This window comes from Nyctereutes procyonoides, unplaced genomic scaffold (assembly GCF_905146905.1).
Source record: "Nyctereutes procyonoides isolate TBG_1078 unplaced genomic scaffold, NYPRO_anot_genome, whole genome shotgun sequence".
Taxonomy (NCBI): Eukaryota; Metazoa; Chordata; class Mammalia; order Carnivora; family Canidae; genus Nyctereutes; species Nyctereutes procyonoides.
The window spans coordinates 34,607,476-34,723,832 of record NW_026575047.1 but is presented as its reverse complement, the minus strand read 5'-3'; the positions used below and the strand labels follow the sequence as shown (position 1 = coordinate 34,723,832).

The 116,357-nt window shown below is 43.6% G+C and overlaps 1 protein-coding gene across 5 annotated transcripts; it reads right to left on the bottom strand.

Annotated features, from left to right (window-relative positions):
* Window positions 1-14,700: 14,700 nt before the first annotated feature.
* Window positions 14,701-79,621, bottom strand: ZFAND6 (zinc finger AN1-type containing 6). Of its 5 annotated transcripts, none has more exons than XM_055326140.1 (7): window positions 79,502-79,597; window positions 48,376-48,536; window positions 29,977-30,147; window positions 28,719-28,827; window positions 27,758-27,858; window positions 17,867-17,980; window positions 14,701-15,631 (listed from the first exon to the last, which is right to left on the bottom strand). In XM_055326140.1, the coding sequence occupies exons 3-7, from the start codon at window positions 30,128-30,130 to the stop codon at window positions 15,483-15,485; spliced, it is 627 nt and encodes a 208-aa protein (XP_055182115.1). In that variant the 5' UTR covers window positions 30,131-30,147; window positions 48,376-48,536; window positions 79,502-79,597; the 3' UTR covers window positions 14,701-15,482. The 5 variants fall into 5 exon arrangements, with proteins under 5 accessions (XP_055182115.1, XP_055182114.1, XP_055182113.1 ...); XM_055326139.1 differs by lacking the exon at window positions 79,502-79,597 and adding an exon at window positions 70,341-70,412; XM_055326138.1 differs by lacking the exon at window positions 48,376-48,536 and having other exon boundaries at window positions 79,502-79,621.
* Between the last annotated feature and the right edge of the window lie 36,736 nt (window positions 79,622-116,357).

Genomic DNA, 116,357 nt, shown 5'->3' with positions numbered 1-116,357 from the left:
AGCCCGGAGCAAGTTCGACTCTGCCCTCCAGAGCTTGCTCCTCTGCAGAACAGACGTAAGATTCTTGCCTACGCTGGCACCTGCATGATGGTCAAATAATGCCTGGCACAGAGCTCCGCATCAATCAAGCACTTCTCCCTCCAGGGACATCTGACCAGAATGTTAGCCATTCCTTTGTTTCGGAGTTTTGCTTTTCTTTATGAAGAAGACAATCAGAAAAGGAGAGAACACTACTATAAAAGCAAAGTGGTCATCACTGATTGAACGTACGTTTATAATATAAATGCAAATTTCTTAGAGATCTAATAAAATTATTTTTAAGAAATTTAAAATTCTTAAAAAGTTAAAATTATGTAAGTATAGGCTGCACACTACTTATTAATACACAAACTAGTATTTGAAACACTGACTTTTGGTTGATTTGCATTGGAATTTTTACGTTAGAATCAAAAGCTAATGAACTGATACAAAAAAATGCATGCACCCCGACATCTACTGCAGCATTATTTATAATAGCCAAGATAAGCAACCAACCCATCTGTCCATCCACAGATGTATGCATAAAGCTGTGATACACACACACACACACACACAATGGAGTATTACTCAGCCATCAAAAAGAATGAGATCCTGCCATTTATGAGCACTTATGTTAAGTAAAATAAGTCAGAGACAAATACCATATGATTTCACTCATATGGAATCTAAAAAACAAAACAAACGGAACAGGAACAGACTCCTAGACACAGAACAAAGTGGTGGTTGCCAGAGGAGGGTGAGGTGGGGAGACAGAGGACAGGAGTGAAGAGGATGAAGAGGTACAAACTTCCAGTTATAAAGTAAAAAGTCACAGGGATGAAAAACATACAGCACAGGGAATATGGTCAATAATATTGTAATCACTTTGTATGGTGACAGGAGGTGACTGCACTTACCTCGGTGAGCCCTTGAGAATGCACACAGTGTTGAAACACTACATTATCCATCTGAAACTAGTATGCCAACTATGCTTCATTTAAATTTTTTTTTTTTAAATTAAGTTTGGGGATGCCTGGGTGGCTCAGTGGTTGAGTGTCTGCCTTCGGCTCAGTTGTGATCCTACGGTCCAGGGATGGAGGCCCCCATCAGGCTCCATGCTCAGCAGAGAGTTGGTTTCTCCCTCTCCTTGTGCTCCTGCTTGTGCTCTCTCACACACATATGCTCACTCTCTCAAATAAATAATAAATAAAATCTTTAAAATATACTAAGTTTGAAGGTCTAATATACAGTGTGGTGGTTATATTGGTAATACTGTATCATATGCTTGAATATTGCTAAGATATTAGATCTTTTTTTTTTTTAGATTTTATTTATTTATTCATCAGAGACACAGAGAGAGGCAGAGACACAGGTGGAGGGAGAAGCAGGCTCCTCGCAGGGAGCCAGATACGGGACTCAATCCCAGGACTCTAGGATCAAGCCCTGGGCCAAAAGCAGACGCTCAACCGCTGAGCCACCCAGGCATCCCAAGAGAGTAGATCTTAAATATTTTCATCATAAAAAAGACCTGGTAGCTGTGTGATGGGATGGAGGTGCTAATCATCCTGCAACTAGTAAATGTATCAGTCAATACACTGTACATCTTGAAGTGACACAGTGTTATGTGTCAATTATATCTCAATAAAGTTGGGAGGAGATGTTCATGAATCAAGGACTACACAAGTAGAGCGGACTGAAAATAAATTTAAGCCGAAATCCTAGACATTATTTTAATGAAGAACATTTAAAGGTTGTAGAACCATCCCGAGGTTTGGTTTGTAAAAAATAGCCCTTTTCCTTCAAAAACATTTTTTGACGAATAATAATAACAACAGACAGAAAGACCTACACATAAAGAAGAAGTTGGGACTCTTCTGCCCACTTCCCACTGTCCTCCTCCCTACATCAGCCTCGGTGATCTTCACTGTTCAGAGCCAGGCCTCAGTTCCTCCCTCCCGGACCCCTTGCTCGTTCATCCCTGCTGAAACAGCTCTGTCTTCTCAACGAGGTCAGCGGTAGGTAAGACACGTAGCATGTAACTTGCAGTTAGAATACAGTATTATACCTGTGAGTGAGTGATGTACACGAGGAGGAGGAGGGAGGGGAGGGAGGAGGGGAGGAGGAGGGAAGAGGAGGAGGAGGAACATGGAGCAGAGGGGAAGGAGGGGAGGGAGGAGGGGGGAGGAAGGAGGGGAGGAAGGGAGAGAGAATGTGTTAGGGTGGATTCCAGGCATTATCTGGAATCACCTGAGGTGCACATGCGAATGAGAAGGGGCTGTGAGTGCAGCAGGGATGACATCACGTCACATCCAGCGCACTTAGCAGAGTGGCCGGTGACCGGTCCTTGGGGCTCCCTGAGAAATGGCACAGTGTGGGTGCAGAGGCAGGGAGGCTGTCCTGCCTTCGGCCTGGAGGGAAGACAGGCTGGAAGCTGCAGGAGTCCCGTGAGCGGAGGGCCTGAAAGTAGAGGCAGCGCTGCCCCCGACCCGAGGCCCCGAAGTGACCGGAGCCGGCCCGCGATCTCCAGGTCAGGGGCTCCGCCGTGCCCAGCCCCCTGGCTCTCCCACCCCGACCATGGTCAATCTGCCCTGGGAGGGATGAAGGCAGATGTGGCAGAGGCAGGTGGTCTGGCTGGTTTCAGGGGGTTCCAGAAGGGGGAAGAGGAGGGGTGTGCTGCAGCTGTCCTGAGGCCTGACCAGGGGCCTGATTCCAGGGCTGCCTGGGCTGAGGGCCCGGAGCTGTTCCCAGGTTCTGTGCTGTTGGCCCGGCTCCTCCTCCTACGGCACGAAGTGTCTCGTCTGGTACGTCTGGTACGCCGCTTTGCCAACACCCAGCCAACAGCGGGCACAGGACGGGTGCTCTGCAAATACAGAAGGGTTAATATCCAACGGCGGAGCGAAGGCCAGAATCAGTAACCAGTGAGTGCCCCCCCCGCCCCCGCCCCGGGGGCCTGGGCCGAGAGCCGGCTCCCACCCTGGCAGCTTCAGCGTCAGCTCTGCTGAGCGCAGCGGGCTGACGGCCTCGGAGACACAGAACCAACAGCCCCTCTGGGGGAAGGGCGTGGGGCACATGTGCCTGTGGGCAGGGGTGTGGGCACGAGAGAGCTGAGGGGGAGGAAGATTTTATAGTTTTAAAATAGACTCGCCAACCCACTAATTATACATCGTGCCTGAAAACGCCGAAGCTGTTCTCCATTTGGGAAAAAACCATGCGAACTAACTTGCAAATACGCTGTATTCTCTTTCCTGTTCCCTTTGGGGAGGGGGATGCGTTGAGCATGTCCGTTACACGCCTTGCAGACAAAACGACTGCCCGCAACCCCACCACCCTACTCTCCACCTGCTCTGGTTATTAGTCCCCGTAATTTTCTCCTGAATGTGTTTCCACGTGGCCAGTTTCAGCAGCTGAAGACGTTGCGGTGCCTGGGGAACCCACGGATGAAGATTGTGTGCGCGGGGGTTTCCCAGCATGACTGCCTGTGCGCGGGCTCCTGGGTGGAGGGTGCGGATGCTCTCAGGACCTCCACGGCCAAGGGCTGGTTTGAGCCTGGGAGGCACCAAATTCGGACGCTACAGTGCAGCACCCAGAGGCTCCAGCAGCTGCACTGGGGGCCCCTTCACACAGGCGCACCCCTCACTCCCTTGCAAGAGAAGGGGAAAGGGCACAGCTACTGGAGGCCCTCAGGTACACAGGAGGGGGACACTGCCTGCAGTGGGGGTAATGGGCCAGGTGGCCTCTTTGCGGTCCTCAGGAGGCCCACCCATTACCCTTCTACCCACCCTATGACATCACTCACACTCAAAATACCTGAGTGCAATCCCCAAGGTCCCCTACATGGTGAGCTCCTTTGAGAGCACGGAATATCCCGTGCGTTTGCATAGGATACATATTCCTCTGATGACAAAATGTATGACACACATGCCACACACAAGATGCCCACTCTAAAACGTGTGCAATAAACATTTCCAGGCATGAGCCTGAAGGAGAGAAGACACACGCTCCATCCGAGCGTGGGGCCTCTGTCACAGCTCCCTGTTTCTAGACTCCCCAAGTGCAGAGCCAAGGGAACCAGCCCAAGCAGTGCCTGGGGGGGGGGCTTGCAGCACCAGGTCTCCCCTTTCTGCCCCCCCCCCCCGTCTTCAGGCTGCTCTACCTGTACCAGGTGCCACTGGGTCCATGTCTTGGTGGAGCAGCCACCTGACAGCCATGTGGGGACTGAAGCTGATCTAGAAGACCTTTAGAAGAAGACTATGATTGAGAGGTGGCCTGACAAGATGATGTGTAGCATGTAGTGAGTTTCCATTTATGGTTACCACTGCAACAAGGGACTCTGAATTCAGATTCTCCATCCCCATGATTTCAGCAAGATACTCATCTCTTTGTTTCTCAGTCTCACATGAATACATACTGGAGGGTTTTCCGTCCGAACTCCTCCTTTTCCCAAGTGAGTTTTCCGGGCCCTTTTACATTACAGCTGTGTGTCTCCCTGCACACCCAGAAATGCAGAGGAATTTCGACACTTACCATGCACTCCATCTCTACCCCATTAGGTGTGGAGCAGATAATTCTCAGGGCCTCTCTCCCCCAGATGTGGCTTTCCTCTCTCAGGAACTGCTCACCAACTGCTCATCAACATCTCTGCTCCCTTCTTCTAAGATTCCCCGGGAATGAAGCATCCAGGTCAGGCCTGTTTCTCTCTCCCTAAGGTTTCTGGACTGAACGCTTTCCTTGTCTGTCATCTGCCTCCTCCGAGTCTGATTCCAAGCCCCTGACCCACCCCCATCCCTCTGTGCTGAACACCCCAGGGGCATCCGGAAGCCGCCCGTCCACCACGGAGGGGAGAAACCAGGGCAGCCACACCAGACACAATCACTGGGCCAGACCACCATGATCTAACAAAGTTCTGCGAGGACAAAGGTGTTCTAGATCTGTGCTACCCAACACAGAGCCACCGGAGCATCTGAAACGTCATCTGTGAATGAAGAATCAAAGTCCTCATTTTACTTAATTTAAGCTTATTTAAATTTAAGTTTACAATGCCACCCATGGCTGGTGGTTACTATACTAGACAGCACTCCTGCAGACTCCGCTGCTGTCTGTGGCGGTATCCCAGGGCCCTGGAATTTAACATGACATTGTTTTAAAAGGGTGAAAGGTTTACTCTGCTGTCAAAAAATACAGCAAACCAGAGAGCCAGGAGAAGCAGGCCCAACCCAATCTACCTTGCAGGGGTCTCTACAGACTTGTCTGAACCTACCATCAAAGGAGAGCACTTGGCATTTTTAACTAATAGACTTAAAAAAAAAAAAGATTTTATTTGTTTATTCATGAGAGACACAGAGAGAGGCAGAGACACAGGCAGAGGGAGAAACAGGCTCCATGCAGGGAGCCCGATGCGGGACTTGATCTTGATCCTGGGTCTCCAAGATCACGACCCGAGCCGAAGGCAGATGCTCAACCGCTGAGCCACCTAGGCGTCCCTAGACTTTGTTTTTTAAAGCAGTCTTAAGTTTACAGAAAAATAAAATAGAAAGTACACAGCGTCCCACTTATCTTCTACCCCCAACAGTCTGCTATTATTATCATCTTGGATTTGTGTGGATTTGTTGTTACAACTGATGCACCAGTACTGATACATTATCATCAACTGAAGCCCATGGTTGACAGTATGGTTCTACGCCTTGTGTTGGCCAGTCCTCAGCTTTGACAAATGCATCATGTCATTGAGCCACCATTACAGGATCATACGGACTTTCTTTCACTGCCCCGAAAATCCCACGCTTCGCCGGTCTATGCTTCCTGTCTTCCATCCTCCACTCGGACCATAACCACCACTCTGTCGCTATCGTCATACACAGTTGCCAGCCTTTTCACACTGGCTTCTTTCACTTCCCAGTTTACATTTAAGATGTCTCCCTGTCTTTGTGCCTTGTCAACTCATTTCTTTCCATCGCTGAGTGTCGTTCTATTGTCTGGATGGACCATGGTTTGTTTGTCCATGCACCTATTGAAAGACATCTTGGTGGCTTACAATTTTGGGGAATTATAAAGAAACCTGCTAAAAACATCTGTGTGCAGGTCTTGTGTGGACATATTTTTAAGTCATTTTTAAGACAAATTATACCTAGGAGTGCAACTGCTAGCTTGTAGGGTTAAGACTATGTTTAGAAACTGCCAAACTATCTTTCAAGAAACTGTCAAACTATCTTGCAAAGTGGCTGCATCATGCTGTGTTCCCACCAGCAATGAATGAGATAGCATTTGGGGTTTTCAATCTTAGCTATTATATACACATGTGATATATACACATACATAAATATATAAAAATACATAGGTAGTGGTATCTCAGTCAATTTTCATTTCCCCAATGACTTATTAAGTTGAGCATCTCTCCATTTGGTTATCATAAGATATATCTTCTTTGATGAGGTGATTGTTCAGATATTTTGCCCATTATTCAATTGGGTTGGTTTCTCATAGTTAAGGTTTGAGTTATTTACATATTTTGGGTAAAAGTCCTTTTTCGGATATGTGTTTTGTGAATATTTTCTGCTTGTCTCTGGCTTGTCTTTTCATTCTCTTAATAGGGTCATTTACAGAACAATTTTTAACTTTGATAAAGTCCAGCCTAGCAGTGTTTTCTTTCCCGTGTCAAGCTTTTGATGTTTTATTTTATTTTTTAAGATTTTATTTACTAATGAGAGAGAGAGAGAGAGAGAGAGAGAGGCAGAGATACAGGCAGAGAGGGAAATGCAGGCTCCATGCAGGGAGCCTGACGTGGGACTCGATCCCCGGTGTCCAGGGTCACTCCCTGGACTGAAGGTGGCGCTAAACCGCTGAGCCACCCAGGCTGCCCAAGCTTTTGATATTTTATCTAAAAAATCATCATCAAACCCAAAGTCACCTAGATTTTCTTGTTTCTAGTTTTGTGATTTACATTTAGGTCTATGATCCATTTTATTTTTGTGAAAGTTCAAGGTCTGTGTCAAGATTCATTTTTTTGCATGTGAATGTCCAGTCGTCCCAGCACCACTGGTTGAAGACTCTCCTTTCTCCATGACTTGCATTTGCTCCTTTGTCAAGTCAGTTGAGTGTTTATGTGGGTCTATTTCTGGGCTTTCTGTTCTGTTCCATTGATGTATTCGTCCACCATGACCACAGTCTAGATTATGGCAGCTTTGTAGTGAGTCTTCAAGTCTGGTGGTGTCAACCTTATGACTTTGTTCAATACTGCCCTGGCTATCCAGGACTGTGTGTCTTTCCACAGGAACTTCTGAATCACTTTTATCACTATCCACAAAACAACCTGCTGGGATTTTGATTGGGATTGTGTTGGATTTATAGATCAACTTGGGAAGAATTTGAGGATACTGAGTCATCCTTCAATGAACGAACATGGATTTATTTCCATTTATTTAGATTTTGATTTCTTTCATTAATTTTGTAGTCTTCCTGACAGAAATCTTGTACATATTAGATTTTTACCTAAGTATTTCATGTTTTTGCCAGTGTTAATGTAAAATAACATGTTTATTTCAAATCTATTTTTTTTTTGTTGTTGCTGGTATTATTAAGTCAATGGACTCTTGTATATTAACCTAGTGCCTGGCAATCTTGCTATCATTGCTTATTCATTCCAGGAATTTATATGTTGATCCTTTGGAATTTTCCTAAATTTGGCAATCCTGTCATCTGTGAACAAAGATGGTTTTATTTTTTTCCTTTGCAATCTATAAACCTTTTTCTTTCTTTCTTTCTTTCTTTCTTTCTTTCTTTCTTTCTTTCTTTCTTTCTTTCTTTCTTTCTTTTTTTTTTTTTTTTCAGGTCGGGGGGTGACTTAACTATATTAGCTAGGAATCCCAGCACAATGTGGAATAGGACTGGAGGTGAGACAGGACATCCTTGTCTTGTTTCATCTAGGAGGGAAAACATCTAGTTTCTAACCACTAAATCTGATGTTAACTAGGTTTTTCATAGATGTTTCTCATGTAGCTGAAAAGGTTTCTCCATATTCTTAGTTTTCCTGAGTTTTTTTTTTTTTAATGATGAATGGGTGTTGGGTTTCATTAATGCTTCTCCTGCATCTGTTGATATGACCCTATTTTCTTCATTAGCCTATGAATATGATCATATTAGTTGATTTTTGGATGTCAACGGCCCCTTGAAATAAATCCCACTCAGCTGTGGGGTACAATTCTTTTTATACATTATTGGATTCAATTTGCCAATATTTTGTGGAGGATTTTTGCACGTATGTTCATAAGAGATGTTAGGCTTTAGTTTTCTTGTCTTGTAATCCTGATTACAAGTGTTTGTCTGATTTTGGTTATTATGGGAATGCTGGCCCCATAAAATGAGTTAGGAAACAGTCCCTCTGTTTCTATTTTCTGGAAGAGGTTGCAGAGAATTGATAGTAATTTGTTCCTTCAATGTTTGGTAGAATTGACCTGTCTGGACCTGGTGCTTTCCTTTTTGTGAGATAATTAATTGTGGATTAAATTTCTTTTGATTCGGGCCTGTTAGATTATCTTTCTTCCTGTGTGCATTTTGGTAGATTATGCCTTTCAAGGAATTGGTCCATTTCATCTAAGTTATCACATTTGTGAGGAAAGAGAGTTATTCATAATATTCCCTTACTCTTTTAACACCTGTGGGATATGCAGTGGCCTCTCTTGGAGCTGCTGCTTGATGTTACAGACATCCCTGGCCTTTTGGGAGGCTTCCCTCTACAGAGGTTCCCAGATGTTGCTGAGAGATCCATCTCATGACGGCATTCCTTATTTTCCATTCTACTGACTCTCTCAACTACTCTTCATGCTGTGTGTTAACAAAAGAGGAAAAACAAGGCCAGGAAGCCAGTCTTTGGAAAGATACAACAAACAATAGGAGTCCTTTCCTAAATTCCCAAGAGTATCTATTTAGATGTTCTAGACAACCTATGGGGAAAAGGGGGCTGTCTAGCCATTATCACTTTAGCATAAACCATCTTCACATCAGGAAAAAACAGGTATTCTGAGCCTCGAGCTTAAAGCAAAGGAATAATTTCACTGCAAAGTACACAAGTTAGCATTCCAGTAAAATTAGGGGAAAGGACGTTTTGCTAGATCTCAGTATAGAAATCCCAAATTAGATATGAAAACCAAACTATAAGACAATTTGTGATTTATGGCTTTAATATTTAGTGAATGGATTTGTGACAATTTTGTAAAAAAAAAAAGAGTAAATTACAAATTGAATGCTGGAGCTGATTCAACAGCCCAATTCATATATTATCCTCAATTTCAAACTGTGCTTATCAAAATGGCTTTATAAATAACTTAATACTTTGGAACTCGGGTACAGAAAACTGGATTAGTCTTAATCTTTGATTTATGACACTTTCAGCACTGGTTCACACACAGTCTGCCTTCAGTTATATCCAATGTAAGCATCCTGAATGGACTTACTCTCAGGGCCCCAGTTGGTTAAGCGTCCAACCCTTGATTTTGGCTTTAGCCTGGATCTCAGGGTCATGAATTCAAGTCCTGCACTGGGCTCCACACTGGGCATGGAGCCTGCTGAAAACAGAACTGAACTTACTCTTTAGAGTTGGGGGCTTGACCACATGGCACCACATCCCTTGCCTCCTCCCTTCTACATGTACCATCCTTATTTTCTCTTCATCTAAATCACATCTATAGGACTCGCAAAGGAGTGTTATCTTACTAAAACTTTTATAGGTGAGCATGCTGTATATTTTGAGATTTTGCTCACTATGCCTCTAAGGTTTACTGTGCCTTCTATTCTGTTGTCACTAAGGATCACTAGCTTTGATTACTGTACAATATTCTTCTGTGAGATTATATATTTTATTCACGCATTCTTTAATGGGACTTAGGTTGTTTCTAGGTTTTTGCTTTCTGTAAACGGTGCTACGAAAATTCTTGTTCATGTCTCCTGTTATCTATGTGCAAGTTTTTCTTGGGTATATACTTAGGACTGAAATTTCTGCATGTCAGGATGTGTGAAAGTACAACTTTAAAAGGTAACACCAGGGGCACCTAGCTGGTTCAGTCAGAAGAGCAAGTGACTCGATCTCGGAGTTGTGAGTTTGAGCCCCATGTTGGGCACAGAGATTACTTAAATAAATAAAAACTTCAATAAAAAGGTTAAAAAAAATAAAAATAAAAAGGTTAAAAAATAAAAGGCAACTCTCAAAACTTCTAAAGGACTGAACCACTCTTGGCTAATACCAGCAGCATAGGGCATAGGGCAGAGGACAGATGGAATGACCTCCATGGAAATATTGTGAGGGCTTCAGGGGAGAGAGATGAGAAAAGTATCTGGGGACAATCCTCCAACTTTTGGGGCACTGTAAAAATACCAAACTCCACCCAGGAGCTAAAGATTTAATCAAATCTGTTATTGGGGACAATGATGACCAAAGAACTTGTTTGTCTTAGTAACTTCAGTGCTCTGAGTGCCATGCCCTCCCCTAATCCTTTTGTCCCCCCAGAAGAACAGGATAGGAGGACTCGGTCTTAGGAGAGGCTGAGGGACAGTCCCAAGAAAGGATATGTAAAAAAAAAAAAATGTGGGATCCCTCCAACACTACATGTTGCCAGACTTTTAAATTTTTGCCAATTGAATGGATATAAAATGGGTATCTCATTTTGGTATTGATTTGCATTGTAACTTCTCCCAATCTGTAACTCATCTTTTCTTTTTTTTGAAGATATCTTAAATTACGTATTAGTGCATAAAACATCTCATTTTCCTTTTAAAGCTGAAATATAGTTGACACACACAACGTTGTATTAGTTTCAGATGTACAAGGCAGTGATTTGGTATTTATATACATTCAGAATGCTCACCACAGTTAGGTGGAATCACCATCTGTCATCAGTTCTCATGGTATTATTGACTATATTCCCTGTGCTGTACTTTTCATCCCCGTGACTTATTTGCTAAATATGAGTTTGTACTTCTTTATCCCCATCACCTACTGGACCCACCTCCTCTCTGGCAGCCACCAGCTTGTTCTCTGCAGTTAATGTCTGTTTTTGTTGTTTGTTTTTTTTATTATTCCACAGGAGTGAAACCATACAATATGTGTCTCTTATTTCACTGAAGAAAATAACCTCTAGGTCCATCTGTGTTGTTGCAAATGGCAAGATTTCATTTTTTTTATGACTAATACTACATTGTGCCTATATATACAAATCTTCTTTATCCACTCACCCACTGGAGACATAGGTTGCTTCCATACCTTGGCTACTGTAGACAATGCTGCAATAAAAATGATGCTGCTTTTATCTTTCTGAATTAGCTTTTGGTTTCCCTAACAGTCCAAAGTGTAACTATTGAAATGTATGGTATTTTTAATTGAGGTACTCCACTGTTTTCCACAGTGGTTGGACCAGTTTACATTCCTACTAACAGTGTACGAGGGGAACAGTATTCCCCTTTCTCCACATCCTTGCCAATACCTGTTGTTTCTTGGGTTAATTTTAGCCATTCTTACAGGCATGAGGTGGGATCTCCTTGTGGTTTTGATTTGCCTTTCCCTGATGAGTGATGTGGAACATCTTTTTCATGTGCCTGTTGGGCATCTGTAAGGTCTTCTTTAGAAAAGTGCCTACTCAGGTCTTCTGCCCATTTTTAAAATTCTTGCTGTTGAATTGTAGGAATTCTTTATATATATATATATATATATATATATATATATATATATATATGATATTAACTCCTTATTGGATAAATCATTTTCTCCCCTTGGGAGGTTGCCTTTTCATCTTGTTGATGGTTTCCTTCACTATGTGAAAGCTTTTTAGTTTGAGGTAGTTCCATGAAAGCATGGGACTAAAATCCTTTTGGGCTCTTTTGTGGTTCCAGATTTTAGTATCATTTATTCCGATTCTGTGAAAAAATGCTATTAGTATACTGATAGGTATTGCACTGAATCTGTAGATTACTTTGGGTAGTATGGACATTTTAACAATATTAATTCTTCAAATCCATGAGCATGGAATATCTTTTCATTCATTTGTATCACCTTCAATTTCTTCCACCAGGTCTTTTACCATGTTGGTTAAATTTATTCCTAGGTATAAAATACCTCATTTTAATATCAAATTTATCAGTTAATGCTTTGTGTCTTAAGTAGTACTCTATCTCAAGGTCAAAGAAGTAGTTATCATTTTTCCCAAGTTTGAAAATTTTGTGTTATATTTAAGACAATAACTTCCTAGGGCAGGAGGTAGGAGTCAATTTTCACTCTTTCCCACACAGATAACCAACTGTTCTAGCTCAAATTATCAAATTAACTTTCCCCAACGTGACATGCCACCTCTTACACCAAAGTTCAGTACATACGTGCCTTTTTCTGGGCAATCAAGTCTATCCCACTGGGAAGTGCGTACATCCTTTAGCTAATACCAAGCTCTTTAATGTGGCTTCATGTGAATGTGCACTAGCATCTGTCAGGCCAAGTGCCCACCTCCCTGACCTTTCTTTTCAAAAACGCCCTAGCCCTTTATCTTTTTAACCTTTTACTTTATAATTGCTTTGACAAGTTCCAGGAGAAAACTTGGTGGGATTTTGATTGGAATTGCGTTGCATCTATAGGTTTCTCTGGGGACACATGGCATCTTTATTTATTATTTTTAAAGATTTTATTTATTCATGAGAGAGAGAAGCAGAGACACAGGCAGAGGGAGAAGCAGGCTCCCTGCAGGAAGCCCGACATAGGACTCGGATCCTGGGTCTCTAGGATCACAACCCGGGCTGCAGGCGGCGCTAAACCACTGCGCCACTGAGGCTGCCTACACAGCATCTTTATATGGTCTTCCTAGCCGTTAACATGTGTCCCTCCTGTTTACTGAAATCTCAGTTATTGTCTCTTAATAATACTTTAGAATTTTTTCTTGAAGAGGCCTTCAATATGTATGGTTAATCTCCTAGGTATGTGGGGTTGATACTACCATAAAAGCTGTCTTCTGGTTTTCTAGTTATTACCACTATCAGGAATGCACCCAGCCTCCGAAAGTTAATGTCATACTCGCTGCTTAACCACATTCTTTATGTCTAGTACTTTCTCTAGATTCATTTGAATTTTCTCTAACAAACACCTAACATGTAAATATCCAGTGCTTTTTCCTTTCTCCTTTTTAGGACTGTTTTGACTATTCTATTGAATACAGGATCTCCAACTCAATTTTGAACAAGCACAGGACAGCCAGCAGCCCCCCCCCCTTTTTTTTTAAGATTTATTTATTTATGATAGACATAGAGAGAGAGGGGCAGAGACACAGGAGGAGGGAGAAGCAGGCTCCATGTCGGGAGCCCGACGTGAGACTCGATCCCGGGACTCCAGGATTCTGCCAAAGGCAGGCGCTAAGCCGCTGAGCCACCCCAGGGATCCCGTTTCTGACTTTTTAAAAAAGGGAGTGAGTTTCCTCTTTTTGAAAGATGCCTGCTTTTCGTTTGTCTGGGTTTACATAGAAACTATCAGCTTAAAGAAATTCCTCTCTCGTTCTAATTTATCAGGAGTTCTCATCATGAACGGGTGTTAAATTCTATTAAATACTTATAGCCTGAATCTGTTGGGCTACTGAGAACAGTTTTCTCTTTTTAATCTGTTTGTGTAATAAATTAACAGATTACATTTAAATAAATTACATTTATATATTTTCATGCTAAGCCATTCTTACATACTAAGATAGAACTTACAAATAAAGTAGTGGTAAACAAAACTGTGGAAGGAGCCTCGGTGTCCATCGAAAGATGAATGGATAAAGAGGATGTGGTTTATGTATACAATGGAATATTCCTCAGCCATTAGAAACGACAAATACCCACCATTTGCTTCAACGTGGATGGAACTGGAGGGTATTATGCTGAGTGAAGTAAGTCAATCGGAGAAAGACAAACAGTGTATGTTCTCATTCATTTGGGGAATATGAATAATAGTGAAAGGGAATATAAGGGAAGGGAGAAGAAATGTGTGGGAAATATCAGAAAGGGAGACAGAACATAAAGACTCCTAACTCTGGGAAACGAACTAGGGGTGGTGGAGGGGGAGGAGGGCGGGGGGTGGGGGTGAATGGGTGACGGGCACTGAGGGGGACACTTGACGGGATGAGCACTGGGTGTTATTCTGTATGTTGGTAAATTGAACACCAATAAAAATTAATTTATTAAAAAAATGAATCTCAAAGCTTAAAAAAAAAAGTAGTGGTAAACAAATTTAAGCCTAGGAATTTGTATTTTAAGATACTGCTTTTCACCCGTTTTATGTTTCATGTTTAAAAAAAAAAAAAGATTGGCTGCCAGATAAGTTTGAAAACCACAGGACAAATGGTCTTTCTCATCTACAATCCTCCAGCTGCCATGTCTGAATTATGCCCTTTCGGTTTTCTCGAATTCTACCAGAAAAAGGAGCTCCTAACCAGATGCTAACTCAGCACAACGGGATGTAGAAAAGAGCTAGAAAAGTCGAAATCTACGTGACAGAAAGTAGTTCGTGGTGTTAAAGAAATGCTGACACCTCCAACTCAAAGGAATCTAAGATTAAAATTTATCCTAAGATTGGTCACAAAGAGATGTTCATGGAACAGCAGCAGGACTTGAACAAAACTAATATAGTAGAAAACTAAAGGACCAAAAGTCAAAATGAACTACCAGAAAGAATAACAGAAAAAGTAATAGAAGGGAACAATTATGGTTTTCCTTTTTATTTAATCAAAGACTGGTGGATAAACATAAATACAGCACAATTACTTCAGATCATTCTTCATATTGTATACACACAGACCGATGAACGTAATCTGAAAGAAACCTGCAGTCGGCAATGAAATGCATACAGCTTTTCCTTCCCTCGCTCAAAAAAATTTAAAAACACACAAACTTAGAATCTCATCAGCACACACTCTCCTGTGACAAATGATTCAGACATAAATAGTGGGTGCAAAGAAACTATATGCTAACATATGTAGAACCTTTGTTAATGAAAACCCCAAAGCAGCCGTAAGGATGAAGGTACATTCAGTGACTGGTAAGTAGCTGTGCCCCAAGGGGCGCCATCGACAGAGGTCGTGCTGCAGAGAAAAGCTATGTACACACACAATGAGAAAATAAACTGCAAGATCAACGCATGCATGTTTAATACTGGAAAAATCACGGCCCTCCAAAATTTCTTCACGTTTGTTATAAAAGCCCTCTGCACTCAACTAAAATTAAAATGATCTTAAAACGATAATACTTGTAAAGTTTACTTAAGTCTTTTCAGCCACAGAAACTGCAATGGAAATAAATGTTCAGAGTCATTTTCAAAACAAAAACAAAAATCTATTCTTCTGATGACATGCATGATTAAAAGGTCTATGCAAGATACAGTGCTCTACATTCCCAATGACTAGGAAAAAAAACCTCAAGTCAATTTTTAGTTTGCAGATGGTCAAAGGATTTTGTATTCCAGCAGGAGTTCAAATCTTCTGGATCTTTTCACCAACAACTACTGGATTTTCTTTTCTGATTTTCTCAGCAGCATCAGCTTTGTAATTGTAAGAGCAATTGTGTACATCGGAGTAACGGTGTACACCACAGTAAACATTTCCACACCGGCATTCAAACCCTGCAAATGGATCAGTACACACACGTGAGTCAGACTGAAGGTCGAACTATTAAGTTCCTTAGTATCATTAATGTTAAAAATATCATGTATTTAGGACAGCCATCTAAAGAATCATTCCAGACAGTTACAGGACCTAATAACATTTTCAGAATTCACTAGCTGATAGCTTCATTTCATGTTCCTATCTTACAAATAGAGGTCTGTACCACAACAGATCCTAGCCACTTCCCTGAGCTCAGGTCTCTTCACCTGTGATGTGGCCAGGATCACTTCCTATCAAAATCAGGACTGCTACACTGGACGGAAGACATTCCTCATATGTGAAAATAAGCACACTGTCATAATAAGCAACCTTAAAATTTAAGAAAGGCATAACGAAACTTCTGGCAGAACTGTTAAGAAACTTCCTAGTCAAATTCATTTTTCTTTTTATATTCCATTTATTTCACTGGCCTCTAGTGAATGGAGAGGTCACCCCAATGTCTACTCTGCCCTGGACTGTCCCAGTTTTAGCACTAAAAGTGCCACTGCAGTATCCATGCTGGCTTCCCCTGGAAGACTGCCAGAGGTGACTGAGCTGCTCCTGCTGGTTGAGTAAAAGCAGGGGCTGGGGTCCGGCGCCTAAGCAGAAATCTACTTATACTAACGTAGGCAAATTACTTAGCTTCTCTGAGCCTCAGTTTCTGCATCTATAATTTTGGAATAATTATTTTAGGGATTAAGGGAATAATGTGTTAAGCGCTTAACATTTAGTAAACATGCAATAAATGATATTTATTTTAGGGAAATACCCAAGGAGTTGAAGCCAAAAGAGAGTGTGGATAGTCTATATAAAACAGGTCCTACTTCCTAAAATTAAGATTTTATGGTATGATGGAACCGTTGGAAATGGAGCATAGGAATCAATATTTCAAATACTGACATCTGATGTAAGCTTCCTTTACCACATTTTGTTTTAGCTTTAGAAACATTCCGTAGCTTCATGATAACAAATGGAAAATGAAGCAACAGCAACACCAGACAGGTTGGACAAGACAAAAGTTACTAAGTCTCAGCCTTCCCATCATGCAGTTTGAGAGTTTCTGAGATGTAAAAGACTACATTTGACACTAAATAAGTATATTTTAAAATATCTTATTGGCTCATTGCTCATGTATTCTTTAAACAAACACATTTGCCAAAGTATGAGCCAATCTTAAACATCTGAACTCCCCTCCCCTTTCCACCTTAGCTAAACCCTATTCCTTGGCCAGAGAAACCTTCCTAAGACATACCAAAAATCTTAATCTACTCTCTTCAGCTCCTCAAATTTTTATGTGGAGGATTCAGCACAACACCTGGCACACAATAAATAATAAATGACCATTCTTTCCAGCTGGGGCTGCTCTCACCGTTCAGCACAGCCCAAAGCAGCAGCCTCCACTAGGCGCCTGTCTGGCCACAGCAGTTGACACCCCCTCTTCACATGTTGCGTGCTGTCGCCAGCCAGCCTCTCCATCTGGGACCCTCAACAGGCCCTATTCTTTCTTTTCTCTGATCTTTTGTCCAAGCTATTCTTTCTGCGTGAAATGCTCCTATTCTCATCATTTCTAAGTCCTCCTCATCTTTCAAGATCCAGCTGAAACACACTGTCTCCATTATACTTTCCATGATGGGCCTCTATTCCCCTTTTGTATGAATTAATTAGGATACCTATCCCTGAACTCCCAAAGTAATCTATTGATGGCACTTCATCTATTTTGTTTGCTAAACACCCAAGAAATGTTTCAAATATTTTTCTCTTCCTCTCTTAGTAACAATGTTGTCAACACCTCCATTGCAGTCGTGTGGTGACCCTGGGCTAACACCTCACAAGTGCTAACTCACTGAGCCCTCACACCACCACCATTAGCCATTCTACACAGAGAAAGTACCTCTCAGGTATTTAAACACTCCCTCATCTGCAATTTCTGGCTATGCTAAGGCAGGAGCCACATCTTTCAAAGCAACTGCCACACTGACCCAACCTGGGGTTTAATGCTCTTAAACCCAGCTGGAATGAATTTTTAAAAGTAAATCTATTCATTTCACTTTCAGGTATATAATTAAAGCTACTTTAAGAAAATTCAGACGCTGAAGCATATCCAGTATTAACTCTCACAGTAACAAAAATGATCTCCATTGAAGCCAGAACAGTAAGCCATACATATTTTAATATATAATCTTAAGTTTAAACCATTAGATTTAGGTCCTTACCAGTAAGTCCCACTTTCTTCCTGCACATGAAACAGCGATTCTTTTTTTGTTTTGGTTTTTCAAGAGACTTGCTTTGCTCTTCAGATGGCTGCTGTGCCGTATCTGATACTGAAGCTGACAAAAACAGGAAGGTGGTAAAATTTAATTATTCAGTAAGATTTTAATGCTGGGTGGTGGTTGTCCCCCTACCCCAGCCTCACTGATCTGTTATTGTGAGGAGAGCTGAGGAATCTGTTAGCATGGAAAGAAACTTACATAAAGTTACAAAGTGGATTACATAATACACACCCTTTCATTATATGTATGTACATGTTACGTATCTGTGCATACACACACAGGAAATCTAGTATACTGACATGTTAAAGCAGTGACTTGATGTCTCACTCTGAATTCCCTTTTTCTAATAATTATGTATTTGATCAATAAAAGGTGTGTGTGTGCCTGCGCATGCACAAGCGCGCACACACACACAAATACTAGCTGGGTATTCTAAGGGAGTGCGTAAGTAAAATAGCCACGTGTCAACGTCGAAATATCATTGGGGTCAGAACTATGTATATATCTCAGAGAACAAGGACAAAAAAAGCTGAAACCAAGATTAGACGGAATGCCATGTTTCAAATTTCCAGAATGTTTCACATAAAACCTCTAAAATGTTAGAAGATAAATTTATCAGAACATTAAAATTAGGATAACAAATGGATGCACACAAGTAGCAAGGCCAAGGTTGGCTGCAGCAAGATTCAGTCAAATCACGGTATGTCAACCCTAACCAATGTGACCCCTCTGGCCCTCCTGCACACTGCCGCCAGAGTCTGCGCATAACCTAGCACACAGTACATCTTGCTCTCAAACAGTGACTTTCCACGGCCAAGTTCTCACCCTTCTAGTCTTTTTTTTTTTTTTAAAGAGTTTATTTTATTCATGAGAGACAGAGAGAGAGAGAGAGAGGCAGAGATACAGGCAGAGGGAGAAGCAGGCTCCCTGTGGGGAGCCCAAAGCAGGACTCCATCCCAGGACACTGGGATCACGCCCTGAGCCAAAGGTAGATACTCAACCGCTGAACTACCCAGGTGTCCCTCTCACCCTCTAGTCCGTCCTGAGCAGCCTGCTACTCAACAACTGTGAAGCCAGCCCTCTGCTCACACCATTTATAACCTATGCAAAGGGATGCCTTTCTCTTCCTCATCTACCCTGGGTCTACCTCTTCCGTTGTGCATGTGAAGCTCAAGCCCCCCTTGCTCTGGAGAAATGCAGGGTTCACAGATTAGCCTTGGCTCCCTTGCTAGGCTCTGTCAAGTCCTGGGCACAGCTCGTGTTGTGGGCACAGCTGCTTCTGCAGTCTACACACGCTACTTCCAGCCACCTGCTCTGAGTGCAAGTCTGACGGTGTGACTCACCTCCAGGAGAAAGCCCAGAGGCCTGTCAAACTCATTTACACAATAAAATCACCTGGAAAAAATATATATATTAAAAAAAACAAAACTCTTCTCCCGTGCCTAGCCACACTCCCTGCTCCAGCCTTAGGAAATGCCAGTTTCTCCAAACATACAAAGGCTTCTGTCAATAACCTTTCTGTGTGGAATGCTTTCCCATGCCCCTCTTGTCTCACTCTTTACCTGGCTTAATTGAACTGTCTCTCTTGTCTTGTTTAAGCTTATACCATCAACTTTCACTCTATCCCCTATGCAACAGCTTAGAATAGGAAGCTCTTCCTATGTACCCCAATAGTATAGCCCATGCTATTATAATGGCCTCTTTGTCTTAACCTGGCTTAGCAGTGAGCTTCTCCAGGGCAGGAGCTTGTCCATTCCACTCCTGCCACCAGTGCCTGTCCTCACATCCCAGACCACTTTGGCAGGCATGCCACAAAAACCTGTTCAACTGCATTCCTCAATTATTCACTTACTGGAGTCACGTGCCCCAGTTTCCCCAATTACACTGTAAGCCCACCAAGGACAGATGATATCTTATTTCCTATCTGAATCTCTAGCACAGTGAATTCTACAGAGTAGATGCTCAAGCATCTGATGTAATGGATTATAGACTGCTATGTTAACTACATTACCTCCCGTTTTAACAAAATATGACAAAGACAAAACACTACCAACTAACAAGTAAATATGCACGAATGAACAATTCTATAACTGATTATTCCACCTAGACATTCTGAAACCAGATGGGAGACAGTTGTAAATATAAACATTTTATGAATGTTTTAAAACAGGCTATGGAACACATAAAGCCTTTCAGTATTAATAAATAAGTATCCTCAGAATGTGAACTCATGAGGATAGGGTCTGAATGTCTTGTTTACCCACAGCCCCCAAAACATATCAAATAACGTTCCACTATTTGTAAAGTGCTCAAAAATAGTTTAACTTGGTATCAGAAAAGAATCTGTTTATTACCTTTGAAATCTATAAGCCATAAAATCTAACCTGGTCTCCCAAGAAACTGTGATGTTCACATAAAGTTATATGAACAATGCTTTAACAGCAATAACAGCACTATTCCAAGAAATCTTTTTTTTAAACAAAACGGGGTAATTTGCTGAGGCACAACCTTTGGAATCTGGAGACAGAGCGTGAAAACATGTTTCCCTGCCACAGACACAAATGCTACTCCGTACACACATCTCTGTGAAGACATTTCATAGTATCAGCTCCAACAACCTGTCGATGGCAAACGCACTATCGTTAGAGTTAAGGATCCACAGGCAGCCTGAGAGCTTACGCATGAGGACCATCTTCTGAGGCTGATCTCACCGTCCACCATGATCCCATGAGACTAAGATGACCTTCACTTGTTTCAAACTAGTTAGGGGACTGGCAGCCTGTATTTTTTTTTTTTAAGATTTTATTTACTTATTCATGAGAGAGAGAGGGTGGGGGGCAGAGACACAGGCAGAGGGAGAAGCAGGTTCCATGCAGGGATCCCGATGTAGGACTCCATCCCCGGTCTCCAGGATGAGGCCCTGGGCTGAAGGCTGCGCTAAACCACTGAGCCACCCGGGCTGCCCTGGCATCCTGAATTTAAACATACACCGGATTAGTTCATAGGGAAAATGATCTAGTGTTGTGTGAGGGCTTAGGATTCCCCAAAATGACCCATTTTCTTGTATGTGAAACTGAAAATCAAAGCCTGCCTTATCAGACTCTTATTTATGGAAAAGGAAACAATTCATCTTTTAAAAGAGCCGTACACATACTGCACCTGATGCCAAAAAGAACAAGTGTCCTCAGAACCAGGCAGTTTCTCAGTGTGACATGGCAACTGTGTACAAGGTCAGCTGCCTACGTGTGACCTGTTGGTCCTCAGGGGCTGTTTGGGACTCCTAGGCATGAGGCCTGGGAAGTAAACTTAATTTTTTTTTCTTTTCTTTTTTTTTTTTTTTTTTTTTTTAGTAAACTTAATCTTTAATGGGAATCCCAACTAGACAAAGTGTACTGGCCAGTAACTTGACACTTCACAAGCACAGGGCAGGTAAAATTAGTTCAACTACCCACGTGGAGGGTCCCATTCAGGAGGAACAAGGCCCTCAGCTCTGGGTCCTGTTAAAAAAAAAAAAAAAAGCACACAAATATAAAAGTATATAAATGATTTAGCATTACCTCTGGGAGCATATTAATATGCGTGATGATACTAATACTAATAGGCACCTGGAGTCGTCTGACAGCAGACACAATCCCCACGTGAAGTGACACACACACACACATCTTCCTGGGAGGCTTCTGCTCACCACTTCCACCCAGTGCTGATAGCGCAGCCGCTCAACAAACACTGAATGAACACACACCTTCCCAATAACCCACTGGGAGAACATTCATTTTCCTCCCCTGTCCTTTACTTATGTAAAATGAGGGATTGGACAAAATGATCTGTGGTCCTAGCTCAAAAATTCTTCACAAAATGAGAACATTTTAAATATTCCAGGGAAAAATAAGTCTTATAGTATAGCAGGCTCCAAAAAAATATACCAAGCTATAGATTTAATTTTATATTTTCCAGTTACTGTGTTAAAAAGTATAGGAAGGGCAAAGTTAACATATATCATCATTTAAAATGTAATCGGTATTTAACATTTCTCATCTTTTTGATACTCAGTCTTTGAAACTTGTGTGTATGTTATACTTGGTGTAACTAGCAAACAAATATGTAGTAAAAAGTATCTTAATGTCAGACAAGCCACATTTCAAGTGCTCAGTAGCTACCCAAGATGTGTGGTCACCTTTCTGGACAGAGCAGCTCTGTGCAGGAAAGCAATTTCTATCAGCAGCTATCTTGGGGCGAAGAAGTGTCACATTAATCTTCTTAAAATACAATTTCAGGCCATCTTTAAAAAACAAAAAAAAACAAAAAAAACAACCAGCCTTCCTTCACGAGGCTCTCTTCCCCCTAACCACTTATTAGAACCAATACCTCAGGGATCTTCCATGACTTGCTTTCAACCACCTCCTTGGCTTTAGTTCTGACACCGACTTGCTGAACTGGCCCCTCCAGCAAGCGCTGCTCCCGCAGCTCCCACCACCCACAATGGCATGTGTCCTCCTGTATGCCTGTCCCACAGTTTCTGCTCCGGCTGGGAGCCTTCTGCACCAGACTTACCTTTTGTATAAATGAACCATACAACATGTGGCCTTGCTACCTGCATGTACTCTGCATGTTTTCAGAGTTCACTCCTGCTGTGGCAGGTATCAGAACCTGGAATCCTTTCACAGCTGAGCACACACCCCAGTATGGACAGGCAACATCTCGTTTATCCAGTCACCTGCTGATGGCCATCTGGGCTGCTTCCACATTTTGGTAACTATGAACAATGCTGCTATGAGCATTCTCACACAAGTTTCTGTTTGGACACACGTTTTCAGTCCCCTGGAATTTAGGAATGGAATTTCTGACTCATATGGGTTAACTCTCTTTCTGAATTAAATGTGTAACTGCCCAAATGTTTCCCAAGATGGCTGCACCATTTTCCACCCCCAACAAGCATGTATTAGGGTTCTCATTTCTCCATTCCTTAACACTCGGCCATATGCATATCTTTTTTGGATTTAGATCCTTTGCCCTTTAAAACTGTGGTCTTTCTACTGTTGAATTATAACATTCTTTATATCTTAATCAGATATATCACTGGCAAATGTTATTTTCCTATTCTGTGGCCTGCCTTTTCACCATCTTTTTTTTCTCTTTATTAAGATTTTATTTATTTATTTATTCATTTGAGACATAGAGAGAGAGGCAGAGACACAGGCAGAGGGACAAGCAGGCTCCATGCAGGGAGCCTGACGTGGGACTCGATCCTGGGTCTCCAGGATCAAGCCCTGGGCTGAAGAAGGTACTAAACTTTACGCTGAGCCACCCGGGCTGCCCCCTTTTCACCGTCTTGATGGTGGCCCTTGAAGTAATAGGTTTAATGTGTGTTTTAATCTGGTGGCTTGTGCTTCAGATACCCCACGTAAGGAAGCATGCCTGAGCCAAGGTCATTAAGACTTATGCCTGTTTTCTTTTAAACGTTTTACAGTCTTGGCTCCTACGTTCTGGTATTCTGGAGTAAACTTCTGTATAAGGTGAGGCAGAGATCCAACTTCACTCTGTCAACTGTCCAGCATCATCTGCTAAAGCCTACTCCTCCCCTACTGGAAGATCTTGGCACACTTGCTGAACATCAACTGCCTACAACCATCAGAGCATATTTCTGGATGCTGTGCTAGCCCCACCATCAACAGGAGTGTCCTAGTGTCCTCATGCCTGTGTCTGTAAGTCTCAACTACTGCAGCTGGTGGGCAGTTCTGAGACTGGGAATGGTTAGTCTTCCTCCAACTCTGTTCTACTTTTTCAAGATTGTTTGGCTATTCTCACCCAGCTTTTAAAATCAGAAGAAATCTTTGATTTTTTAATCCAGGCAGCTTTCTCAAATTAGTCTAATGGGACTATTCCTCTCAGATTGTTCTGAGCCACTGAGTTGTCCACTCAAGTCTGCATGAAGTCAGGATCCCTGAAAGCTGGAGCCTGAAAGTCTAGTGCACGAAGTTACTCTGGATGGCATTCCTATCCACTGTGCTGACAGGAACTCAAGTCCTCCTAGAATGTGTCACTGATGAAGGGCTCAGCCCTGTGCTTCATCACCTCGTGCTACTGTTGGGAAGCTTCACAATCCTCTCTTACGTGTAACAAAGCCCACTTCACTTCTGTTATTTCAATGACTTCGAGCACCCTGTAAGGTGCATGTGGCTATTACTTATTCTCCTTTAAAAGTGATAAAAATACGGCTCAGAGAAGTGGAGGTGTCAATGTATGAAAACAGAACCTTTGATCCAAATTCCACTTCTTTTTATTGAGGTCCAGGAACCGAGGGACTGAGCAGTTAAATGAAGCGAAGCATAATGCGCAGCACGACAATCCAGCATGATAATGTGAAATGTACCAAAACACTTGAAAAAATGTTTTTAAAGCTAGCTTCTGTCAACTGAAAATCTGACATTCCTAAGTGAGACAATAGGTACTGCCAATGGTTAAAATAAAAAAAATTAAATGAGAAACATGCTATGATACATTAAATTCTCATTCAAAGAGGAGAAAAATTCTTCAGAGCCATGAGGACAAAATGAAAGCAGTCCCACCCAACTGGTAGCAACATATCCTCATTATAAGCAGGATACCTACAGAGAAGAAAGCTGTTTCAAGAAAACTAATCTGAAAACTCTAATAAAGAATGTTAGAAGACGCTGGCTTAGATTAGATGCACAGCTGCTACTCATGTACCCTCTTCCATCTGGGATGATCTTCCCATCTAAATAAATTTCCCTGAAGGATGCAAATGGAGTAATATGGAAGAAAGTAGATAATTGGTCAGTCACCAAACCAGACGACACCATGCTGAATGAATGGTGGGGCCTCATGTGTCAACAGGAATGCACGTACCCACATCCCAGTCTAGGGAGCGCTACAACTGTCCAGTAGACAGACTGGCCTCAAGTCAGATGCCTGGGTTCCAGTTCTAGCTCAAATGACCACAGGACTTGAGTACAAGACTTCTTCTTTATCAATTTTTGTCCATCCACTAAATAGATGGAAAAAAAATATTCTCTGCATTTATTTCTATCCAACAGAGAAATCACAAGTATGTTTACGTTATGAGTGTATGTGTATTCATAAAGGCACACACACACATTCAATTCCCCCGCTACTGAGAGTTTGCTATATGCCACTTCACTTTTATGAAAAACCTACATTAGTACCTTTTTTGCTGACTGAAAGATATCCAAAGAGAATTTTCGCTTTTATGAAATGGTAATTGCTTCTTTACACCATTTTGGTTTACAAAAGGTTTCACAGAAATACTCTACTTTTGGATAGCAGGAGAAACATGTTTATAATGAAAGAAGACACTTTTAATTCAACAGAATAAGCAAGACCTTTTTAAAAACTAGGCTATTAGAGAATTTTACATACTGAAAAATGAATCCTCTCAAACTCAGATGAAACTTATATTTGATATTTCAAAGATTCTGCAATGTTAAAATACGGAATGCTAAGTTGTAAAGACAGGTACTTACAAGTTAATACTGGTTTAACCACAAAAGTCATTGAAATTGTACGTGGAAAAAGGAGTGTAATTTCCAAAACCCTCGATTTCTCCTGCTATGGCTTCAAGACCACCTTCTCCATTCCTGTTCTCAGGGCTGTTGTCATCCATTAACCATGAGTGGTATAAAGGCACTTTACACAATGATCTTTCACCAACCTCTCTTCATCCTTTGTCAGACTTGCGAAACAACTGCTACCAGATCCTTAAGCCGCATCTGTTCTGTTCATTACCAACATTCTGAAATTTGTTCCATTGTGAGATATAACATCTTCATGATTATTAGCAGCCTGTTTTCACTGTTCCTTACTTAGCTCTTTTCCTAAACTGCTAAGCAACCCTTGCTTCTAGAAACACTCCGACCTGGGCACCTGTGGGCTGGAATTAACCAGGACCCAGATGACTCCTCCTTCCTTTGCTGACTCATTTTCCAACTTGCTCCTCCTAATCTCAGCCCTCACTTTTCTCTTTCTTTCTTTTCTTTCTTTCTTTCTTTTTCTTTCCCTTTCTCTCTTTCTTTCTCTTTCTTTTTCTTTTCTTTCTTTTTTTTTCTCTTTTTTCTTTTTCTTTTTTTCTTTTTCTTTCTCTTTCTTTTTTTCTTTCTTTCTTCTTTCTTTCTTTCTTTCTTTCTTTCTTTTTCTTTCTTTTCTTTCTTTCTTTCAAGTTTATTAATTCATGAGAGACAGAGAGAGAGAGAGACACAGGCAGAGAGAGAAGCAGGCTCCATGCGGGGATCCCGATGCAGGACACGATCCTGGGACCCCAGGATCACGCCCTGGGCTGAAGGCAGACGCCCAACTGCTGAGCCACCCAGGTGTCCCAGCCCTCATTTCTCAACATGTGCCAAGGACTCCCAAATCTCAGACATTAATACTCCTCACATATTTGAATACCAATTACTTACCTACAACCTCCAATGGAGCTAGTTCTGAAATGCGATCACGCCCAACTTTATGCACATCCTGTTTGGCCACACCACCTCTTTCAGCACCCCATCTATAGCTGCTGGCCACTGCCACCATCACAAAACCAAAAAGCCTTACTACCCTTCTCCTATTCCTCACGTCCCATGGATTAACAAAATCTTAGGGATTTTTCTATTTCTGCCTTTCCTTATATTTTTCTATTTAACTAAAAAGTAAAATTTATTCAATTATAATATTTATTCATTAACTTAAAATAATATTTATGCTGCATGGAAGACAATATTGATGTTGGCCAGACGCTCTACAACATCTATGAATAGGCAAATTATGCTAATCATTTGCTGGGCATAAACTCAGAGCAAAGGAAACAGCCAGCTCAGCCACATTTAAACTTCAGCAAACTTCTCTGTTACTACCACATGAACACTATGTTTGATGGAAGTTCTCACTGGTCTGGGCATCTTCTCTAAATCATGCCGCAGGCTCAGCCATGGGCTTACCTTTCCCAAGTGTCCTCCTTCAGTGAGCCATTGTCTCCACACATACATGCACTATCTACCAGCCTCCACAATGTCTATCATCTTTGCCTATCCAGAAAGCCTTCATACACATTTTAAAACCCTTCTACATCATTCTAATCCACGTAATGGGGATATAAAGAGTGTGGGCAATAACTAGAGGCACCATGCTGTGAAAATGGGAAACTGAACGTGATGGCTATGCTCGTGGCCACAGATACTGAGAGATGGGCGACCACCAGTCAAGTCAGTCTCTCTGACAATCTGAGTCAAAAAACAAGAGATTTGGGCTCCTGGGTGGCTCAGTGGTTGAGCATCTGCCTTCGGCTCAGGGCATGTTCCTGCGATCCGAGGACTGAGTCCCACACTGGGCTCCCCACAAGGAACCTGCTTCTCGCTCTGCCTACGTTTCTGCCTTTCTCTTTGTGTTGCTCATGAATAAATAAAATATTTAAAAAACAAAACAAAAACAAAACAAAACAAAACAACCCAAGAGATTCCTCTTAGGCTGCAGCTATAGTTGCTTGCAGGGGAAATAATACTTAGGTTAAGCTGGTAAAAATAACAGTAAAAGAGAACAGTATATTGTAATACCACTACTCATTCACTTATAGTTCTCAAACTAAATACATTTACAATTTTCTACATTTATGTTGATGACATAATTATAGATCAGTGGGAAATGGCTCCCAACACTTCAATTAAATACTTGAGATATAAAATATTCTGCTCATAACAATAAATGTAAAAATATATTTTAGGCAGTCAATTAAAAAAAAATATGCACCTAGGTTACTGCCTGGCCTATAATCCTCAACTGTTAAATGAACGACAAAAGTATGCTAGCTCATATGCAAACCTTGCAGGTCTTCTGTTTCAGGTACTGCTTTGTCCACAGATGTACTGTCCACTTGGGAAGATGCTACAGATTCTGATAAAAGTGACTGATTTGATACAGGGCTAGAAAAGCAAAAATATGTAGATTTGAAAAATGATCTCATGTAGGAGCAGTAATTAAAGTGATGTAATAAGTACAAGTTCAACATATCTAAGTACATCATTACAAGAGAGAACACAGAGATACTGTTTTCTAACCTCTGCATGAACCATAGGCCATGAACTCAGAGACCAGTTTGGACCAGAAATTCATGGCTTTTAAAAATAAGAGCAATAGCGAGTGGTCTCTGTGCATGAATTCAGCACATGAACACCAGTGCAGTCACGCCTGGTACAGAGTCAGGAGTCCGGGTATAATACTGTAAAGTATGTGCTGGTGCAGCAGAACTAGGCATCTCCCATCACAAACTGGGGAAAGAAACTATCGAGTAGAAATGTCATCCTTGTCTCCTAACGGCAGACTGCAGGCGAATCAAGTACTTCTGCGTTTTCAGGCTTCTATCTGGCGGGACTTCACAGTGAGAATGGAAAGCTCTTGCATGGCCTGAATTGGGGGCGCCATGCCAGGGAGGGAGCGGAGAGTCATAGGCAGGGCCCCTGCAGGGACAGGCCATGGTTAGGAGAACCCAGTGTCTGAATTCAGAAGGACTTCAGGGCTGGGACATGTTACCGGGAGAAATAAAGGAAAGGCTGTCTCAAAAGAAATGGGAACTTAAAGACACCTTCCCAACTGCTTCCCAATGCAAACACAACAAGAAGCCTCTTCTAACAGGTCAGTTGGTCAGTAATGAGATAGACATAGCTTTGGGCAGGTTAACCCTAAAGGGACTGGACCCAGTTTTCCTCACAGACCTGATCAAATAGAGAACATGTGCTTTATTCTTCACTAGCTTCACAAGCAGCACTCAGAGCCCACATCTTACCTTGGCTGCACAGATGCAGACGTGGAGTCTAGTGGTAACTGAGCATCCGCGACACTGCCGTCTGTGCACTGGACGGGTAAAGATTCAGACAGAGTACTGACAGAAGCTGCTGCAACAGAAGCACATTTCGCATTAGGGACATTGTGCTCTGGGAATCCCAACACCTGATCTAAACAGAGAATACCTATCTGTGCAACAGAGTGGGCCAATCCTGTTTTACTAACATCTATCATATGCTGGTTCATTACTTTTAGTAAGAATTTTCAGTAATTTCCCAATGGAAAAAAGGTCATTTAAACCAAGAAAGAAACCATATACAAACTGTATATATTAATGAACTGAACTCCTCTTTCTCAGGACTGTGTGTCACTCACACACATCTTGCAAGTCCTAGTACACAAATGAGGTATTTAAAAGATGGGAGTAGTTAAGGCAAACCTAAGTTCGGAATTGAAATCTGTGCTAGCAATTTTAGGTATATTCCTTGTTCTTCATAAGGCAAAATATGTAGATGATTTAATTTTAAAAAACAATTTATATTCATTTGATCTTAGCTTTGAGAAAATTTGGAGAAATTTTGATTAAATGGTTCTAGCTTTTGGCTTGAACACAAAGCAATAATGAGAAAGACCCCATGCAGAATCTTACACAAACTAGGTAACAGCCTTCATTGACCGCTACACCTCTGCAAAGCTCACACTCAGAATCCTTCTGATTGTTCCGATATAACCACTGACTGACCTAAGAAACCCAGCTCCGCAACCCCAGAATCCTCAGACACACAGTATGCACCCAGAATTAAGGTGAGCAGGCGATGAACACCTCTTACTCCCAGTCACACTGCTACACCTCTCCCCGCTTACAGCATATGGCTTTCTCTGAAGTCAGCTGTGGCCACCTGTAACCTACTCTTTCCTTCTACAGCTATCTTGACTTCGAAGTCATCAATAAAATAACCAAGGTCTTCATAACCCACCCTCCCTTACACCTGACTTTACCCAGACACCTACATATACTCAGAGTATGCTTGTACTTTCATAAAATAACAGTTCTATAGCACAGCAAATAAGGCTGTGGAATGGATTTGGACTGGTTATTTTCAATGGGTAAGGACACCATTGATAATGATGATGTGGGAGGAGGAACTTTCTGATATGAATGCAGTAATATGTGCACAATGTGAGAGCATAAAAACGTATCCAGTGCATTATGCTGTCTGAATCTATCTCAATGATGAATACTGCTGGGTTTTACTTACCAGGTGGGCTTATTCTACCATTACTACTATTCTGTCTTTGAAGATGTTCTTTATAGCATACTGAACACATGCCATTTGTACGAGGGTTTCCATAAAATCCGCAGCCAGTGGAACAAAGCATAGGCACTTGGCTGTGATTAGTTTCTTGAGCCATGTTCCTCTGTTGCACACCTGAAATTTACACAGAATTAGTAAAGAACTCAGACACACAGCAGTCACGCATTATCCAAATTTGCTTTACATAATTTTTAAAAACCCACGTACACTTCTGCTCTATCTAAAATCACTCATTCTATACACCTGTCTTAAAACCTAGGGCTAAGATAGAAAAACTAAAGACCAAAAGATACAAACTGAGCTTGTATTTCCCACCTTCTCTACACAAGGTTTGTACTGGCTTAGAAAATGTAAACAACTCTAGGGAGAGGTCTGTTCTGAAGACTCCATACCACCAGAGCCTTAAGGAAAATTCCTTGAGGCTAGTTCAGTTTGGACTCCTAATAATAATACATTATACGTTTTATTATATGTTATACTATTAATTTCTAAGTACTGACACTTATGCTCAAAGTTCATGTTTTATTTGTGTAATATTTTTCTGTTTAAAAAGCATTTTACAGAGTAACAATGCTGGTGAAGATAGGAAGAAATGGGCAGAATGCAAGGGAAATGAGGAACTGGCTCAATCCTTCTGGCAAAAAATTTAGCAATTCACCTTAAGAGCCTTACAAAACTGCCCTCAGAACCAGTCACTCTCCCACAGGTCTCCAACGGAATAACTAGAGTACAATCAGAAAAAAAAGACCAAAACACGTAACAGATGTGCTCCACAGCACTATTTATAATGTTGGTAAATTTAAAATAAATGCTCAACATGAGGAGAATGGATTTGTTTCAAGTTATAGATTATTAAAACATTTTAGAAGACTTTTTTGGTAGAAGAGAATACTGGTAACAAAAGACACAACATGAAATGTATATATGATGTGTTGTCAATTAGGACAAAAAGAGAATCTACAACCATCGCGAAGGACAGGAAAGAATGTGTCTGAGGACAGCAAAGCTAGTAATGCTGAATTATCCTTTTTTTGAACTTTTGAAATCCTTTCAAATGAAGGTACAATGTGCCTGATTGGGAATGAAATATTTACTGAAGTGCTTAAGATGAAAGAACTGCTGTGACACAGGACCTGTCTGGTCATCAATCACAACAGATGGAAGAACCCCATGTGCTGTTTCTCCCATAGAGCGAGTGATCCTTTGGCATGAATAACATGACAGAAGGTAATATCAGACTATTTAAAACAACAACAACAAACAAACCCCAAACCCTCCCAAATGAAATGAAGGTTACTCCAAAATGGGTGTATGTGTATTTAAAGACAAGTCTATAAAAGATCCTGAGGGGTAAGAATCACCAGAGGAAAACAAAGGTTTTGCCACTAAAGTTGCCCTGAATCAAATCAACAATGAAGGAAAGCATTCAATGTTTATCATGGACAGATTTTTTCTTTACCTGAATTATTTGAAAAGACTGTTGGGTGAGGGGTATACTTAACACAAATTTCAGAACCAATAGCTGTAATGCATTTGACAGGATTACAAAACAAAGCAGCAAATTTTGCATTTGCCTTTACAAAGAACCGCCCTAAAACCAATGAGAATATTTAAACCTTTAGCCTGGGAATAATTTGGGATTTGGACAAACCTCTTTCTTACTCCATCATGGCAAATTGCTTCAGAATCCAATCTTGGCTGCTCTGCTCCCTATATGGACTACTTTGGTAGTTCTATATAAATATACATGTAAATGAAAAAAAAACAAAACACCAAAAACAAAGATGGGATACAAAAACTAATAAACGTTCTGTGGGGATTTGTGGCCTCTGTTCTGGGGGTAAAATGTGTATGAGTGCTGTTGGGTTATCAGGGTAACTGCTCAGGGTCATGTATGTAGCTTATAACTTGTTGGGAGTCAATCCAGGCCGACTGGCTCAAAGTTCTTGCTCTCAATCAGTGGTTCTCAAAGTGTGCTTCTGTGAACCCCTAGGGAGGTCAGAACTGTTTCCATTACCAGCTGTCTGTCTCTTTCCACTGTGTTGCCATGTGCACTAGTGGTGCACAAGCAATGATGGGTCGATGACAGGAACCCTATTAAGGAGCCAAATCAGGAAAGTGCCCCAATACTAGCTATATCCCCCCTCGCCACATTTTCACAGCAACAGACTAACTTATTAAATCTTGAGCCTGAACATACGTCTGTAAATGTTTTGGGTGACAAACTGGAAAGTATACAGACTGTTCCTGCTGCATACAGAAGTGTGAAGACAGAGGGAAGGAGAGATACTGGCCCAAATGCTCAAGCTGCCCAAGGCACCTTTTTCATGGAAGACATTTTTTATTTCAAGAACTGGCTCTGTTTATTTAAACCTGAGTATACAGCAGACATTTTCTCATAAATGAACAAAGTGAGCCTGTCACTTCAAGAAAAATAACAGTATTCATTGCCAAGGACCACATTTTTAAAAAAAAAAGAAAAAAAAAGCTTGACAAGTATCTCTTATTTTTAGAGTTTCTGATAAGATCAGTAGTGATATTAATGACATGTGAGTAGTTGGTATGGTATTAACATCTGGAGGATCTGGGTAAGTCAGAGAAGCAGTATTTTCCAGTGATCATGTATGATGGCACAAAATGATTCATGAACAAAAGATCCATTCAAATTGGAAGACCAAGGAATTTTAAAGTAAGGGGACAGAAAATTTTTACATATAGTTTGAGATGCTAGCGGGCAATTAACCCTTTAAAGAAACTACAAATTGCCAAATTTTGGTATAATATCAAAGAAAGGCAACCTCTGTTATCTGAAAAGGTTATTAAAAACATCCTTTCTTTTTCAATGACGTATCTGTATGATACCAGTTTTTCTTTATAACACTGTAACAGATAAAATGCAGAGCCAACTATGAGAATCTTATTATTTGCACAAATGCCTAACAATGGCACTTTTCTCACTAAACTTTTTTGGTGGTGATGGTGGGGATGAGGGAAGGGATGGTTACTTCTGACAAAAAAAAAATTTTTTTTTTTCTTTAAAGATTTTACTTATTTATCCATGAGAGACAGAGAGACAGAGAGACAGAGAGAGAGAGAGAGAGAGAGGCAGAGACACAGGCAGAGAGACAAGCAGGCTCCATGCAGGGAGCCCGACTGTGGGACTGGATCCCAGGACTCCAGGATCACGCTCTGGGCTGAAGGCAGACGCTTAACCACCAAACCGCCCAGGCATCCTTGACAAAATATTTTTTAACATTATTATTTTGTAATTTTTTTCAGCCTTATTTTGTAAGAAGATAAGTATCGCTAAATATGACACACATAAACCAAAGTTCTTCAGGGTACTCAGTAATTTTAGAGAATATGAAAGGCTTGAAATGAAAAACTTTGAGAATCCACTGCTGTAAACTATGCATCCCCAGTGTAGACAGTATCAACTTAAAGGCACAAAACCTAACTCTTTGGGGGAAGGAAGCACTTAAGAAACCTTACTCTGTATGTATATATGGAATACATAATAGAGATATAGTATATCTGTGGATTAAAATTTTATGGAGGTGGGAAGCAAAGTTGGAAAAAACTTTAAAAAGGCTTTTTGTCAGGGAGAAAAAAAAAAGATTGAAAAACATTGTTCTAAACCAAAATTATCCTGTGCTGCCTATTAATGACATTATAATGGTATTTATAAGGTGGGAATTAAAAGACTTTCTCCAGGGGATCCCTGGGTGGCTCAATGGTTTAGTGCCTGCCTTTGGCCCAGGGTGTGATCCTGGGGTTTCCGGATCGAGTCCCGCATCGGGCTCCCGGCATGGAGCCTGCATCTCCCTCTGCCTGTGTCTCTCTGCCTCTCTAACATGAATAAATAAAATCTTTAAAAAGACTTTCTCCAGTGGCACAGATATAAACCTTTCAGCATCTGGCCGGCAATCATGAGCACCCAGAGAAGAGAAATATTCTATTTCTTTGAAAACTTAATAGTCACAGATTAGAATACGACCACCAAGCTTTCATTCATATTACCTGCTTCTGAATAAATTTTAAAAACATGTAGCACTAGTGATTTTCCCAAGCCAAACTGCCCTGCACAGCAGCAAGTTAACAATGATTTTCATAAGTTGAGCTTTCTTATTAAAAAAACTATCATCTTGGCAGGTAAAAAGCACAAAGGATTTAAAAAGCACAAAGGATTTAAAAAGAAAAAAAGACATTTATTCATCTTTAGGCCACAAAATATACCTTTCCATGAAGACTCACAAAGAGAACCACTACCATAAAAGGGTAGTTTAGTTTATCCCAATGTGCAGGGGCAAAGATGGCGCAGTTGTGGAGAAACTGGAAATCTTGCCTTCCTCTGTTGCACCTTCTTGGCAGGGAAGGACTCTGCGGGCCACCAGACTGGCATTCAGGAGGGAGAGAGGCAGGGAAGGACTCTGCAGGCCATCAGACTGGCACTCAGGAGGGAAGAGTGTAAGGGAATAAGAATGCAGAACAATCCCTTAGCTACCATTTTGAGGGATTATAAAGCAGTAAAGTCAAGGAGGTAAAGAACGGGATTATCAGACATAAACAGAAAAGTTCACTAGCATGGTATAATTTAAAAACAAATGTCTATGCATTGCAGAAAATTCAGAAAATGTGGTTTTGGACTCTTACTATTTGTAATCAAAACCACAGCCAAGTCTGCTCTCTTCCCTGAAATGGTACTGAGCAGGTACTAGAACTGACTGTGGGCCAAGAACCATGTTTTCTGTTTTATTTAGCTCTAGAACCCTGTGCTGTTTTAAAAATTAGGAACTGATATTAAAGAGATTTAAGAACTTGCCCAAGGCCACATATCTAGGAAGCAGCTGTCTTTGGTCAGTGTCTTTTCCTTTATCTCCTAAAACACAAGAGAATGACTTTCAAAGTCCAACCTGCTCCTACTAACCCTGTGATTTTGTGAGCAATCCACGAATTCTTATGCTTTTCATTGAAAGATAATTTAAATTTTCACTCATTTATTCGACCTTAAGATATTATGAGCTTTAATAAGGTTAACCAAGCTCTGAAGAAAATTTGTTTTTCAAATCTTTTTACCTAAGAAATTCTCGTTGGCATTAAAAAACTCAAGATCAAATATTTTAAGACTGCAAAGAAAATTCATTACCAATTATTAAAATTCTGATAAAAGAACAGCAATGAGTGGATGTAACACAGACCTCATTATTAACTGCAAATACATGTCAATTAAACTTCCTTTCCTGTTTTGTGCCTTAGAGTTTGAGTCACCAGGTTCCGATCATTTTGAAATGTCCCATGCTCCTTTCTTTTCCGTTCCAAATTCTGATGCTCATCACTTCACCGCTGAGTTAACAGATTATTCTGTTTTACTCCCCCTCCTCCCAACCCATTTATTGACATTCTCCTAAAACACCCAGTTCCCATCACATTGCTTCTGTTTTAGTTACTGTAGAGCTGCTCCAGGAAGGAGCACTAGACCTAGCACGTATGTCGTAGATCATTTACTCCAACCAACCCAGTTTCCCTAGAAAGGAGGCTGCATGAGAAGAAGATGGGTGTGGGGTCAGGCTGGCATCGGTTTGATGCTCTGCTCCACCGTGTTTGTCACCTGTCATAGCCTGGACATGTTACCAAACTTCTCCAAGTGTTGGAGTGTCAACTCCCCCAGGAGGTCGCATCCAGCATGTCTCACCAGACTACAGATAATGTTGACAGGAAGACAGGAAGCACAGACAGTGCCTGGCTCTTCCTCTGCGTCTCCTGGAAGCACAGTCAGCCCCCATCTGCTGGACACAAGCTCCAGCTCTATCACACTGCTCCTCTCTTGGTGGATGAGGTCTGCTTCTGTACTCTGCCTACAACAATCTTGATCTCAGGAATCAGTTCAAACATTTTTCTTTTGGGTCCACTTTTGTCCACCACAATCCTCCTCTGCTCTTTCTCCCCAAAGCAGCACTCATCCCTCTGTGGCACTTCGGCTGGCCATCACTCAGGTGCTTTCAGCAGACAATTTCCCAACTAAACTCCTAAGTGTCTTCTTCAAACCCCCTTCATGTCTAGAATGAATCCCACAGAATATTTTCTTGAATAAAGACATTTCATTATTGTTAGAAGTATTCACGTCAGGCAAAAATGGTTGTTTTTCCAAGGAAAAGGGGAGAAAACATGAATCAAATGCTTTCACACCTAGTTGTCTTAATTTATATAATGAAGCTGTCCTTCAGCAAGAACGACCATCAGTCCCCAGCCAGCTGTAAAACACACAGATATTTCTTTTCATTGTTTTTCTCCCTCCTCCGGAAAAAAAACAGGTTGGAAATATAATTTGTAAAGGTGCATTCTTCCAGTTTCCCCCTACCCTCCTGCTTTTTTAATCACTGGATATCACCGGGAACTAATTATCTTTGCAATTACATCAAATGGAGATCCCAGAAGAGAATCCTGGCATAGTTGGGATGACTGTTTCCTGAGGCATACAGTAATTCCTCATAGCATTATGAGCATGTGGATCTATCAGCTATCACATGGGCAATATACCTATGTTCTGGGGGTCAAGAACCTTTGCAGAGATGACCAAAAAAACTGGGAAAGTTCATAAAGCAAATAGATCAGAAAGTATGACTTGATATAAACTACCTGGGATGAAAGCTACTCACTCTGATAAAAGTATAAAAGTATAGGGACTCTGGATTGGGGTTCCTACTGCACGGAGGATGCTCTGTAGTCGTGTCAGTGTACAGCAGTTCCCCACGCCCTAGGTCAGGCTGTCTTTCCTGCTGTTGCTTGGGCTGAAAAACACAAAGGTGCCGTCTGGCTCATGTGAGGGTAGCATCACTGGAAGAACTCTATATTCATTCTTTCCCAGCAAATAATTAACTCTTTGTTTCCAACAAAGTAGCTTATAAGGCATTCATTGTTTACATTCTGCCCAACAATGTTTAATCAAGGGTTGTCAAACTTTTCTGTACGTGACCAGACAGTAAATATTTTAGGCTTCATAAGCCATACTGTTGCTTTTACAACCGTTCAACTCTGCTGTGTCCTGCAAAAGCAGCTAAGGACAGTTCTAAACCAACAAGCATGGCTGTATTTCAAAAATACTATGTTTATGGCCACAAAATTTGAATTTCAACAGCATTTTCACATCACAAAATGTTACTCTTCTAATTTTTTCCCTAACCACTTAAAAACATGAAAACCATTCTTAACTGAACAAAAATAGGTGACAAGCCCAAAGTTTGTAAACTCTCCATTCTCTATTAAATGAGCAGGTGACTTTATTTAAGATTGTATTCATTTATTTGAGGTTCCTGATGCAGGGGTTGATCCCAGGACCCTGAGATCATGACCTGAGCCAAAGGCAGGTGCTTCACCAATTGGGCACCCAGATGCCCCAAGCAGGTGACTTTAGTGTAAGCATCACCACAGATGAGGCAGGGAGGCCAGGCAGACATGGGGCTCCAGCAGAGGCACTCAACTGTGGGATTCTCTAATCCAAACGGAACATAAACGTTAAGTATCATTTGCTCTTGCTAAAGTCGCATCTCTTAATTTAGTATATGTTTACCACCCAGGAAGGGAAAGGACAATAAAAGGCAATCTCTCATCCACACCTGTATCCTCAGGTTTATACAGAAGTGCAGTGACAATGTGAAAAGTGGCAGAAATATTCTTGGTACAAACCCACCTCTGCATTGCATGCCACCTTCTCCTTAACAAGGCTAAAGTATCTGAATAATTACAAAATCACCCAGTAGCTGCAATCTGGAAGATACCTATACTCCTGAAATAGGTAGTCCTGGTCTGCCTAGCATGTTCTTTCCTTCAGGTAACAGAACCTCTTCCCTGTGGCAAGAGCATTCCATTTGTATGCGGTAGGCCTAGCCACCCCTCCCTGGGCCCGGACCATCTCACAGGTGGGCAGTGTCTCAAGCTGGGCCAGTCAGTCCTCCCTGGATTTTACTGGTGCTGCTGGGGAAGAGGCGAACGACAGACACCTAGGTGTAGCTGGGGCCCTCTTTGCCACAACTGACAGTCTCCACATGACAATTAAAAATAGAGTAAGCAAAGCCAAAATGGTTAGAGAGGTAGAGAGGGAAGAGAACGCCAAGATCCAACAGGGTCTGAACTCCAGCATCCACCTTGCTGAGGGCATCTCTAACTCTGATTTCCCAGTTATGGGAGACAAATCCTGCTTCTGCTTTAGTTTCATTTGGGCTGCTTTCACTTGCAATTAATTCAAGTCCTTAGGGAATTACAAAATGTTGCCCTACAAAACTCTTCCAACTTAAGGGAATAATCAATGATATCAAAATGAAGGTAGTACTCCATTAGTCCAAGTGAGATATTCTGGATAGTTAAAAAAAGAAAAGAAGAAGAAGAAGAAAAGAAGAAGAAAAGAAAAGAAAAGAAAAGAAAAGAAAGGAAAAGAAAAGAAAAGAAAAGAAAAGAAAAGAAAAGAAAAGAAAAGAAAAGAAAAGAAAAGAAAAGAAAAGAAATCAACACAATTCCCACTACTTATCGTTCTTTTCACCCAGAAAAACATACTAGGAGGGGCGAGGGCTGGGGGATGACAGGAAGGAGGGCATGTGATGGAATGAGCACTGGCTGTTGTAGGCAACTGATGAATCACTGAACTCTACGTCTGAAACTCATGATACAGTATATGTTAATTAATTGAATTTAAAGAAAATTAAAGAAAAAAAACGTAAAGAAAAAAACGTAAGCGTAAAGCTTAAATGCTTGCGAACTGAACACTGTAACTGGCGCCCCCATAGAACTGAACATCACCAGTAAGCTCCAAAAGCTTCCTCACACCTCTCCCAGGTATACCCTTTCTCTGAGTCACTGTGTGGTTCAAAACCCCTAGAGTAGCTTCTGCTCTTCAATTTTTATAAATGGAAATATACAGTGTATACACACGGTGTCTGGCTGCTCTTACACTGTTTCTGAGATTCAATGTTGCTAACGTGTCTAACTGTAGTGCATTCATTCTTACTGCTATCTAGAGTATTTGATTGTACGAATAAACCGTGATTCATTCTAATGTTGACAGGGGTTGGGGACTTTTCAGTTCAGGAGTATGACAAATACTGTGGTTTTGAACATGACCGTGTCTTTTGATTAACACACACATTTCTCCTGAGTGTGTGTGTGTGTGTGTGTGTGTATAAATATATAGGAGTGGAAATGCTGGTCACAGGACATACACATATCCCCTGCCTTTCCAAGGTTTGTGTCCTGTTGCTCCAATTTAAGAAAGATCTACATTTAGTACCTATTTTGAGAAATTCAAAGATTATTTTAGCTTTTATGAGAAGAGGCACCAAGCAGAAACAGCGTTCACTACAAGTTTACAGACAGTGCGCACCCCCCAGCCACGCTCAGCACCTCAGCATCCAGCCACCACAGCTTGTAACTGCATCTGTGAGCATCTGGGCTTCATCTTGGTTTATGGTGTATGCGTGTTAGCAATGTGTCCTGACATATTTTTGGGTCTGGGAACACTCAAAGAATCTTCCATATAAATTAATGATAAAGGCTTCCTCACTGTAGCCTATTCATCTTCCAGAAGGTTTCACAGGCATGCTCTACTGCATGTATATTCATCCTTGGCAGGTGCTACCAGTTTCCCAAAGCGGTCATACAATTCTACTGGTAACGAAAGAATATAAGAATATCTCCTGGTAACAAAAGAGCATTCCAGTTACTCCCCATTTTACCAGTATGTGGCACAGTGTGCTGCACAGGGCTGAGTAGTGGCCCCAGACCTGTCTATGTCCTATCCCCTGGAACCTGTGAACATTACCTTCTAAGAGGGGGAGCTTGCCCTGGATTTCCTTGGTGGGCCTGAACTGCAAGAGGCGGAAGGAGTTCTGAGACACATAGAGAAGGGGGTGCAGAGACAGAGGTAGAGCCTGGAGTGATGTGGCCAGGAGCCAGGGGATGCCTGCAGCCAGAATCTGGAAACAAGGAAAGCATTCTCTCCAGAAGCTTCTCCGCAGGGAGCATGGCACTGCCAACACCTGATCTTGAACCATGGGCCTTCAGAACTGTGGGAGAAGAAACCTTTGCTGTTTCTAAGCCTCCAGTTTGAGGTAAACTGTCACAGCAGACCTGAGAACCAATGCATCTGTCTTTCTATTTTAAGTGTTCTCATGGGTTTAGTGATGTCTCAGCTGTCTCAGGCTTCCTACTATTGCGAAGACTAAGGCAGCCGAACACACCTCCGTGTGCTTACTGGCCAGTTGGGGGTCCTCTAGTGTGAAGTGCCTGTTTAAGGTTTTCGTGCATCCTGAACCTGTTGGATTGTTAGATTAACAATACTGATAAACTTTTCTCGTATGTTGATACCCAGTGATTTACTAAGTCTGTGCTTTACTCCACGGTCATAAACATGTCCTCTCCTCCATTTTAGAACCTCACCTTTCACACTGCAGTCTGCAATCCATCCAGGGTTTTTTTTTTTTTTAAATAAGGTATGGGTAGAGATTCAGATTCATGTGTTTCTGCACATGGCTACCTAATTACTCTAAAGCCATTATTAAAGAGACTGCCCTTCCCAGCGGCACTACAGCCTCATCGCTGTCCACGCACTAGGCACCATGTACATACAAAGCCTCTCACAGAGACTCACTCTAGCAGTCCACTTGACTGTCTATCCTGTTCTGAACTACTATAGATTTTGGATATCTGGTATTAGTTCAGGTTCAAACATCTACTATCAGTTTTATTCTTCCTCAAGATTGTGCTGTTTCTTTATGGCTCTTTGCATTTCTATACAAATTTTAGAGTTGGTTTGTCAATTTCTATTAAAAAAAAAAAGACCCAATCACCAGATGTACAAACACAGCATAAGCCTCAATTTACTTAGGTCTCCTTTAAATGTCCAACGTGTTACAGTGTTCATGATGAGGACTTGTATTACCTTGTTAGATGTTCCTAGGTATGGGATTTGTTAACATTGACTCTAAGTGGTATATTCTAAAAACCTCATTTTCTACTTGTTTGCCAGCCAGTTCCCAAGTGGCCCCAGGTCCTCAGGCCACTGGTATTCAGGCCCCCCTTAGCCCTCTCCCACACTGTATCAGTGTTGATCCAGAATACCATGTAAGCAATGCTGTACCCCTTCTGACCTAGCCATGAAAGATGCTGTGGCTACTGCCTTGCTCTCTCTCTCTCCCTCTTGATCATCCATTGGAAAGGCCTCTGGCCAGGAGTTATGTGAGTGAACTCAGGAGCCCATCCTTCAGCCCTGTTCAGTTTCCAGAGGACTGCAACCTCACGGGAGACCCTGAGCCAGAACCACGAAGCTCAACTACCTCCATATTCCTGACAGAAATTATGTGAGATCATCAATTGTTTGTTTAAGTTTTGAGGTACTCTGTTACACAGCAATTGATAACATTAGTTGCAAGTACAGAAGTCCCCTTGCTTCTGTTCTTGTCCTCCTATAGTCTATTTTCAATACCAGCCGTGATCATGTTAAGATCCAGAGCACGTCACACCACTAGCTTGCTCAAAATCCTCCAAAGGCTTTCCAGTTACCAAGAGTAAAAGTCAAATTCCTTACCATGACAGAGGCTCCTCATCATTGGCTCCCCGACTCCCTGACAATACATACCTCCAGGCAAGCCAGGTCTGCCTTCGTCTTGAGGACTTTGTACTTCTACCGTCCACCCCCCAGACATCCTCATGAGCAGGTTCCCTCACCTCCCTCAGGCCTTTAATCGCATGTCACCGTTTCAGGGAGAATGTCCCGTTACCACTCTATTTAAAATTACCCCCAGCATCATTAGCCTTTCCAGCTTTATTATTCTTCAATGTCCTTAATTTCTATCTTAATTTACTATTAAGTCACATTTATTTTGTCTGTCTTTCCCCAACTAAAATGCTATCTCAGTAACAGCAGGGAATTCGTCCATTTTGTTCAGTGCTGCTTAAAATAATGCTTGGCACATGGTAGGCATTCAGTATTTGCAGAATGCATGCACAAACGAAGTAGCCCTGCCACTTTGCCAGCACACAACCTGGAGTGCTCAAATATTTACTGCAAGGCAAGAAACTGGAATAGACTCTTCTTTAAAAAAAACTGAACTTGCTGTTTGACAAGAGATCCAGGTCTGCCAGCAGGGGACACTACTTTGGTTAGGTAGTGTATGCACTGAACAAAGATGGTTAGCTTCATGCTCCAGTGCTCCAATGCTCCAAGCCCATGGATGTCTTTTCCAATTCAGCCTGCTGAGGGAGGGCTTCACTAGGAGGTTCGAACACTATATGTAGTAATTTTATCATTAAACCTAAGGTGCAATTTTAGGTTCTCAAACTGACCTAGGTTCCACATTGTATACTTTAAAGAATCAAGACACAGTTACTATCTGCACAAGGCAACTGAATCTCCTTCTCTGCAAAAAGTGAGGGGGACGGGGAGGGACCCTCTCCTATTTCCCACTGGGTTCCACATTTATGGGTTTTAATTCACTTTTTTTCTCAAAAAGATTAACACAAAATACGATTTTTATATATGCAAGATCCACATGCAAAATCACTTTTTAAAACTCTCTCCTCTTTGACCATGAAGCTTGTAATTCAATCATGCACACTGTGCCTCATTCTCTGCCCCATCACTGTTTCAGTACACTCTTCCCCTAAGGCAAATCTCCAATGCAGCTTCCAGTAGTTGTGAATGAATCTGATTTCTTCTAATATAGCCAACCTTCACATTTAAATCTCTTCCATTCCCCTGAAACTGTGCAACACTTTTTATATGAATAACTGGCTTTACTATTTCATGTTCTGCCTCACTGACCTACTCTGACACACTGGCATCCCAGAGCAGAGTCTTCCTCCTGCCTGTTTTCCAGCCACATGTCCCATTAGAGTCACCCCAGGACAGAGCTTGGGCACACAGCCCCTACTCTGCATCTCATCTCTGGGAAAGGCCTAGCACTGATACCAGGAAAACAGCAACTTCTAGGAATCAACAGTGTTCTTTAATACAAACTGAAATATGAATGATTAGTGGATAATATGGTCTGTAAGGACTAAGAGTAGACTAGACTAGAACAGAAAAAAATGTATTAAATACACAAATCAATTACTTGGTTTGTTCAGGGTTTTACCCCAGCGGTGCAGACTAGGGATTGATCAACTTTTTCTAAAAGACCCAAGGCTCTGTGTACTCTGTGACAGTCCACTGGGGCTACTTCACTTTGATAATGAGAAGCCACCACATTATAAAAATGGATGGGCACAGCTGTGTTCTAATACAACTTTTATTTACACAAAGAGGTGGCCAAAAGGTTTTGTTTGGCTAGCAGGCCACAGTGTGCCAATCCCAGTTCTAGACCAAATGCCAGGCACAGAGGAAATTCTCAAATAGATTCTGGATGAACAAATGAATGGTTTCCAAAATGTTTTAGGTGGAATGCTATCAGGAAAGATAGTAAAATTATACAAGAGTGAATCAGTTTCACTTTCTTTTGTCACAGCCCTTCCTACAAGGGTGTCCTGCTTGATAAGCTTATTGTGGTGCCTACTGATCTATCAGGAACTGTAGAACAGTAGGCATGATACAGTTCTGCTCGAGAATCAATAGATGTATAAGGACGGGAATATTAATGTGTGATTTTCATGTATCTGTAGATATCACATCCAACTCCAAAATTACAATAAGCCCTATCAGCCACAAAAACACAAAATGAGGGGCAGCCCAGGTGGCTTAGCGGTTTAGCGCCGCCTTTGGCCCAGGGTGTGATCCTGGAGACCCAGGATCGAGTCCCACATCAGGCTCCCTGCATGGAGCCTGCTTCTCCCTCTGCCTGTGTCTCTGCCTCTCTCTCTGTGTGGGTCTCTCATGAATAAATAAATAAAAATCTTAAAAAAAAAAAACAAAACCTCCACAAAATGCTAATAAGCAATACCAAAAACACAGTTTTTGGTACTCTACTTTCATAGAGTTATTTAAAAAAATAGTTGCCCAAAGTAATTGCAAGACATTCCAGAAGCTGATTACTCTTTTTCAGTTAAAATGTAATACCTTGGAGAGAGGGATAACAAATACATTGTGATAAGAACAACTATGAACCATCACAAACAACCGTATATACATAGGACAACCTGATATGTAGTATGGCAGAGTAGAAAGAACAAAGAATGGACTTAATCTTCAAGTTGGTTCTGACTCTGCCACCTTCAATGTAGATAAATGGTCAGCCTCTGGTTCCTCATGTTAAAATTTAGTGATAATCCGTCTTTTTTAATTTATAGGACTTTAGGAAATCAATTGAGACCATGATTGTGGAACACTTTATGACCCATAAACAGTAATATAAATCTCCAATTTTGGTGGCTTTTAAGTCAACCCCCTGCAGGCCACTCTGTGAGGGAAAGCTGCACAGTGCCAGGTACTTGGTAGAAGCTGCCGTCATAAAGCCAAGAATCCTCACCTGCCCACAGCTAACCTGAGAGGCGCCCTCCTCACAGACTGCCCGCTAGCAAACCTCTGAGCACATCCTCCCTGACTACTGAAGCCATACGGCCTTCTGGACTAAAAGTGAGAGGGAATGGTTTCTAAATCCTCCTCTCTGAAGTTCATGAAAGGGCACACTGGTCATTTTGGAGAACTGCCAGTGAAAAACTCAATAGAGGTCCAGAACAGAAGAAGGTGGGAGTGGCTCTGCATGTAAACCTGCAGGCCACAGGGAACCCAATCCCCTAGAGTAAGGAGGGTTTCTCCAGAACTGTTCACTAATACCTCACCACCACCACAGTTGATGCACCTCCTGCTGTTCTGAAAAGTTCAGGTGACTTTAAAAGTGCATGCTGTATGACATTAGAAGCAAGCAAAAATGGTTGATGCAGTGAAAAATGGAAGGAAAAGCAAGGGGAGGTCAGGTATGTTGTCAATAAACACATGCCCATAAGGGTGTATTTGTGAAATAGAAGCCATCCATTTGACTCTATTCACCCTAGCAGTTAAGGCAAAGAAAAATATGATCAGCAAAGAGGTAAAATATCCGAAAGAAAAGAAAAATCAATTAACTTGACTCGGATGACTTAAGATCATTTCCTCTACAGTTCGTAAGTAGAGCATAACGTGAAAGGGTCAACAGATCTGTCAAGTAAAGTGCACGTTTCTGGGGGTTGTTTACTGATACCACCTTTTAATATAAACAATAATATCATGGCCCAACTTCAGTTAATGGGCAGTGTGCCAGAAGCCAGAGTCACAAAATCTGCAAGCATCTGAGGGTGTGCATGGACTTAGCATATATGCTTAGCATTCCAGTGGTCCTTCATCAGGTTTGTGTCTCACTGTGTGTGCTTCGTTCTACTCAACTACCGTGGAGGCAGAGGGCAGGGAGTGGGAGGACAAAGAGGAGATGGCACACGGAAACCTCTCTCCTCTAGTATTTTTACAGATCAGGTTTCTAGAAAAGACTGCATTTAAACAAAGAGGTTTTTTAAAGAAAAGAAAAAAAATAAACAAAGAGGTTTTCATGGCTAGAATACAGAAAATCCACCCTAAGTCCCTGGTTAAGAGCACACAGTGCCCGATGGCAAGCCAACCTGGGCTAGGGTTGGGAGGCTACCACCACCAACTCCAGAGCATCATCAGACCACCAGCCTGGTTAGGTGGCCACTCCACCTCTGGCTTAAGATACCCTGAGTAGGTATCCATAGGTCATCATTCCATCTTATATTCTCCAAACTTTTCCTCTAAATTAAAAAATCAAATCAGAAAGCCACACACTTAGATATGTACTTGAAGGCTCTCACTGAACAAGTCAGCCCTTATCACTACGTACGAGGCCCTGTGCTACGGCCTTATATGAAGTATGTCCTTCGGTTCCCACCATATCCCCATGAGGGAAGCTCCAGGAGCATACCCCCACCACCCACTTTTCAGTTACAGAAATTTAAATTGACACGCCAATCACTGTCTCCCTGTGAACATCCCCCTTTAATAGATTCTGCACTACTTGCAACTCTTGCTGTTCTGATGGTACCATGGGTAATACTCCAGTTAAGCTAACTAGACCTGGGTGATCACATGACTCAACGAACCAACCTAAATTCAGATGTGGGGATGGGGAAGAGATAGAATATCAGATACATTAAAAGATACCAAGGCCGCAAACTTCTTGCAATTCTTTTAGGATTTTTCATTCTTTTATCCTTTCTTTAGTTAGAACAGTTATCTGTCCAAATGTGTTCTGCTCCTTGATTATAACCTAGCAAACAGTGAGCTCCTGTAGAACACAGAGTCATGTTTCTACTTCTTGGTATACCCTGAACTCCTGCACTATTTCTAAATGCACAGTAAGAGTGATTCTCAGGCTAAAATCCAGACTACTCAGGAGCCTGCAGCAGGATCGTCCAAAAGAGAGAAGATTCCCTTTCAATTAAAACTGCCAACTGGAAAAAAAAAAAAAAAAACAACTGCCAACTGATACCTAGCCCTTCCTTAAAGTCTTCAGATTCGTGTACCACCCATGCCACCACTCTTTCAAAGATGCTTCTGTATCAGAAAGCACTCTGATGAAGCAGCATCCAAACATAAAAAATGGCTTGCTTTAATCCGAGCAGCAGTCAATACAGACAGAATTCAATACCTGGAACACTGCTTGGCCCCCTCAGTGCTCATCCATGCCTTCATTGCAAAAAAGCTGTAATGATTTTTGTATATTGCCTAAAAATCACTTTACCTAAAACCCAGAGAAAATACACCTAACTTTCACCAAGATTTTGAAAGAAATATTTTTGTTTACTTTCCTCTTCCTTTGTAGACTTAAGTCTGATGCAAGAGCCAATCTTTTGTGTTCCAGACAAGAGCTGTGTGTCACTGAGAAATGTCACATTTAACAGAACTGCACTACCTAGATCCAAATCCAACTACCTAGAAAATACATGAGCCACACCAGGCTACTGAGAATTTGAAACAGGGCTAGTGTACATAGCTGACAGGGAACAGGAGGGCAGAAGAGTTAAGGATTTCCATCCTACTACTAAGGAAATGCCTCCCATGATACCTACCTCAAAACCCCTTAACTTTGTGACTTTCCAAATTCTTAATCCTAAAGCCTTTAAAATCTATTCCTCTGAGGATTTGGAATATACCATTTAGTATTCCTCCTCTTAAGCAAAAGTTTAATAATAACAGTATTTTACAAGTACTGATGACTCACTCAGCCTCACAAGATCCCATATCAGATTGTAATGTCTGCTTTCCAGATTACAAGCACTAGAGCACAGAAAGGCTGAAGTCACTCGTTCAATAAAACATGCTGTGCAAAGGGACATTTGGGACCTGACCTCATACATGGGGCACGCTCCTCATGAGCTTCCTAAATGCCTTCTCATTCACTGATTCTAAAGACTGTCAACTTTGACTTTTCTTCCACCAAGACATTTGTGATGTGAAAGAGAAAGCAAATTCATCTTCATGCAAATACCATTCCCTCCACTCCATGTGACAGTTTGCTCACAGCAACATCTTGTATTTTAATCACCTCATCTATACGTATCATGTATTACTCTAAGGGGGAAAATCAAGTAAGTCTTACTCCTAAATCCATGTAGGAAAAAAAAAACCCAACACAAAACAAAGGAAAAAATAAACAAAAGCAAAAACACAACCAGGGAACAGCAGGGGGGACAAAAAAAAAAAAAGCCCCCACCCCCCACTGGCCTCCTGTTGATTCCTAAGGCAGTAACTTTTAATTAAGAGAAAAATAATTTTTCTTTAATAGGTACTTATATTATCAAAGCACCTTTAAAACACAAAGTTGGTAAGTTGAAAAGACTTCCAAACTGCATTTAGACAAGAATTTATTTATTTGGAAGTATATGCTTTCTCTGGTTAAACAGAACTATTTAAAAATTAAGCAATTTAATTGTAATTTAAATTATGAAATTATTCCTAAGAGCAATTTCCTATATTAATACAGAACACTGTATTCCCAAAATACATTTTTATGGTTGTTTGGTAAAAATATTAATATAAAAATGCTATGAAATCAACTGTAAAAGCTGCAATCTTAAGAATTAAAACCTTTTGCTTCACTCTAATAAGATCAGTTAATACAAATTCCCATGCTTAAAATATATCTGAAAAAAGATGCATGATCACTGATACTTAATATTGTTTTTCTCAAAAATATTTTATAAATAAAAATCTACCACCCACTCCACCCTCAGTATCCTACCCACCAGAAAAAAAGCAGACTCTAAAAAAAAATGTGTCATCATGCTGACTCAAGTATATCGTCAAACACTTTAGATTTAAAAAATTTAGTTACTACTCCCAATGACCTAGGGCTACAGGTTAAGTCTACTCACACAGTTGAGGTTGATGGGCAAACAGCTGTCCTGTATCTTGAGACACACATTAGCCTCCTGCCTTTCCTAGCCTCATAAGCAGCTACTTAAAGTTTGAGTTTTATGCAAGAAAACATTGTAAAGCCTTCAGTGTTTTACTGCAGCAGACTTCAGATTCATTCCTGTAACACATTTAACATGAAACAGAGTTGAGACAGTTAAAATTGACTGTGTACATTTTAATTGTCTAAAATTTTTAAAGTGTTTTCACTATTATAGCTACATAAAAAGGCTTGTTGAAGTAAAATTAAGTAATAAAAACATTTTATTTGGTATTTGACACCAATGTATAATATAGCAACATGTAACTTCACCATATAAATTTTTCTTCACCTGGCCCCAGGCCAGGTGAGCAAGAATTACTTTTTATATACCATCTATACCCAAAATAAGCAAAACTAGGTATACTTTTTTGCTTTTCTAAAGTTTAGTTAATTTATTTAGCACAAACAGCCAGCAACTAAAAAAAAATTTTACAGTCAAAGAGGATGACTTCAGTATCCTTGGGACACTCCGGGGTAGAGAGAATGAGATCCCTGGTCCTGTTTTGATAGAGGTAAGAGCTCGGTTTCGGACATCTACTATGAAAGTTTACAGTACATTTACCCACAGATTCAAATTTCTATAGTAGCACTATTGTTACAGGTTTATCAAGTATTAGAAGGCTTGCCTGGAAAACAGAACTGCATTCAATCAAAGTGTCCTAGAATACCCTGGTTAACTACTTCCCACCTACACGTATAACATGGGCCTCAAATTTTCTACAAAAAATTTTAGATGATTTAGTACTTCACAGAGTAAACTTACTAATTATAATAGCAACATGGTTTAGAAATATGAGAAGTAACATGCCAATACTCAAATTTCACTGAGCATTTTTAAAGTATTACTTATCACTGAAATAAGCTACTGCGTATTTACTATAAAAGAAAATTGTTTATATTTTACTTATACTGTGCATATAAATGATTTAAGAAATAATTCAAGCCTCATAAAAGCTATAACTCGATGGAGTAACTTTCACACGAGTTGAAGTATTTGTCCAAGAGTCTCCCCTGTGCTGCAGAACTCAAACTTCTTGAGTGTCGCCTTAGGTTTAAATAAGCCTACAGTAAAACACAATAGCTAACAAATAAATGGTACCATATCTTGGGCTGTAAAACAGAAGCACACTTTCTGAATGATAACAATAACATTTAATGAGTGATTACAGTGTAATAGGCCCCATCCTGAAAATGTTACATGCACACTTAATCCTCATTCCACCATAAAGGGTGGGTACAATTATTACTAACCCCTTACAGATTATGGAGCTGAAGAGTCTGGAGATGCTAGAAACCTGTTTAAGATCACAGAGCCAATAAGTGACAGAGATAGGCCTTGAATCCAGATTTATTTGTCTCCAAAGCCTGGTGCTTCGAGCATCAATCTAGATTAATGTGGTGCAACAGCAGTCCAGTGTCCTAATCAACCACACCTAGAACAGGTACCTGGATATGGCTCCCCATGAGAAGGGATGGTGCTAATGAATGAATGCCATCAGGTAACCAACAGGATGGCTACAAATTCAGGAAACCCATCTCTCACAAGAAATGACTGTGAGAAATGGAAGTAACCTAGGGAAGAGACAGAAAGCAATGCGTTTTGAAGGGCTGTTACAGAGCAGGAAAAGAGCAGGCTTATCTCAGGTGGTGCTAAAGTACAGAATTTGAAACAATGTGTGGAAGTCTCAGAAGACAAATTCCAGTTCAACACAGGACACTTTCTGATTCTAGGGAATCCAAAAGCTGGAATAGACTCCCTCCTATATTACTGAGTCTGTGCAATTCAGTATTTGAACCTCAACTACCACAGTAAAAACTGATTTAGCCAAAATGACCAAAGCACATTGAAAGTCTTTGCAGATGCAGGTTTGACAGGTAACAGTATATACCGAGTCTCAAAGTTACCTCTCCACACATTGCTTATTACAAAATGAAAAATAACAATCCTTTAAATGGAAGAATCTGGCAGATACCGCATTAACTAAAAGATAAAAAATTAATATCACTGATAATGGGACAGATGGGCATGTTGCCTCCTGATGTGATGCACTGAGAAGCACACGTCACTAGTGGAGCATCCCTGCCAACACTACAGCTCCTGGATTTAATCACAAGGACATATCAGACAAACCTAGATTGAGAGGATTCTGTAAATAAATGGTCACTCTTCAAACAATGTCTATGTCCTACAAGACAAGGAAAGGTGAAAGAAGTGCTCCTGACTCAGGGAAAATAAAGCAGTATAGTAACTAAATGCAGCAGGTGATTCTGGGCTGGATCCTGGACTGGAGAAAAATTAATGAAGGAAGGACATGATGGGAAAAAGAGAGAAATCCAAAAGTGGACTGTTTTAGAGAATTCTATTAGATCAGTGTTAAGTTTCCTTTATTTGATAAGTGAACTGTCTTTGAAAATACAAGAATGGCCTTATCAGAAAATGTGTAAGCATTACATGGTAAACGGACAGGATGCACAAACTTGCTGTCACACAGTTCAGAAAAAAATACAAGAGAGAATGAGAGTGAATGTGGCAAAGGATTAACAGTAGGTGAATCTTGCTAAGCGGTGTATGGGAATTATTTTTTTTATATGGGAATTATTTATACTATCAATGTAACTTTCTATAATTGTGAAATGATTTCAAAATAAAACCTGAGAAAAATAAATATTTGAAGCTGATGTTCTAAGGATTCTGAATACCGAACAAGTGGACCATTATCCAATCTGATCTCCATATATTCAAACTCCTATCCAACAGCAACCTGAAGTCCTCTTTGATTAACCTATGTGGATGGATGACTTAAAAAGTGCTGAATGACGACACAGGCCATTCCACACTGATGATAAGGTATGACTCCGTGGATCTGAGTCAAGGGCACATGTGGGTCCTCCCAACCTTGTTACCCTGCTGCAACCTCCCCCAAACCACACAGCAGTCAGAGAGGCAGACCTCTCCCACTGGCCAACTGCTCTTCTTCAACTGGGGAATGCAGAAGGGTGCCACCTTGCTAAAAACTCCAGGTAAATTTCTGCTTATGCCAGGCAGCAAAGCAGAACCAAAACAGGAGATGAGTGATCAACAAGATGCAAGGAAAATAGTAAAACAAACATCCCTCCCCAAACAAAACTCAATAATGCCAATAAAAAGCCGAGAGAGCACACATTCACTACAGAGCACCTGGAAAAGACAAGCTAACAGAATGTTAATCACTGAGAAGCTGGCCCCCAAATGGGTAATACACAACATTTCAGTGCCATGAAGCCATAAAATAAAGAGGGAGGAAAAAAGAGAGAAAACAGTGAGGAAGAATACGAAGCAAGCATAAGAAAGGCTACTAACACCCAGCTCCATCTTCCTCCCCAGTGCCTTGGCCTATTTTCCCCTCCCTGTTTTCAGTTCAATTTAGCCTTCTCCTGTACTCCAGCTCACCTATGGTTATAAGGGTCTCTGTAAGACTAACAGCTGTAAGAGCACAGCTCTGACTACAGTATAACTATTTGCAAGTTATAACCATACTGTTTTTTTCCCCCTCTTCAAGAGGCACAGAACAATAGTCTCTCTATTAGGAAAAATCTCACAAACAATTCACTTTGGAAAGGAGCAGAATGATAGCACTATGTGTACTAACAAAGAAGGCAGGAATTGGAGGGATAGATATCCAGCAATATTAGAAAGTCAAGGCTGAACAAAGATGAACTGGGAAGAAAGGATGATTGTAGTCTCCTATACTCAAGATCCCCTCCAACAGGTATGAGCATCCTGTGGCCCACTGTTTACTGTACTTTAGCTAATTCCAGATCAACTCTGTTACAGAGCTGTGGCCTTCTTTCAGGCAGGCTCTCTAGCAGATTAATCTCTGTAACCCAACAGCAAACTATCTTGTCTAAAGAAGGCACTTTATAGGCCCTTACAGAATGCTTAATTGCAAAACAAGGCAAAGGCTGTTTATCCTGACCTGAATCCTGTGTTCGCTGCCATTTTCTCAGGCAGCACATTATCAAATCCTTTGCCCCATTGGATCTATGCACTAGCTTTCCAAATTTTCCTCCGATCTCAATTCAAACTCCAATCTTTGAATGCTGCAGGTTGATGCCCTTTCAATACAAGAATCATAATAATCCACCTTGTAAAAGAAAGCTAACTCAAACTTAAAATTTAAGTCAATTTTGGACCGAAAATCCTTAATTTAAGAAATATGGGATGTGAGGGGCACATGGGTGGCACAGTTATTGAGCATCTGAATCTTGGTTTTAGCTTGGGTTGTGATCTTGGGGTCTTGAGATCAAGCCCCATGTCAGGCTCCAACCTCAGTGCAAAGTCGGCTTGAGATTCTCCTCCACACTCCCCCCCCCCCAAATAAATCAATCAATCTTAAGAAAAAAAAAAAAGAAATACGGGTTGTGTATCCGTATGGACATTTATATGTATACATACATATCTGGGAGGGCAGGAAGCAAGTTTTCAGGCATTCTTTGCTTCTAAATCTATCTTACCTAACACTGCCAAGATTGTAACAGACACAAGGAGTTAGCTTTAAGCCAGCCGAAAGCAAAGACCAAGGAGAGTAGGATTCAAAATTCCAAGAGAGGGGCACCTGGGTGGCTCAGTCGGTGAAGCATCTGCTTCAGCTCAGGTCACCATCCCCCGGTCCTCTGATTAAGCCCCCCCAGTCAGACTCCCTGCTCAGTAGAGAGTCGGCTTCTCCCTCTCCTTCTGCCCTCCCCTGCCCCCCCCACCCCCTGCTTGTGCTCCCTGTCTCTTAAATATATGTCTTTAAAACAAACAAAAAACAAAATTTCAAGAAAGAGTTAAAGAGTTCTCCTAACCCAACCTCTGAACACAGTTTCCCTATATAACCTTTACATCAGTGTTTCTCAAACACATGGATTAACAGCAGAAAATCACAAATTTCTAGGTCCTAACCCACACCTACTTAAATCAGTTTCTGGAGATGGATACCAAGGATTAGCATTCTAACAAGCTTCCGAGGAATTCTTAGATTCAAGTCTGAGAACCACTACTTTAGATACATACTGGGAAATATTATTTTAGCACAAAACACAGTAAAAACACAGTAAAATACATATTTACAGCTGAAATGAAAACAAGTTTCAAATTACCACATTGTAACTTTGGAATAATTTCGGCCAACTAAAATTAGGTGAAAGGATGCATCTCAAGAGTAATGTCAAAAAACAATGGTTTCTCACTACAAACTCTGGAGAACCACTATTTAAAATTTTAGGAAGTGGGGATCCCTGGTAGGAAGTGCTTTTTGTTGGCTGGACAAAAGCAAACATGGTCTGTAAGTAACCAAAGTAGCTGGTAGGGAACAAGTGGTTCCCTCCACTCTTCAGTAATGGACATAACTACAATAAGAATGGTATTAGTAGACATCTGCTGCTCAGAACTTGAGGCAAAAATTTTTAGTAAAACTTGGAGGAGACGGGGGTTCAAGTACACAGGAAGAATTTTTCAAGATGGTAGGTCCTGAACTAATACAGTGTTCTACTCCCAGAGTGATTATGGTCCATTTTATATGCTTTCCTCTGAAATGCTGGAAAGGCACTGAAGGCACCGTGATAGAACAGGAAATGAGCACAGACTTCCAATTTCAGGATTACAGAATAAAACAGTTTCTCTCATACCCATGCAGTAACAAGGAGGACAAGAAATAGAACACAAATTCTGTCTTCAGTGAAACACAAGACAAGTGTAACCCTGAACCACAATCCATTTACAATCACGGTGAGTGAGAGAAGGGCTGGAAGATGAATGACTAAAGGGAGGAAAAGCCAACAGGCTGAAGGCAAAGGGATGGATACAGCACAAGCCATCTGACCCGGAAAGAAACCTGAAAGTTGTTTGAAAAATGAAGATTTGTATAAAGAAAATTTAGATCTTCCCCCTGCTCACCAATCCCACTCCTACCTACAAAAAAGAGCTCAAAGTGCAAACAGAAAAGTTTATCGGGCAAAACAGTGCATGTAAACAGAAGAACTGAAAAAAACATTACTTTTTGAAAGCCTCCTTGTAGCAAGCACTGAATAAGCACTTTACTTTTTCAAAATTATTTTTAAGTTTAAGGAATTATCATTTTCAGCATGTCACACATTTAAAGCATGTATATGATATATACTTCTTGAAATCTTAAGAGATACACTTAGCTCATCTTTATATTATCCAAATTACAAAACCAGTCCTCGTTGACCTCACTCCTCAGACTGGCATGTATGGTGGAAAAGCTGTGGCAGCTGGAGGCAAAGAAACACTAGTTTGGAGAGTCAGAATCCCTGGCTCCACTCTCTCTGCCTCAATTATTTTGGGGGTGAGTACCAATTAACACAAGAACATGGTCAATGCTACCCTCGTATACTAACACAAGTCAAGTACTTCTTCACCGAGGGGCCTATTTTTCAGAGAGAACTAAGACTTTCATAAGCTTTTCCTGGGTTTTATCCTTTTATAGAATAGGTAACACATGTGACATGTACACAAATAAATGTATGACTTCACAGAACAAAGCTACAATACATCTACTGTGCTTAAATTATTCCAAGATGTGGGACACCTGGGTGGCTCAGTGGTTGAGCACCTGCCTTCAGTCCTGGGCATGATCCTGGAGTCCCGGATTTGAGTCCCAACATCAGCCTCCCTGCATGAAGCCTGCTACTCTCTCTGCCTAGTCTCTGCCTCTCTCTCGGTCTCTCTCATGAATGAATAAATAAAATCTTTAAAAAAAATTATTCCAAGATGTTCACATTTTGTAGAGAATAGCTATAGTTAATGTAGCTTCTTTTCCTGCTTTTTCTAAATTTCTGAAACCAACAACAATGCACTGAAGGTTTCTAGCAAAAAAGATGGAATGTCATTCATATTCCATATTCTGACTAGGCAAACATAAATTATAAAATAGTCAGATCTGTTGGGATTATGATCATTTGGAAACGCTCAGCTGTGGCCCCCACCTTACAGAAACTCAGTCACTATCTTTGCTGCCTGCGCTCTCTGTACTATGGGCATTACTAAAAACTTGGTTGTCTCTTCTAACTGTTGAAGAACCCAGGCCTAACAAAGGACAGCATTATAAAAAATTAAGACAGCATTATAAAAAAAAAATCACACTAAAATTTTTGCCTAAATGAAACTCATTTGGTGAAAATAATTAGATAAGAGGTGCTAAGAACTGTTTCCTACAAAAAGATATTTAATTATTCCAAGAAAACTATCTAAATCATTAGAATAATAAAATATGGCTTAGAGTTCAGTCATACATAGACCAGCAATTAAACATCCAGACTCCTCAGAGATGCCCCTATGCTCTCACCTACCCTCAAGTCTCTAGTTTCACACGCACCCCCTTACCTCATTCACTTTTTAAAAATATATATATATTTAAATAACAAAACAAAACAACCCCATCACCTCATAGGTTACTATTCCGCTGACTAAAAAGACAAGATCAATGAAATCCTACTTTGGAAGTTTTTGCTTTATGACTTTCTCTTCCTCCTACTTGCCAAATGGGATCACACCTAAGGAGACCTTATCTTTTGAAGAAAAACCTAGGATGTGTGATCTAACAACATGATAGAACAGTTTGCTGGAAAATACACGTACCTTTGAGAGGGTTGGAGGACAGGGCAGACATGTTAGTCTACCTCAAATTTCTGTACTGCTTCCAAACGTGACCCTGAATTTTATGGACCCTAAAAGGTATGGTATTTCTGAAATACTCCATTCGCTTAGAAGGGCAATTAAAAATATTCAAAAACTGGAACACCCAAAGGCAGCATGGCTCCTGGAACCAGATCTCAAAATCTCCACACCTGGTATTTTTTTTTTTAATATACTTTTTTAAGATTTTATTTATTCATGAGAGAACACACACACACAGAGAGAGAGAGAGAGAGAGGCAGAGACACAGGCAGAGGGAGAAGCAGGCTCCATGCAGGGAGCCTGACATGGGACTCGATCTCCAGGATCACACCCTGGGCTGACGGCGGCGCTAAACCGCTGCCCCTGCCCAGGATCACACCCGGGCTGCCCCTGGTATCTGTCTTTTTATGAAGGAAGCTTCAGTCTCACAGCTCTAAAGTAGGAGCACAGAGCAAGTGTCTCCAAAATAAGACAAGCTAGTAGCTACATCAGAGGAGCAGGACGAGCCACAAGCATAAGCGATAATGTCCATGACAAATGCTATACCTGTGTTGTCTCCTCTAATCTTCATAACGTTCCTTCCAAGTAGGGACCTGTGTCTCCTCCATTCTAAAGATGAGGAAACTGAGCCTTAGTGAGATGATGGAAACTGATCGAGACAAACCACTACTAAGCAGGAAAGCAAGGATCTGAACCCAGAGAGTCTGACTCCAAAGCCCAAGCACCTATACATGCTGAAACCTCAAGAAGAGATGTGATACAGATTCTGACAGGTGAACTGTGGTCTCTAGTCAATTCAAGAGGCATTTCCTGAGTACCAAAAGTATGTGCCAGATACTAAAGAGGTACATATACAGGTGCACGCATGCATACAGACACTTGATCTGGATTCAAATCCCTGCTTTACCATTCAATAGCTATGCAACCTGAGTAAGTTTCCAGCTTACAGCAGTGATTCAGGAAAAAATATGCATATATTTGTATACACATATACTTATAGAGAAACAGAAAGAAAAAAAATATGATATGCAAATGGGACAAAGCAGAACAATTCAGAATCTGGGAAAAAGAAACAGGAGTTCCTTACACTATTCATGCAACTTCTACATTAAGTTTGAAATTAAATCAACATAAAAAGTTACAGAAACTCACAGCAGTATCAAAACAAAAAGTATGTGACCTTCTCTGGTAGCATTAACTGCTTAGGTTTAGAAGTAGAGTATATAAATGGTTGACCTGGTCCAAGATGAGAAACTCAAAGTTACTGAAGAGGTATCTGCAGCTACAAGGGAGGGAGAAGGAAACAAGAGTCATACTGAGATCGGGGGTTATAAAGCTTCAGACTAAGTGGTGGGAAAAGGAGGAGGACAGCAGAACAACAGGAGGTTCCAGCAGAAAGACCTACACTAGCATTCAATGTTAGGAGTTGTGTGCAGTTGTTTAAGAAATTTAAATTCCCCCCACAATGAGATACCACTTATTATCTACTAGAGTAGCTACACTTAAAAAAGACTGACTACCACGTGTTAGTGATGGTGAAGAGAAAACAAATTTTCACACATTGCCACTGGGAATGTAAAAGATTGTGGGAACTTAGGAAAACAGTTTGCCATTTCTTATAAAGTTAAACTTGCAGTTATTGTATGATCTAGTAATTCCACTTCTAGGTTTCTATCCAAGAGAAACAAAAATGTATGCCACCCAAAAACTTCCACCTGAATATTCACAGTGGCATTAAGACTAGCCCAAAAGCTGGAAACAACCCAAATGTCCGCTCCTGGTAAGCGGAGTAGTAACATGCGGTATATATCTACATAATGAATACTAACAAGCCAAGACCATTCAATGGCAGAAAGGGCAGTCTTTTCAAAAGCCAGTGGTGGGAAAACTGGATCTCCATATGCAAAGGAATGAAGTTTGCCCCTTACTTTATACTATGTACAAAAATGACCTGAAAATGAACAAAACACCTAAACATATAAACTATAAAACTCCTAGAAGAAAACATACCGTGGAAGACTGGATGTTGGATTTAGCAAAGATTTCTTGGATATGACACCAAAAGCACAGGTAACAAAACATAATTTGGACATTATCAAAATTTAAAAATTCTATCCAAAGGACACAATCAACAGAGTAAAATGGCAACCTGCAGAATGGGAGAAAATTGTGCAAATGCTATCGTCAGATAGGTATCCAGAAAGTACGGAGAACTACAACTCAAAAACAAAAAACCCAACCCAATCCAAAAATGGGGCAAAGAACTTGGACAGACATATCCCCAAAGAAGACATACTAATATATGACCAAGAAGCACATGAAAAGATGCTCAACATCTAAGCAATCATTAGAAAATGCAAATCACCACCACAATGAGATACCACTTCATACCACCTGGATAGCTAATTTCAAAAAGGCAAGTATTGGTGAGAATGTGGAAAAATTGGAACCCTTGCACAATGGTGGTGAAAATGTAAAATGGTAGAGCTTCTACAGAAAAGTTTGGTGGTTCCTCAGAAAGCTAAATGGAGAATGACCATATGATCCACCAACTCCACTTCTGGGCATATTACCAAAGATGTGAAAACAGGAACTGGAACAGTTACTTCTCCCCCAGAGTTTACAGCAGCACTACTCAAAACGGCCAAAAGGTAGAAAGACCCTGAATGTCTGCAGATAGATGAATGGTGAAACAGAGTAAGATATATATATATATATATATATATATATATATATATATATATATATATATACTCACAATGGAATATTAGTCTTTAGTAGGAGTGAAATTCTCATACTAAGTGAAATAAGCCAGACACAAAAGGACAAATTCTGTTTGATTTCACTTTTACAAAGAACCTCAGGTGCACCATGCTCAGTTGGTAGAGCATGAGACTCTTTTTTTTTTTTTTTTTGAGCATGAGACTCTTAATCTTGGGGTCATGAGTTCAAGCCCCACACTGGTGTAGAGCTTACTGTAAAACAACAACAGAGAGAACTTCAAATAGGCAAATTCACAGAGACACAAATACTAGGAATTACTGGGCAGCAGGGATGGGGAGTTCCTGTTTAATGGGTACAGTTTCAAGACAAGTTCTGGAGATGGTCAGCAGTAATGGCTGCACATTAGTGTACATGCATTTAATACCAATCAACTCTACACTTAAAAATGATTTAAATGGTTTATTTTTATGTGTATTTTACCACAATAAAAAATAAAGAAAAAAGGACCAAGCTAATGACAGGTGTTACAACATGGATGCACCTCAAAGACATGCTGGTGACAGTAGCCAAACTCAAAAGACCACATTAATATATATTCCATTTAAATGTTCAGAAAGAACAAGTCTACAAGGGAAAGTGACCAGATATATTGATTACCCAGGACTGGGGCTGGGGAATGAGACCTGTTTATAAACAGGCTTGAGGGATCTTTTCAGAATGACAGAAATGTTCTAAGTGGAGTCTGGTAATAAACACATAACTTTGTAAATTTATTTAAAATTACTGAATTGGGGCAGCCCCGGTGGCGCAGCAGTTTAGTACCACCTGCAGCCCAAGGCGAGATCCTGGAGACCCTGGATCAAGTCCCACGTCAGGCTCTCTGCATGGAGCCTGCTTCTCCTTCTGCCTGTGTCTCTGCCTCTCTCTCTCTGTGTCTCTATGAATAAATAAAATCTTTAAAAAATAAAATTACTGAATTGAACTCTTACTAAATGGGTGAATTTTACATAATACAGAGATCATTAAAAAAAACCTCACATTCCTTCCGGTGTGGGTACAGATAAACTAGCTTTTACACAGACTAGCTCACCTTTCTGGTGAGAATATAAAGTAGTATAACTTTTCTCTAAAACAAGTTAAAAGCGCATATAGTCTTCGAACCAAAACTCCCACTTCTTTGAATTTACCCTAAGGACATAATTATCGTGGCACTATGTCTAACAATAAAATAATCAGTCCCAAAGTAAAAAGAGTATCTGGTGGTTACACAAACTATGGTGCTTTGTGTGACAGAGCGCTGTGCAGCCATCAGCCATGATGCCCTTGCCTACCAGACTCCCATAAGCAGCTCTACTGCACAGCCTGTTTCCTTTAACCTCCTATACAACTGACACATCACCTTAGCACGCAGCACACATTCATGTTTTAATAAAGAATAATCACATGGAAAGATCTCACATTATGAAACTGTGATTTCTCAAAAACCTAAAAAAAATACATTTGCATGTGCATAGGAAAAAAAGCCTAGAAAGATATAAAAGCAATATCCACTTTCATCCCTAGGTAGCTAGACTGTAAGTGAATTTTTTTTTGGTCTATTCATTTTAAAAATTTTTAATAATTAACATGTATTACACTTCCACAGGTGGAAAACAATTTCAGAGGTGTAACTGCCTCAAGCAATAAGGTGTAAGGATTGGTCTTTGGAGTGGGTTGCTAAAGCTCTATGGATACACAAGTCACCAAGTTTTAAAAATTTAATTTATTTATTCAATAAGAATTAAGTATTTCTTATGTGCCAGCCACTGTTATAGGCTCTGAGGATACAGGAATAAAAAAAAAAAAAAATCCAAAATCTCTTCATTCACAGAAGTAGAAAGTCACATGGATGGCTGAGTGGGATGAAGCAGAACTTAAATCAGGTGCCAAATCCTCAATAAACATGAAAATGATGTAGAGAAAATAATGAATAGGAAAAAAGCTATGATAGATCACTAGGTTTTTGCCTGGAAGAGTAATAATGATCTGCAAATAACAAATGGAGCTAGAAAACACAGACCTCACATCCCTTTTAACTTCTTGGTGTGGAGTATGGCATCAGCTGCCACCAATTTCAAGTAGAAAGTACAATTTCACAGTAGAGTGGTGGCTTCTGGGAAGAGAAAAGTTGCAGTTAGGGGCAGGTGACAAAGAAATATTCTGTGAGGAGTTAAGGATCTTGTTCCCTCTAGAAAAGAGCTGTAGAGCACAAAATAGAGTACACCGTACTTGGCATAAGAATAAAGTGGGCATGGCAGGAATTAAATGACCTCAAAATTCTTCACCAAGTTTAGCTGCAGCCTAGGAGGCATTTTGAAGGTCAAAGATGCAAGAGGATCATGATGTGGTCCTCAGGTGCTAGGCCAGCATGTCTCATTTATCTGTGTGTCCTCAGAGTCTAATAGCCAGCAAGTGTGCAGGCTAATAGTGTAAACACCCTCAACGGTTTACTTCAAAATTCAACACTGCTTGAGAACTTGTTCCAAAAAAATACCTCTGCCTGACAGTAATTTCTTTCAAGGAACTATCACTCACTTTGCCAACTTGGCTTACTAACTTGCTAGTCAATTTTGATCTCTCTTTCAAATGGAAATTAGTAGTTAGGTCCTTGATCCTTCAGATCTCACCCTTTTATGCAATTATACCTGGTTTAAGTCCACATCTTTCCACTTTTGGCCAGTCACACTTCAATCATTAGACAGATCTCATGATAAATCTCACCTAATCTCTTGTCTTCTGAGCTTATTTTCAGTAACTACCTGTGTACTATACTCACTTCCCCTGCCCACATTACTAACCAATGAACCTGAGCACCAGGTATCTTAAATGGTCTATGCTTAAATAGATTTAAAGAAAGGCAGAGTGACCTCAATTCAAACTGCTGTTGATTCTTACCAGCAAGGTAACTTTGAACCCCTTCTGCTGCCACTCTACTGCCAAAGTAAATACTCAAGCAAATATACCTACCTGGTCAGACCACTCCCCAGATCAATAACCCAATGGCTTTCCATCACTAAGAGAATAGACTCTGCTGGCCTGCCTATCCAGCCTCGTTCTCCTGTCATTCTTTCTTAAGAGGGTCTTGAAGCTCCCCACATCTATGCTGTTAATCATTATCTTGTAAGTGCTTTACTCTCCAGCTACAAGACCCACCCTATTCCATCCCTTTTATTCAATCTGGGTAACTTTTAGTATCTTCTTAATCTTAGTATAAGTACTTTCTCCTCTATAAAGTCTTCTCTCACTCTCTGCTCTTATTAAAACCTGAGGTCTTGGGGCGCCTGGGTGGCTCAGTGGTTGAGCATCTACTTTTAGCTCAGGTCATGATCCTGGGGTCCTGGGATTGAGTCCCACATCAGGCTGCTTGCTGGGAGCCTGCTTCTCCCTCTGCCTGTGTCTCTGCCTCTCATGAATACATAAAATCTATAAAAACAAACAAACCTGATGTCTTTTCCCCTTATATCTCCAAACATTTTAATCCTTCTGGATAGGTTTCCCCAAGATATCATAAGTTCCTGCCAAAGCACCTAGTAGGTGCTCAAGAAATCTGCGGAATATCTGTCAATGTGGGTACCACTACCAGGAGTTCACAGGGCTAGAAGGTTAAAAATAATAAAGAAGAAAGCACAGTGCTCAGTACACCACCATTTTATCTGCACCATATCCATGTCAGAAATTTTTGTAAAAGAAAATTAAGAAAGGTAAAGACAGAGTGACTGATGAATAAATCTCCACAAAAACTTCTAATTTTGAGCTCACAGTAAATCAAAGAACCAGAAGATGTGAACTCAGCAAAAGGTGGGGAGAAGTCATGTTCCCAGCCTTACAAAGACCCAATAGAGCTGGAATTCCACCAATTCTATCATCTGACACTCACTGGAATAAGAAAGGTGTACTCCTTACCTCTCCCAGGAAGTCATCTGGCCTTGAGATCACAATCCTAAAGTTCAAGAAGATTAGTAAAATTACTCAGATTACCATGGAGCTTCCCAAAACAATCCTGGCAGTCTCCCCACCTTGAGTATCTTTTTCTTCTCCAAGCAAATCTGAATGGCAGGATCATGCACTGGTGTCAGACCTGCCAAACTGAACGTGCCATAACCAGCTGTCTGACTTTTTTAAGTGTTCTAAATTCCCTACGCACCTCAGTATCATCACCTGTGGAACAGACAATGAGACTCAGCTCATGTACTGTTTGTTGTGAGGATTTGAACAGTTAAGTATGGGAACAAAAGGAAACCTCAGGTTGATAAAGAATATCTACAAAAATCCTACGGGTAACATCATACCTGATTGTGAGAAACTTGGAAGGTTTCCCACAAAGTTCAGGAACAAGGCAAGTATGTACCCTCTTTTCAACATGGTACTAAAAGTACTACCCACTGCAATAAGACAAGAAAAAGAAATAGAAGGCATACAGATTACAAAGGAGGAAATGAAATTGGTTTTGTTCACAGACAATATCATCACCTATGCAGAAAATGTGAATTAACGACAATACAAAGAAATCTCATGAAACTATTACGTGATTACAGCAAAGTTGCAGGATATAAGGTTAATATATAAAAGTCAATTGTTTTCTTATACAATAATGAATGTGAAATTGAAAACCTAATACCATTTATGTCAGCAACCAAAAATGAAATACCTAGGTTGTATAAATCTAACAAAACACATATAATCCATATTAAGAAAACTACAAAACTCTGCTGAATGAAATCAAGGAAGAACTAAAAAACATGGGGATATTCCATGTCCATGGGTAGGAAGACTCAGTATTATCCAGGTGTCAGTTCTTCCAAACTTAATCTACAGATGCAATAAAACCCCAGTCAGAATTCCTACAAGGTATTTTGCGATATAAACAAACTGATTCTCAAGTTTATATGGAGAGGCAAAAGACTCAGAAGAGCCAATATAAGGTTGAAGGAAAACAGAGCTGAAGAGCTGACACTGCCCAACTTCAAGATTTAATATGAAGTAGTCAAGCCATATTGTATTGGTGAAAGAACAGATTACTAGAATCAAACAGAGAACCCAGCAACAGACCCATATAAATATAGCCAACTGAACTTTAATAAAGGAGCAAAGGCAATACAACAAAGTTGGTCTTTTCAACAAATGGTGCTGGAACAACTAGACATCCACCTGCTTACTGGACAAGTAGAAATTTATATGGCAGCCACCAAAGCAGGAAAACTGGTAGAAGGCAGATAAGAGTTTCTCTCTTATTACTCTCTACTGTTTCAAGGTTGTCCCTTTTCAGGTGAAAAGAATAAAGCTTTACTCTACGTCCAAAATAAATAAATTTAAAAAGCAAGAAGAAGAAGGCTGTCACTGCTGTAGTCTCAAACGTATCTAACCTTCAAGACCTGCTTCAGATTTTACTTTTTTAGAATTTCTTAATTATCCTACCTCAGTGATCTTTCTCCCTGCTGAGCTTCTACAGCAATCATTTATAAACAAACCACAATTTGGCACTCAGTAACATAAAACACTGACTTATAGGACAGAGAATATTCAGATGCCCCACTTTATTCAAACAATAAGTGAACTTGCTAAAGAAAAAGGTCTTTCAGCACTTTGGCAAACTCGATTAGGTGACTGGGTCAGACTACTTGACTAGCCTCTGTGAACACAGCTCAATAAGAATTTGCTTACTCAACTATTATTTTTAGGCAATTAATGAGACTTTTTTGGTGTGGGTTTTCATCTTAAATAATAGGCCAAGATTAATTTTTCCCACTAAAACTGATTCTATTTTATAAAGTTCTATAGCTACTGAGAGTTGGTATCCATTGAAAAGAGATACACTATACACTTTCAAGCAATTAGTTAAAAAAATAAGAAAGATTGTATTTTCTATTCACCTACACTGTTATACATTTTCAAATTCTATATTTGATTTTTGTAAAATACAAAACTTAAAATCTATTAAATGACCTATTACTTTGCATTTGTATCAAATAAGAAAATAGCAAAAGATAATTCTGGATAATAAAGTATGGCAAATTAAAACTTTTGAGAGTACTACAGAATTTCCTGCCTCTAAAATACCTGAATGGTAAAAACAAACAAAACAAAACAACTACCATGTCTCTGTTTACCTCGATTTTCCTTCTGCAAAAAATCAGCTGCAGTATTTAACCTTTTGTAGTGATACAATGTTGGGTGCAAAAGAACATATACCACCATCATGCACTTATTTGACCTGTGTGTTCACAGCTACAAGCTTCCTACACCTGCTCACAGAAGTACACACAAGGTCTACTAGAACAGCCATGTAAAGAGCCCATTAGCATTTCAAATAGCTCTGATAAGCGATTTCCCACTTTGCCTAATCTTCCTCTTACACAGCTAGGTGTCAAGCTTTTTATGAAACATGAAGAATTTAACAGCTTTGAAATTCAAAACCAACTACGTATGAAAAACTACCTGTATCTTTCCTATATCTCATATTTATCTTCTTATATTTTGGGGATGCTAAAATCTCTTAGATCTTTTTTGGAGTGTTCTAAAAAAATTGTCAAAAATGTTTTCTTGAAACCCTTAAAGCACTTTTAGACTCCAGCAACAAGTTTTGAGTATCCTCTAGACTAAGGAGGAACTGCAAATAGTTGGTGAGAGGATGAAATGAACTGGTGTGTGTGTGGGGGGGGAGGGGAGTGAAGAAGCAAGAGGCCAGCTTAGGAGGGAACATGGCTCAGTAGTTAAGAGGTAGGACTTTGCTCTGGCACACTTGAGTTCAAAAGTGTGCTAGCTACTCACCAGCTAAGTCAACCCTGGACAAATTATTTAGCCTTTCCAAATTGTCTCACTTGTTAAATGAAGGTAACCGTACTTAACCTCTTAAAGTTTTTTGGGGACTACCTCAGAGAATGCTTAGTACAGAATTAGCTGGTATTATTCTCGCCCTAGGTAGCTAAGACAGTTCAAAGGGCAACAAGAAACACTGAAGAATTTTAAGCAGAGAAAAACAGACACAACTGCACAGTGGAGAACGTAGAGAGACAAAACTGGAAGTGAAGATGAGTTAAGAGACTTTTAGTAATCTAAGAAGCCATGGACCCTAGATGCCATGGATTTTAAACTGATACGAGAGATAGATTGGCTGGCTCAGTTTGTGGTGTGTTTGACTCGATCTCCCGCTTATGAGTTCAAGCTCCACGTTGAGGGTAGAGAGTATTTAAAAGTAAAATCTTTTAAAATAGATAATCAGAATTGATAGGACGTTGAGGCTCAGTGTGGGTAAAGAATGAAGAATCAAAAAAAAAAAATAGATCTTGCATACCACCCATTTTCTGGGACAGGGAAGAAAGGATTGTAGGATACTGCTGGGAGGGCAACAAAAGGCAGTTAAAATTTAGCCTTGCTGAGTTCCACATAGGTACAGAAGAGAGACCTTTGTGAGCTAGATGGACGTGGGTTTCAAGTGCAACTTAAAAAATCTGGATTTAAGATACAGATCTTGGAATTGTTACTATGTACAGGCAGTTAACTAAAGATGTGGTCCTAGAGTTCACCCAAGGTTAGCCTGAGAGGAATGTTATGGTCAGAATCCTATGAAATTTCAATACTTAATGGTTATAAAGAGGAAACATTTGCAAAGGACAGAGATCACAAAAAAGAAGCTGAAGCAATATCCTAAAACTCACCAGAAGAGTTTCAAGAAGAATAAAAGGAGTTAACAGTGCTAAATTTTACTGAGAAATCAAGTACATACTGAACAAAAAAGTCCACTGGTGGGGGAGGAAGGCGCTTATATTGGGGAGGAAAGGTAAAAGGTATAAAGACAGATGATGGATCTGCTCCTTTTTAGCAAAAACAAAATGTTTCAAGTTCCTTTTTTCTAATAACTATGAAAAATCAGATTTAAGTCAGACAGGTTCTCAGACACATCAATTAATAAACACTTTCTAAGTTATGAAGAAAAATTACTTCCTAAAACATTTACCTACTTTTGTAAAGAAGTCAGTCACACAGGAGAACACTGCAAAACTGTAAAGTCCCCCCTATTTCGGGATCCCTGGGTGGCGCAGCGGTTTGGCGCCTGCCTTTGGCCCAGGGCGTGATCCTGGAGACCCGGGATCGAATCCCACGTCGGGCTCCCGGTGCATGGAGCCTGCTTCTCCCTCTGCCTGTGTCTCTGCCTCTCTCTCTCTCTCTGTGTGACTATCATAAATAAATAAAAATTAAAAAAAAAAAAGTCCCCCCTATTTCAAGGAACAAAGCGACTTTGTAAATACTAAACCACTGGTTCTAGGTTCTCTCAAGTTTTACCAACTGCCCATTAAAATTTTGCCCTATGTCATTAGGAGGAAAAAAAAAAATCACTGCATTTCCTTTGAATGGAGACATTTAACAATAGAAGCTCTGAATGTATTTAATATTCCCTCTCAGATCACTTTTTTTCTAATCCTTTTTTTTTTTTAATTTACGATAGTCATACAGAGAGAGAGAGAGAGAGAGAGAGAGAGAGGCAGAGACACAGGCGGAGGGAGAAGCAGGCTCCATGCACCGGGAGCCTGACGTGGGATTCGATCCCGGGTCTCCAGGATCGCGCCCTGGGCCAAAGGCAGGCGCCAAACCGCTGTGCCACCCAGGGATCCCTTTTTTTCTAATCCTTAATAAAATGGAGTTATCACTATTTTTTTTGAGCTATCATTATTTTTATCTTGCCTCAGTATTAGTTCAATTTAAGAGTTTTCTTCTCCCTCTAGAAAATTGGTTTCTACTCTGAATGAAACCTACTTACCGAAAGGCTGCGACTCCCTAGTGTTGTTAACCAGAGAGCAGTACAGTAGACACACAGCACAGCCACTTTTACAGGTGCTCACTTCTCTAAGTGCTGGTGTTCCCAGAGCCCCAGAGGAACAGGTCCCCCATTCAAATGTGAGCCACAGCTAAACCTGCAAAGGCTTTCATTAAAATAGTTAAATTTACAATTATCTTCGTCTCTATAGAGCAACAAGATCAATCTGTTGAGACTGGAAAAAAGAAACCACACACTTTCTCAAATTCAGAACAAAGGAAAGATTGGTGATATAAATATTGAAGCACCAACACAAATTTCAAAAATTCAAGTGAAACTCAAGTTCTATTCATGAATGAAGAATTTATCTGTGTAAATTCTGATACAGCCACAAAATTTAAATGTATGGAAAATGTGTTTCATGGTAACTATTTCAATAATTAAAACTGTTGAGTTTTAAATCCTCCTCCACTCCAAACATTAAGAGAAATCCTAATGTCTGGAAAACTCACCCAAACTTCACCCAAAACAGACATTTAAAAAAGCTTTCCCCTGAAAAAAATAAAATACAATAACCAACAAAGCAATATTAACTTTGGAGGTTGGAGACATGATGTTATCAGTAATTGAAATAAAAATTCACAGAAAATACGTTAAATTATTTAAACTGCAGCTGTGCTCAACTACTGTTGCATCAGTGCGTTAGAGCTAAACCCAAGATTTATCACTGCCTCCCATTCATCAATTAAACTAGCATTTTTAACCGTTTTGAATTTTGCTTTAAAACAACTTTTTTAAAGTTTATTCTGGAACATCAGCTAACAAGTTGATACCCTGAGCAGTCACGCCTAGCCCACTGAACACACTGGCTGTTAAGAGCACACGATCAGCAGTCATTGCCAAACAAAGAGCGCTCTAAAGACAAAAACAACACAGGTCTAGTACCACTATGTGTGAGTGCAGTCATCTTCTCACATTTAATTGAAAGCCTATGCAGTACTAAAAAGGTGTTGATATACCATTTTAAAATACAGATCCACGCATACTAATTCTGTTTCTCTCCCATATAAAAAAAACCCAGAGAAGCACAGTGACAAAGGCTGTCCACACCTGTTCAGAGGCAGGTAATGTTAAGGGGCACCATTGCAGCTCCTCTCTTAAAAAAAAAAAAAAAAAAAAAAAAAAAAAAAAAAAAAAAAAAGGTTTCTGACAGATCTTGCAAGAAAATACTTCCTCCAATATGTGCTTACTAGAAAAAGCACCTACTAGAAAACCTGGTCTGAACAGCAAGGCTGATGTAAAACATTAAGCCCAGTACTGACAGAAATACATACAATGAGTAAAATACCCAACAAAGATATAATCGCTCACTTAAGCAGGTAAAAATTTTTCCAATTTCCTTCAGCTCGCTTTAATGTCCAGAAAATGACTTTATATTCATCTACATCTTGGAAAATGGGATTTAAAATAGGTCATTAGTTTAGGCAAAAACCAGGCACCCAATCAGAGAGCTTCAGAGGCACACTTTAATAGAACATTTAAGGGGATGCCCATTAGAAAAATGTTGAAGCACGTCCTGCTGGTGGCAATATAAACTGGTACAACCTCTCTAAGAAGCAATTTGGCCAATCAAGTGTTCATATTCTTTGATCTAGGTAAGCCCACTCGGGATTTTTCCAGAAGAAGAAAAATCTTGCGGTTGGGGGGGGGGGGAGGAAGTATCTTTAAATGTACACACAGGAGTCTGTTTAATGCAATACTATTTAAAAAGGTGAAAACGTGGGAACAACGTAAACACAATAGGCAAAAGACTAGGTATATCTTAGGTCCTACTAACTTTAACGGATTATACAACTAAAATTTAGAAAATGTTAACCGATGACACAGTTTACTGAAAAAAAAATGTAAAACTGCACTTATTTGCAATCATGGGGGAAAAAAACGCAAGACTCTGGTAAGGTACAAAAGAAAAGAGTAAAAACGAGCAGAGAGCACAGCACACAGGGACCCGGGGTGCGGAGCGACTTCCCGGCTCCGGCTCCGGCTCCACCGCCGCCGCCGCCGCCGCCGCCGCCGCCCGCCGCCGCCACCGCCACCGCCACCGCCACCGCCACCGCCGCCGCGGAGCGCTCCGAGCAGCAGCCCGAGCAGACGGCGGACGGGCACGGCACGAGCCAGCGGGGCCGAGGCACCGGGCGCCCTCGGGACGGACGCCGAGCCCCCGAAAGTTGCGCCCCGCGCCCCCCGCCGCAGCCCGCACGCGGAGAGGTGGACGGGGGGGGGGGGGGGGGGACGCGCGGGGGGGACCCGGGGGGGGGGACCCGGGGGGGTGCCGCGCCTCCACCCAGGCCCCCGCCCGCCCCCCCCCCCCGCCCCTGCACGCTCCGGGCCGGGGCAGGTCGGTCGCCCCCCCCCGCCCCCCGGGACCCCGCGACCCCCCCGCGGGGAGGACGAAGGCGCCCGCCGTCGGAGGGTCCCCGGCCCCCACTCGGGCCCCAACTACGGAGCCTGAGGAACAAAGTCAAGTTTGATCCTCTCAACACCTATTTCCTGTCCAAACAGCCCTTTTGTTCTGCTTCCCTGCTTAATGTTCATGTTCGGTTTGCAGCAGAAAATAGCACAATGACACCACCTAGCACACACAGAAACATAAAGGAGCAAAAGTGTAAAATAAAGAATTATTAGAAGATCGGAACAAAAAGCCTACCAACAAAACCTCCACAATTTTCTGTTTGCTTCCCCTCAGATTAACTTCACTTGAAGCCGTGCTCCCCGGCAACCGAGCCTGCACGGCAGGCCCCGCCCCCAGCGCGCCCACTGGCCGCCGCCGCCAGGCCCCGCCCCGCCCGGGCGGCCGGCCGCGGCGATTGGACGCGGCTGGCATCCATTATTTTAAAGAACTTTTCCTCGCTAGCAGGTTAGGTCGCGCGGCCGAAACCCGCTGATAAGCTGGTTTCTTAAAGAGACAGGACGCAGGGTTTCGGTTTCCCCTCGCGGGCGGAGTGTTGGCTCGCTCTTTGTCTCGGGGAAAACGCGCACCCCGCGGTGCCGCGACCGAGTGCAAGCGCGGCAGCGCTGCCCCGCACGGCTGCAGACACGACGCTCCCGCCCGCGCCGACCGTGCCCCCACACAGCCACGGAGGGACAGTGAAGCTCTGTTCACACTCGCTCTCTTTTCAACAGTTCACGTTTGTTTTAAGGTGGCAAACAGAAAATCCACTGCGAAATTTCGCCAAACTGAGCAAAACGATATTTTCCCTAAGACTTGAAAAAATAGGATCATTTAAGTCATGGAAAACAGAGAGCCCTGAACCACCGAATGCACAACACTGCTTTCTGCGCCATCCGAGTCCCGGCCGCGTCCTGAGCATCAGCCGGGGCCGAGAACGAGAACGTGGGGGCCCAGCCTCTGCCGTCTCCACTGCCAAGGGCACAAACACCTGCAGTCGGGACGGGGCTGCCTCGGGGGCAGCCTGGACACCGCAGAGGGGCAGCAGCGACGCATGCCGAGGCCGCGTGCCCGGAGCGCAGGGCCGGCCAAGGTCAGGGGGGCTTGAGTTGTTTCAGTTTCCAATTCCTGTTGCTTTCTAAACACGGGTAAAGCCGACTGTGCAGCCCACCTGAGCATCACTTAGTTCACCTGGGGGTGCAGCCCACCTGAGTATCCCTTAGTTCACCCGGGCCGCAGCCAAGGGCAACAAGGTCTTCCTCTGAAAATCCCGGGTGACAGTACAAGTCACCTGCGGGGCTTCTAAACATCCCACACAAACACTTTACACAGCACTCCGTCTGCTGTATTTTAGTACGTTTATTTCAATTAAAACTCCGTATGTCCTAGTAGCTTGGCCCACCAAATATTACTCTGACATGAATCATTACCTGATTGAATGGCATTTAACTTGTTCAGTAAAGTATGATTCTCAACTCTACCAAAATTTTAAGTGATTTATAAAAATAAAACCCAAAAAGTAAAGCAAATTAAAGTTTCTTAAAAACGCTTTCAATAAGTTTATATAAGAATATTTCACGTTAAATGTACAGTTTTTAAAGTCTAAAATTTTGCATTTTCCCTCAGAAAAATCCATATATTACAACACAAAGCCAACAAACTTGTTTTGACTACAAAGAGAAGTCTGTACGAAACTGAAAATTCACATAATTGCAACTAGACATGAATATGGAGTAATACCCTGCAGAAGCCCAAACAGCTGCATCATCTATTATGCCTTTTAAGTGGACAAATTGAAAGAGCCAATTCACAGAGGCCTAGTCCCAAGATGCTTTGCAAGGATTCTCTGCCCTGAATGCCCAGTACTTCACAAGTCAAGTTGAGGTCTTCTTCCCACTCTGGCAAAGTAACACAGGAAGCATAAGAGGTACAGGAACAAGTAACAGAAAGAATACAAAATTTTAGTTACAGCATAAATTTGAAAGAAAAAAAAAGGTTTTAGATGGCCAGAATTTGACAGGGCTATAGAAAAAGAGATGGCAAGCATTTAAAACTTAAAATTTGGCAAGCATAAAATTAGTAGAGTTACGGGAACCAAAATAACTTTTGCTCCATTATCAATATTTCACTTCAGAGTCAATTATTTGTATAGAACAGACACATATCACATACACTAAAATAACACCAGGACCACCCTCAATCTAGAACCAAAAAAGAAATACAGACATGATTATACCAGACCGTTCAAAAGTCTCTAGGATCTACTTGAAAGAACTTCATGGTGATAAATGTCATTTTATATACGCGGATTTTATTCCACTTCTAAGTCTGTAGCAGAAGAAAACAGCAAAAATAAATAAAAGGAGAGTAATATCACAACTGAGATTATTTGAAAACAACATTGCTTCATAGGAACACGGTGCCTGCAAATGCTCCAAGGCTTCCTGATTGCATGTGACAATATCACTTTTTGAACATCAAGGATTCAAAGGATGTACTGTATATTCTTGGTGGGGGAGGAGCTCAGAAGCTTTCTCAAACCTATCAACTAACAATGGAGAAGATAAGCCAGAACAACTGGTCTCATCTCATTTTAAAAAGACCCTGCATAAGGAATTAAGTACCTAGACCATCAAGAGTAACTTTCAGTAGGTACAGAGCAGGGTGAAAATGTCCTCAGGATTTTAAAGGACTGAGAGAGGAGGTCAAACTATTCTTCATACAACAGAAATTAATCCTTGGCATCATCCCTGGGTGCTAACTAACAGGTGGGTCTAGGCAGTAGTTGATAAAAGGCCCAGCTTGACATTCACGAAGCATGACTGGGTCCCTAAAGATATGGTCTCAAAATCACTATCTAATGGAGAAAAAGAAAATCATTTAGAACAATATTTCCCTGACAAATACACATTGCTTACAAAAGTGAGGCATGTATTTGAGTCTCCAACTCCTGTCGTGGGTCTTCCAATTCATGAAGGGAAAACAACACAAGGTGAGCACTGGGAGAGGGCTAATGGCCCACTCAGCAAAATACTAAACACAAAGGAAATATTCAGGAATTGAACCATGGAAAGCATAAACTAAACCCAGTTGAGGTATCTTTCTATAAGATGATAAACTATTTTAGATCTACAGAGATAAGCAAGGTCACCAACAAATGTAAATTAAAAAGGAACAGGAGTCACAATATTGAGACAAAAGTATATGTAAAGGAAAAAGCATTCTCAATGCTTAATTATTAAGCATTATTAAGCATTTAATTTTCATGTGCCATTAATTTCCATGTGCCAAGTAACACCACTGCTGATCTAAGTAAACTGTGGGACATAGAAAAGTGATGGAAAACAGATCGGCAGATTCTAAGTTCCTTCCTCTCTCCTTAGCAGCCTAAGCTAAAAAATAAATAAATAAAATTTGAAAAGATAAATCATCCACTCTAATTATTTAATAAGATTAATTTTTTTATACAGCTATCCAAAGAAAAGCTGCGTTTTTCAAGTCATGGAAAATTTTTAAAAATTATAGTCACAGAAAATTAATGGTTTTGAAAAGCACAAGTTGAACAGGTAAGTAACATCCTCTGATGATCACACAGTAATGTTCAAAGTTAAAAGAAAAGCTTCTTAACTCATCAAAGGTTGAGAACACCTACTATGTGCTGGGCACCACTAGTAGCAGTGCACGTCATGGTAGACTGTCCCTCACACTGTGGAGACTTAAGGTCTAGAGTCAGACCACAGGGATGTCATGGGAACATGGGCAATTTTCAGTGTTCTCATAGCCACATTACAATATTAAAATAGTTCAATCAATTGTAGTAATATATTTGACTTAACACAATACACATAAAATAGCATTACTTCGATATGTAATCATTTTTAAAATTGAGATTTTTTTTTGCAGTAGAAATCCAGTACCTATTTCATATTTACGGCATCATTCAGATTTGTGATATTTCAACAGCCACTGGCTACTTAAATTTGTATCTCTGCTGTCCAGTACAACAACCCCTAGCCACATGTGGCTACTGAGCAACTGGTACATTACTAGTATGACTGAGGAACTGAATTTCTAAGATTATTTAATTTTAATGCATTCAAATAGTGACAAGTGGCTATCTACTAGCTTGGAAATAACAGCTCAAGGGAAGAAACAGACAGTAAAACAAATTACACACACTTAATGAATTGCAGTTATTACAAGTGTTTACAGCAGAAAAAAATGTCCAATGTGAAATGAATAAACACAGCCAACAGAGGCTTAACCTCTTTTGCCAGCATTAAGGAAGGACTGTCTCCCCAAGAAGTCTGGCTGGCCCCACAATGCTCCCTCAGGGAGCCCCAGTCGTTCCACTCCTCTGGCGCATCCTGAATTAAGCCAAGCTCTCCTGTTAGAGCCAGCACTCCCCCAGCTGACTCTTGATCTCAGACCTCACAATCACAGTTGCAAATTTTCTACAGGACAAGCTATGGGCTCATAACTGTTTACAAGGCAATTTTTACAAAAAAAATCTTGCAAAAGAAATTCAGTGTGCCCTTGATACTATGTTTTAATGTTCTGATAGATAGGGAAACCAAAGAAACTCCCCAAACAAACCTTGGTTCCACCATTAATCTTCCTAAATGTTACATCCTCACAGAGACATTCTTAGGACGTGGAGTTAGCACCTTCCAATCTCTGCTGGCACACCCGATTTCTTTCCTTGCTAGCACTGGTCAACATCTGAAAACTCCTTATTCATCGGTCTATGAATAGCGTAGCTTTCCCAGAGGTTCTGAACTGGGTGAAGGCCTCAACAGGCAGCGAGAAGCAACTGCAGTGACGATGGAAGAGTCACTAAATACAGATATTTTTACACATCAACATTTAAGGAACATAACTAAACTACATGCAAAGGACAATTTAATGGCACAAAATATTTTTATCATAGAAAATAAAACAAAGTGTAGAAATACAGTAACTTAATTTAAAATTTCAAAACCCCAAACCACCTGCAGACTCTAAGGAATCAACTAAAAAACTAGAGAACAAAGCAACAGTCAAAAATTTGGGGAGGAAAAGGGAGGGAGACAAAACGAAAACACATTCCCAGTTACTAAAACAATGCACTAGCATCAAATTATGAACACTGTATAAAAGCTAAAAAGAACCAAGTATATATATGCTTTTAGTATATAATGAAGGCAGTTTTATTTCAAGGCAACAAGATTTTTGTTAATCAGGCTAAAATAACTATTAAGGAAAAATAAAGAAGTTATTTCTCTTGACTTATACATCAAAACAAATCCCAGATAAACAGAGAGAGATACGTATGAGAATGAAACCATAGAAGAACTAGAAGAGTTATCTGGGCAGGAGTACCCATTAAACATGAGAGTGAAGTAGGAGCCATAAAAAGAAACTACTAACTTAAATTTCTTAAAAGGTAAAAACTCTTTGAAGTTAAAAAAACAGGGATCCCTGGGTGGCGCAGCGGTTTAGCGCCTGCCTTTGGCCCAGGGTGCGATCCTGGAGACCCGGGATCGAATCCCACGTCGGGCTCCCGGTGCATGGAGCCTGCTTCTCCCTCTGCCTGTGTCTGCCTCTCTCTCTCTCTCTCGCTCTCTCTCTCTGTGTGACTATCATAAATAAATTAAAAAAAATTTAAAAAAAATGAAGTTAAAAAAACAAAATACCATAAGCAAGTAAAAGGCAAACGAAGAGCCAGGGAAAGTATCTGTGGGATGTGACAAAGGATTGCTATCCTAATTATATAAAAGAATAAAAAGGGTATTTTGAACATAGAACATCACTCCAAATAAGCAAAAACAAATTAGAAGACATAATACCTTTCTCTCCATTTGTCATCATAATTATTCTAAGAAATATATAAAGAGTCTTATGAAGAAGGCAGGCAGGAAAGAAAATATTCAAGTGTTGGCAAAGATACAGAGAAAATTTGTACTCTCACATTTTTCATCAAACTTTATACTGGTTCAGTCAACTTTATATTATAATCTCAGCAACATTTTACAATAAGATTTGGCAATATTTATAAAAAGACACAAAAAAAAAGTTCATGTGCTTTTACTCAGCCATTGTAAGACAGACTGAATCCCAAAGAAATGAGGAATATGTGGAGACTTAGTTCCTTACCACTCTCTCCAGTGACAAAAGGACAAAGCAACAAGCCCCACAGGACTGGCGACTAATCACAGTAAGATGAAATGCTTGTGTACCTTAGAGTCCTAACTTCTGCCCTCAAGTGACAGACAATAACCAAAACCACTTCGGATGACAGGTTCCATAAGGACATGATGCAGAGTCATACAGTCAGGGAACATGGTGTGTGGAGGCATGCCTGAAGCAGTGACATTTGAGCAGATACAAGATTGAAGTGTGCCAGGCAGAAAAACACAACAATTTTAAGGAAGTAAGCGTGGCATGCTGAAGAATCCCAAGAAGGCCAGTATAGCTGGAGGTGCATGAATCAGGGGGAAAGTTGGCAAGGCTGGATAGTCAACCCACAGCTACCAGTCATGTGTGGCTGGCTAATCAGCACTTGAAACAAGGCCAGTCCCCCATGCACTTTACATGGAAAATATACAGTGGATTTTGAAGACAGTCTGAAAAGTTTAGTAAAATATCCTATTAATTATTTCTTATGCTAATTACTTATTAAAATCATAGTATCTTGGGATAAGTAAAATATATCTCACCTGTTTCTCTTTTTAATTTGGCTATCAGAAAATTTTAAAGATTTATTTCAAGATTTTATTTATTTATTTATTTATTTATTTATTTATTTATTTATTTATTTAAGAGCAAGAGCAAGCAGTAGGGAGTGCAGACAGGGAGGCAGAGGGAGAGAACCTCAAGCAGACTCCCCGCTGAGCACAGAGCCCTACACAGGGCTCCATCTCACAACCCTGAGGTTCTGACCTGAGCCAAAATCAAGAGTCAGATGCTTAACCACTGAGCTACACAGGCGCCCCGGGTTATCAGAAAACTTTACTTTATGTGGCTCCCATTCTATTTCCATGAGAGATTGCTGGTCTGGGGTATAGGTGCCATAGTAAAGAGTTTCGATTTTATTTTGTGTATTGAAAAGTCATTGGAGGATGTTGAGCCTCTCTACCTTACATATTTAAATGATGGTTCCCCCACAGGAGAGCCAGAACTGAAGCAGGGACACCAGTTAGATGACTACTGTTACTGTCCTGTGTACAACAAAGGTGCTGAGATGGATTGCATTTGGGATAAGCTTTGAAAGTAGACGCAACCCAGTATTGTTCAGAATCCCACTTCCAATTGTGTAGAATATACACACACAGACTAGGGGTATACGTGCCAAAACTTTAGCAACGGTTATTCTTTGTAACTTTCTATTCCTTCTGAAAGCTGGGGAGGAAAGACACCAAAAAACACATTGCCCTTAATACAAAAATGACTTTTTTTTAAAAAGCTTTTCAACAGGATAAATAAAACAGCCCTACAAAAACAAACAAAAAAACACCCTATTTGTCAGCAAGCCACACAGGCTGGTTACAACAACAAAGCACCTCTACTCCTGTGCCTTTAAAGACAACTTATTTGAAGCTATATATAAACTCCTATTACTTACACACCACTTTCCGGAAATTAATACCGCTCCTACTCTGTCAGTGCGTTGCTGAGCGTGGTAAATAACACATGGCCTTAGAAGTATCCTTCAGGGCACACACCCAAGGCTAAGAAGTCAAGTCCCTCAATGTGTGGTGAGCCTATCCTAGCGGCCAGCACAGTCCTCCCAGAGTGCCCCCGAGGACACCGTCAACATCACTGCACAGAGAGCACCTCTGTCCCAATCCTGTTCCTTAAGAGGCCCTGCCATCGAATGGGGCTTCCCTCTGCCCACCGTGCAGAGCTGGAAGGACGATTAGGGCAGGTTTCTCCTGCAGGACGTGCTAAGGGAGAAGAGAGCCTTAGGTGAGTGGCCAGAGGTGACACAGAGTGGCCAGCACACACGGTGACTTACTTTACACACAATCAAGTGGTTTTTGTACTTATATTACTTTAGCATTGAAAAAGTAGGTAGCCAACAGAGCCTGACCTCTCCCCGGTGATTGCAGAGGAGATCCATCACACACACACACATACACACACACACACACACACACACACACGGAAGGGGATCTCGGTTTCTCATTCACATGTTCAAAACTCGGAAGTAGTCCTCCGGCTCCGGATCCTCCGTGACAAAGTCCCTCGGCTCCCCCCACGCCCTCCACTCCTGAGTACGGGCTACACCGTCTGCAGGTGCGCAGCGGGAGCCAGGTGCTGACGCCAAACAAGGTACCGTGACTTCCAGGGGCCCACCGACCGCGGGCTGTGAGCAGGGCCCCGCTGACCCTACAAAGCTGCGGAGAAAGGCCCGACAGCACGTGGTGGACACACGAACCCGGTGAGGAAACCACGATGAACACACTACGGGCGGGCCTGACCTGCCCGGGAGGAGGGCACAGGACAGACAGGCCACCGGCCAGCAGGTGCGGGTTCCTGGCCGGTCCCTCTCCCGTCCTACCACCTAGGTCGAGTGCGCCCCTGGGGCCCCGAGTCGCTCGCCCGGCGAAAGGAGGCTTCACCACCAACCGCCCGCAGGGAAGGCGGCGTCCGCGGACCCACAGTCCCAGGGCACGGTCCCCCCTCCGCCCCACCCCTCCTCAGGTGCCCCCGGCACCCCTGCCCTCCCGGACTACTGCGTAAAACGTGCAAGAAACAGCTGAGACACAACCTGTTGCATAAACCTAAACGTGCAACTTTTGCAGAAAAAGAGCATTTCCCCCTAAAGTTCTGGCCTGTGACTCCCCGCCTAGCCTCGGGAAAAGCAAACTCCTACCGGAACCCTGTCTCAGGGCATCTCGGCCAGCGCACCGTGGGGCACCGACCGCCCCACAACTTCTAGCGCGCACCGGGTCCCGGGGCGCCCCCTCCCCGGCGCTCCGCCCCCCGCACGGCCCGGGAGGTGCGGCTGCAGCAGAGGGGGCGCTCGGGACCTCCCTGCCACGCCCACCCCCACCGGGGCCCCCGGGGCCCCCGCTCTCCCCAACGCCTACCCCGCCCCCCGGGCCGCTCGGGACCCCCGGACCCCCCCCCCCCCACGGCGCAGCTCGGGACCCCCGGACCCGCCCCGCCGCCGCTCGGAACGCCCCCCCCCCCGCACCCCGGGGCCGCAGGAACGGGCCGTGACAGGAGGGACCGCCCCCCGCCCCGGCCGCAGCAGGTGCACGCCCGCTCCACGCGGCCCACCCCCTCCCACCAACTGCTCGCGGACCCCCGGCCCGCCCTGCCCCGCCCTGCCCCGCCCGCCGCCCGCCGCCCTGGCTTCCGCCCGGGAGCGCCGGGGCCGCGCCTCAGCCGGTGGGGGAAGGGAGCGGCCCGCCCCGGTGCCCGCTGCTCACCTGGCGGCGGCCCTCCCCGCCCGCCGCGCTGCCCGCCGCCGGTCGCCGCCGGAGAGTGGGGACAGGTAAGGCCGCCGAACCCCCGCTCGCTCCGGCCCCGCCGCCGCCGCCGCCGCCGGCCCTCCGTCCGCTGTTTATTAAACTTTTCTGTTTGGTTGTTCGGCCTGTGACGCGGCGGCGCCCGAGCTCCGCGATTGGCCGGCGCCCGGCGCTGACGCGGCGCCCCGCCCGCCACCTAATTATTACCGGCCGGGCGGGGCCGCGGGGCGGGGCCGCGGGGGGGGGGCGGGGCCGGGGCCCGCGGCGCGCGCTGATTGGCCGGAGCCCCGTGCGGGGGCGGGGCTGCAAGCGAGGAGCCCTCCCCCGCCCTTGCCGCGCGGCGGGCGCTTCCTGGGCTGGGCGCGCGCCAGAGCTGCAACCTCGTGCAGGGGGCGGTGGGGGTGGGACCTCCGCGGCCTCGCGGGGCGTGGCGCGGGGAAGCCGGTGCTCCACCTGCCAGGGGTGCGCGAAGGCACTCCTAGCCGGCCCCACGCGCACCCTGGAGAGCGCAGGGGTCGAGCTGCGGGGGCGCCCCGCCGCGGGGTCCCGAGCCCCAGCCTGCAGCGGGGAGCGCGTGCACACCTGCATACACACCGTGCCCTGCATACGTGCGTGCAGCGTTGAGCCCGTGCACACCGTGCCGTGCACAGCTGCTTACACACCACTGCATGCACACAGTGCCATGCACACATGTGTGCACACCTGCTGTGCACACCTGCCACGCGCCCTCCCGAGACCCCCGACCAGCGGAGCGATGTAGGAACGGTGCCCCCAGAGCAGCTCAGCCTTCCGGCTCACGTGCAGCGCGCGCGGGAGGCCCGAGACCAGTTCGAGGACGTTAAGTCCGACCTTAAGAGAGGGTGGGACCGAAAGGTAGGAGCCTCAAAGGTCCCGTATGTTTCCAGATGGGACATTTTATTTTACTCACCATGGATTTTTTGCATTAATGTGCAAAAAAACTAAAGTCTCAGGATCTTATCTTGATTACTGAGCTTTTTGGTTCCCCTTTACATTTTAGGCTCGAAGTCACTAGCTTAGTGTCCTAACCCCAGTGGAGAGGGATTTTGGTGGAACTGGAAGTGTAGAGAGTAGGTCTTTTGCAAATAGGGCTTGGGGATAAGAACTGCCTAACAGTTGAGAAGATTCAGGCCAGAAAGGAGCCTTCAAGGAGGAGGTTGCACTGGCTTTTGGCACTGGAGAGTGCATAGGAAAGCTGTATTTTCCTGTCCTCCTAAAGAGGCCAGAAGATGGAATTCCAGGTTTGAAGAACAGTGATGTGTTGTGAGGTGAGGAATATGCAGTGTAGAGTTGAGTGTGTCGTCAGCAATAGGAGGGGGACAGTTTGCACAGGATGGAAAGGTATTCAAAGGGTGTTTGTAACAGGCATTCATTTTTAATTTTAAAAACAGACACACACACAGTGGGTTAACCCAGGAGAAGGGGGTTTTGCCCAAGGGTCTCATGTCTGATCATGGAGACCAGGTTAACTTGGAGACTACAGATAGTTTTAGGGTCAAGTGTTACAAGTCTTTACAGCCAAACTGAGTATTTGACTTTACTTGGTGGGAAATGAGAAGCCGTTATAGCATGAAAAGAACTATTGGGAAGGGAAGGAATGGTGGATTATAACAATCTGGTGGGTTCTGCTAGTACTAGGAATAATTTTGCAGACTGGGGATTTCTCTCAACTATTCACTGTCCTCTTGTCACTAGATAGTAGAACTATATGGAATTTTAGGATTTTGGCCACGGTTCACATCCCTACTCAGATACATTTTTGACAGTTAGCAATACTCACAACCTCCCTGGGTCATGGTTTTCTATTAGTATGGGAAACAGTGAACAAAACGAAGATGCCTGCCTTCATTCATTTTTTGTTCTAATGGGTGACACATGTAATAAGTATTTGTGTTGTGAATTAGAAGATGGTAAGAGGTATAGAGTGAAGAAAATGTAGGGAATCCCTGGGTGGCTCAGCGGTTTAGCCCAGGATTGAGTCCCACATCAGACTCCCTGCATGGAGCCTGCTTCTCCCTCTGCCTGTGTCTCTGCCTCTCTTTCTCTCCGTGTCTCTCATGAATAAATTAATAAAACCTTAAAAAAAAGAAGAAAATGTAGAGCAGGGTCGAGGAAGGGGGGAAGTTTTAGTATTAAACATGGTGTTCAGCATAGGCATCATTGGGAAGGTGAGATTTGAACAGAATTACAAGAGGTGAGGATATAGTCCTATGGATAACCTGGAGAAGAGCGTTCCAGACTGAGACCCAATTAGAGGGCCGGCCTCAGGGCAGGTGAGCTGGGTAGATAATGCTATGAACATTTATCTACAAGAGTTAGTGGGCACATACATTTTCACTTCTCTAGGGTCTGTACCTAGGTGTGTAATTGCTGGGCCATGTGGTGCTTCTGCTTGTCACTATTTGAACTGCTGGACTGCTTTTCCAAAGAGATTTGCTATTTTACATTCCCACAAGCAAGGAGTGAGGATTCCACTTTCTCCATACCCTTGGCAACACCTGTTAAGGGCTGTCTTCTGGATTAGAGCCCACCTTCCTGAGAGTGAAATGGTTGGGATTTGCTTCTCCCCGATGGCTAATGACCTTGAGTGTCTTTTCATGTGCTTATTGGCTCTTTTGTGGCTCTTCTTTGGAGAAATGTCTATTCAGATCCTCTGCTCATTTCTAAATTGGGTTCTTTGTCTTTTTAATTTTTGGTTGTGAGAGTTCTTTACATATTCTGAACACGAGTCCCTTATCAGATATATAATTTGCAAATATTTTCTCTCATGTGTGGGTCCTCTCTTTTCACTTGCTTGCTGATATCATTTGAAGCCTAGAAGTTTTTAATTTTGCCTCATCCTTTTAATTAAGTCTTCCCTTTCCCAACATCCAATTAGTCACAAATTTAACTTTTTCGGCCTTAGAAATATCTATGAAATACACCCCCCCGCACTGCCCTGTACACCTGCTTATTATTTCTTACCTGAATTTAGGTAATAGCCTCCAATACAATTCCTGTCTCTGCACCCCACCCAGGTTGTCCTCCAGCTACTTCCTGAATGATCGTCCTGAAACACAAATTGAGCAGGTCAGACATCTGTGGGCTCCCCATTCCTCCTGGAACAACTCTCAGACTCCTCCAATAAGAGTACCTGCAGCATTTTAAAAATTCAGATTGCAGGTCCGTGATCTGGACACAGTGAATCAGAATCTCTAGGGGATGAGCCTGGCATCTATTTTTAATAAGCCCCCAGGTGATTTTTATTCTCAGAATCATTTGCCTAAAACAATGGTTCTAAACCAGAGGTGACTTCATTCCCCAGGGGACATTTGGCAATGTATGGAGACATTTTTGGTGGTTACAACTTGGGGGGGAGGGGTGTAGCTATCACTTAGTGACACTAGGGATGCTGCTAGAATACTGCAGTGCACAAACCTCCCCCCACCCTCCCGCCAAGCCAACAAAGAATTGTCAGCCCTGAATTTCAGTCATGCCAAATTGAGAACCCTGGCAGTATTTATAGGAGATAAAATATGAACTTCTGCATTTGAGTCTGGCTAATTGGTCCCCAGCTCTACAAAAGATCTATCACTCTGAAAAACCATCTCCAACTTAGTGACTTAAAACAATGATTTACTATTTCTCATGATTGTGCGGCCGGGCTGGGCAGATCTGCTGGTCTTGCCTGTACTCTCTCATGGAGAAGCTGCTGGGGACTGTTGAGCTGTATGCCTGTTCAGTTGGGTCTCATAGCGTGGAAGTTTTGGAGATACAAAGGGTGTGAGCTTGGATGCCACTTGCCTTGTTCTAATGATCGCAGAGACTAACCCAGATCAAGGAGTAGGGAAACGGATGCTACTTTTTAAAGCAAGGAACTTGCAGAGAATTTGTGGCCATGTTAATCCACCCACCTTTTCAACACCATCTCCAGGTCCCACCACCTTCTAACCTCAGTGGGGACCTGCCAGAGCCAGAACAGACCCTGAGGCTCCAAGCAATAGCGGAGGAAGTACCCTCAGAAAAACTTCTCACAGACTAGCCGTAGTGGTTCTTCTGATGACTTTTCGTCAGAATCTAAGCCAGAGGATTTAGTCTCAGGACCCTCTTATATTCAAAAATTAAGGACCCCAAGTAACTTTTATGTGGGTTACCTCTATCAATATGTACAGCATTAGAAATCAAAAATGAGGTGTTTTAAAAGTAAACATTAACTCATTTTAAAATAGTAATAACAACCCTCTTACATGTTAACATTCCCAAATAAAAATTATATTTTCCAGAGTATGAATCAGTAAGAAGAGTGACACCATGCTACAGTTGTGCACAGAAGGCAGTCTGATTCTCATATTTGTTTCTGCATTCTCTCTGTTGCAGTATCACACATCACATAGCCTCTGCAAAACCCCACTGTACACTCATAAGAAAAAGGCAAATGATGACATAGTATTATAGTGAAAACAGTTTGAGCTCACAGACCCTCTCAGAGGGTTTCAGGGACCCCCAGGGGTCCATGGATCATACTTGACAACCACCCAGAGTTGTTCTCCCAACTGGCCCAGGCCAGCAGATCCCTTAACTCCATGGACATGCTGCTGTCCATCTACTAACATTCCTACATTCATTCATCAGCCCTTTTATGACCTTACTCTTGTGTGTGCACTCTGCTTATCCCCACCAAACTCCTACTCATCCCCCAAAACCCACTATAAACGCCTGCTCCATGCTGAAGGCTTTCTTGACTCCTATAGGCAAAGTTAGGACTCCTCTTTATGTGTAGTCACACACTTTATGCCTCCTTCTGCACTAGAACTTACCCTGTTGAATGGAAAACTTTTTAGTCTGTTTGTTTGCTTCCTCTCTAATTAGAACAGAAAGTTCTTAATCTGATGTTTGGGTTGAGTTTTTGTTTTTGTTTTTTGTTTTTTCTGTATTGGAACAAGATGTGGGTTGTAAATTGATCCATTTCCAAATCACTAACCAAGGACCCTGACAAATGTTTGAATCCTCCCCTTCTTCCTGCTTTTGTTGGAGGTCTCCTTTATCATATACTAACTTCTTGCTTTAAATCTGTATAATAGATTTTAAATCTTTTTTAAAAAAATTTACTTATTCATGATAGAGAGGCAGAGACACAGGCAGAGGGAGAAGCAGGCTCCATACAGGGAGCCTGACGTGGGACTCGATCCCGGGACTCCAGGATCACACCCTGGGCCGAAGGCAGGTGCTCAAACCACTGAGCCACCCAGGGTGCCCCTGTATAATAGATTTTAGATCTGGGTTTTTCCACTAATACTGTTGCTCTGCTTCAGCCATATGTCTGGTTTTAATGAAGACCTGTGGTGTGATAACACCATGGCCTCAGAAGAAGTTTTAGGGTCTAATGGAGTCTGTCCTTCCATCTACTTTTTTTTCCTTTGAATTTTGTTGAAAATTCTGTTCATGCCTCCGTGTTAACTTTGGAATAATTTTGTCAGTTGCCAAGAAATATTCTGCCAGGTTTTTCTTTTTAAGATTTTATTTATTTACTCATGAGAAACACAGAGATAGAGGCAGAGACACAGGCAGAGGGAGAAGCAGGCTCCCTGTAGGGAGCTGAATGCGGAACTTGATTCCAGGACCCCTGGATAATGACCTGAGCGAAAGACAGACACTCAACCGCTGAGCTGCCCAGGTGTCCCTCCTGCCAGGGTTTTTTTTTTCTTTTCTTTTCTGCCAGGGTTTTAACTGGGATTCCATATGCCTAAAACAGTTTGGGGGAGCAGGGAAAGAAATGTGTGTCTTCAGAGAATTTAGATGGCCCATCAAGAGGTCTGCTGAGGTTTTTCTTTTTCATTTATTTAGCTTAAAAAAGACTCTTGACATTAGAAAGGACAAATACCTACCATTTGCTTTGACGTGGATGGAACTGGAGGGTATTGTGTTGAGTGAAGTAAGTCAACTGGAGGACAATCATTATATGGTTCACTCATACGGGGAATATAAGAAATAGTGAAAAGGCATTATAAGAGAAAGGAGGGAAAATGAGTGGGAAAAATGAGAGAGGATGACAAAACATGAGAGATTCCTAGCTCTGGAAACCGAATAAGGGATAGTGGAAGAGAGGTAGCCAGGGGGATGGAGTGACTGGGTGACGGGCACTGACGGGGGCACTGGATGGGATGAGCACTGGGTGTTATACTATATGTTGGCAAATCGAACTTCAATTAAAAAAATATTTTTTTAATTTTTATTTATTTATGATAGTCACACAGAGAGAGAGAGAGAGAGGCAGAGAGAGAAGCAGGCTCCATGCACCAGGATCCCGACGTGGGACTCGATACCGGGTCTCCAGGATAGCGCCCTGGGCCAAAGGCAGGTGCCAAACCACTGCGCCACCCAGGGATCCCAAAAAAATATTTTTTTTTTTTTAAAAAAAGAACAAACTGAGGGCTGCTGAAGGGAATATGGGTGAGAGGATGTGTTAAATTGGTGATGGGTATTAAAAAAAGACATTTATAATGAGCACTGGGTGTTGTATGCACGTGATGAACCACTAAATTCTACACCTGAGACTTGTTATTACACTACATATTAACCAACTGGAATTTAAATAAAAAGTTGAGGGGGGCATCATTGCAAACTTAGAGACTTTCTACCCATTTTATGGAAGTAAATGACTCTGGCAAATAAAATAGTCATAAACTCCCAGCAGAAGTTGTGCCCCCAGCCCCTAGTTACCAAGGTCTGCCAATACACCCGGTTAAAGGTGCAAAGACTTTGCTCAAAAAGGTTTGGAGATGAGGAATGGGAGATGCCGATGAATATGTCTATTCCTTAACAGAAGTGCCTCTATCTTCTTTTCTATTTGTAGCAGGAGAAATTTGGTCTGGCTCAGTTTTAGAACTGTATTTTGAAAATGGCTTTGTTTTACAGTTTAAGGAATGGACAAGTGGGTGGAGTGTCACATAAAGGAGCAAGTTCATGTAGCATGTCCCTCTTGCCCTTTGTAATCCTCCTCATTTTGATACAGCCATCCTGGTAGTCCTCCTTCACCATTTCCGTTTTGGGTTTCTTTTCCCCAAAAGCTTTGTGCAGGTAAGACATGGCCAAACAAGCACATGAGAAAATGCTCTGCATCACTGGCCATCAGGGAAATACAAACCAAAACCACAATGAGATACCACCTCACACCAGTGAGAATGGGGAAAATTAACAAGGCAGGAAACCACAAATGTTGGAGAGGATGCAGAGAAAGGGGAACCAACCCTCTTGCACTGTTGGTGGGAATGTGAACTGGTGCAGCCACTCTGGAAAACTCTGGAGGTTCCTCAAAGAGTAAAAATAGACCTGCCCTACGACCCAGGGACGACTGTTGGGGATTTACCCCAAAGATTCAGATGCAATGAAACGCCGGGACACCTGCGTTTGTTTGCAAACACCTGCGATGTTTCTAGCAGCAATGTCCACAATAGCCAAACTGTGGAAGGAGCCTCGGTGTCCATCGAAAGATGAATGGATAAAGAAGATGTGGTTTATGTATACAATGGAATATTCCTCAGCCATTAGAAACGACAAATACCCACCATTTGCTTCGACGTGGATGGAACTGGAGGGTATTATGCTGAGTGAAGTAAGTGAATCGGAGAAGGACAAACAGTGTATGGTCTCATTCATTTGGGGAATATAAAAATTAGTGAAAGGGAATAAAGGGAAAGGAGAGAAAATGAGTGAAAATATCAGTGAGGGTGACAAAACATGAGACACCTAACTCTGGGAAACGTACAAGGGGTAGTGGAAAGGGAGGTGGCGGGGGGTTGGGGTGACTGGGTGGTGGGCACTGAGGGTGCACTTGGCAGGATGAACACTGGCTGTTATGCTGTATGTTGGCAAATTGAACTCCAATAAAAAAAAAATTCCATGTGCCATTGTTGAAAAAAAAAATCTACTTTTTAGATTGGTGCTGATGTAAGTAGCCACTTTTCTCTCTTGGGTATGTATTTAAAGTTTTTTGTTTGTTTTTTTAAATTAATGCCAAAAAGAAAGCATTGTAATTCGTAAACTTAATTATATGTCTTGTATCTTACTAGCTTAGTAGTTGGAACCACTTAGTCTTTAGGTGCAAGACTGTTGTTATAGTACCAAGAAAATGTTGTATGTGTTATGAGACTGTACATCTTTTTTTAAAAGATTTTATTTATTTATTCATAGAGACACAGAAAGAATGAGAGAGGCAGAGACACGGGCAGAGGGAGAAGCAGGCTCCATGCAGGGAGCCTGATGTGGGACTCGATCTGGGGTCTCCAGGATCACGCCCTGGGCTGAAGGCAGCGCTAAACTGCCGAGCCACCCGGGCTGCCCTGTACATCTTTTTAAAAAAAAGCAATATGCAATAAAGAGATTAATTCAATTGGGTGTAAAAAAAAAAAGTTGAGGGGGGAACGTGTGGGTGGCTCAGTGGTTTGGCACCTACCTTTGGCCCAGGGCATGATCCTGGAGTTCTGAGATCGAGTCCCACATCCCGCTCCCTGCATGGAGCCTGCTTCTCTCTCTGCCTATGTCTCTGCTCTCTCTCTCTCTCTCTCTCTCTCTGTGTTCTCTCATGAATAAATAAATAAAATCTTAAAAAAAAAAGTTGAGGGGATCCCTGGGTGGCTCAGCTAATCTCTGCCTCTCTCTCTCTCTCTCTCTTTCTCTGTGTCTCTCATGAATAAATGAATAAAATCTTTAAATAAAAATAAATAAAATTTGAAACTACAAAAAAATCTTAAAATAAAAATATATTCCTGGTTATATATTGTTAAAGTTGACCATGTCAATACCCATTTTAATTGTTTTATTTATAAGACAAGAAAAAGTGTATTCATTTTAGATTAAAAAAATACTCTCTCTCCCCCTCCCTCTCTCACTACATCCCTCCCCCTCCTCTTTCTTTCCTTTTTCTTTCTCTCAAATAAAGTCTTTGAAAAACAAACAAAAAATAAAATAAAATAAAATAAAAAATAAATTAAAAAATAATTTATTGTCCTAAAAAAAGGCTCTCAACATGGTTTGCTTCCTTAATTTTATGTAACAGTGAAATATTAAAGAGAGGGCACACAATCATAGTATTTTTCACTAATAATTCATTAGGAATTTTATGCTTTGTTGATTCTGTGGGCAAAGTTCTGTTTTTTTCTTATATTTTCAAACTGGTCATTGATAATGTATTATAACTGCTACTTAATTCTATATATCTCATTTTACATCTAACCACCTACCTGATATTTTAAAATAGTCTTTAATAATTTTTCAGTTGATTGCTTTTTGATCAAAACAGTATTTTCCATCTTCCTTTACAATCTATGTACTTCTTATTTTATGTCTTACTGTCTGCAGCCAGAATTGCCCACACCAAATTAATTAATACTGACAACAGATGACAGTTTGGACTAATTTCTGGCAAATGGTGATTTATTTGGAATAAATACCTTTTTAAAAAAGATGATGCTAAGGAAATGGCTTGTACGTTTCTGTGTAGTATTTCTTAGAAATGGCTGTTGAATTGTATGGCTGAATTTTCTCCATTTGTGAGGACCATTGCTAAGATCATGTTCAAAATTGATCTGTAGTTGTAAAGTAGCAGATTAATAGGCTACTTACACTGATTTTTTAAAAAAGATTTTATTTATTGATTCATGAGAGACCCAGAGAGAGAGAGAGAGAGAGAGAGGCAGAGACACAGGCAGAAGGAGAAGCAGGCTCCATGCAGGGAGCCCGATGTGGGACTTGACCCTGGGTCTCCAGGATCACGCCCTGGGCCGAAGGCAGGCACTAAACTGCTGAGCCACCCAGGGATCCATCACTGGTTTTTTTCTTACTCTCTGTTTTCATCTTTGTCTACATGATCTAGCCCAATCCATCAGTGGTTTCAAATTGGCTTCCATTAAATGGGTCTAAACTCCCATCCTGCCCTTCGTAAAGGTTCTCCCACATGCTCCCTTCTGTGCTAACTCTGGAGGACTCACTTGGTGGCCCAAAGAATACTTCCTGTCAGAGAGAGGGTAAGTCCAGAGCGAGCAGCAGACACTTGGCGGTCAGCATCCACAGTGACCAGTCCTACCCACGTGTCCTATCTCCTCTTCCCCTGTGCAAGATCTGCTTAGTGATGGGGCTGATATCCAAACATCCCCTAGGGGCAGCAGCCAGGAGGCAGGGGGATCAAAGCACCCCTTCCTCCACTCCTCCCTGGGGTCCAGGGTCCACCTGCTGTGAGATGATCAGGTGCAGGAGCACCTGCTGCCTGGCTCCTTGGACCCATGGGCCATTCTGAAAGTCCGTGTGCTCCTAGTTTCTAGTCCTCTCTACGATGCTCACAGTCTCCTGAACACACACTTTCGTGTGTGTGTGTGTGTGTGTGTGTGAGAGAGAGAGAGAGAGAGAGAGAGAGAGAGGCTTTCCAACAGGATTCCTGGGTGCTCTCTCACTCTCTGCTTGACCCACTGGGCTGTTCAGGTATTTTGTGCCAGGTTTCATCAACTTTGATGCATTTTTTTTTTTTTATTAAAAATGGTCTGTTTCATTGAGATTTTCAAATGTGTGAGCATACGCTGGTACTGTGAGTCTCACCACCTCCCCACACTAAGATGGGAAATTACCTGCTGAGAATCCAGCTGCAAACCCCAGTCCCACAGACCATCGCGGAGCTGTTGACAGCCCACAGTCACTGACAGTGGTTTATGGGCCTCATGGAGGCCACAGAGTCTCCTTGGAAAACTGCGTTGACCGACTGTATGTCAGGTTTTCTGTCCAGGTTAGGAAATTCTTGTACATCCTAGGCCCGTCCTGTCTATGGCCCATGGGCCTATATCCATGGATCCCACAGTCCCACAGTTAGAAGGTGGGCCAGTGGCCTTCTTTGATGAGTGTGGTTAGCCTTTTCCAGCACACTGATGTCTGAAGTAAGTGTGTGTCCCTCACGAGTTGGGGAGGATTGGGTACCACAGAAGAGAGAGGAGGCTCACAGATGGAACCCTCAGACTGCTCAGGGGACAGGCTACTTCAGCTGCTGAATTCCATCCCTGCTGCCCTAGCTGGCAAGCCTGTTTTTATCAGAGGATGAAAGTGTTTATCCAGTTTACATTCTTTATGAGGCCATTCTGATTATTCAGTGCTCCATTTACCTGACTTCCTTTGTTTTGAGTTAATATGACTGGGCTCTCTTCCGGCCTCAGTCATATTTCTTAGTTTTAACTTATAAATTGGTGCCTGGATTTATACATCAGTCTTGTGTCCTTGGCTAATGTGAGTCTGTCTGTGAGAAATGAATCTGATGACAAAAGCAGTGTTCGGAGATGCAAGATGGAGACCTGATGTAATCACATAAGGATGGGGAGTGCTGCCCTATGAAGCTTTGGGGGGCACCCCACTGGCCTCATCTAGGCAGGATGTCCTAACAATACTGTGATAGTCCAGCCAACTCTTCTCTGCACCTAGCACTCTCCTAAACCCACCTGTGTGTCCCTTTTCTACATCCTTGTGGTAATTGCTAGGCTAGGCTCTTAAACTAGAGTTCACAGGATTGTCTTTTTTTTTTTTTTGTAAGAATTTTAAAATTTATTTTATTTTGAGAGAGAGTAAGAATGAGAGAGATCACAGTGGGAGAGGACAAGGGAGAAGCAGACTCACTGCTGAGCAGGAAGCTGACATAGGACTCAATCGCAGGACCCTGGATCATGACCTGAATCAAAGGCAGATGCTTCACTGACTGAGCCACCCAGGTGCCCTGGATTGTCTGTTTTTTATCATTTTTGAAGCATATGATCTTGCGTCTATTTATCAATTCTACTTTTTTTATAGCTTCCAATTGATTTAAATATTTGAACTTAATTACTGTCTTCCTAATAGTTTCATGAGGACTGCTCCCCCTTCCCCCAAATCATACAGTGGATATCTGTTTCCTTGAAATCTCTCTGATATAGAAGCCTTTAGGACTGCGAACTTGCCTCTGAGCCGTGCCTTTCTGTGTGCACGGGTCCCACACTGATTCCCACTTTGGTTTATCTCTCCTCCAAGAGACTCCTCCCATGTGTATTTTCAGAATTTTACTTCTTTTAGTGCATCTCTGAGCAAGTGTGTGGAGGAGGACGCACAGTACCTGAATACAATGTGGTGTCGGGGGTGGACTTTGGGAATGGCTGAAGGACATTAAGGACTGAGGACAAATCAACTAGGAGCTACAGTTAGTAATGGGTGTGTGAGTTTGGCTCACTGATCAGGACACATGGACCATAAGATGTTCCTAGTTGGGAGAAGTGGGCGTGGAGTCTGTAGGATCTCCCCACACTGTCTTCATGCCTTCTCTATAAATCTCAAAGTACTATAAAATCAAACTTGTCTTGAAAAAGGAAACCCCTCTCGACCCCCAGACACCTGTCACAACCTGTGTCCTCTCCTAAGGGCTCCCATGCAGCAGTGGCCTGCCTCAGCTGGGCCTCCCTACTGGCTACTCAGTGAGCAAGACGGTGGATGACCAGCCATTGCCAGTGCTGATGGAGGCAGATGCTGGGTGTTTTCCTGTTTGCCCCTCTGCACAGCCTTTCTCCCCCCGGAGAGGCCTCTGTGAGCATCCTTGTCCTGCCTCCAGTTGTGGTTGGCCCTTGGGAGGGGGGTGGGAGGGAGAAGGAGCCTGCGGCCAGAGTGCTTATTCTTGGGTCTAGTTGTGCTGCATCACAGAGTGATCCTCTTCTATCAAAGGCCGTGGCTCCTGTCACTGTGGCCTCTTGCATTCACCTCCTCATACAAGTTCTAGAAAAATCTCCCCCCTCCCAGCTGTTATCAGTGCGGAGCACAGCCTGCACTCCACGTTTTGGGGGTCGGGCTTATCAGTAGCACCTGGCAACCCCACCAGGGACTGGGTACCAGACAGCTATGTGCTTGCCTTCGATAAATGTTTGTCAGGTGAATGAGCCAGCCGATGAATCAGGGACGGGTACAGATGGGAGACCCCTGTGGCGGGGAACCAACAGCCCGTGGTTAGAACGCCGGCATCAGGCACCGGGCTCGGCTCTTTCTCTCAACCAGATGAGCGATCTGGGGCAAGCGGTGGACGTCATCCAGGCTCCCATGCCTTCTCTCTAAAGTGGAGATCCTATTATTTTCTTCATTAGGTTGAGGACATGAAAAATGATATATGCAAAATGCTCGAGCGCAGGGTCTTTCACAAAAATAAATGGTCCATAAGCAGTAGTTGTGCATGCTCTCTCCCCCGGTCATGGCCGAAATCTGATGGTCTTGTGCAATAGATAATCCAGGAGGGACAATTAACAAGCAAGCTAAACGTACTTGGCAGGCAGAGTGGTAAACATGTTCCACCCTGCTAGTAAGCAAAACAACAGTGAGACACCATGTCTTGCTCTGAAATGAGAAAATTGCTTTAGTGATACTTAAATTACTTAAACATTGGAAAGGACAGAGTGAATCAGGGACTCTGAGTCACTCAGTTTGAGGCTTAAAAATACAAGAGTGCAATATGTTTGCTTGTTTTTAAAGATTTTATGTATTATTTACCAGAGACACAGAGAGAGAGGCAGAGACACAGGCAGTAAGAGAAACAGGGTCCCTGTTGGGAGCCCCATGTGAGATTCAATCCCGGGACCCCAGGAACAGGCCCTGAGCTGAAGGCAGATGCTCAACCACTGAGCCACCCAGGTGCCCTGTTTGTTTTTAAAGATTTTATTAGAGAGAGAGAGAGAGAGAGAGAGAGAGAAGGGGCAGGGGGGGGAGAGAGAATCTCAAGCAGACTCCTCACTGAGCCCAACGCAGGGCTCAACCCCAAGACCCCTGAGATCGTGATCTGAGCAGAAACCAAGAGTCATTTGCTCAACCAACTGAGCCCCCCAGGCGCCCTTGCAATAGTAATTTAAAATTGACCTACTTCTGTCCCAGTAACTATGTTGTGTAGTCAAGAAATACACAAAAAAGTAATAGAAGTAATACAGTTTGTAATAACAACAGGCAGCTAGCTGATAGATGACAGGCAGATGATGGATATAGAGAAACAGATGGAAACCACCTCAATAGCCATCAATAGGAAACACCTAACCAAGTGAGGATATGGCCATTGTTTGGGTTGCTATGTAGCAATTGAATACAATCAAGTCCTTGTGCTTTCTCTCCTCCACTCTTAAATCTTGAAGAAAAAAAAAAAATCGGGGCTCCTGGGTGGCTCAGTGGGTTAAGCATCTGCCTTTGGATCAGGTCATGATTGTGGGGTGTTGGGGTCAAGTGGTATCCCCTGCCACATCGGGCTTCTTGCTCAGAAGCCTGCTTCTCCCTCTCCCTCTGCCCCTCTACCTGCTTGTGCGTGCGCGCTCGCTCTCTCTTTCTCTCTCAAATAAATAAATATCTTAAAATTTTTTTAGAAGAGTCAGAATGATTCTTAATTAACAACAAATTAATGCCAACATGAACTTCAACATCTGGAGTCACTCAGTGGAATACTGTACTTTATAGAGTCTGCAAGCTCCCCTTCGAATGTTCCATGAAGAAAGCAAAAAAGAAAGTTCTATGAATATGAAAACGTGCTAGTAATATATTAAGTGAAAAAGGCAAGTCCCAGAATAGCAGTCTGTTAAGGTCATATTTGTGTTAAAAATACAGACATATGTATACATTTACATACGATAAGTGCCTGAAAGGATAGATACCAAATTATCATGTAGTGTTTGTCATCCCCAAGAGGTGGCTTTGAGCGGTAAGAGGAAATTTCCTTTGCAGTGTTCAAGTTTTTTTTTATTTTTTTTTATAATGACTAGATGTTAATTTTGTATTAAAAACTAAATTGTAGGGAGACGCCTGGGTGGCTCAGCGGTTGAGTGTCTGCCTTGCCCAGGGTGTGATCCTGGAGTCCTGGGATTGAGTCCCATATCAGCCTCCTTGTATGGAGGCTGCTTCTCTCTTTGTCCTTGTCTCTGACTCTCTTTCTCTGTGTGTGTGTGTGTGTCTTTCATGAATAAATAAATAAAATCTTTAAAAATAAATAAATAAAAATAAAAACTAAATTGTAGGGACGCTTGGGTGGCTCCGTGGTTAAGTGTCTGCCTTCAGCTCAGGCGGTGATCCCAGGGTCCTGGAATCCAGTATTGCATCCGGCTCCCCGCAGGGAGCCTGCTTCTCCCTCTGCTTATGTCTCTGCCTCTCTCTCTATGTCTCTCATGAATAAATAAATAAAATCTTTTAAAAAAAGAAAGCTAAATTGTATATAAACAGAGACATAAATTATATGTATTTATATTACATATACAGCTGCATGCCTAGGAAAATAGATGGGAATATCATGCACCACACATTTAATAGTTGTCTCTGAGTCACAGGATTATGGAGGAGGATTACTATAGGTTTTTTTTCATGTATTTTTCATATTTTACTAATGACCTTGTACTTTAAAATCTGAAAAGAAATTTTTAAAAAACCAAAATGTTAAAGAAAAAATAAAACTGTATAGTATGGTCACTGGTTGGTGAAAGTAAATGATAACTTTGTGCATGGAAAACAAATCTGAGAAGAACTAGAACTTAGTGGAAATTGGATGTTAAATATTTTTCTTCCTCTTCTGAATTTTCCATGTTTAAGATTATGAATGATTATTACTCTGATGCTAGGAGAAAGTGTAATCTTTTCAAATTTTTTAAAAGATCTATTTATTTTAGATAAAGAAAGCACATGTGCGAGCAGGGGAGGGAGGGGCAGAAGGAGAGAAGAGGACTCCTCACTGAGCATGGAGCTAGACGTGGGTCTCCATCTCATGACCCTGAGATCATGACCTGAGCTGAAATCAAGAGTCGGATGTCCATTAGACTGAGCCACCCAGGCCCCCCTCAGTTTTCTTAATAGTATGTGAGGTGTGCTCAGAGATGGTACTTGTAGAGATGGAGATGCTCACAGCCAAGCATGGATTTGCGCCTCACGGGGTGCCACCAGACCAGCCCCCAGCAGCCAGGACCCAGGGTTCCTTGCTCCTCACCTCTCCAAGCTGCATGGAGCGAGCACAGGTCACTGCCCTTGGGGAGGCTCCCATGTGGCCTGCGATCCTGGTTATTCTATTCTATTTGGTGCTAGGGTGACCATCAAGGTCAGACTTCCAGAGGAGATGAAACAGGACAGCCAGTTCCACCAGGAGCTTTCTGGTTTTACACCTAAAGTGCTGCCTCCCAGGAAACCCCTCGGGCCCAGAAGAATTGGGTAGCTGGTCACCCTGCAGTGAGCTCTGACTCCAACTGGGAACTGGGAGATGCCACCCACCAACCCCCGGCTCCCTGGCCAGTGAGTCAGCTCACTGGTCTGGGCCTTGGCTTGCCATCTAGCGAGACAGGTCCACCTGCCCTGACTCAGCCTGAAAGGGCCATTTCCAGAGACAAAGGACAGCAGTGCCTGTGGAACTGTGTCCTAAATCAAGGCTATGTCCACACTGGGAGTCAGCACAGTCAGGGTGGACTCTCCCCCGGAAGGGTCAGCTGAGTCATGGAGGGAGGCCCCCAGCTTTACCATCACCAGTGGCTGTGCTTTCTCCCTCTTTACCCCCATAATCATGCCCACCTTGAGCGCAGTACAGAGATGTCTTCTCCAAAATTGTCTCATGGGCCCAGGCCGGCACGTCTTCTGGTTTGGAGAGGGTGTGACTCTGGGCCTGCTCCAGTACAGGGTTCTGACAAAAGCCCGGGATGGTTAATTTTATGTGTCCACTGGGTCGAGCCATGGAGCTCAGATGGTTGGTCAAACATTACAAACATTATTACCCTGTGAAGATGTTTCTGGGTGACAGTAACATTTATATTGCTTTGAATAATTGGATTTAAAGCTTTAAATGTTTTGAGTAAAGCAGATTGGCCTCGGTAATGTGGGTAGGCCCCATCTAATGAACTGAAGGCCTGAATACAACAAAGACAGACCTCCCCTGAGCGGGAGGGAATTCTTGAGCAGATGTCTTGGGACTTGAACTGCCACATAGGCTCTTCCCTGGGGCTCCAACCTGCCACCCTACTTTGCAGATTTGGAATTTACCAGCCTCCATAATTACAGAAGCCAATGTCTTCAATAAATATCTTTGTCTCTTGTACACACTGTCTCTCTACCCACACACTCACATTTACACCCTGTTGGGTTTGCTTCTCTGGAGAGCCCTGAGTAATATGAAGCCCAAACAGAAAACATTTTAGAATCTATAGGTCACAGGTCCCCATCTGTCTCATTGTGGCTCAGAAGCAGCCACAGATGATTTGTAAAGGTGTCTCAGTCTGGGCCCTAAGGACACTTTAGGCTGGATATGTCTTTATTATGGGGACCGTCCTGTGCACTGTAGGGGAGCCTCCCGGGCCTGGTTGCAGCCCTCGGTATGACACCCCAGAATGTGCCCGGGCTCAGGGCGGGGAGCATACCCCCCCTCCCCACAGAGAACCAGAGATGTCTGTGAATGAGCCCAGCTGCATTCCAGAGCAACTATTTACAAAATAAGTGGTGAGGTGGATTTGGCCTGAGGGCTCTAGTCTGTCAGCCCTACTCTGGGCAGTGGGGATAGCCTTCACCTATAGGGCCCTGGAGCTTTGCAGAGGGGTCCCATGAGGAGAGAATGAGGGGGCACCACAGGAGACCGTAAAGTCACCCCAATCCCCTTCCAGGGCTTTGCACACAGCCAGGTCCAGGCCAAGGAGCCTGGCCGCGTCTCAGATGGGGACTGTCAGGGCAGGTGCTGCACCCTGGTCTTGACACTGATCTTGCTGCGCTGCTGCTCTTGGGTGCATCCCGGCTGGGGTGCAGGGTTGGAGGAGATGGGGCTGGAGGTGCCTCACTGCACTTCCCCTAGGCCTCCCTCCGGGCTGCTTCCTCTCTCACCATTTTACAGTCTTCCCATCAGGCAAGAAACTGTTTCTGAATCTTTGAGAACCATCCTCACATGGCAACCCAAGTACACGAGCCTGTTCCCTGTACCAAGCAAATGTTGCTCATGCTCATTGGCCCCAGCGAGCAGATAGATGGGCCTCTGTGTCTCCACATGTACTCTGGGTGGTCCTGACCCAGCCAAAGTTCTAGAAGGGTAAAGCCTTGCCAGTGCAGGTAGCATTGGTATCTCCTGAGAGCTGCTCAGAAGTGCATTGGCCTCTGAGCCTCTAAGACCTACTAGCTAATATTGCCACATCAACAAGATCCCTAGATCTTTTTGTGCAGCTTGCACTTTGGGAAGCACTGGTTTGGATCGTAAACTCATCAGGAAGTGGGTGGGCCCCCAGAACAAGGCCCGGGACCCCGACAAGGAGACTTAGCTGAGCAGCACCAGCCACCAGGATTCACTCGGGGCAGGGTCACCATTAGGAGCCAACAGGGACACAGAGGAGTCCAGGGAGACAGAACAAGTTCCCTTGGGGGAGGGGGGGAGAGGAAGGAGTCATCTGCTCCTTCGGGAAATGGGTCCTGGGTCTGGGGCAGCAAAAACTTCTTGGGAAGCATCACGGGCCTGGACCACAGACTGGTGGCAGTAGGCACCATGACTTGTTGCTTTTGCAGGAATTCTCCAGGCATCTGTGCACTCAGCCCAGCCTCCCTGCTACAGTCCAGCAGCCGCCTGAATCCTGCGTCCCTTGATTTTGCTTTCTTAGCTCTAAGCTCGGCCTTCAGATCCGATGATGCCGCCCAGCTTCTCTGCTTTGCAGTACTGCACGTGCCACCGGTGGCCCTGGGACCTCTCCTGAAGACCCCGCCCGGTGTCCTACCCCAACATTGGCAGTCTGGGGGTGGGGAGCGTCTCTGAAAGCCCCTCAGCAGTCCTTATGGACACACCTCTACCTGCCAGTCCCTCCAGGTTCCCTGCCCTGGCCCTCCAGGCCTGCCCTGTAAGCTCCCTACGACTCCTTATAGCAGGTCACTGCACTGTTCCTGTGGTGTGTCACCTCCCCACTCCCCACCCCCCCACCCCCCGCCAAGAGTCCCTTCCTAAACACATCTTCCTCATGTTATCCTAGTTTGAGTGGACTCCCTGTTGGGACCCTGCTGGATACAGTTGGGGGGGAATGGTCAGTCCCTTCAGGAGAGCTGTCACCCCACCCTAGAGATGCCTGCTAAGCCCACCAGCATCCCGGGGACCAGCATGGGAACACAGCATGCACAAGGGGTTCGCTTCCTTCTAAGAGATGAACATGAAGGGCGAACGTCCTAGGTAGGCAGGCATGACCCAGCCGGGAACCAGATTCTGGAGAGGGAGCGAACATCCCATCAGGGCAGATTCCGCAAAGGCTAAAGTCCCATATGTCATCAGTGTGCCCGGGTGGGAGGCCAGGCTCCCTGACCCAGAGGGCTCCACCAGGCCCCCGCCCAACCCTCAGGGACTCCCAGGCACGCTGATGACAAATGTGTCGATTGGGAAGGAGAGGAAGAAAGACTGGCGTTTCTCCCTCTTTTGGCCTGGTCGGCTGGCCGACCCTGAAGGTACAGCTGGGTGGGGGTGGCAACACAACTCCCAGGACCTGCCAGCTCAAAGGTTCAGGAAAGGCAACACACAGATTTTCCAGAGGAGGAGCGAAGTAGAACAGGGTCCTCGGCTGCCAGACTTCAGACCCGGGGCGACTGGGCAGCCAATACCCCAGAGGTCTGCCTGGAAGCCCAGTGCTAGGCATGGGAATCTGGCAGGAGCAAGGTGAGGCCACCTGAGGGCAGATCTGAGAGTCCCCTCAGGGTGGGAAGATCAGAGAGGGAAGGGCTCCAGGCACATGGGTGTTCCTGTGGGCCCCTGGGAGGGACCTGGGGGTTCTGAGTCCAAATGGCCACAGGAGAGAGCTGACAGGGGATGTGCGTGGCCTGTGTCAGGACTGTCTCTACACCCCACTGAACCGAGAGCCCAAGCACTGCTCGCTCCCGTATCACTGAGTTTCTTCCCCACGAAGTGGCCTCGAGCTGGCCACTTGGGGCAAAGCGATGCAGCCCTGGGGGCAGTGGGGCCTCCACCTCCCTCGGGAGCTCAGAGCTGCTCTTCCTGCCTTCCTGAGGCCTGATTCAGCAGGCCCGGATGGCTGAGTCAGCAGGCAGCAGGTTCCGTGGCCTGGATCCCGGGACTGGGGCTGGCCAGCTGCTGATCAGAGGGGGGCAGGTGCTGACACCAGGATCCTCTGACGCCTCTGTGAACGCCGCCCCCTCGGCCAGCCACCACCCAGACTGGCTGCCCCGGAATGCGCGTGCACCGGCAGGTGCACTGCTCAGACTGCAGTGACCGGCTCTCCCGGTTTATCCACAACAGAACCGGTCCTGGACAAACTGGGGCGGTTGGTCACTCTAGGACAGTGATGAGGTCCCAGGATTGAGGACCTCATCACTTGGGCGTGAGGCATGGCCAGGTACCAAGGAGGGCTGCGTGCCCTCAAGTCATTGGTGGTCTCAAGGCGAAGCCCCCAGGCTGGGTACCTGGGCTCCGAATGCTGCAGGGTTAGTATTGTTCTGAGCAGCTCTGAAGGACCACACAGCTGGCTGTTTGGGAAACAAGTAGTAGTTAGCAGCATCTCTGACCCAAATTCCTCCAATTCTGGTTCATCAGTCACTCTTTTACATGAGGAAGTGGAGTCTGAAAAAAATTAGAGGTCAAGTAACACATGATTTTGGTTTAGGCATCTACTCCCAGAATCCCCAGGGAGCTTTGTTCCCCTGTCACCCTAGATTATGTGTGTTTATCATCTGGCTATCTTTCCCACTGGATTCTCCTGCAGAACCTGTGGTCTGGTGACGTTGTTCCCAGCGCAGGCTAGGCGTAGTCCATGCACGAAGATGCAGTTCATCTGTTGCAGAAACTAGGAGCCAAAGGGCAGAAGGAAATGGAGAAGCTGCTCATTCTGAAGGATGCGAAGTCAAAACGAGAGGACCGGAATAGACACTATAGGAAGTCTGGTTTCAGGCAAGCAAACAGGAAGCATTCAGACAGCACCTCACAGTCATCCCTGGGGCTTTGTGTTGCTTGGCCTCCTGGCCAAGGTTCTGTTTGTTTAGCCTCCCCACCAGCTGGTCTGACAGCCAGGTCCTATGCTCCCTCTTGCTGGCCATCCATTCCCCCAGCACACACTTGCTGCATCCCAGTAAGAGAGCACTTGCAGGGTTCAGAGGCAAATAGAAAGGGAATTCCCTATCCCCAGGGTGTGTGTGTCCCGGGGGAACTCAGCCCTGACACACACAGACACACAGAGCTGTAATGCAGGAGAGAGACAGCCAAGTGTCAGGTGTGCATGCTTCCTTCTGAGGGCCATGGCATGACCTGACAGGTGTAAGCCAGAGTGTTGTCACTGTGACATGGGCTCGCCCTGTGGCTCCTCCCTGAGTCCCCAGCACCAGTGGCCTGGCTCACCTCTACTATCTCTGGTCCTGGCTCCCCACGTGACTCTCAAACACCAGGGGCATGCGAGCGTTCCCCTTGGCTCTCAGCCCCTTCCATGCCTACTGACGCTCACAGCTGACTTGTGTTTTACTCACCCCCCAACTCCACCCTCTCCTTCCCCACTGACTTTGATGCTTGGTGTTTACCTGCTGTGCCTACCAACTCATTAAATATTAATATGCTATGTTTCCTCTGCAGGCGATGGGCTGGGTGCTGGGTTATACTGGTAAATAGGACGAGTTCCCATGGACCTCATTATGGCGAGGAGTAAGACAATAACCAGTCGAGACATCCAGTGTGCTATGTGCTATGCATGTATGTAAGCACCCGTGGCCGTGGGGTTCAGCAGGCATTGGAGGTGGCAAACCTGGACCGGTAGGACATCAAGGAGGCTGCAGCTCTGTTTCTCGGTTATACACTATGCTATGAATTCCAGCTGCATGTCCATCTGTCCCCATCACCCATCTTTTCACTTATTCAGTATTCCTTGGCTCATTCACAGACTATGGAAACACCTATTATATGCCAGGTACTCTGCTAGGTCCTGGGAATACAATGATAAAAAAGACTGGTTCCTATGCAACATTGGACTTTTAGGATCCCAAATAGGGCCTGCTCCTCCTTGTTCAACTATTCCCTCTCTCAGAAGATCTTAGTCCCTTCCTCTACCCCTTTGCTTGTTTACCACCTCTGTTCTTTAGACCTTAGCTCAAAGGTCACCTGCACAGGGAAGGGTTCCCTTGGCCCCCTGACCAGTTTGAGGCCCCATTATGATGCTCTCATAAAAACCTGTCATTTTCTTTCATAGAACCTATAATTTTGTATTTATTAGGGGGACTATTTCATTAGTGTTGGTCCTCACAATCATATGTGTCAGAGACTCATTTATTATATAGTGCTTACTCTACCTAGCACATGGTAATGCATTTAATAAATACAAATTGGATGGATGGATAGATGGATGTGTGGGTGGATGGATGGATGTTTGGTTGGATGGAGAGATGAATGGTTGGATGGATGGATTGGTGGATGTTTGGTTGGATGGATGAATGAATAGTTGGATAGATGGATAGATGGATGGATGAATGGATGAATGGATGGATGGATGAACTGGAGCTGAGGCATAGTGAAGGTAGGGACCAATTTAGGAGACTGAGTCAAGGAAGGAAAGAGGTGAGAATCTATATATAAGCCAAAGTGGTAGAACTGGGAAAGCTTAGGAGAGGATTGGCAGGAAAGAATCTGCAGGATTTGACCTCTGGTTGAATGTCAGGAGTGAGGCAGATGGAGGAATGGAGGGTGACAACCAGGATTCTGACTGAGAGTGGGGGAGATTGAAAATAAAAGTGAGAGCAGGTGTGTAGGTGTGGGATAAAGAGGATCACTTGGCAAATATGAGCTACCCTTTGAGACCATGAAGTGGAAATTTTAAATTCTTTTTGGCCACCGTGAAAGTTAGGATAATACTAGCTGGTCTGAGAAATAAGCTCCACAATGCCAGTGGCCTAATACAATAAAAGTTCTTATTAAAAAAATTTTTTTTTGGTCCCCATGATGGTCCAGTACAGAGACATTCCTGGTCAGCATGATGGCATGTCAATACAGTGGTTTAGGGATCCAGGGTCCTCCCGTCCTGTGGTTCCACCATCTCCTGGCCTTAGAGTTGAACAGAAAGGAGACAGGAGGACACGCATGTGCCTCTTAGCCACCATGGCTGGCCCCAGAGGACCATCTAGCATCCAAACCTCCTTCTAAACTTTATGAGGCAGAGCCCACCTGCCACCATATGGCCAAAAATCCAGACTTGCTTTCTCAGATTCCCCTGAGTCCAAAGCACGGACATGTGACTGAGGCTCTGACATCCAGACATGTCTCCCCAACACTTTAATTCGGAAGGTTAACTGTGAACTGCAGCCAAGTAGAACCGATTCAGTGAGGGAGGCAGTGGCCAGTGTCAGAGGCTACAGTGGCGCCTCTTCTGGCTGCGTCTTCCTCACACTCTTCAACATCCATGAGACGGTGCCTGAGTCCTCTAGTGGCAGTTCTGTGGCATGATCTTCGATCCTGTTCTTTGCTGTGTGGTCGGCTTGCCCTTTCAGAGTTTCTGGGAGCTACTTAATCTCTCTTTTTTTTTAAGATTATTTATTTATTTATTCATAGAGATGGAGAGAGAGAGAGAGAGAGAGAGAGAGAGAGAGGCAGAGACACAGGCAGAGGGAGAAGCAGGCCCCATGCAGAGAGCCTGACATGGGACTCGATCCAGGGTCTCCAGGATCACGCCCTGGGCCGCAGGCGGCGCCAAACCGCTGCGCCACCGGGGCTGCCCCTTAATTTCTTTTCAAATGAATTTTTTTCTGCTTATATTTGCCAAAGGTGTTTTCTGTTGCTTGCAAGTCAACAGACTAAGTATAAATGTGCAATAGCAGTTGGATTAGCGGAGGTTGAGCCTGGGAGCCTCGGGACAGAGCCTTCCATGGAGGTATTTGCAGCCATAGGAGTAGACAGGATTGTCTGGGAGTCTGTGTCACGGGGGAGAAGAGGGCCTAGCCTGGAGAAGGGGCTCACAGTGCAGACAGAGAAGGAGCTGGAGGGTCGGCCCCATGCCTCCCTCCTCCCCCAGCCCTGCCTGGGGTTTGCTGCTTGGGAAATCAAGTCCGTCCAAGAAAATAAATCACTTTTTTCTTCAATCCATGATGTCTTTCAAGAGATTTCCTCTTTCTTCATTAACGATGGAGTTCCATTGTCCCAAGGCTGCTCCAGAACACTCTGTCACTCTGATGACAGCCACAGTACCCACTTATGTAGAGTGATAGCGTTGAGTGTGTGACGTCTGTGACACCCTCCCAGTGCCAGCAATCTGCCTCCCAGTGGCACTCAGAACCCTTCTCAACACGCCTCTCCAGATGGCCCGATCCATCCATGGGTGTTGGCTCAAGATGTAGCCTGCTTGCTTGCTTGGCTGATACTTTACCAGTTTGCGTGGCGTTTTACTATACATCATCTCCTTTGCTTTTCTCAATGATTTGTGAAGTGGTTGGTACCAGGCCTGTTTTATAGATGAGAAAATGGCTATCTCAAGCAGTTAAATGACTTGCCCCAAATTACACACACACATTATGGGAGACTCAAGATTTGAATGCAGGGATCTCCAGGTAAATCCCAAGGATACCAACGAGGTATTCCTCATCTGCATGTCTTATAGGTTACAGGGCTTTTTCATGCATTTCAAGGGACAGAGAAAGTCGAGACCAATTACCTAGCCTCTTGAGATGGCCCAGCAGGTCATATTTGTTCATTGGCCGCTAGGAAATGGGATCATGTACTAGATAAGCAGCCACAACCACAGCCTCCCAATGTCTACCTGGAGTTTGGGTAAATGTTTGGTTCTGTGCTCTAAAAAGCCATGTGTGTTTGCCAACAGTGGGTAGAGAACTTCAATGTCCAGAACTTCAATGTCCAGAACTTCAACAGTGGGTAGAGAACTTCAATGTCCAGATGGCCTTGAGCATATAGAAGGATGGATCATGGGGAGTAGACCCATAGCCACTGAGATTTAAGGACAGAATTTTGTCCAACAGTTCATTTTTTTTTTTAAGCAAATGTATCTGGTCCCTTAGAGACACACATCAGGCCCAGTGAAAGGAACCGAGCAGTGTGTGGTAGACACATGGATGAATACACACACACCCATTCTTACGGAGAGGCTAGAGATGAAAATGGCATTTCCCAGACTCCCATAGGGTACAAGACGTGAGTGCCTTGCTATCACCCAGATGGACTGCGTGTGATGTTGGATTACATGGGTGGAGGAATGTGGGGGAGGCCACATGGAGCTGGTGGCTGCTGGTGCCTGCCTGGTTTAGGGGCCAGCTCCCTGCTTCTGAAGCTGCTCAATCATGGGCGCACAGAAGAGCCCATGGCCATGCAGTTGTGTGTTGTGGTTCGGGGGAGTCCTTCCTGGAGGCACATTCCTCTGTCTGCTCCCCAGCAATTCTGTGGTCTGCCTTGAACCCCTAAAAAGTACCTTTCTGTTCAAACTAGCTGGGGTAGATTCTGTGGTTTCCAGGTGAGAATCTGACCCATACCCCACGCCTGGGAGGACCAAAGTCGGGTTCTTTCTGGTAACTGAGGCTGCGAGAGAGGCCCAGTGGGCGTGGAGCACAGTGCTGCCCTCCCCCAGGGGACTGGGATGACACCACTGCTCCAGCTCCGGCTGGGTGGGTGGCTTTGCTAAAATAGAGGCCCATGCCCTTGGGGAGTTGACCAGCTTCCAGCTGGGGAGGCAGGTCCTGTTATTGATAATGCTGGAAGAAAGGTCCATTCTGCTTCTGGAAAGAAGGTGGTGAGCCATGCTGGGAGCACCTCCTTCAGTGACCCTAGTCCGGGGGCAGCTGCTGTCTCTAGTCCTACTATGCCACAGTCAGGTGTAATTTATGTGTGTGTGTGTACACATGCTTGTGCGTGTGATAATAATGGAGGGACCAGTCCTCTGGGGAATTTATTCCAGTCAAGTACTAGGCTTGTCCCTGGTGTCACTCACAGCCTCTGTGTGCTGTGTTCTGGGGCTTGGCCATCTTAAGGCCCCTGTGATGCAGCAGGGACTTCCCTTTCTGGGGCTGGCCAGGTCCTTCCTAGACACAGTAAACAAGCATCTCTTGAGTGGGAACCCACCCATCTACAATACACATACCCAGCTGCCTCTTGCATTGGGCCACTGCCTGTCCTGATCCCCCGGGACCCGGTACCCAATGTCCAAGGACAGCCCCTGCTCTGCCCAGGATGGCTGAGGTTCTCCAAACTGGCCAATCCCAAACCTTCTTATGCTGCCTCACCTGTTCCTTCCTCTGGAAGCCACAGGAAAGGTTCTTGCCCCAATTCCCCCTACGGCCCCTGCTTCCTGCCTGATGCTTCCCTGCATGGCTCCCATGTGTGCTGCTCTCCCAAGATCTGTGAGTATAACACAGTTTTTTTCAATGGCAATTGAATCCTGATCTGTTGGCCCTGCCATATCTAAAAAAATCATAAAACCTGTACTTTAAAACACCCCTCTGTTCATTCATCCACCCATTTGAGGAATACATCTACTTATGCCTCTTAAGTGCCAGGCATGGTTCTAGGCCTCAAGAGCCCAGTAAGGAACAAACCCTTGTTGCTGTCTTTTAAGACATGCAGTGAGGGCAACAGGCATGAAACAAATCATCACAGGGATACGTGTATAATCACAGAATAGGACAAGGTCTACAAACAGAAAAATCAGATGCTTCCGAGTGAGCACAAGGGGGCAGGACGTAGCTTCTAAACTGAAGCCTGAAGTGTGGCCCAAGTGAAGAGTGCAGAGAACAGCTAAGAAGAGAGAGCAACAGGCACCAAGGCCCTGAGGCAGGAGAAAGCATGTGTCAGAGGCAAGGGAAGCCCGGGGTGGCCAGAGCACCCCTCGTGAGAAGGAGCAGGCATCAGACCTCCTGGCAGGAAGCCTCAAAGTGCACAGGAAGGACTTTGGAGTTCTTCTGAAAAGTAACCACAAAGCTTTGAAGGGTTTTAAACAGTTGTCTAGTCTAGTTTACTTTCTAAGAGACACTTGGCAGCTTTGGACGGATTGTGGGGAGGAGCAGGGGCAGGAGAGGCCCAGGAAGGGGGCGCATCTGAAGCTAGCACTGATGGCGTTGGCGTGAGGCTGGACGTGGGGATGCTGGAGAGGGCAGGGGAGGCCACACCGCAGCTCCGTCTGGACTCGGTTGCTCCTGTGTAACTGGCTCTGCCCACGGGGGTCTGCACACTGCCAGCAGAGGTGGTGGAAACACCTCTCCTGGCCTCCCTCCCACCCCAGGACCCCAGGACCTTGCTCCGAGCTGCCCCGGGCCCCGCGGAGCTAGGGCTCCCGAGGGTGATGGGGTACAAACATTCTACCTTCTTCATCTGTGATGCACCCTTTTGGGGAGGTCAGCGGAGGCGGGGTACACAGCGTTTCCAGGGCCACAGAGGCCTGTCCCCTGCAGGGACATTGTCCTCTCCCACTGTTCTACCCTCTGCCAACCCACGCATGGAGAACTAGCTTTTCTTCTGCTGAAGAAATGAAACTGGCTGGTTTTCAAAAAGCAAATTTACAGTGGTAAAATTTACATATAATAAAATGCACCCATTTTAAGTATACGATTCGAAGTGGGGCTTTTTATTTTCAGTTCAGCAGGTTTTTTTTTTTTTTTTTTTTTTTTTTTTTTTTACAAATATTGGCACCTGCATCACTGCCAGCCAGCTTGATCAAGATATAGAATATTTCCATCCCCTCAGAAATATTTCACTGTCCGTTCCCGGCCCTGGGAAACCACCGATTTGCTTGCCCTGCTTGTTCAAGATTGTCATATGCATAGAACCATACGGCATGTCGTTTTTTGGTGTCTGGCTTCTTTCACCTAGCGTACTGTTTTAAAAACGTCCCCTCGGGGTTGTGTGTCTTAGTAATGCATTCTGTTTTATTGTTGATCAGTGTTCCGTTGCACGGATATACCATTTTGTTTATCTGTTCCCCTGATGATGGGCATTTGGGTTGTTTCCAGTTCGGGGCAATTATGAACGAAGCTGCTATGAGCGTCTGAGCACACTTCTTTGGGTGCATATATCGTATTTGAGTAAAATACTAACAGTGGAGTTTTGAGGTTGCACGGGAAGTTTACGTTTAACTTTACACTGAATGGCCACACTTTGTTTATAATCGTAGCATCTCCCATTCCCGTCATCCCACTGTGAACATCTGGATCCTCCTACAACCTTGCCATCCCCAAGCTCTGTCCTTTTTGTCTCTTGTATTTTTTCAGCCATTCCAGAGGGTATCAAGGGGTGGGTAGTTTGTCTTGTTACTGACTTGTAAAAGTTCTTTATATATTCTGGATACAGCTCCTTTATCAGATATATCATGCCTTATGATTTTTTTCCCTCCCAATCTGTGACTTCTTATTTTCTCGACAGCCTTCTTTGCACATTTTATTTTTGACTAAGTTCAGTTTATCAGTGGTTTTATGGTTTAGGACACATGGCTTTTTTGGTGAAGTAATCAGGCTTTTCCTGATGGAAACTCTAGGATTATTATAAGAAAAAAAAAAGAGAGAATGAGGACTTTGGTCTCTAGGGGTAAAGAAATGCAGGTAGGCATTGAGAGGAGCCTGGAGACAGAGGCTCCTGATGCCAGGACCCTGAGACCAACTCCATGGAAACGACAGTGGTGACTTGCATGTACTCAGCGTTTACTATGCTCCAGGCTGTGTTGTAGGCTTTCCACATGTTAACCATGCGGTCTGCACAGCAACTCTGTGGGACAGGTACTCTTACTATCCCTGTTTTACACGCGGGGAAACCAAGTCAACAGGCTGATTATGTAACTTGCCCAAGGTGATGCAGCTGTGAAGTGGCAAAGCTGGGATTTGAACCCATGTGCTCTGGCTCCCAGCTCTTCACCACCACGCTTTGCCATGCCTGGTCAAGCGGGACTGCTGGCTAGTGAAGACCAGGCAAACAGGCCAAGAGAGGCCTGCCACGGGGGACTGTTCAAGTGTCCCTTGGTATCCTCCCCCACCCCCCAGAGAACCAGTGGGGCTTCTGTCCCAGTGGGCTGTTCTGTGCTCACCCAGGAAGGAGCTACCCAAGCTGCACAAAAGTGCAGAGCTCATGGCACAGACAAGGTAAGGAGGCCAGAGGCCTCCAATGCTGTCTCTTGACCTGCCTCTAGAACGTTCTCCTGGGTTCAGCCTCCTACCTCCCACATGCAGTTTTGTACCATCTTTGCCCACGGGCTGCACTCGTCCCCAGCTCTGAGAAACATCCCCAGAAGCCCACCACCTGTCTGCTCATGCCCACAGGCTGAGGACAGGGACGGAGGGAGAGTAGGCGGTGGCCTCTGTGCTTCCATTCCTGCGGCAGACTAAGGTGCTGGACGCTCTTTGTAGAGATGCGAAAACACAGTTCAGAGGAAACACAGTTCAAAAGATCGCTTGAGGAGACAGTGTTTTTCCACTAAACTTTGTTAAGTCACAAGGAAAACCGGTACCTTGTGAGATTATTATAGTGTGAGAGTAACATCTGGCTGCCTCACCTTAGAAGGAACAGCCGTGTCTGAGCAGCTGCCCATACACAGTTGATGGAACAGAGAAGATGCTGGAGAATGAGAACTGAAAAATTATTAAATGTAATTAAAATACTGTTCTCGCCAAAGATCTAAGGTTTTTAAAAAAAGCCTTTAAGAGGTTCAAAGCCAGGAGACAGAGGAAATGGAGCCTGACGGCTCAAAATGAGAGAAATGAGCTATTGCAAATATTAATGAATTCAAGGATTTGCTAAAGTTTGAAGCGAAGGTGAACTTTTAACTTGACTCACCGCTGATGAGGTTTGCACGAGACCCCTTGGCCATAATACTCCATATGCTTCGTGGAGATCTGTCCTTAATGGATGATCTCTAACTCTCCATGGGGACAATTTTTTTTTTTTACTTAATAGTTTCAAATTATATTCTTTTCATTACATGGTAATGATACACGACCAGATTTCATTTTGAGCCACTTATGCCTCATTTTCTTCAATGTCGTGCAAAATGTTTTAGTGCATCAAATTAGGAAGGCCCTGCTTTTGAAAGACAGTCCCAGTCACATCTGGGTTTCCCGGTGGCATGACTGAAGTTGGATGTAGCAGGTGCAAAGTGTCAAGAACTTGCACCTACTCTGGAGACCAGAGAGGACGCTGCCGAGAGGTCGGGGTGGTTCCACGTGGGTGTCTGGCCCCTGGGAACAGTAGCATAGCGTGGGTGGGGTGACACATAGCTCCCAACATTTCAGTTTAATTTACTCACAGTACAAGAGTATCCAGACGTCCCAGGGTAGAGATGGAAGGTTTTGGCAAGAAGTGTAACTGGATGTCACATGTGACGGAATATGTTGGCTGAGCTGCTGGTTCTAGGGTCCTGTTGTTCTACTGCAGTGTCGACATCCCATTCTGCTTTGATTCCATTGGGACAAAGACTAAAAGCAAAGATAACTCAGGGCGCTATCTTTTGCCCAGGAGAGCCCGTGAGACATGGCAGGGGGGCTTGCCCATGCTCTAGCACAGGAAGGGCAGGTGGGAGCTGTCACTGTCCCCATACCCAGGCAGGTGCAGGTCCCTGTGGCATAGGGGCTCTGGGATGTGGGGTCCATCTCCTCTTTCTGAAGCCCCCCGATGCCCCTGGGGCCCCTGAGACTTCCAGTCTGGGAAGGAGGGTGGCAGAGAGCCTGGTGGGTGCTGACGCACTCACTGCAATGGTCAGCACGGCCGGGCTTCCTGCTCCCAGGTGTGTGCTCACCCTCTAGCTCAGAAAGGGTGTTTGCTTGTCCTTAGTCTTACTCATCTAATTATGGGAGGGGAGGTTTTCCAAGATGTTTTGCCACTCTGGAAGCTCTGTGGTGAGGGACTGGGGTGCAGGGAAGTTGAGGGGGGCATGGAGGAAGCCCCCCTGCACTGCCCCAGGCCTCGGGCCCCTCAAGTGTGGCTCCTCCTGACACTGCTGACCCTGGGCCTCCTGGTAAAACCTTCAAAACAGTCTGGCCTTTTCGTATTTCAGAGCAGCTGGCACCTGCCCACCTGTGAGATCACCCTATCCTATTATAAATTACCATAATGGCTTAATTCTTTGCCATCGTTGGCACAGCCTCAGGGATGCCTGAGTGCAAGCATGGAGCCTGGTGGCAGGTGATGTTTGAGGAGTCCTTGCTGGGCCTGGCATGCCCTCTGGCTCATGGGACACAGGGTGGCAGGGGATCAGTGGAGGGGAAGGCTGGGGGTGCAGCAGAGAAGCCAGAGACCTGGTGGGGCTCCCCTCCCGGAGCCCTCTGATGGCGACAGGAAAGGAAGTGTTGGGCAGACTTGAGTCTGGTGTTGAAAGACTGCCTACCCCGTGTTATGGCAGGGCCTCCAGAGTCAAGTCCCAGGTCCTGACAATAATTTTTTTTTAATTTTTATTTATTTATGATAGAGAGAGAGAGAGAGAGAGAGAGAGAGAGAGAGAGAGAGAGAGAGGCAGAGACATAGGCAGAGGGAGAAGCAGGCTCCATGCACCGGGAGCCCGACGTGGGATTCGATCCCGGGTCTCCAGGATCGCGCCCTGGGCCAAAGGCAGGCGCCAACCCGCTGCGCCACCCAGGGATCCCCTGACAATAAATTTTTAAAAATTTTATTTTTAGAGCTTCAGAATTATCAGAAAAAAGTAACTTGGAAGCTACTGTCCCCTCCAGGGGGCAGAACTCTGTGAAGAACAGACAGGATGTCACTCCCTCTGACAGAGGTGGCAGGTGCCAGGGGACACCTTTGCCCTCCTGGCTGGGAACCCACACGCGGGGTACACCTTCCAGTCTGGTGTGCTGGTTCTGTTCCCCATCCTTCCTAATCTGGCCTTGAATTCTCCTCTGGCTTCCTCAGCCTTTCTGTGGTGGGACCACAGCCTGCCTGCCCCCACTGTGCCACCTGCTCCAAGGCCCCGTTACCTCTCTGCAGCTCTTCTCTAGGTCTCTGAGGCTCCTGCTTGCGCAGTGCCACCTGGGAGTTTCGATAATTCTTTTCTCCCTGCTGTAAATCATGAGCCTCTTTAAAAAAAAAATATTGTGAGATGTAAGACTCCCACAGAAAAGTGTATAAAACATAAACACACAGCTCCAGGAATTATTACAAAGCAGATATCCAAGTAACCAGCGGTGGAGCAGGAAATGGAACATTCTGGAACCCTGATGGGCATTCGGCCCTCTCCCCCTTCTGCTTCCCTTTCCCCGAGGCCTTCTGCAATTACCATCCTCTGCCTCTGTCGCGCTGACTTTCATGGAAACCACTTCGCTGCTCTTTCCCTTTTGCCACACCGGAAAGCCGGCCTGAGTTGTAAGGTTTAACTTTGCCTGTTTTGCACTGTTTATAAACGGGATCACTCCACGTGCACTCTTGAGTTTTGCTTCTTTGGCTCAGTTTTACATTTGTGAGGTCCATTCTAGTTGCTGTAGGTTGTTTCCGTTGTGTGCTGTACAGATTTCCACGGTCTGAAGAGACCACCCGTGATTGATCTAGTCTATTGTGATGGGCATTGCGCTGTTTCTGGCTTTTGGCAATTATGAATAATGCTGCTGTGAGCGCAGAGCATAGCTCCAGCTCCGTATGTGCGTGTGTCCCGCTGGCTGTAAACCCTGGGATGGAATTCTTGGGTCTCACGGTACGCGTGGGTATGTACGCATATTGTCAACTTTGGCACATCAGCGACTGCTATCAATTTATATTCTGATCAGCAGCTTATCAGAGCCGCACCTGCTCTGTACCTGCACCAATGCTTGGTGTTGTTGGCTTTTTAATTTTTAGCCATTCTGGGGGGTGTAGATGGCATCATCTTATATTCCCCTGATGATGAGTTAGCTCGAACACCTTTACATGCATTTACTGGCCATGGGATGTGTTCTATTGCAAAGTGCTTATTTGAGGCTTTGGCTTGTTTTCCTGCTATGTGTGCTGTCTTTTTCTTTCCATATTCTGGATATATATATATATATATATATATATATATAGAGAGAGAGAGAGAGAGACATATGTATGAAAAATGTATGCATATCATATACATATATGTGTACATAAGACTAACACATATAATAAAATACACTTATATCTTACACATCTGTGTATATGCACATTTATGAATGTAAGCATTTTATGATACTTAAAGTCTATAATGTGCACGTACATATATGTGTATATAGTCAGTTCTCACTCAGTATGATATGGATAGGATGCTCTCCATCACTAGGGTTGCAGACATCACCACTCAGGCCTGTCATTCTCTTGACAGACCCTTGGATGAAGAGCAGTGCTTCATTATCATATGACCAAATTTTCAAGTAAACTGTAGATATCAGGACATTGCTTCCAGATAGGACAGCAAGCATATTATGAACTAGCATTCAGTATTTGCTTATAGTTTTTTCTCTCGATGTAACATTAACAGATAGCGAGGTACACATGAGCTCCCTCCTGACCCATGCACATTTGCTCAGCTTTGACCAATGCATCGATGTAGCATGAACCCCCATCACATTACAGAATGTTGCTGCCACCCCAGAATGTTCCCTTACACCTGTTATAGTCAGTCCCTCCTTTTGCCCTTTTGAGACAACCATGTTTCTGATTTTTTTTTTTTTACAGTGAATCCTGTAAGTAGAATGATACAGTGTTTGCTTTTTCTGGAAAGCTTTGTTCACTTAGCATAATAATGTTTTTGACATCCATCTACGTTGTTGCCTGGATCAGTTGCTCATGCTTCCTTATCATTGACTAGTATTCCATTCTTATATGTCTTCCAGTTTGTTTATTCAGTGGGACAACTGTGCTGTTTCCAGTTTGGGGATGTTAAGAGGAAAAGCTGCCATGAACATTCTTTGTAAAACTGCGTATAAACATATGTTGTCATTTTTCTTGGGTTCTTTTCGCCTCAGGGTGGGGATGGGAAACAGATGCGCTTTTATTTTAAAAGAAAATGCCCAGCGTGCCCCAGAGTGGCTGTACCATTTTACATTCTGACCAGCAAGGCACAAGAATTCAGTTCTTGCCAACATGTGGTAATGCTAATTTCTCATGCGATAAAATACACATAACAGAAAACTTAGCATTGGCGCATTTAGTGCACCCAAGGTGTCCTGCAACCATCACCAGGGTCTGATGCCAAGCACCTTATTCCCCCACAAGGGAACTCCTCCCCAGTAAGCAGTCATGCCCATCCTCCTGCCTCCTGGGTCACAGGCCATGTGGCCCACGGTGTCTGGTTTCTTCCCCTCCACCTCACTAGATCCCTTGTGTAGGTATCGTGCTCCTTTCTTTTTATGGCTGAAGAATGCTCTGTTGTCTGGAGAGGTCATGTTCCATTTGTTTGTGTCTCAGCTGATGAACATTTGTGTTGAGTCCACTTTTCAGTGGTGTGTACAGCACTGCCTAGGACACAATTGGATTTGAACACCTGTTTCCAGTTCTTTCGAGTGTATACCTGGCATGGAGCTGCTGGGTCCCGTGATCATCCTATGTCTGCTGTAGGTATGCCTATATCTGTATTAGATCAAGGAAGTTCGCTTCTATTATTAATTAATTTTTTAGCATTTTTTATTAGGGGCAGAGGGAGAAGGAGAGAATCTCAAGCAGGCTTACTGCCCAGCACAGAGCGCAATGTGGGGCTCGATCCTACAACCCTGAGGTCATGACCTGAGGCGAGCCTAGAGTCGGATGCTGAGCCACTGAGCCATCCAGGTTCCCCTTAATTTACTTTCTAAAAAACCCAAAATGGACATTGCGTTTTATCAAAAGTTTTTCTGCATTTATTGAATTGATCCTATGATTGCTCTTCTTGTTATGTTCATTTGGAAAAATATACTGAAAAATTTTTAAAATCTTGAACCAACTTTGAACTCCTGGAGTAAGCTGAGCCTCACATGATGTGTATGCATCACAATTACTCTGAGCCCTCAGCTGTCCTGGGAGAAAGGGCCCCAAATGCTCAGACTCGCTGGGCCCTTCCCCATCTTATATCTGGGCCCAGTCATGTTTGCCACATTCTTACCTCACTATGCCACAAAGCAGGTGCGTTGGCTGGCTTTGATGGGAGAGCCAGTCTATACCACTTCGTGCCCCATCCGTTTGTGAAGTACCAACTCCTATATAGTCTGCAAAGCCCAGCTCAAATGCCCCCTTGTCTTTAAAATCCTTCCCTACTTCGTGATCTGCATAATCATCCCTTCTCTTACTGTCTCCGCTGCGAGATTTTAAGCCCATTGAGGAGAGGGACACGTTGTGGTTATCTTTATGTTTATAGAGACTGTTACTATATAGTATGTGTTCAATAAATATTTAGTGAACCAAACAAACAAATCTTCATAAAGCAGCAGAACAGGAAAAGCTCAAGAGGCCATTGAGTTCTACAGTGGGCTTTTTTTTTTTTTTAAGTGACAAAACACTTTTCTCAAATGACCTCTTTCGTGGAACCCACCCCATGAGGCAGGTGCAAGCAGAGGTGCTCTGAAGGAAGTGTGGTGTTGGGGAGAAATAGAGCTTCATTCCCCCGTCAGAGCCCTTAGTGTCTGCGGGTCAGTCTGAGCCAGTCCAGAGGCCCAGGGAGGAGGCATGTCCTGCCCCAGGTCACACTGAGCATGTGCCTCTGACACCCTAGGGCCCATCTCCCCAGGGCCCTTGTCCCACCCAGACTTTCCTCTGTTCCTGGATCATTCTCTCTAAAATGCAGATGTGACTGCGGCACTGCCTTGCATCAAGCCCCCTCTCGCAGAGTAAGGTCTCCTCCTGACACGTGGCTTGAGGCCTTTGATGATCTGGCCTCGGCCCTCTTTCTGCCTGGGCTCCTGTTGCTGCTGGATTCTACCTGAGGCCCCCCAGCCCCTGTTCTGCTCCCCGCCGGCTCCCTGCTGGGCAGCCTGTCCTGTGCAGGCTGGAGTGTCCACCCCCTGATGGTCTCCTCTGTCAGCACGCAGCCCTCAGCATCACAGCGTCACGGCTGCCCCCTCCCTGCTGTGCCCCATCCCGGGCCGCAGCTCCCCTGCCGGACCACAGGTGCCTTGGGAGAGGCTGGCCCCGACCCAGATTCCTTCTGGTGCTCACACAGCAGGGACCCTAGCCCGCACCCTGTCCTCTCTGTGGGTGGTGCTGGCCACGGCTTCCCTGCACCCCCACCCCAGCCCACTTCCTGCCTCTGCCGTCATCCCATGTGGGGGCGCGAGGGGGCGCTCCGCAGAGGCCCTGGGGTTTTCCTGGGTGTGACGGGCTCCGGGCTGCAGCTGGGAGCCCCGGTGACACTGATACCCCACTGACGTGTCACGGTGAACACAGCTAACACGTATTTGCACTGGCGCGTGTCCAGATGTGAATTTTAAAGATGGCTAAGCATCTCATCTATGTGTTTTGGGGTGAGACAGTCCTGGATCTTAATCCTGACTTGGCTGTGTCGGGCTCTGACATGGAGTTCCTAACACCCTTTAGGAGTTTCGGATGAGGTGAGGTTTGCAGCGCAGTTCCTGGCACACAGTAGACGTTCAGTAAGTGTTCATCTGCCCTTGCAAACATCCTTCTACCACCGAGATTCCTCCCGGACGCTTACCGCTCTCTATTTTGTTTCATGACAGCCTCTCTGTCCGCTGCCCGGGTTGCTACTTACTCCAGCCTGGGGCCTCCCTGGGGCCAGGACCGGTCTGACTGTTGTCTGCCTTCAGCACTCGGCTCCTGGCTCCTTGTGAGGCTCCCAGCTCGCTGCAGGCTTGCGGTCCTACTCAGGGGAGGGGTGCTCTCTTCCTGGGTCCTTTAAAAATCTGAATCATTCAGGTATGAGTGCTTGACGATTGTTGCTTTAAACACACAATTGGGGAAATGATAAAACCTGAACTGGCACTTTTGCTGCCAGTGACCCCAGAGGCCTCTCTGCCTTCC

What these genes read in the sequence shown, in the direction of transcription:
- ZFAND6 (XM_055326138.1), bottom strand. Translation starts at nt 30,130, where the DNA reads ATGGCTCAAGAAACTAATCACAGCCAAGTGCCTATGCTTTGTTCCACT. An exon ending in TCTGCATCTGTGCAGCCAAG is followed by an intron (nt 27,859 to 28,718) that starts GTAAGATGTGGG and finishes TTGCTTTTCTAG; the next exon opens with CCCTGTATCAAATCAGTCAC. An exon ending in TGAAACAGAAGACCTGCAAG is followed by an intron (nt 17,981 to 27,757) that starts GTTTGCATATGA and finishes TGTTTTTGTCAG; the next exon opens with CTTCAGTATCAGATACGGCA.